Here is a 138,258-nt window from a genome sequence, read left to right as displayed (position 1 = left end):
ACTCTTGAGCCTAGCAGGGTTATGTAGAATTTGTTGATAACCCATTGTGTATAGGTAGAAGACATATATTATCCTTGACTGTCTGAATACTGAATAAGAAAGGTTTAGGTGATGCAGTGTCTCATAGGGCAGACATAGAATTCCAGTCGAGAAGGGGAGGGCATTTCAATTCGATGAAACTGCATACACTATTGATAAGAGATAAGTCATGATGCATTTGAAGAAGTTATAAGTAACTTGATGGAGGCCAGTTCAAGAAATTCATACCCCCCCCTTTTTTTTTTAAGATTTTATTTTTTTATTCATGAGAGACAGAGAGAGAGAGAGAGAGAGAGAGAGAGAGAGTGAGTCAGAGACAAAGGCAGAGGGAGAAGCAGGCTCCATGCAGGGAGCCTGATGTGGGACTTGATCCCAGGTCTCCAGGATCGGGCCCTGGGCTGAAGGCGGCGCTAAACCACTGAGCCACCCGCGCTGCCCAAGAAGTTCATACTCCTTGAACACCATGCTAATAAGGCTTTGTCTTGGGGCAGAGAGGGGGGTTTTGAAATTATTTTAAGCAGGGTGTTGTTCTGATGAGACTTGAACAGGTCTATATGTTGATAAGCAAAAGAGCAGCTAGTAGCCAGGGTAGGTTATGTGTACCCATGGGAATGGGGGAAGATCATTGATAGAGAAAGGCCTAGAGGAGGGTTGATGGAGTCTGGGGCTCTGGCATTCCAGCTTATTTGCTCAGTGACCACAGTACCTGAAAAAGAAATCTTTATGAAAAATACTTCCTGGGATGCATGGGTGGCTCAGGCGGTTGGGCGTCTGCCTTTGGCTCAGGGCGTGATCCCAGAGTTCCAGGATCAGGTCCCACATCGGGCTCCCTGCGGGGAGCCTGCTTCTCCCTCTGCCTGTGTCTCTGCCTCTCATGAATAAATAAAATAAATCTTTTTAAAAAAATAAAAATATTTCCTTACTGTGTGCAATAAACTCTGGTGTTTTTATTCTAGCCTTTTTTTTGCATTTTTTTTCTTAAGGATGAGCAATTTTTTTAAAAGATTTATTTATTTATTTTGAGAGAGGGTACATGCATGCACAGGAACCAGGGGGAGGGGCAGAGGAAGAGAGAGAATCTCAAGCAGACTCCCTACTGAACGTGGAGCCTGATATAAGGCTCAGTCCCACGACCCTGAGATCATGACTTGAGCCAAACAAGAGCCACTCACCCGACTGAGCCAGGCGCCCCTGTTTGTATTCTTAAGAAGTGCTAAGGGGGATCCCTGGATGGCTCGGTGGTTTGGTGCCTGCCTTTGGCCGGGGGCATGGTCCTGGGGTCCCAGGATCGAGTCCCGTGTCGGGCTCCCTGCATGGAACCTGCTTCTCTGCCTGCCCCCCCCCCCCCCCGCCCCTCTCTCTCTTTCTCTGTGTGTGTGTGTGTGTCTCTCATGAATAAATAAATCTTTTAAAAAAAGAAAAAGAAAAAAGAAAAATGCTAAGGAAGGACCACTTAATCAATTAACATCCCATTAGGTCATTCTTGCAATTTGAAATATACTGGGCTAAACCAAAAAGTGAGTCAATTAAGAGGAAGAAGGACAGGGGCACCTGGGTGGTCAGTGGTCTGCGTTTGGTTCAAGTCATGATCCCGGGGCCCTGGGATCAAGTCCTGCATCAGTCTCCTTGCAGGGAACCTGCTTCTCCCTCTGCCTATGTTTCTGCCTCTCTCTGTGTGTCTCTCATGAATAAATAAAATCTTTTTTTTTAAGATTTTTTTTTAATTTATTTATTCATAGAGACACACAGAGAGAGAGAGAGAGAGAGAGAGAGAGGCAGAGACACAGGCAGAGGGAGAAGCAGGCTCCATGCAGGGAGCCCGACGTGGGACTTGATCCTGGGTCTCCAGGATCCCCAGGCTGCAGGTGGCGCTAAACTGCTGCGCCACCGGGGCTGCCCTAAATAAAATCTTTTAAAGGGGCGGGGCAGGGATCCCTGGGTGGCTCATCGGTTTAGCACCTGCCAGGGTGTGATTCTGGAGTCCTGGAATCGAGTCCCTTGTCAGGCTCCCTGCATGGAGCCTGCTTCTCCCTCTGCCTGTGTCTCTACCTCTCTCTCTCTCTGTGTGTGTCTCTCATGAATAAATTAATAAACTCTTTATAAAAGGGTGGGGAGAAGGTCACCTTAGCCCTGAGTGAGTTGGCTGGATGCAGAAAAACACCCTTCTATATTCTTGGCTCCCATCACATCACACTGGTTCTCTTACTTCTTAGTCTTCTCCCCTGCTTCTCTTGGTTTTCTGGGCAATTCCAGATACTCTCCAGGACTCTGCCCTTAGTGCTCCTTAATTCTTCCTGTTCCACCCTCTGTCCTAGACTGTCTAAGGTACCCAAGACCTCAACCATCACTAACAAGCTAACAGGTCCCCACAACTCCATCCCAAGGAAGTTAGGTTTTCTCAGTGCAGAATCACTATTTCCATTTATCTCTCCTGGGCATGTCCTTTTGGAGACCTGTTAAGCTCCTCATCCAAAACAATTAACTCAGGGATCCCTGGGTGGCGCAGCGGTTTGGCGCCTGCCTTTGGCCCAGGGCGCGATCCTGGAGACCCGGGATCGAATCCCACATCGGGCTCCCGGTGCATGGAGCCTGCTTCTCCCTCCGCCTGTGTCTCTGCCTCTCTCTCTCTCTGTGACTATCATAAATAAATAAAAATTAAAAAAAAAACTATCTTATTAAAAAAAAAAAAACAATTAACTCGGTATTATATCCCATACTACATTCGAGTCCAGTCCTGCTAAACCTGCTATGTGTTCATTTTTCAGAGTAGTGACATCGCTACATCATGGTCCACCTGGTCTGACTCGATCTTCTTCCTTTATCCCCTGTATCATTACTCGCCACATCCCTAATTAAGCTTTGTCCCTCTTTCTAGCTCACCTCCAAACAGGAATCCTTACTCCCAATCTCTGTTCTTCAGCCTCTAGTGTACTCTCTACCCTGGTACCAAAACCGTCTTTGTCAACAGAAATCTCCTAAAACTCACTGTTTTGTGAAGGCATATCTGGCTTAGAGGAGGCTTGAAGTCGGGGGTGAGTGGTGTGGGGGGGACATTTGACTGAAGGTTGAAGTCCAGAGTCATGATTTAGCATGATGTTCAAGGCTCTTCCGTCTGGCCCAAGAAGCCTTTGTCAGTTCCTACTATTCCTTTCCTGGACAAATTGTATTCTTTCACTTCTTTGTGGCCCCTTTCCTCTTCTGCTTTTTCAGTTCAGATGTGCCATCTTGTTGGATTTTGTCGTTTTTGGTGATGCCCCTGCAGGGTTTGTGTTTTCTCTGATGTAATTCCATAGGAGATGTCTTGTGGTGCCACATCCATAGCTGAGCTCTTTACTGTCTTATAAGCATCCGTTGACATACTATCCTTCTCATGTCCTTCCCCATTAACAGGGTTGGATCTGGGGCATCTCTGTATCCCCATGACAAAAGCCTGTTGCATTGTTAGCAGGCATTCAGAAATATTGTTTAATATACTTAGGAGGAAGCAAATGTAAATCAAGAGGACAGAGGTTCCTATTAGGTTCACAAATGGGTCACTTTGAAAGTAATGGTATAGAAGTACGTCTGCTCCTTTTGCAGTGATCGCAAACCTGTTGGTAAAGAAGGAATCGACAGTAGCAACAAAGGAGGCTGTGTCCAACAGACTGCTGGCTGGAGGAAGGGGGCAGGCCTCGGGTATGGCCATCCCGGATTGGCTTCAGCAGAGGAGGTGAAATGGTTTCCATCTTTTGGGGGTGGCATGAACTTGGAATATACTGAACTTTCTCTCACTCTGTGGCTCAGAGCTGTTTCTTTGCCTTTTAGCTGGGCTTCCTCCACTGCTGATGAGGGACACAGGAGCTGAAGGAGCCCATCAGTCTTGATTACTAGATGATAGCTAGGCATTCTGGGCTCTTTGTAATTATGGTTGGCAGTGGGAATGGGGCTCATCTTACTCTTACATGGAGTGAGATGTGGGGCAGTATGGGAATCAGGCAGTTTGAGCTGATGAATTGTTTGGTAACAAGAACCAGGGAGCCCACAATAAAAGATACAAAAGCATCTCTGAGAGGCATTATCATCACGGGAGCTAAAATGGCTAAAATTTGAGGAGCATGAAGTTAGTCCTGGTTCTCATGAAGGTCTTTGCCTCTACTATTCGGGTAGAGAATAGAGCAAAGGTTGTAAGAGGGAACACTGCCCATTTTGTGTTGGCTTGGTCCACCTTTGAAAAAGGAGACTGACTTTTCATAGTCTGCTATGGAATCCTCTATCATGAAGTTGTGGCATCACCACCCTCCTTAATCATCTTGGGTTTGTTTATTAATTAAACATTCTAAAAAATTCCCCCAAATCCTGATCCTTACTGGTCAAAAAATGCTTAATCAAAGGCCAGCCCCGAGGCTAATGGGCTAATGAATTCATAGAGCCCACTTCATTGTTTGTCTTTGTGTTACAGACTGAAGGCCGGATGAGGGGGCCCAGTGTGGGGGCTCCAGGAAGAACCAGCAAGAGACAGTCCAACGAGACTTACCGAGATGCTGTGCGAAGAGTCATGTTTGCTCGGTATAAAGAACTAGATTAAAGAATGGAGACAAGTCCCATAGGACACAACCTCCTTCTTGTTTTGTTTGTCCGTCTCTCCTTTTGTTTTGTTACTGTTCTTGCTGCTAGAACTTTTTTAAATAAACTTTTTTTCAATGTGATTTTTTTTTTTTTTTTTTTTGGTGGTTATATTTTTCTCCCATAGATGGGTTGGGGTGGGGCTTATGGTAGGAGGGACAGAGCACCTTGGTGCAGCCCATTTGAGATGGCGGTGAAATAGCAGAAGTGCTTCCTTGAGCCCTGAAACATCACCTGCCTTCAGTGTGAGTGGATGTGTTACAGTGATCTTTGCACTCTAGCTTTGTGTGAGTACTGTCAGATTTTTAAAATTATTTTCCTAATCTAATTAATGAAAACTGCATCTCATTGTTTGCTACTTCTTTGATAACTGCTGAGGCTGAACATATTTCTATATGTTGGTTTACTACTATTAGACCTTTGAAAGTCCTCTTCTGATTTCCCCATTGCTGGAAGGGGTAGTGTGACAGCTCTTTTTCTGGGTGCTTGCTGGGCACTCAATGCATCATGTTATGATCACCACAATGAATGCATAGTAAGAATTGTCACTCCCCTCCAGCCAGCCACTACCCCAGGTTTTCCTTCCCTCCTTGGCTAAAATTCTCTAAAGAGGTGTCTTTAGACACCTTTCAAATCTTTCTTAATTTTCTACCATATCAATCATACCATTTCACAGGGTTTGCTTCAAAAGTGAGAGTTGTTTTTAATTCTTTGCAGTTAAAAGGACTATATCTTATGAACCTATTAAAACTTTTAAAAATGGGGTGCCTGGGTGGCTCAGTCAGTTAAGTAGCCAACTCTTGGCTTCAGCTCAGGTCATGATCTCAGGGTCCTGGGATCGAGCCCTGCGTCTGGCTCTGCATTCAGTGAAGAGTGTGCTTGTGGATTCTCTTTCTCCTCTCCCCCAGCCCGCACTTGCTCACTCATTCTTTCTCTCAAAGAAATAAACCTTTAAAACTTCAAAAAATAATTTCTCCAGGTAACATATTATAGTACTAGGAATTGCACTTTTCAGATGTCTCTGGAGGAATGTTTGTTAGGAAGAAAGAGAACTGTAGGTTTAAAAGAGCATGTTGATGGTATAAAGTAGGAGTTTGTAAACTGACCCATCAAGGGCCAGAGTCAATATTTTAGACTTTACATGTCAGATGATCTCTGTTGAAACTATTCAGCCCTGTGACTGTAGTGAAGAGCAGCCATAGGCAATATATAGACAAGTGATGGTGGCTGAGTTCCAATAAAAGTTTCTTTACAAAAACAAGTTGCAGGAACACCTGGGTGCTCAGCAATTGAGTGTCTGCCTTTGGCTCAGGGCGTGATCCCAGGGTCCCCAGATCCCTGGATCAAATCCCGCATCGGGCTCCCTGTGTGGAGCCTACTTCTCTCTCTGCCTCTCTCTGTGTATCTCTCATGAATAAATGAATAAAAATCTTAAAAAAAGAAAAAAAAAAAAACAGGTTGCAGGCCAGAATTGGCCCACTAGTCTAGCAGAACCAAGAACAGCTCTGTACAATAGCATAGAGGTATTAGCATTTTGGAGGGAATGGGCAGTGAGGGGTGGGAGATATAAAGGGAGAAAACATTTCTAGCAACAGGAATGATAAATGTGAAGTTAAATGGTTTGCCATGCTGTGTCCAGATATAATCCCTTCTTCTTAATCTTTAATAACTCTTTTTACCCCTCCCAAAGAGAAAACAAAATCAGTAGCAGTCCAGCATTACAGAGGATGGGCCATTGGACTCTCTGGTGCATCTTTTTTTTTTTTTTTTTTTTTTTGAGTGCATCAGAATAATTTTTTTTGGACAGCTGGTCCAGGTTTGTCCTAAACTGCCCAGACCAGGTTTTCCTTCTAAATTTGCATTATCCATTTGGACCTAGAGTAACTGTGGAACACATCAAATACTATTAAAGACTCCATTATGGGCTACTTAGTTAACACCAGTTATTGGCTGCCCAGCAGAAGCATCATTGAGTTATTAAGTAGTCATTCTATGAATGTTTTGAGAACTTACTCTACTTTCACCAGGGCTATAGCAAGATCAGTGTTGACCACTGTGCCCATGGGACTTAGTCGACTGAGGAAGATGGGTGTTGGGACACCTGTTGGTTTAGCGGTTGAGTGCCTGCCTTCAGCCCAGGGCATGATCCTGGGATCCCGGGATCGAGTCCCACGTCAGGCTTCCTGCATGGAGCCTGCTTCTCCTCTGCCTCTCTCTCTCTCTCTCTCTCTCTCTCAATAAATAAATAAACAAACAAACAAATAAATAAATAAATCTTTAAAAAAAAAGATGAGTGTTGAGCAATTACTGATGTGATGAGAAACAGTACAGCAAGTATTGTCAGCACCTTTCCTAAGAAAGTGTTTAAACTCAAACCTCAGGCTAGTTTACCTAGTTTTGTTTCCTAGCTTTATTTTGCCACTTATATGGAAATTTTGCTGTTGGAAATAAGGTCTAATTTATTCCATACATTTTTAAGACAGTATTTTGGGTATTGATGAAAGTAGGAGGGGCACCTGGGTAGTTCAGTCAGTTAAGCATCTGCCTTTGTTTTCTGTGTTTTTTTTTTTTTAATATTATTTATTCATGAGAGAGAGAGAGGCAGAGACACAGGCAGAGGGAGAAGCAGGCTCCACATAGGGAGCCTGACGTGGGACTCGATCCCAGGACTCCAGGATCACACCCTGGGCTGAAGGCAGGTGCCAAACCACTGAGCCACCCAGGGATCCCCCAGCATCTGCCTTTGGCTCAGGTCATGATCCCAGGGTCCTGGGATTGAGCCTCACATCAGGCTCTCTGCTCAGCAAAGAGCCTACTTCTCTCTCTCCTGCCTGCTGCTATACTGGCTTGTGCTTTCTCTCTCTCTGTCTCAAATAAATGTTTTTAAAAAGGGAAGGGGGATGGATATGAAAAGTGTGCTACCCTGCAATGTCCCTGGGCAGTTCCCTGAGGCTTTGATCAGAATGCCAGCTACATAAGGGCAGAGATCTTGGATAATTTTCCTTACTATATCCCTAGGGCCTAACACAGTAGGCACCCAATAAATGAGTGAATAATACCTTGTTCATAGGTCTATAGAAAGTACTTGCTGAATTAAATTTTGATTGCATATATGTCAGTTCATCAAAGTCTATCTTGACAAAAATTAGTTTCTTTGTATAGGTAAGAGTTCTCACATAGGGATCCCTGGGTGGCGCAGCGGTTTAGCGCCTGCCTTTGGCCCAGGGCGCGATCCTGGAGACCGAGGATCGAATCCCACGTCGGGCTCCTGGAGCATGGAGACTGCTTCTCCCTCTGCCTGTGTCTCTGCCTCTCTCTCTGTGTGTGACTATCATAAATAAAAAAAAATAAAAATAAAAAAAAAATAGTTCTCACATAAGTCTTTACTTATTCTGGAGCAATAGTTCCCAGCCTGAGATCAAAACAAGTGAACTAGTTTTTTTATTTTGCCAAGTGGTGGAAAATTAAGGAAAAAAAGGTAAAATCATCATTTCTTTAACAACTTTTTTTTTTAACCTCAGAAGATTAGGAAAAGCAGTCTTTTTTTTTTAATTTATTAAAGAGAGACACAAAAGCAGAGACAGGCAGAGGGAGAAGCAGGCTCCCTGTGGAGAGCCCGATGCAGGACTCAATCCCAGGACCCCAGGATCATGACCTGAGCCAAAGGCAGATAGATGCCCAACCACTGAGCCACCCAGGCGCCCCCAGGAAAAGCAATCTTAAAAAACTTTTCTCTGGGGATCCCTGGGTGGCTCAGCGGTTTGGCGCCTGCCTTTGGCCCAGGGCGCGATCCTGGAGACCCGGGATCGAATCCCATATCGGGCTCCCAGTGCATGGAGCCTGCTTCTCCCTCTGCCTGTGTCTCTGCCTCTCTCTCTCTCTCTCTCTCTCTCTCTCTGTGACTATCATAAATAAAAAAAATTAAAAAAAAAAACTTTTCTCTGTAGTGAACATACATGGCTTTATTTAAAATAAAAAACAGGGGATCCCTGGGTGGCGCAGCGCTTTGGTGCCTGCCTTAGGCTCAGGGCGCGATCCTAGAGACCCGGGATCGAATCCCACGTCGGGCTCCCGGTGCATGGAGCCTGCTTCTCCCTCTGCCTGTGTCTCTGCCTCTCTCTCTGTGACTATCGTAAATAAATAGAAATTAAAAAAAAATTCTTTAAAATAAATAAATAAATAAATAAATAAATAAAATAAAATAAAAAACAGGTGCGCCTGACTGGCTCAGTTGGTGGAGCATGCGACTTTTGAATCTGTGTTGTAAGGTTTGAGCCCCATGTTGGGTGTGGAGATTACTTAAGAATAAAACTTTAAAGAAACAAAAAACAAACAAAAACAAAAAACAACTGTTTGTTGTCTTTGTTTTCTTTATTAGCTATGGAACTTGTTAAACTTTTCCAGACCCACATCAGCTGCCTGACAAAGCAATCAACTTCTAGTGGCCATTAAATCTAGCAGGTTCAGGAAAAAAAAAAAAAAAAGTCTAGCAGATTCTGGATTCTAGGCATCTACGACATCCATCACAGGGTTTACAATGACCCTATCTATGTTTAACTTTTAAATTTCATTAAACATATTTGGGTACCTTCTGTGGGTTGCATACTTTTACTTTTTCTAATGATGGAGGTTTTACATATATCTCCTCCCCGTAAATTGGACACTATATATAAATACATATATGCACACATGAAAAAGTAGAACTATGTGTATGTATAGATAGTGCAATGATCTGAATGTGTCCCCTCCCCACCACATTCATACATTGTAATCCTTTCTTATTTTTAAGATTTTAATTATTTATTCATGAGAGGCAGAGGGATAAGCAGGTTCCCTGTAGGGAGCCTGATGCAGTACTTGATTCCAGGACCCCAGAATCACGACCTGAGCCAAAGGCAGAGACACTCAACCACAGCCACCCAGGTGCCCCTGTAAATCCTAATCCTTTTTTTTTTTTTTTTTGGTAATCCTAATTCTTAAAGGTAATGAATGGTATTAGTAGATGAGGCTTTGGGAAATAATTAAGCTCATGAATATGGAGTCATCATAAATGGGATAGTGCTCTTGTAAAAGAGATCCTACAGAGCTTCCTAGATTCTTCTACCTCATGAGGATACAATAAGAAGTCTGCAACCTGGAAGAGGGCCTTCACCTGACCATGCCAGTACCTTGATCTTGGACTTCTCAGCCTCAAGAACTGTGAGAAAATTTTTTTTGTTTATAAGCTACCCAGCCTGTGGTATTTCTTTATAGCAGCCTGAACGGACATAAATACATGCATACAGAGGAGGAGAGAGGAAGAGAGAAAGGAAGTTATCCATTGTTCCAAAATCAGAAATTTCTACCTTTCCATTGTGAAGGATTGTTTTTTGATTACCCAAAGAGTTTCCAGTGTCCACCACTTAATGCCCTTAGTGTAGAATGCCCGTAGTTAGAATATGCTTAAAGAACATTTTTCCTGGTTGCTTTTCCAAGAAAAAAATTTTCCAATATATTTGAAGCTTCTGGTTTAGAATCTACTCACTGACATCCTTCCACTTTTTTTTTAATTATATTTATTTATTCATGAGAGATACAGAAGGAGAGAGGCAGAGACACAGGCAGAGGAAGAAGCAGGCTCCATGCAGGGAGCCTGATGTGGGACTCGATCCTGGGTCTCCAGGATAAACCGCTTAGCCACCGGGACTGCCCCAGCACTTTTTTTTTTTTTTAAGATTTTATTTATTTATTCATGAGAGACACACAGAGAGAGGCAGAGACATAGGCAGAAGTAGAAGCAGGCTCCCTGAGGGGAGCCCAACGAAGGACTCGATCCCAGTATTACGACCCGAGCCTAAGGCAGATGCTTAACCACTAAGGCACCCAGGCATCCCCTTTCCACTTATTCTTGAAAGATCTCTCTTTGAGAAAGAATATGGTGCAGTTTTCTATAACTGGTATCTTCCTCTACCTTGTCATGGTCTCATTCTTCTTGTCTGTATATGTGACCTGAAAGACCAGTTCACTAAAAATATCTCTGTAAATAATGCCAAAGGGCAAATTATGCTAACTAGAGGCACTGGAATACTACCATGTCACTGACCAGTCCCAGTCTGAAATACCTCTTAATTACCCAAGAATCCTTGCCATTTTCCACCCCAAATGTTACACGTTTAGCTTTCTTTGTTGGTGGATTAATTTGTTTACTCAGCAGATATCTATTGAGTACATACCATGTGCCACGCACCAGTAGAGCCACTGGGGATACATAGTGAACTAAAGAGATACTTCCCTCCCCTTCTGGAGTTTACATTCTAGTAATTGAGAGCGTGGACTCTGAAATCACGTTTATTAGCTCAAATCCCAGTTCCATTACTGTTAACTCTGCCTGAACTACTGTCTCTCGAACAAGGACAGCGATGATGGATTTGATTAGGTGAGCAGCAACTGAGGCAGCTATAAGTGGTCAGATCCTAGATATATTTTGAAGATAGAGTCAACAAATTTACTGACAGATTGGATGCAAGGAAAAAATCATGGATGACTACAGGGTTTTTGTCCTCAGTAACTGGAAGTAGGAAGTTGCCATTTATGAGCTGAGGAAGGCTGTGGAGGAGATATGGTTGAGTTTTGGCTGCAACTTTGAGATGCTATTAGACATCCAAATACTGTTAACCCTGAAAAAAAACAACTTTCCTGAGCCTTTGCCTTAGGCTAGAGAATATCAATTGAGTGACACTCTTAAGACTTGCCTTCAAGAATTCTCTTAATTTGGAGGCGCCTGGCTGGCTCAGTAGAGCATACCACTCTTGATCTCGGGGTTGTGAGTTCTAGCCCCATGTTGGGTACAGAGGTGTTTGTTTTTGTTTTAAGAATTCTCATTTCCATAAACCTCATTTTCCTCGCCTGCAAAATGGGTTTAATAACCATCTCATAGGTTATGAAAATAAAAAATAGATATTTATAAGGCATCTAGCCCAACAATCTAGAGTTCAATAATACAATACTCGGTCAACTAAAGTGACTTCTCTTAAAACCAGATTAAACGAGATATTCTACAGTGTGTCTGGGAAAAAAACTGTACTCTTGTAGCAAAGGCAAAGAATTACCGATAAAGGTAAGAGCTCTAATCAGAGTCTGCAAATGGCAGACTGGCAACTTCACTCTTGGTTTTGAAAAAAAAAAAAAAAGAAAGAAAGAAAGAAATACGCAGGAAATTAACACAGGGCGTAGTGAGTGACAGGACGCCTTAGCGACCACACTTCCCAGCAGTCCTCGCGTAGCCAGACACCGTCGCGGATTGGATGCCTCCTCGGGAGGCGGGTGGTGTGGGGGAGGTGGCAGGCGCGAGGTACTGTGGGTAGGAGACGGCCGTCGACCGAGGCGCCATTTTGTGAGGCGGCCGTACCCAGTTGGAGGTTCTGGGGCACAAAACCGCTACTTCTGCCACTTTCGTCTTTCCTGGGGGTAAGTGCAGCATCCGCCCGTATCGCCCCGCGGTTCTTGCTTTTGAGGCAGGACTTGTGCAGCCTTCCTGACAGCCTCGGGCAGCAGCCGATCAGCCCCAGTCGCATCTCTCAAGTAGCTAGCTACCCGAGGCATTGGAGGGCCGCGCCCCTCCTCGCAGCCTGCGCTGTCAGCTTTCGGAGGGCGTCCTCGTGCCCCACCCGAGACCCGCTTCTTTCGTGCTCTTGACTGTGCGTCTGCCGGGACGCGTCTCCGACTCCCTAGCCCAACTGAATGTGGAGCCGTCGACTGTCCCTCGGGTACTCCTCAGGGGCGCCCGGCAGTTTCTAGCCGCCATCGCCCCTCAGCTGTACTTGAATCCGCCCTTTCCGGGAGATTGTTGGGCGAAGGCCGATCTGCAGGCTGGGAGCCTCTTGGGGGTCAGGAGGGGCGTGTGCAGGCGTAAAGGGAAAGCCGGACGCCTGAGTCCGTCGCGCAGGCTGTGGCGCCGCCATCTCGGCCTCAACACCCCGCGAAGGTGGGTCCCGGCACTGCCGGGGCGACAAGGGGCGGCGTTAGAGATTCTGCCGAGGGCCTTATTTCTCCCAGGTGGTTCTCTTCCATTTATAATTCAGCAAATGTTCGTTGAGCGCCTACTCTGTAACAGGCGCCAGGGTCGGCTGAAAGTAGTTTCTCAGAGCTTGCACGCATTGAACGCGGTCTAGCTGTGTGTTGTTTTATCACCGCCAGGGCGCTGCGGGGCCCAGCTGGCAGCCTCAAGGGTTAGTGGTGGTTATTGTTAGTGAGGAATTAAGTCGTGTCGAGGTTTGCTCTTGTCTCATTGAAATAGCTTTGGACCAGCCGTTGCGTTATAAGTGGAGTAGATTTCAATCAGCGCAGCATCCTGGCTTCTGAAAGATTTAAACTTTTCATCAGAAAATTGTGAATTTTATATTGCTCCTTGTATTAATAAAGACGCTTTGATTAAAGTTTTAACCACCAACTACCCCATTGGAGTTGATTTGATTAGAACACAATCTGCTGATTGCATCGCTGCCTTTTTTTTTTTTTTTTTTTTTTGCTTTGTAATCCTAAAGTAGAAGGGAAGGATTCTTATTGAATAGGGACTCTAATATTTAAAGTGTGGTTCATCTTCCTGCTGTGTTCGTTTCAACAAAATCTTACTATGATTTTTCATGACAGTTAATCCTTCTGCTCCCACCTTGGATAATCACTGTTATTAGTTTGATGAAATTCCAACCTCGGTAGTGTCCTAGCTTATAGAAAGATTGACTTAAATAATCTCAAATTTTCAGCAACCAATCTCTTTTGTTTCCTAGAAAAAAACAAAATTTGGACCTTTTGGAATAGTGTGGTACATCTTCAGTAGGATAATGGGTTCAGACAAACGGTAAGTTACTACTGTATGTGTTTTTAATCTCAACATTTCATCAGGGACTAAACTATTTTTTTTAATTGTTTATCAAATATTTGAGTATCTATTTTGTGCCAAGTATTGTTATTGCCTTCATGAGCCTTGCTTTTAAAAGCGTGCAGTTTATTTTTATTTTTATTTTTTTTTAAGCATGCAGTTTAATGAGAGAAGTGAAGTACTGTGTGAACTGTGCTATATAAAAGAAGTCAAGGGTGCTGTTAGAACACATAGGAAGCATGTACTTTCCTGGAAATATCTAGGAAAGCTTCCTGGAGAAAGTATCCTCTAAGGTGAATCCTGGGGGTAGGTAAGAATTAGGCAAAGGAGAAAGGAGGGCAGCGTGGAGTGGGTCACTGAGGGTTCCCAGTGTGGAAAGCAGCCTATGTAGAAGCCAGGAGATCATACAAGTCTGTCACTTTACATAATAGCAAGCAATCAGTGAACACAAGTTCTTGTTATTGTCCCCTCTGTAGCAAGATGATCCTGATTTGTAGAAGCTTTGAACCATGGATTACATGAAAAATAAATGAATTGAAAAATTACTAGAGAATTAAGATGAGAACATTTGGCTGCTATGTCATCTGTGGATTCTCCCACTCAAACTGTTTGATTTACATACAAGACCTTATTCGGCCACCTTCTTAGTATTGAGTCTGGTGCTAGTGATAAATCAAATTGATGGCCCAAAGAGTTTCTGGAGGTGTTCTTGCCATGTAATGTCATTGTTTTAATGCTGTGTTAGCAGTCTGTGGTTCCAAATGACTTACTAAATTAACATTTACCCTTTTAGGGTTTCTCATCCTCATACTTCCCATTATGAAATAGTCCTAACTACTAATTTCATTCGTTTCTTTTTATTAAATTTGTATACTCTGAATTGTTTATTTATTTGGTGAGGATGTAACATTAACATTACAAGTTAAAATTGTTAACTAGGCCCTTCTAAGCCTTTCCTTTGTCTTGTCCTTACACAGTTGTTTTATGAACCTGGTAAACAATTTTTGAAAGAACTATATCTGTAGTCAAATGGGTTTAAGCCTCTTGTTATTAGATTTGTTGTCCAGTAACCAAAAGTAAACCAGATGTTATAGGAAATAATGTTTTCTGTTGATACTGGCTATGTCTGACAAATGAACTTGGTTAACTGCCCGATGAGGGAAAAAAACTAATTTAATTCATCCAGGTTGTTAGTCCATTTCCCAGTAGTGTGATACCCTTGAGAGTAGATGAGTGAGAACACATTCTCTCTGAGATGGGGTGAAATGCTAAAAATTACTTTCTTCCTATTTTTGATCAGCAAGATCTGAATCAGGGATAAGAGGGATGATATGTGTAGACTACAGGTTTGGTAATACACAGGATGAACTTGGCCAACCTCACTTTAAAAAAAAAAAATGTGTGGTGGCCATGTTTTCATATTTAGCATGATTTCCTGAAAGTTATCTTTGCCTTTAGGGGTGTAGATGTTTTCCTAGTGGTTGTCTTTGTAAACTAGAATCTGGTGATAAATTTTAGGGATATATAAAACTACTTGGATATCTTATACACTGAGCTCTGGGGCGGGGGGTGATATTTTCAACCATGTTTTCTAAAGGTATAAATGGTGATTTACTTTAGATTAAATGAAAATTATTTTCCCTGGCAGAGTGAGTAGAACAGAGCGTAGTGGAAGGTACGGTTCCATCATAGACAGGGATGACCGAGATGAGCGTGAATCCAGAAGCAGGCGGAGGGACTCAGACTACAAAAGATCTAGTGATGATCGGAGAGGTGACAGATATGACGACTACCGAGACTATGACAGCCCAGAGGTGAGTGGTCTAGTACCCAGTATGGAGTAGTTAGAATTATATATTGCATGCAGAAAGCTTCTAAGATCCTAGAAATGAAGTAAGGATGTCAAGTTTGGAACTCTTGAGTATTACAATTCAGACCCTCTATTATTCTGAAATCTGCTGAGGTGACTCTAATCCTCAAAGATAAACTGAACCCGTGGTAATAGAAACTCTAGCCAGGATTTACATAGGGCTCCCCAGGCATTCTTTTGTGCACTTGACTTAAATGAACTCATGTAGCTCTCACTACAATCCCTTACCGGTGGGTGTCTTTCCATTTTAAAGATGAGGCAATCAGAGCATAATAATATACCAAACCTGTGCCTCAGGCTGCTTCTGAAAGTTGTAGTTTGGTCAGCATAGTTTCTTGCCCCGTTCCTATCTATATGTAAACAACAACTTTGTTTAGAAATAATTGTGCTTAAAAAAAAAAAAAAAAGAAATAACTGTGTTGCCCGTGTAATTATGCAGGGTTTTTTTCTTTTTCCATGCATATAACCTTCATATTGTAACAGTTAGTGGTATTTCAGTGTGATAGTGTACTGTACAGTCAGTTGTTAAACCATTCTTTCTGAAATAAATGGTTATGGCCCTTCTAACCCCACCCCCCTCCACCCCCAATTTAGAAACATTACAGTGAACATTATCATGGAGTTCCCATACCCTTTCTGTTGTTCCTAAAGATAAATTGCTAGGAGTGGAGGGACTGGATCAAAGGGTATAAACTCAGCATGATTTTAATTGTAATTTTATTATAAATCAGAGAGAACGTGAAAGAAGGAACAGTGACCGATCCGAAGATGGCTACCATTCAGATGGTGACTATGGCGAGCATGACTACAGACATGACATCAGTGATGAGAGGGAGAGTAAGACCATCATGCTGCGCGGCCTTCCCATCACCATCACAGAGAGCGATGTAAGAGAAAACAGCAGTTGTAACAAGCAGTCTAGTAGGCACAACAGATTTAGGGCTTTGATCATTTTCTCACACTATTGTTTTACCTCAAATTAACATCTCAGCCAGTGAAGTATATTTCCATCTTTCGGGTGGGGTTTTTTCATCTTGGTTCAGAGGTAAATTACCATTTATAATTAGGCTTTGAAGCTCAGTGTAGAATTGAGTTTTCTGGGACGCCTGGGTGGCTCAGCGGTTGAGCGTCTGCCTCTCAGTTCAGGGCATGATCCCGTGGTCCCAGAATCAAGTCCCACATTGGGCTCCCTGCATGGAGCCTGCTTCTCCCTCTGCCTCTCTCTTTGTGTCTCTTATGAATAAATAGAATTGAGTTTTCAGAACTCCTTAACTACAGGGAGCAGGTCTTATTCTTTCAGTAGCCATTAGATGGTAATCAGTTCCTTTTTATTGAATTGTTTATTTATTTGGTGAGGATGTATCAGTAAAAACACTTCCTTCGTGATCTGGCTACCCTTTGATTTGATGAAATTTGAAACCTGAGAAACCTGTCAAGAAAACTATTCCTGACTCCCCACTCCTCAGACTGGCCAGCTAGGAGCCTGGTATACTGGGCACTACCTGCTTTCCAGTGGCAATCTCTTCTCTAGCCCTTATTTATTCCAGCCACATCCACCACCTGCTTTCCCCGTAGGCCACTTTGGACATGTTCATCATTCTACCAATGTGCCTTTTTATGTTTGGAGGCTCCATTTAAAAAAAAAAAAAGAGATTTTATTTATTTATTCATGAGAGACACAGAGAGAGGCAGAGACACAGGCAGAGGGAGAAGCAGGTTCCATGCAGGGAGCCTGACGTGGGACTCGATCCCAGGACCCCGAGATCACACCCTAGGCTGAAGCGACGCTAAACTGCTGAGCCACCCGGGCTGCCCTTGAAGACTCCATTATTAGAGGTCTTGTTGAAAGAGGTTCTGCAGAATGTCCCTGGGAAAAGGTAGGGGAGGGCCTTACTGGTTCAGTTGGTAGAGCACGTGAGTCTTAATCTTAGAGTTGTAAGTTCAAACCCCACATTGGGAACAGAGATTACTTTAAAAAAAAAAATGTATGTGGAAGGAAGCTTCTTTAAGAGAGGTTTTTAGGTGGAGGATAAAGAAGGGTTCCAGGGAGATCTTAGTTGAGCTGATTCTTGAGGGATAGAATGTTTGGGTCCAGGGTGCCTGGGTGGCTCAGTTGGACATCTGCCTTCAGTTCGGGTCGTGGTCCCAGGGTCCTGGAATCCAGCTGGCATTGGGCTCCTTGCAGGGAGCCTGCTTCTCCCTCTCCCTCTGCCCGCCCCCTGCTTGTGCTCTGTCAATCTCTTCCAAATAAATAAAATCTTTTTTAAAAAAAGAAGAAATGTTTGGGTCTGGTAGAAAACTGGGGGAAAGGTGTGGTAGACTAGCCCTCCAGGCTGTGCGATCACACAAGCAAACATGGAAATAGATTCTGAATGCTGAATGTAGACAAGGCCTTGTCACCAGGTTCATTTGGTTGAATTGAAAGGCTTTTGGCAGGAGAGAGGTGGGTGAGAAAGTGCTCTTGAGGCCAGGTGCCAGAATCTTTGAAAACTCAGATAAGTATAAAATAAGTTACTTAGGGCTTTGCCTGGTAGCAAGAACTGCACAGGTTAGAATGTTGGAGGGAAAGAATGGTAATGGGAGGACAGGGAAGACCGAGCTGAGCTCAGGTAGGGGCAGCAGTGGGCAGGTGGAGTAGAAGATATAGGAAATACTACAGGAGTTGTCAGTTTAGGAAAGTTTGCCTGTTTAGCAGGTTATTCCTTTGAGTACTCTGCTGGCCTGTGGCCCTGGGCGCCTGCAGAGGAAGTGAGCAGCATGGGGAAGCAGTGCTCTAGCTGACTTTTAGGGGCCTCCACGCTGGCAATGAAACAAGAATGAACGACCGTGAAACTGCTTTTGTATTTCAGGCTTTTTTTTTTTTTTTTTTTTTTTTTTAAGATTTTATTTATTTATTCATGAGAGACACAGGTGGGGGGAGAAGCAGACTCCGTGCAGGGCGCCCAATGTGGGACTTGATCCCAGGACTCCAGGATCATGCCCTGGGCTGAAGGCAGGCACTAAACCGCTGAACCACCCAGGTGTCCCTGTATTTCTGGCTTCTCTAGGAAAATAGAAGTGCCTACCATAAGAAGGCTGGTTTTCAAAGTAGAATGTCTGAGGTTCCCAAATTGTGCAGTATTCTTAGCAGATCCCCTTGTTGAGGTCTTTAAAATATTTTAAAATTAACGTTTTTTAATCAGAACTTGAGTTTATCATCCTGTTTGAATTTTTTTAGTTTAGCCCTCCCACTGATATGTGAACTCTTAGAGTAACTGTCTTTAGTTACTATGGTACTATATCTGTTACTGTTAACAGTACTTTTATAGTAACTGTCTTTAGTTACTCTGATGACTAACTTTTCAGTTACTATGTTACTAAGCATGGACCTGAGTCACATGATGGGGTCTGGCTCAGTGTAGAACTTCTCCTACTCTGTAGAAAAAATAGTCCATCCTTTTTATTGGTGGTTGTTATGGTCTATAAAGTCACTGCAGATAGAATACTGCATACTAAACCATCATTCCTAGAAAAATAAAAGTTAGGTTCCTGTGAGCCTCTGGTTACAAAGGGTCAGTACGTAATCTGTCTTAGGTGGTATTTTGGTTTAGAGATGGCTTATTTAATATATATTGTTGATTCATTAACCTGTGAACTCACATCCAACAATACTGTAAGTCGTGTCTGAATGAAGTTTCTCTAACATACGTATTTTCTCTGTGAGGAATATCAGTCTCCTTGTGTTTATTTTTTTTTTTAATTTATTTTTTTTAATTTATGATAGAGAGAGAGAGAGAGAGAGAGGCAGAGACACAGAGACACAGGCAGAGGGAGAAGCAGGCTCCATGCACCGGAAGCCTGATGTGGGATTCGATCCTGGGTCTCCAGGATCGCGCCCTGGGCCAAAGGCAGGCGCCAAACCACTGCACCACCCAGGGATCCCTCCTTGTGTTTAGAAATACTAGATAGAACTTTAGCACCACACTTGGAGAGCCATTTTAAATACATAAATCACTGGGGTGCCTGGCTGGCTTCATCAGTAGAGCATGCACATACTCTTGATTTCAGGCCCATGAATTGAAGCCCCATATTGGGCATAGAGCTTAATTTTTATTAAAAAAAAAAAAAATAGGGATCCCTGGGTGGCGCAGCGGTTTGGCGCCTGCCTTTGACCCAGGGCATGATCCTGGAGACCCGGGATCGAATCCCACGTCAGGCTCCCGGTGCATGGAGCCTGCTTCTCCCCCTGCCTATGTCTCTGTCTCTCTCTCTCTCTCTCTCTCTCTGTATGACTATCATAATAAAATAAAATAAAATAAAATAAAAAGATACATAAAGTCCTTTAAAAAATAATAAATAAAAAAAATAAAATAAAATAAAAAAATAGGGGATCCCTGGGTGGCTCAGAGGTTTAGAGCCTGCCTTTGGCCCAGGGCGTGATCCTGGAGTCCCAGGATCGAGTCCCACGTTGGGCTCCCTGCATGGAGCCTGCTTCTCCCTCTGCCTGTGTCTCTGCATCTCTCTCTCTGTGTCTCTTGTGAATAAATAAATAAAATAAAAAAAAATAAAAATATATAATAGTGAAATCACTAACCAAAAAATAGAAAACGGTGGAAAACTTGACACTAAAGAGACTGCGAAAAGGGACCCTTGTTTACATTATGGAAGCTGAAACAAAGCAGAGTATCAGCCTGGGACATGGGCATCAAGCAACTCAAATCTGTACATGTCCATGGATGACTTGGAAGTGCCACAAGTATTGATTGGGAGTTAGAATAGTGGGTGGCCAAATTTGCAAATACGGAATCCATTATAATGAGGATCAACAATATATAATTCTGTAGCCTTTGTGCAATAACGAAAAGTTAGGGACCAGTAAGAAATTATTTCACAAATTTGCCGTTTTTTTCTTCTTTCCTTGGAATATTTCTGCCTGGCATGAGTAAGAAATAGTGTATTTCTTTGCCTTTTGCAGAAACAGCTTGGTCTAACATCAATAACAAACCTACCAGGCCAAATTCATTCTTCTAGGTTCAATTGATGTTTATTTTGACTTACTAGGAGCCTAGGAATGTTATGAGCTTTGTTAATTTTCAGCACGAGGGATCCCTGGGTGGTGCAGTGGTTTGGCGCCTGCCTTTGGCCCAGGGCGCGATCCTGGAGATCCGGGATCGAATCCCACATCAGGCTCCCGGTGCATGGAGCCTGCTTCTCCCTCTGCCTGTGTCTCTGCTTCTCTCTCTCTATGTCTATCATGAATAAATAAATAAAATCTTAAAAAAAAAAAAAAAAAGATTTAATTTTCAGCACGAAAATCTTTTTTTTTTTTTTTTTTTTAAGATTTTTATTTATTTGGGATCCCTGGGTGGCGCAGCGGTTTGGCGCCTGCCTTTGGCCCAGGGCGCGATCCTGGAGACCCGGGATCGAATCCTACATCAGGCTCCCGGTGCATGGAGCCTGCTTCTCCCTCTGCCTGTGTCTCTGCCTCTCTCTCTCTCTATGACTATCATAAATAAATAAAAATTAAAAAAAAAAAAAGATTTTTATTTATTTATTCATGATAGACAGAGACAGAGAGAGGCAGGGACACAGGCAGAGGGAGAAGCAGGCTCCATGCCGGGAGCCTGACACGGGACTTGATCCCGGGACTCCAGGATCACACCCTGGGCCAAAGGCAGGTGCCAAACCTCTGAGCTACCCAGGGATCTCCCAGCACGAAAATCATTTAAGATAATTGTGCAAAAAAATGTTTGAGAGTTCCTTATTTTTTAGCTATTGATTGTTTTTTTAAGATTTATTTGAGGGGGATCCCTGGGTGGCACAGCGGTTTAGCGCCTGCCTTTGGCCCGGGGCGCGATCCTGGAGACCCAGGATCGAATCCCACATCGGGCTCCCGGTGCATGGAGCCTGCTTCTCCCTTTGCCTATGTCTCTGCCTCTCTCTCTCTCTCACTGTGTGCCTATCATAAATAAATAAAATTTAAAAATTTAAAAAAAAGATTTATTTGAGAGAGGGAATCTCTGGGTGGCTCAGTGGTTTAGCGCCTGCCTCTGGCTCAGTGCGCAATCCTGGAGTCCCGGGATCGAGTCCCACATCGGGCTCCTGGCATGGAGCCTGCTTCTCCCTTTACCTGTGTCTCTACCTCTCTCTCTATGTCTATCATGAATAAATAAATAAAATCTTAAAAAAAAAAAAAAGTTTTATTTGAGAGAGAATGAGCAGTGGGGAGGGGCAGAGAGAGAAGTAGACTCCCTGCTGAGCAGTAGCCTGGTTTGGGGCTCAATCCCAGGACCCAGAGATCATGATCTGAGTTGAAGGCAGACGCTTAACTGACTGAGCCACCCTGGCCCCCTTGCTATGGATTCTGGATCACATACTTCAGAGGACAATGGCACATCCTCTGCTTCTTCTAAATCTCATTTTCTTTCTGGTACTTTAGAACTAAGGACAGCAAGGTAAGACTAAGAGAGGCTTTCAGGACAGTGTGCCATGGGCAAGATTTTTTTTTTTTTTAAAGATTTACTTATTTAAAAGATTTTATTTGAGAGAGTGCCCCCGTGCACATACACACAGACATGAGCTGGGGTGAGTGCAGAGGGAAAGGGAGAAGCAGACTCCCCACTGAGGAGAGAGCCTGATGCAGGACTCAATCCCAGGACCCCGAGATCATGACCTGAGCCAAATGCAGACAGACTGAGACAGATTGATTGATTTTAAAGATTTTATTTATTCATGAGAGACATATGCAGAGAGAGGCAGAGATCCAGGCAGAGGAGGAGCAGGCTCCATGCAGGGAGCCGCGGGACTTGATCCCAGGACTCCGGGATCACGCTCTGGGCCAAAGGCAGGCACCAAACTTCTGAGCCACCCAGGGATCCCCTGAGATTTATTTATTTTAGAGAGAGAGTACACGCAGCAGGAAAGGACCGGGGGGTGGGGGTGGGGGAGGCAGGAACCAAGCAGACTCCCTGCCAAGAGCAGAGCCTGACACAGTTCAATCTTGACCCTGAGATCATGACCTGAGCCAAAATCAAGAGTCAGATGTTCAACCAACTGAGCCATCCAAGCACCCAAGCAAGACTGTTTATCATAACATAAATACTTGTATCTAAGGGAAGTTCCCAGGCAGCATATAAAGAATGCTTTTAAGGCTGTTAAAGTACATTCATTTCTATGAGAAATGTTCTTTTTTTCTTTTATTCCACTTTTTAGAATGATTATATTTTGGTGATAGAAGTTTAAAATTTGGCTGATTAAGCAGTTGATGCAGTTCCTGGTCCTTGAACTTTCTTTGGTGTGGAATAGTTTATGGTGAAGCTTTAACTATAAATGTGTAAAACTCTACAGATTCGAGAAATGATGGAGTCCTTTGAAGGCCCTCAGCCAGCAGACGTGAGGTTGATGAAGAGGAAAACAGGTGAGAGCTTGCTTAGTTCCGGCTGTTCTGGCTCTCTTCCCCATTCCCACCTCAGCCCGTAAAGACCATCCTGATTCCCCCAATCTTCAAGCACATGAATTCAGAATGAAAGGTTTGCCATGGCTAAGGAATGTGACTCTTTGAAAACGATATTAGAGAGCATCTGAGGACCTTTTTAAAAACTTTGGTTTTAGGGGCTTTTTTCCTTCGGTAAGTAGCGATTTATAAACTCCTTGTTTGACTGTTTGTAGTCGGTTGCATGGTTACTTTTTAAGCGTGGAATCAAATCGAGTGGCACTTAGTTCAGGCGGCTTGGTTCCTTGCCATGGCAAAGTATCAAGAAGATCCCCAAGTCAAGTCACATTTGTAAAGCTGCTTCCCAATTGGCTTTGTCACGCAGTGTTGAAGCAGTGGGAGAGAGATTCACCTGTTATAAAGGAACTGACTAACACGAGTATCCCGTCTATATCTGAATGCTGTCTCTAGGTGTAAGCCGTGGTTTCGCCTTCGTGGAGTTTTATCACTTGCAAGATGCTACCAGCTGGATGGAAGCCAATCAGGTTGCTTCACTCACCAAGTCTAGATATTCATGAAAATGGAACAAGTCTGTACAATTTAAAAACAAAAAAACAAAAAAGGTTGAAGGAGTGGTTTGTTCCAAAGGAGTGATTTTTTTAAAAGAAAAGCTTTGTATATATTAAAATTCATATTATTAGAATAATACAGCAGCAAGGACTGCATTGTAGAATTTGCTCTGCTTTTAAACGTGGCTGCCTGGCAGAGTTTGTTAATAATCACTGAATACCTGTCTGGTGATAACCAAAACACCTTCTCTTTTCCCCTACTGATGATCCTTTTCATTGTGTCCGTTGAGAGTAATCTTAAAATATCCAACTCTCGATTTAATAGCAAAAAGAATGCAGTAGAAGTCTGCTACAGGCATTTTGAAGTAATTCCATTTTTCTGCTTGGAGACCACAAGCCTCTAAGAGGCATAACTGCTCATATGGGTCTTCAAGGACTATAAGGACCTCATGGAATTTATGAACAATAAGTCTGATGAGATTAGCCTGGAAGCTGGTGTCCTGCTGCTGTCTAATCTAGTTAAAGTGGCATTAACATTCTAATCTCCCTGAGAATGCCTTTTGTATTCCATTCAAAGCAAATCATTGATGGTTCTTTGATGTAGCATTAACTGAAGTGTTCCACAGTTTGTCGAGATAACATTCTGTACTTGGCACTTAAATAACTTTTTTTTGACAGAACTCCACAAAGTGCAGTATTAAATGCCTTAACCCAGTGCATTCTGGGAAGTTTGTTTAACTCATTATGTTGCTTTTCTGCAACATTTTATGATTTGTCACCCATGAATAAGTTACACTCCAGTATGTATTGCTGTATATAACAAAGACTCACTAATGAGCATATCATTTTGATTGAATGATTTGTTAGATTTTTAAACCTCTCATTTTCTTAACTCAGAGGTGATAGCCTGATCTTACAGAAATAGAGCTTCATTCATTTCCTACCACGGACACCATGTTAGTAAATTGGGAACCTATACACAAGCTTCATGTGAGTCTGCCCTCTTGACACAGCAGCATCTTTTGATGCATTGGAGGTATCAGAATGGCTTGCCTGGGAGTTTAAAACTCCAAAGAAATTAAAACTCACAAGACATTTAAAAATCTCCACAATTTTAATGTATACAAAGCTAAGTTCACATGTAATATTTCATTACAGCTCAAATTCACTCCAGAAATAAGACCAATAGGATTAGGGACTCAGTGATAGTTTGGAGTCTCCCCCAGCACACACCCCTCCTACTGGGATGATCTGTTGACATATCTCCCAGCTTCATTTTTGTTTCTGTACAATAAAGTGAGTGGATGGCCCTTCAGCTTTTTCCCTCTTGGCCAGACATGCAGTCTTGCCTTTAGATATTGCAGAGACAACATTCACAGCATGTCTTAACTCTTCCAGGATTTGCAAGAACCAAATTACTCAACAGTATGTATATTTAGAGGGGTTAGACTCCTTTTAAAAATCTGGATATCTAACCTCTTACTTAAATCTGTTCTGATAGTATCAGAACACCCTGCTCCCTCCCCCATTGATCTCCCCCCCCCCCCCCCCCATGAAAAGCGAAAGAAAAGGTGCTCCTGTTAAATGAAGGCTCTTTGGGGGCAGGTGCTGGGTATACTCTTGGCTAGACTGATTGAGCTTGGAGTTTTGATCTTTTAAAGTTGTATCTCTTTTAGTCACGTGGTTGACTTGAAGGGTAAGGTGGTGTATGCATTTACGAACTCTTCTGACCCCCCAGAAGAAACTTCATTGGCCGCCTGGTTACTCATCTTGAAGAGAGTACCATGTATTTCAGGGAAAAACACATCTGTCACCTAGGACATAACATGGTTTCAGTTGGCAGGAAGAAATCTCATTTAGCTGCTTTAGAGTCGATGGCATTCAGAATAGGCCCTCCAAAGAAAAGAGTTGTAACCAGATTCCCTTTAAACCTGAGCTCCCCCCAAAAAAACCTGAGCTCCCCTCCCTTTGTCCCCCAGAGGACACATCCTGAAGCAAGAGTTTGGGGAAGGGGAACTAGAAAGGCTTTTACTTTGCATAAGGACGGGGACTGGGGGAAAAGTGAAGCGAAGCCCAAGGACACCATGCTGAGGCTAAAGTAGGAGGCAATCTCAGAACTGGGAGAATTGTGTCTTCTGCTTTTTGAAATAGACTGTCACTCTCAGGCAGCCTGGCAATGCTGAATGTTAGGACTTCTGTCTCTGCTGGAGACACGGCCTGGTGCATGTCAGCGGTTAGAGTTTGGCAGCTTTCTCAGCACTCCCTGACTCCGTTTACCTTTACTCCGCATCCCATTCTCTTACTGCCTATCTGAAGGATTGGATGGGCAGAGTATAGGTGGCGGTGGTTGGTCCTCCCCGTATGTTGTCCATTTAATTCCAGAGCACTGATTTTTCCGAAGTGTGCTCTGCCCTGGGAAAATGGACACATGTTCCTCACAATGGGAATAACTAATTACTTCTTTTTTTTACAGAAAAAGTTGGTGATTCAAGGAAAGCACATTGCGATGCATTATAGCAATCCCAGACCTAAGTTTGAAGATTGGCTTTGTAACAAGGTAAGCATATGTTCTTTGCAAACAGACAAAAACCCTTTGGGTTTTATTGGGGTTTTTTTTGAACAAGGAAACTAGAAAATACACAGTCACCAGCTTTTATCATAGAGTGATTTTTGTGACTTTCTTTGGGTCCTCCTATATAGGTACTAGAATCCCTAGAAGACTAGCAATTTTATTTATTTATATATTAAGGTCTATGGGACACCTGGGTGGCTCAGTGGTTGAGCATATCTGCCTTCGGCCCAGGGTATGATCCCAGAGACCTGGGATCGAGTCCCACGTCGGGCTCCCTACATGGAGTCTGCTTCTCCCTCTGCCTGTGTCTCTGCCTCTTTCTGTCTCTGTGTCATGAATGAATGAATGAACGAACAAATAAAATTAAAACATTATAGTGCTGTCACCAGTGCACTATTTTTGTGGTTTTTGTTTTTAAAGATTTTATTTATTTATTCATGAGAGACAAAAAGGCAGAGGGAGAAGCAGGCTTCATGCATGGAGCCTGATATGGGACTCGATCCCGGAACCGCGGGATCATGCTCTGAGCCAAATGCAGACACCCAACTGCTGAGCCATCCAGGCGTCCCTTGTTTGTTTGTTTTTTTTGTTTTGTTTTGTTTTGTTTTAAGGATCAATTGAGGGCAGCCTGGGTGGCTCAGCAGTTTAGTGCTGCCTTCGGCCCAGGGCATGATCTTGGGGACCCGGGATCGAGTCCTGCGTTGGGTTCCTTGTGTGGAGCCTGCTTCTCCCTCTGCCTGTGTCTCTGCTTCTCTCTCTCTCTCTCTCTCTCTCTCATGAATAAGATATTAAAAAATAAAGGACTGATTGATTTAAAAGAGTGAACACATGCAAGTGGTCAGTGGGAAGAATCTTGAGCAGACTCCACCACCAAGTATGGAATCTGACACAGGGCTTAATCCCCCAACCCTGAGATCATGACCTGAGCTGAAACCATGAGTCAGATGCTTAACCAACTGAGCCACCCAGGTGCCCCACCAATGCATCATTTTGAGCATTGGGTGTTGCCATTGACATTCTGAGAGTACTTGGATTCTTTGTTCTGCATGTCAACCATGTCCAGTAGGGGCTAGACAGTATTCTGTTACATTGTGTATCTAGAGTGGTCCATATAGTAAGTGTTCTTCCTCTTTTTTTTTTTAAATGTGGTTTTTTTGTTTTGTTTTGTTTTGTTTTTTTTAAGATTCTATTTATTTATTCATGAGAGAGAGAGGTAGAGACATTATCTCCCTCAGGCAGAGGGAGAAGCAGGCTCCATGCAGGGAGCCCAATGTGGGACTCAATCCTGGGACTCCAGGATCACACCCTGGGCCAAAGGCAGTCACTAAACTGCTGAGCCACACAGGGATCCCAGTAAGTGTTCTTCTGATGCAAGAAACAAATTCACCACTGGAGGGTTTGCTATAAAGTTTTGGGGTGAAATGAAGCTTTCCTCGAACTTGATAAAAATGGAATTCTACTTCAAAATTTATCAAGATTTGTTTTTCCTGGGGGACACCCGGGTGGCTTTAGCAGTTGAACTTCTGCCTTTGGTTCAGTGTGATCCCAGGTCTGGGGATTGAGTTCCATATCAGGCTCCCTGCAAGGAACCTGCTCCCTCAGCCATGTCTCTGCCTCTCTCTTGTTCTCTCGGTCTCTCATGAATAAACAAATTTTAAAAGAAAAAAAAGTATTTGTTTTTCTTGGAAGAATTCACATAGTAAGACATATAAAATTTTAAATTTTTAGGTGACTTCCCATTTGTCTTGGTTGCGTGATATCACTCTTTTTTTATTTGCTACCTCAGACTTGTCCATGGCCATATTGCTCTAACCCACTTCATTACTAGTAAGCCTGGCCTACTGTGAGAAATAATTACAGAGAAAACTTTTTTTCTTCCAGTGCTGCCTTAACAATTTCAGGAAAAGACTAAAATGCTTCCGATGTGGAGCGGACAAGTTTGGTAAGCCCAAACTCAGCTATTTGGAATATGCATTAAAAACCTGACTAATTGGATTGTCTGCAAGCCTGAGGAAAAGTATAGATTGTAGGACATTTCAACAAATAATTCTTAAACTTTCTTACCTTATGTTAGGTAGATGCTTCTGATGATTGTGGGTGCAGAGAGTTCTTTTATTTTCCAAAATTAAGCCTGTTCACAGTTTGTATTCTACTCCTGCTTTTCTTTAGTACTGAAGTAATGTCAGTCCTCCACTGGCCCAATTTTTGCATTCCACATTTATCACGTCGAAATTAATCATGTATTATTATAGCCACAGATGGTTTTAAAAGAAAAATAAATGCTTACATTTACTTAAAATTAAAGCTTTGAGGTTTGAATGTATTCCTTTACTAAAAATACACTGGTTTATTGTTTGTTTTTCTTCAAGTTACTGAGTCTCCTTGTCTCTTTCCCTTGTAGACTCTGAACAGGAAGTGCCCCCTGGAACTACAGAGTCTGTTCAGTCTGTGGATTACTACTGTGATAGTAAGTTCCACTATGCTCTTTTGGCCTTTGTGGTAGAAGTTAAACTCAGAAGTTTTTGTTTTTTTATCCTTTTTTAATGAACAGGGTTTTTAGAATGGCTGTGGCTTCAGTTTTGGTTTTTAGCATCTTTTCCATGTCAAAGTGCAAGGTATACTAGGACTCTCCCAAAATGGATTTAAGTATTTGTCCTTGAGCCTGCCTTAAAAAGTATTGGTGGTGGGAATGCACATATATGTCATTTGTCTCTTTCACCTCCAGCAATCATACTTCGAAACATAGCCCCGCACACTGTGGTGGATTCCATCATGACAGCACTGTCTCCCTACGCATCCTTAGCTGTCAATAATATTCGCCTCATAAAAGACAAACAGACCCAGCAGAACAGGGGCTTCGCATTTGTGCAGCTGTCTTCTGCAATGGTGAGGTGCTCACTCAATCTTTCCTTTTACAAGAAACTAGGCTTTAAGAGGCAAATGCGGTTCATCTAATTGTAATGCTGTGTGCAAGGCTCCTGGAGCCCAGAGGTCAAGGCTACATGTGATAAGTGGTAAAAAATAATGTGTATACCTGTAGATAATTAGCATAACTAAAGTTTGAGCCACAGTTTAATTTTTTCCTTCTTGCTTTGTTTAGATTGATTTAGCATTTACTTCTTTAATAATATGAAATACCGGGCAGCGCCGGTGGCGCAGCAGTTTAGCGCCGCCTGCAGCTCAGGGCGTGATCCTGGAGACCCGGGATCAAGTCCCACATTGGGCTCCCTGCATGGAGCCTGCTCCTCCCTCTGCCTGTGTCTCTGCCTCTCTCTCTAGCTGTGTCTCTATGAATAAATAAATAAAATCTTAAAAAAAAATAATAATAATAATAATATGAAATAGCTTCATGTACTGGAAGAAAGAGGGCTGGTTTTTTTCCTCAAGGATTCATATGCACAAACAATAATGGATTACTGTTGTTTTTTGTTTTGTTTTGTTTTACTGTTTGTTTTTTTAATAGAAAGCTAAACTACAAATGGAGTTGGTGGTAGGGAGAGATTTTTAATTACATGACAAAGTTGTCTTTCTTGACATTCTCCTTCAGGATGCCTCTCAGCTCCTTCAGATATTGCAGAGTCTCCACCCTCCTTTGAAAATTGACGGCAAAACTATAGGGGTTGATTTTGCAAAAAGTGCCAGAAAGTGAGTAGCTTTATTTATTTATTTATTTATTTATTTATTTATTTATTTATTTATTTATTTATTTTGAGTAGCTTTATTTTTATTTCAAACCGCTGTACTTATACACTTGCCCAGGGGTGCTTTGCTAACTGTACCCTAAGCCCATGTTCTCAACACTGAGATACAATCCTCCCTGGTTTCCAAGGTTGGGAGGGAGACAGTTGTCTTCTTTTACAGTATATTTCTCCTGTCCTGAAAAAACAGTTGCCAGAAAACTTCAGAGCAGGACAGAGGCACACATGACAGATGGGTGGAGAATATGTGCTATGCAAACAGCTTCAGGATAGTGCAAACCCATCTGGAAATAATTCTTTCCAGAATAGCATGCTGATAGCTTCATTTAGAGTGAGCCTCAGTCCAGAGATGTAAATTTCCCATTTGTAGTATCATTGCTCACCCAGGAAACACCTTACTAGAAGGTAGGATACAGAGTAAAACAGTGATACTGCAGAGACATTTGCCCACTAAGGAACTCACCCATGGAGAAATGAGGCCTTGCTAGCATTTGAGAGCTCTCAACAAAAGCTAGAGTGAATTGCTATTTCCTTGGCAGATTGGGAGCTTGCTGAGATAGAGCCACATGATGGAATTTTTGTGTTTTCAGAGACTTGGTCCTCCCAGATGGTAACCGGGTCAGCGCCTTCTCTGTGGCCAGTACAGCCATTGCTGCTGCTCAGTGGTCATCTACCCAGGTAAGAAGGAATTGTTAAATTTTTTTTCAAAATAGCGTGGTGATGGTGGTGGTGCCCAAATTCACAGAAGTGATCTCTGGTGCCTTAGGAGCTCTCCAAGGTCATTTTTAGGAAGTACTTCCTGGCTTCTTTCTTGATGTCCACTAACCTCACCTGTGTGTATCCTTTTCTTTTGACACTTTATAGTCTCAGAGTGGTGAAGGAGGCAGTGTTGACTACAGTTACCTGCAGCCAGGCCAAGATGGCTATGCCCAATATGCTCAGGTAGGTAGATTTGACCAGCATCCAACTTCTGCTCTCCAGAGCAGGTCTGAGAATAGCAGCTTTAACAGTGGACTTTTCTTCAGTACTCACAGGATTACCAACAGTTTTATCAGCAACAAGCTGGAGGATTGGAATCTGATGCATCATCTGCATCAGGTAGTAAACTTCATCTCTGTTTTACCTTTTGTTTAAGCAGCTATCATTAAGGAGATAGGACTAGATGTTCTAACTAGACCCAAAGCCACATATCTGTTTCCCTGCAAGGTGAGGGTAAGGGATACATGTTCAGGGTTGTCACCATGTATGTGCCTAAGGTTCTAGGGAAGATCAGGAGAGGATAACAGCCTTTTAGAGACCGTATTGTGATGAATGTTCATTCTTAGAATTCAACTTTGTATCTCCCTTGGCTTTGTTTGGAATCATGGGTTCTTACATAGGTTCATGTGAGCAGAGAGAGTGTGGCCATAAAGTCTCATGCTCAGACATCAATGAGAAGGGTCATTGTAAGAAACTTCTGCTTTAGTTTTTGTTTTAGAATTATAAAAGCTTTATAGTTAAATATTTTCTCAACCCCAGACCAGTTAGAGATTCTTCTCTTCCTTTTTCTTGACGATCATGCAGAATATTTAACTTTGTATGTGACATTATAAAAGGATCATAAAAATGAAAATGTTAGAGGTTCCAGGATGTTTAGTGGGAATTAAGTTATTCAGAACTGACATCTACACGGGCACCTGGTGGCACAATTGATTAAGTGACTGACTCTTGGTTTCAGCTGAGGGTTATAATCTCAGTCTCATGAGACCAAGCCCTGCTTCAGTCTCAGCGCAGAGTCTGCTTGAGTCTCCCTCTCCCTCTACCCATTCCCTCTGCTCTCTCCCTCTAAAAATAAATAAACCTAAAAAAAAAAAAAAAAAAAAAACTGACGTATACAAAGACAGAAGGTTAGTTTGGGCATTACAGATAAAGATGTTTGGCTTGGAATTAGTGCCTCGGCCCTTCCTAACCTCTGTGTTTATCATTAGGCACAGCAGTGACCACCACCTCAGCAGCTGTAGTGTCCCAGAGTCCCCAGCTGTATAATCAGACCTCCAATCCACCCAGCTCTCCGGTAATCCTGTTGTCCTAAATACAGAACTGGTGATGGGGGGAGGTGGGGGGGCTGGCTTGCTTTTGCTATAAAATATTATTCTTCCCTGCTGCATGAGCCAGGATTGAATAATATACAGATATTCCGACCTTACTTCTCTGGTAGTATTAGATGATTAAAATAATTTGGGGTATGTATTTAGAACTTAAGATTCCAAACAGGGTGTATTGATACTTCCTGCATGCTTCAACTTGATTTTTAGGAAGAAAGTTGTCAGCATGTGTTTTTTGTTCAAGGATTGCCCTAGATCATTACTACAGTACGTCTGTCAGGGGAGCCCTTCCTCCTGGATGATTGCAGTGATTTAGTTCTCTTAAGAGGCTTTACAGTTGAAATTATATTGAAGCTGCTGTTCTTTCCAGACTGAGGAAGCACAGCCTAGCACTAGCACAAGTACACAGGCCCCAGCCGCTTCCCCCACTGGTGTAGTTCCTGGTACCAAATATGGTAAGCCAAACCTCATGGGGCTGTTGACAGTTGGAAGGTCCTAGTTGTTGTCTGTGTCTAGTAAGCGTTTTCTCCCTTTGTGGGTGTCAGAGGGACACTTGGGATATGAGAGAAGACCATTAAGGCCTGCCACATCTCGGTGGCTTAGAGTTTCAAGTAAAGCTTGTTTCTTACCTGGAATGACTGTGTGCTGGTTTTTGTTTTTGCAGCAGTGCCTGACACATCCACTTACCAGTATGACGAATCTTCAGGATATTATTATGATCCAACAACAGGGCTGTACTATGACCCCAACTCACAGGTAAGTGCACTGTTTTCCTCCCCAATTTCACTAAAAATATCTTCATTTCACTTAGTCCATTTATGAAGCATGACATGAAATAACTCCTGCAAAGGAGTAAGTGGCCCAGATTGGTTTTAAATTCTTCAGAACCACCAAGATATAATTTCTATTTTAGGAATTTTATAATTTAAATGTTAAAAATGTTTTGAGGTATAGTGTACATATAGGAAAAGGGTACAAAGCTGAAGTGTACATTTCTTTGAATGTTTACATGTGTACGTACTCCTATATCAGTGCTGAGATGAGAGAATATTCCTAGTGTGCTGAAAGCTCCTTCATGCCCCCTGCTGGCCAGTACCTCCCCCCCCTTCAGTAACCACAAGTCTGACTTCTAGGACCATGGATTATTTTGTCAATAAAAAATTTGTTTTTAAAGATTTTATTTATTCATAAGAGAGAGAGAGAGAGAGAGGCAGAGACACCTGCAGAGGGAGAAGCAGACTCCATGCAGGGAGCCCGACATGGGACTCGATCCCAGGTCTCCAGGATCATGCCCTGGACTGAAACTGGCGCCAAACTGCTGAGCCACCAGGGCTGCCCTGTCAATAAAATTTATAGATGGCTGTTAGTGTTTACATAAAGACCTAGATAGAAGTTTGAAAATGTGGTTTCTCTTCCTGTGTACTTTTTTAATTGAGCTAAACTTCACTGTTTGTTCGCTTGTTTGTTTTTAGGTATGTGAGGTTTTGTTTTTTTAAGTAGGCTCCACACCTAGTGTGGAGCCTGACACAGGGCTTGAATTCACAACTCTGAAATCAAGACCTGAGCTGAAATCAAGAGTCAGGCAGCTAACTGAACCACCCAGGCAGCACCTTAAAAAATTTTTTTTAAGATTTGCTTATTTCATAGAGTGAGCATGAACACACACATGTACATGAGCATATGCAGGGGGAGGGGCAAAGGGAGAGGGAGAGAGAAACCCAGGCAGATTCCCCACTGAGTGCAGGGCTCAATCCCACAACCGCAAAATCAGACCTGAGCCAAAACCAAGAGTTGGATGTTTAAGTGACTTTGCCACCCAGGCACCCCAGATTTTTTTTTATTTTTTATTCTTTTTCCCAGATTCTATTTTTAAGTAATTTCTACACCCAACCTGGGGCTTGAACTTACAACCCTGAGATCAAGATCTGCTCTACCAACTGAGCCAGCCAGACACCCCTTGCTCTCTATTTATTTGTAATCCAAAATGTTTTTATTAACCCCAAAAGAAACCTGTCCCCTTAGCAGTCCCTCCTGAGTCCCTCCATCAACCACTATTTGTTTTCTGGTCTCTGCAGATTTGCGTCTTAGCATTTCATGTAAGTGGAGGCGGACAGCATGTGACTTATTGTGTCCAGCCTCTTTTACTTAGTGTCCTGATCTGTGGGTAGAAATTAGCAGATCTCTGGGGTGATGTTTTATTTTTGGTAGTGGTATGTTATTTTAAAGAGGAAAGGCAGCTTTAACACTCTATAAATAAACAATTACTTATGACCGGGAGCTATATATATAGGATAGTAAAATAAGTGCTTTTAACAGGAACTTGGCATTGAGAGCTTGTGGTTTCTGAGAGTGAGGTGTGGAATGGTGAGCAAGCCAAGTCTTGTATGGTTCTAGTTCTCTTGCCTGTGAAGTCTGACCATTACCCAGGCAGTTTTTAGTGGCCATAGCAGCTGTGACTCTTATGTCTGACCCATGCCATCTTCCCCAGAAAAGATATAGTATATCATGTCCCCTGGGTCCCTGCTAAGCAGGTAGACTAAATGAATAGGCAATAAAAAAGAGGAGAAGGGGCATTCCGGGTGGCTCAGCAGTTTAGCACCATCTTCAGCCCAAGGTGTGATCCTGGAGACCTGGGATCGAGTCCCACGTCAGGCTCCCTACATGGAGCCTGCTTCTTTCTCCCTCTGCCTGTGTCTCTGCCTCTCTCTCTCTGTGTGTGTCTCTCATGAATAAATAAATAAAATCATTAAAAAAAAAGAAAAGAGGAGGAGAGATAGGTGCTACTTATCTGCCATTGCAGTTCTTCCTACATATGTCAGATCCAGTTGCTTCACTTACCACCTTTCAACTCCCAAGCTGGCATTTTACAACCCTGTGTTTGGTTACCTGGGTGTCCAAAGGGTTCCAGATGTTTGAACCTGATGATGAACTGGCTGTTAACTGGTTCTCATGGAAGATGTGTCATTAAAAGCTCCTCCTCTAAGGCGTGCCTAGCTGGCCCAGTTGGTGGAACATGGACTCTTGATTTCAGGGTTTTGAGTTCGAGCCCCATACTGGATGTAGAGATTACTAAAAATAATAAATAATAAATCTTTTATTTTTTATTTTTTTTATTTTATTTTAATAATGAATTTATTTTTTATTGGTGTTCAGTTTGCCAACATACAGAATAACACCCAGTGCTCATCCCGTCAAGTGCCCCACTCAGTGCCCGTCACCCATTCACCCCCAACCCCCGCCCTCCTCCCAATAAATCTTTAAAAAAAGAAAACAACTCTCTGTACCACCTACCTGTTCTGGCCACCTGGTTTGTATAAATGGTCTATGAAAAGGAGTCAGATACATGGCTCTTTGGGTGTACTCCAAGCCCAGGGATTAGATTAATGGAACTACACTCTTTAGAAACCATATTTTACTTTTGTCCCAGAAGTTTCATACTTCTTCACTGGCTAGTTCTGTATCCTTACCACACCAGCATGTACAAGCAGCTTTCTGGGCAGGAAATGACTACTTTTCCACAGCGTGTTTTATGTTTGTGTTTCCTTTTTTTGACAAAAGAATTTTGATACGTCTTTTTAACAAAATATTCCTTTAAGGGTTTGACAAAGTAGAAAGCCTGCATTAATTGTGTTTTGTTTCTAGTACTACTACAATTCCCTGACCCAGCAATACCTTTACTGGGATGGGGAGAAGGAGACCTACGTGCCAGCTGCAGAGTCCAGCTCCCACCAGCAGACGGGCCTACCTCCTGCAAAGGAGGGGAAGGAAAAGAAGGAGAAACCCAAGAGCAAAACAGCCCAGCAGGTGAGACCATGACCCAGGAAGGGAACTCAGTTCTCTAGAGGATTGGGCTTTCTTTTTTTCTTTCTCTTTTTTCAGATGTGGCATCTGTATCAGCTTTATTTGGATCTTTTTAAAAACTGGGTCACGTCCCAGTGGTTTAGCGCCTGCCTTCGGCCCAGGGCGTGATCCTAAAGTCCCAGGATCAAGTCCCACATCGGGCTCCCTGCATGGAGCCTGCTTCTCCCTCTGCCTATGTTGCTGCATCTCCCTCCCTCTCTCTCTCTCTCTCTCTCTCTCTCTCTCTCTCTCTCTCTCTCATAAATAAAATCTTTAAAACCAAAACAAGGGGATCCCTGGGTGGCTCAGCGGTTTAGTGCCTGCCTTTGGCCCAGGGCACGATCCTGGAGTCCTGGGATCATCCCACATCAGGCTCCCTGCATGGAGCCTGCTTCTCCCTCTGCCTCTCTCTCTCTCTCTCTCTCTCTCTGTGTCTATCATGAATGAATGAATGATAAAAACCAAAACAAAAGAAAACTGGGTCACGTATCTTATTTACATCAAGTTAACAGAGGATTTTGTAAATTATTTTTATGTTACCATACATTGTCAGTTGCCTGTATACATACTTAGAAGGAAAAATATCCTCGAAGCTTCACAGGCTTTTTCAATCAGTATTTGTTAATGACTTTGGGTGTATGCATTGCATTTCGTGAAGATATTTGTAGGTAGAAGTAAGGGCAAAAGGGGTTTTGTTCCAGAGCACGTGATTGAGGTGAGACCTTTAATGGCTGCTTATTTGTGGCACAGGAGACTGTTTTCTAAAGTCCTGTATTTCTAAATGGTTTTTCGTGGTTGTTGTCTGGCACTAGATCGCCAAAGATATGGAACGCTGGGCTAAGAGTTTAAACAAGCAGAAAGAAAATTTTAAAAATAGCTTTCAACCTGTTAACTCCTTGAGAGAAGAAGAAAGGAGAGAGTCCGCTGCGGCAGATGCTGGCTTTGCTCTCTTTGAGAAAAAGGTAACAGCAGGAATGGCCACACTTCATAATGGGAACTTAAGTAAAATGTGAGGCTTATGACTTGTTCTGTGTTTCCCAGGGAGCCTTAGCCGAAAGGCAGCAGCTCATCCCAGAACTGGTGCGAAATGGAGATGAGGAGAATCCTCTCAAGGTAAGTAGAAGACCACCAGTGTTTTGTTTTGTTTTTAAGATTTTATTTATTTATTCATGAGAGACATAGAGAGGCAGAGACACAGGCGAGGGAGAAGCAGGCTCCATGCAGGGAGCCCGACATGGTACTCGATCCCAGGACTCCAGGATCATGCCCTGGGCTGAAGGCAGCGCTAAAACCGCTGAGCCACCTGGGCTGCCCACCACCAGTGTTTTTAAGGCCATGTTTGTGCTTGCTATCTCACTGGGAATCTCCCCTTCGTCTTGGCTGTGATTCCTACTTAAAACTGGATGTGCTCACTATCGGTGGGTATTTAGAGCAGGTCCTGCACATAGAATCCATGTCCAAGGCTTTGTTTTCTGGGTGAGAGCTAGTGAGCTGGAACAGTGAATGAAACCTGAATTCCTAAGCTCAGTTGAGTTTTATTGCATTTGTAAGTAGAATTTTAATGGTCTGGGAAGAGAAAATCAAGATAATAAAACATGTTTTACTTGGTAAATACTGGTCTAGGTGGGCCACTACTCTGTTATATTTGGGTATTCATACGTGGTGAGTAGTTTGAAAACAGCCATCCAGGAACTTTTCCTGGACCTCAGGAGGGTTGATACCAGGAGGCTGGCAGGCCCAGCATTTGAGGACCTGACTGTTCCACACTGTTGAAATATGGCTTCTGGCAGTGGGAGTTCTCACACATCTTGAATTACATGTTTTATCATACATAGTCATGGCTCCTTCCTATTGTATGTTTCCAATGACACACTCTCTTGTTCCCAGAGGGGTCTGGTTGCTGCTTACAGTGGTGACAGCGACAATGAAGAGGAGCTAGTGGAGAGACTGGAGAGTGAGGAGGAGAAGCTGGCCGACTGGAAAAAGATGGCCTGCCTGCTCTGCCGGCGCCAGTTCCCCAACAGAGATGCCCTGGTCAGGCACCAGCAGCTCTCAGACCTTCACAAGGTGACCATGCTTCTCTGAGCTGATCCAAGACAGGGAGGGGAGGCAGCAAGGTGTCACAAGTGGCCTGACTGTGGTGAAGGTTCGGCAGATCCCTGCATGGAGTGTTCGATCACCTTTCAAAAGGCTATTCTTATTGTGGTCTGTTCCAGATTGTAGAGTGGCAAAGAGCATGGGGGCTCCATATACATCAGGCTCTGGTTTTCATGCTATGGTATATTGAACTGGGCTTTGACTCTTAAAATAGATAGATATTGTTAGAAATAGACATTTCAAATTAGTTTGGTCTAAATTCTTACCATGTCTGTCAAATTTCTTACAGCAAAACATGGATATCTACCGACGATCCAGGCTGAGTGAGCAGGAGCTGGAAGCCTTGGAGCTGAGGGAGAGAGAGGTGAATAAGGATCACTTTGCCACTAGGAGAAGTATCTTGTATCTACCTTTAGCTTTTATTTGTAGCACTTAGTTCCAGGTCCCAGGGGCAAGGCAGGATTTGTCACATATCTGTCACCTGGCCATTGTGGTTCATGTAGCCTGGACCTGGGATCTGTGTGCATTGTGAGGTCTGCACTATGTCTACGAGGATGCACGGAAGCACATCCTGAAGACAGCTCACAAGTCCTAAATACCAGGTTATTTTGCTGGTGAGGTACACTGGATTTTAGTAAAGAGAATGTGATCTTGTTTGGCTTACAATGAGGGAGGCTTCACATTAGGCCCAAGGGAAATCAAGGCATAAGACAATTACATACATAAGACAATTACAAATGATAAGGAAGAAAGCGGTAGGCAGGGCAGGGTTTGGAGTGAAGGCAGCAAAAGCAAGTGAGGCCAATAATGGATAGGCATTTAATAGTTCATGAGGCAGATTGAGAGCCATCCAGTTTTAAAATCCAAATAGAGGTCCGTGGGTTAGAGATGAAGTGGACAAGTTACTTGAAATTTCTCACTCCACGTTAATTTTATAGTTCAGGCTATCTGTAGCTAGGGTTTCTGCTCTCCTGTTCTTTTCCACTGTTTACAGTACCAGCTCCCTGATGAATGGGTCTCTGGAAGCCTCCTTGGTGCCATCTGTCCCTGGAGGTGGACCTGTCCCAGGTGGTAAGAGGAATGGCAGCTCTGCCCTCCTCTTCCTCTAGATACTGGTAGGCTGCACCAGTGGCTCAGCAGGCCTGTCAAAGAGCTTAACAAGCAATGGCTAATGAAATAAAATTCCTTGTTGCAGGTGTAGCTCTGCCCCAGATTCCACACAGTCCCTACACACCCACCATTTTTGATTCGACTAACTGCAGTGAGGGAAACAAGGGGCATTTGGTTTTTCAGACCACTCTTAAGAGGCCACGCTCCAGATTAGGATAGTCCTTGAGGGTGGTAATCGTGAAGTCTCAGTGTGTCAGGCAGGCTGTTGGAAGATTTAGGTCTGAATGTCTAGCATCCTTTGTTCTCCCACATAGATGAAATACCGAGATCGAGCTGCAGAGAGGCGAGAGAAGTACGGCATTCCAGAACCTCCAGAGCCCAAGCGCAAGAAGCAGTTTGATGCTGGCACTGTGTATGTGTTGTTGTGTACCTTTTCCATTTCATTAGCAGGGGCTCTGGCTGTTTTAAGTAACTGTGTGTTTGCCACTGGCAGGAATTACGAGCAGCCCACCAAAGATGGCATTGACCACAGTAACATTGGCAACAAGATGCTGCAGGCCATGGGTTGGCGGGAAGGCTCAGGTTTAGGAAGAAAATGTCAAGGCATCACAGCCCCCATCGAGGTAAGCAGTAAGATTGGGCTTCAGTGGTTTGTAGGCTTGTTCTACTGAGGAGATGAAATGGAAGCACCCAGACAGCCTGGGGTCCAGGGGCAGCTTTACCTTACCACAAAGGGCAGTCTCTTCTGGGCAGTGCCACCACTTTGTTTCACCCGCCTTTTAAAATGGCAGTTGGGAGGAATGGGTGTGGTGCCTTACTTGACTTTTCTAGTCTTTTGGTACCTTTGGATAAAAGCCATCTTGTGAGAACTGTATATGTCTATGTCCTTTGTTAAGAACAGTCTCTTACTTCACACCTACTCAGATCCATGTACTTAGATTGGGTTTTTTTAAGGTATACTATGCTTTAATTTCTTTCTAGGTAATCTTGGTTATGTATAAAACAAATTCTGATTAAGTAGGAGTTTTATCCATGATAAGAAATCCTTTAGTTGGGATGCCTGGGTGGCTCAGCGGTTGGGCACCTGCCTTTGGCTCAGGTCGTGATCCCAGGATCTGGGATCGAGTCCTGCATCCAGCTCCCGCAAGGAACCTGCTTCTCCCTCTGCCTGTCTCTCTGCCTCTCTCTCTCAGTCTGTGTCTCTCATGAATAAATAAATCTTAAAAAAAAAGAAGAAGAAGAAAAATCTTTTAGTTGGTCAGAGCTCAGATTGAGGTATAATCTCAGGATCAGCAGTCCCTGCCCTCCAGCCTTCTAGACAAGAGCACCACCAGGGATTGCTGTCTCTGACCAGGCTAGACAAGAGCACCACCAGGGATTGCTGTCTCTGACCAGGCAACACGGCTTAGGTCAGACTGTTACAGACCATGTTTGTCTTGTGCAAGCAAGTTCTGCTGACATCAGGCTGTCCTGCTATGATCTGTGCCCATAATTACCAGGCCTTCCTAGGCTTCAGTGGAGTGCTTTGGGGCCATTACTAGACACAGAAGCTTGCTGAGCAGGGTTGTGGAATGTGTCTCCCTCTGCCTGTCTTCCTTAGACCATTTTATTCCTTCAGTCCTTAAACCTACGTCAGATCTCAAAAACTTTGTCTTTTCTGTCCCCGGTGGTGGGTGGTTCTATTTGGTTGGGAATTGCCTGGACGCGGAGTTGGAGCGGTCCACACCCTACTTGCCATTTGCTGACAGAAATTTTGTTCCCTTAGGCTCAAGTCCGGCTAAAAGGAGCTGGCCTAGGAGCCAAAGGCAGTGCATACGGACTGTCGGGTGCGGATTCCTACAAAGATGCTGTCCGGAAGGCCATGTTTGCTCGGTTCACTGAGATGGAGTGAGATGCAGAGAAGGAGGGAGGGAAAGATGACAAGGAGCTCCTCAGAGCACAAGGAATGGACCATCTCCTGAATTCACTCTTAGCACCTACCTGTCTCTTTAAGGGCATGCCTTGTGCTGTTAATAGTTTTTAGGGTGAACCACTCCATTCTACAAGGTTCTCCCACTTAAAGGAGTTCCCCTTATATGGGCTATCTGGTGAATGGCCTTCCTTCCTGCCAGAGGGCTTGTGAGCTGGCCAAGGGGACAGTGGGTCTTTTATACTTCAGTGTATATAGTGTAATGTAGTGTGTTTTACATGTGTAGCCATGTCGTGGTCTGTCAGCCCCTCGCATTCCTATGGGGTGTTGAGATACCCTAGGTGGTATGTGACACCAAAGCCGCCTCTGTCATTTGTTGTGCTGTCTTTTCTTGGCAAAAGCCTTGTGTATATTTGTATATTACACATTTGTACAGAATTTTGGAAGATTTTCAGTCTAGTTGCCAAATCTGGCTCCTTTACAAAAGAAATACCTTGAAAAATGAGTGTCTGTGTCTCTTTATTCTTGGGTGACCAGGTGTGCAGAGCATGTCAGAGCTAGTCAAGCCTGGTGGTGAGATAAGTGTGTTAAAAGTTATTTATAAGTAGTATTTTGTTATTTTCCTTATTCTAATCATGTTTAGATTCTTAAGTTAAAGAGTTTGTTAATATGTCTTAAAATTCTTCATGAAAATTCAGTCATAAATGAGTCAGCTTTTCCACTTCAATTTTCTAAAGACCAAAGTGAGTGTGAGAGCCTCTGTTTCTCCCATTTCTGCAGACTATTCCAGCATGCTGTGTTGGGCTGTTCCTGCTCTGCTGAGGTGCTGGGGAATGGGGACTGAGGCCCCATTCCTCCCCCATCCTCCTCCATGCACCCCCCTCATTGTTCACCTCAGCTGCTGAGGAGCAGCTTGGGGTTTGTAGGGTTTACCATTCTAAAGGAGGTCATCACATCCTTGTCATCATCTTGACCAGTAACCCCATACTTGACGAGGGCAGGAAGTATGTCTGAGGCTACCTGGCACTCGATGTGATGGGGGATCCATCCTGCATAATCTGCCTGAATTCCGTGTATGGGCTCCATGTTTGGCATATAGTTAGGGAGGGGGGGCTTATTCTCCAAGCTGGAATGCCACAGCTTTAGTGGCTGGTCACGTTTTCTTATTTTCAGGCAGGTCTGGCCCTTATAAAGGGATAAAAAGCGCTCAGGAAATACTTTGAAGGTGAGTGCTTATGGGCCCTCACCCCAGCCTCCCAGGGGTTCCTTGGAAGACGAAGCAAATGCAGAAGCCCCACACCTGGGCTTCCATGGGGTAAGTCAGAAACCTCACAAATAAGGGTCCAACAGATGCCTGCCTTCCAGAATCAGCCTTGGGGAGGAGCTCAGCCCCACCTCCAGAGCCTTGTGCATCATGGACATGCTGCTGGTCTTTGTGCCTGGGTAACAGTCATAAGCAACCTAGTTTAATGGATCTGACAGCCAGTATGGGAGATTCTTACAGATGAAGACCTACATCCTGAGATCTGGGAAGCTCCTAATTACATGCATCCAGCTCATTAAAGGCTTAGTGGAAGCCTCTTGAGGAGGTGGAGGGGGCCAAAGCTGAGCACTGGTTGGGGAGCCAGGCCCCCTTCAGCCATCTTGAGCCCATATGGACTGCCCCACACCAGGAAGGCACTTGAATCTGTCCCATACCATTTGGTGCAGACACCATTTTCTGCTGCTCAGAGGTCCCACAAAGCTTGCTCTGGACCATAACATCTTTCAGCCTGGCATAGGCTTCCCTACAAACATGTCTGTGTCTATCCCTAGTGGTTTGAGCCAGCCCCTCAAGCTGGAAGCTCCCATTTCCATTTACAACCTGCTGCCCAGCCACACCCATCACTGGCATGCCAAACCAGTTAACTACAGCCTTCACCTTGCATCTGAGCCCATTTCTTGAAGTTTGACAGGCTGTACCTCTGGTTCTGGCCTCATGCCAGGCCACATTTGGGGGTTTCTGGGTATTGAATGGCTCTCATCCCTGAGGACCAGAGCTGAAGCCCCAAGAACCCAGGCATGCCCACTCCCCACCAGTCCTACATGGTCTTCTCCAACTCCAAGGCCAGGGAGGAGTGTGCTATGTCCTGCCCAACCCCCAGAGCTGTTAATCCTCCCCCTCCATGCCTGATGGGGTGCTGTGAGGGCAGTGCAAACGTCCTAATCAGGGAAACCCAAATGCCAAATTTGGAAGGGTCTCTTACTGAACTGGAAGGATTCTCTAGAGATCCCAAGTCCAGCCTGCCCTTGGCTGAGACAACTGCTGCAATATTCAGGCTTTGAGGGCTATCCAGGAGCAGCTGTCATGGCCATGCATCAAACAAGTTTCAAAGCCCAGATGAGCAGCCAGGCCTGAGCTAAGCTCCCCAGGCATGCAATCTGGCTGGGTGTGGGGTGGTCTCAAGGGCACCCAGATTCCAGCCACTAGTCAACCTGATTCCCAAGGGATGAATGTCCTCAGGGACAGGTGGGGCAGGAAGGGGAGATGGCCCTGGAGGAGGACACTGTGCTGCTGGTGGCCACCAGGTGGCAGCACTCCATCGTCTATGGGGCCTGGCTGGTTTAGGTTATGGGGGGGTGGGGGTAGGGGTTCTCAACAAGTTCTGAGGTACAGGAGGGTCCCAGGGCCTCTTACAGGTCTCTGAGAGTCAGGAGGACCTGACCTAGCCTCACTATGTGTGGAGCCAGACAAGCAACAAGTTGTCAGACTCTGCAGGTCCCCTGCCCCCACCCCCACCCTGGAATTCCCTCAGGCTGGAAGGGGCATTGTTGCCCAGCTGTGGGGCAGGGGCCAGACAGGCCCCCTGCACAGTGAGTGCTTCAGTCTCTTAGCATTTCTTTCCAATGCAGGTAAATAATTTCTGTGGTCAATAAAATGCATTTCTGCCTCTCACACTCCCTTCACCCACCAGCCTGATTATTGACTCGTAGAAATACTTTTGGCAGAGCCCACTACGAACCCACAGCCTGTTTGTACAGTTGAGGAGTTGGGGCAAGCTTGCCCAGGGCTTTCAGCAGAAGGCAGGGGATACCCACCTACTCTCACCCAGCTTCCCAAAAATGGAAGGGGAGGGGGGGGGTTCGCTTTCCAGCTGGAGGCACAAACCAGAGGGAGGGCCCTCCTGTCCCACTTAGTCCCTGCACTGCTTTCATCTGGTTTAAAGAGGAAACTGAGGCTCAAAGCAGAACAGTTGCTGGAGGTTACCAAGCTAGCAAGTGCTGAGTGTGCGTTCCAACCTAGGGGCTCCTGCCTAGCTGGCCCCCCAGGCAGAAGGAACTCCATGGAGAAGGGAGACCTTAACTGCAGGCACAGGGTCAGGCTCAAGTTTGGGCCGGACTAGCTCTAGCTCCAACTGAGGAGCTGAGGGTGGAGCGAGCAGCGCCTTGGGACGCCTCCCCCCACCCCAATGCCCTGGGGAGAGAGAGAAGCTGGGAGAGGCAAAGAAAAAAAGACAACTGCAGACAAAGCAAGGCCTAGAGGATGCTGGGAAGAGGAGCAGGAAAGGTCTGTGGTGCTGCAAGCTGCAGGAGGCTGTGGGGGCAAGATAACGTGGAGTAGGGGTGGCTGGGTCTGGGGGAGTCAGCTCCGCTCCAACTCCAACCCCACCTCCGCCCCCAACCCCCCCCCCACCCCCGCCTTAGCGCCCCAGATAAGACAGCTGAGCAGCAGTGGTGAATTCTGCATGCTGATGGGGGAGGTGAGGCCACAGCAGGCAGGGACAGAGGAGGGACCAGGAGGCCTGGCCCAGACCCCCAGTCGCCTGCCAGACAGAAAGGCCCACAAGAGCCCAGCACACCCAGGCCGGCTCCGGCTCCCAGCCCCAAGTAGGCACCACCACCCCTGAGGCCGGCTGGACAGGAGCTATTTGAGAATGATTCATGGATGTAATTAAGTGTCCCCCCACTATCCTCTTGCTCAGCCCTGATGGGGGTGGTGCAGATGTGGGAGCCCAGCCGGCTCTGTAAGGGTTAGGCTCAGTGCAGAGTGCCCCAGGATGCATCTGCAGGGCCTGGAGCAAGGCAGGGCTGGACCCAAATCCCAGGGCTGCCTGGCTGGGGGGCTTCCTCCCCTTTTGCTTTTTGCCCAACTCCTTGGGCTGAGGGTCAGTCGTTTTTACTCACAATTATTCAGCAAGAGTACGAATGCACATGCACACACAGGCCCAGATAGTCACCCGGCAGCAGCAGCAGGTATACTTCTCTATCACCCACCCTCTCGATGATGTGTGTGGGGTAGGACACGCAGATGCCTGCAGACCCCAACACCCCCACACACGTGTGTGAAGCATACAAGCTCACACATACCTCTCCCTGACCACCTGGACGTGGGCAGGCCAGGTCCAATCAAGAAAGCTCGCCTCTGTGCACACTTGCAGCCTGCTCTGGCCCAAGGGCACGAAAATCATACTCTTGCTCCCCCCAAAAGAAGGAAGCCTGATCTGGCCCCCAGGTGGGAGCTGGGAGGCCATACCGCAGCCATGGTGCTGCAAGGCTAAGGCTGGAAGAGCCCAGGCACACCCTTGTGCACTCCCTTACTCACCCTGTGGCTCCCTCTTCCCCAGGTAGGAGGATTTGGGGGGGTAGGTTCCACCCTGACTAGGCTCTTTTTATAAAAGATTTTATTTATTCATGAGACACAGGCAGAGGGAGAAGCAGGCTTCCCCAGGGGGGAGCTTGATGCAGGACTAGATCCCAGGACCCTGGGATCATGCCCTGAGCCAAAGGCAGACGCTCAACCACTGAGGCGCCCAGGTGCCCCCCAACCGGGCTCTAGAGCTCACTTCACAGAGTCCACTGCTCAGCTCTAGGCTTGAGACAGAGCTGAGGTAGAAGGGGAAGCTAGGAGGGTGGCTCAGTGCTCCTGAAATAGATTGGCTCAAAGCTCAGAACCTTCCCTTCTAAGACTTGCAGTCACATATAGTGGGGAGAGGAGGAGGCAGCCTTCTCCAACAAACTGGTAAACTGAGGCTCAGAGATGGATAGCAGCAAACCCTGGCTAACAGAGTTTGTTAACAGCTCATGGAAACCCAGGGCTGCTGCCCTTGCCCCTAGTCATTCCCGTGGGTTGGTGTTCTATCTCCCACCCAACACTGGGCTCTGCCTGGATGGCAGACTGGGAGACCCTAGGACCAGGTTGGCTCTGCTACTCACTCCCCGCCAAGCCTTGGGGTCCTCAGAATCTGCAGGGCTCTGCAGACTCCCCTTGGACTAGGTACCCCAGCACTAGCTTGGCAGGGCCTCTCTAAAACTAGGAGCCCCAGCCTGAGCCCCTCAGGCTCTACCAGATTCAGATGCAAAAACGTGAGCAGCTACCACACGCCCCGCTGTTGCCCCCCCACCCCCCCCAGATTTTTCTGGTTCTTATTAATGTAAATGAAATCTGCTCCGAGCAAGCGTCCTTAATGGAAAGCGTTCCTGGAATTTGTGCACACGTGGTGGTGGTGGGGGGGCACCCTGAGATTAACTCTTGTGCAGCCGGACCCAGACTCCTCAGGCTGCAGTGACCCTGCGGCCTCAGGCTGGGGTGGGGCTTGGGGGGAAGGGATAGTCCCTCAGCTCCTCCCAGAACTGTGTCCCCACAACAGCAGGGGTGGCCTGAGGACCTTACAGATTCTGCCCTCCTCCCTGGGACTGGCGGGGCGAGTCCGGAGGTTTCTCAGAGCCTGAGCAGGGTAGTCCTGACAGGAAATGGGGAGCCCTAGACCTCCTTTGATCAGGGAGGCGCCCAGCCAGAGAGACTGGAGGCGCCGGGAGGTGGCGAGGTGGGCAGCTGACCTTTCCACTGTCCATCCTGCCCTCCCAACTCAGGAGAGAGTTGGGAGGGTGGACCTAGGCACCAGACACCTACTCTTTGAGCCTCCCCAGCCCGCAGGGAGAGGACTCCATCTCTGTGATGTCCCCCATCCCTTCTTCGCCTCTTACTCCTGAGACCGATGGGCCCAAACAATCGTCTTCCCAACTGGGGGTGGGGGGCACAAAGGAACTGGGGACCTGAGAGTGGGCACCAGGGGACGGTTGTCTGCGAGGTTGGGGGCGCAGAGGAGCCCTGGCCTGGAGCCCACACGGCGCCCCGCCTGACTCGCCCCCCGAATCTGGACGTTTGTTCTGGCGCAGCCCTCAGCGGCCCCGGGGGGCTGTGTTTTACTGCCTTTCACGGCCAGGACAGGGATGTCTGCCTCGCTGGCGGGGGCAGGGGAAGAGGCTAAGATTTCAATTTCTCCCAGGTGTGGCTCGGTCTGGAGTATGCTGGGGGGAGGCCGGCTGCGGGGCCAGCACCTGGGGGAAGGGGCGGGGTGCCGGGAGGGGAGGGGCCCACCAAGGGGGTCTCAGAGAGGGAAGGGGGAGTCCCGGGGGAGCGGTTGGGCAGGGCGGGGCTCCGGGGAGGGGTGGCTTCAGAGTGGGGCCGATTCTAATGGGGGACAATAGGCTGGCAGTCCTCCCTCCCACCCACACCTGTCAGGCAGGCTGGGGGAGGGAGACTGACCCACTTAGCTGCCTCCCCTTCCGGGCTTCCACTAATGAGCGCTCTGGGCTTTGGGAGCCAGCCTTCTCCCCCCACCCCAGGCTGTGCCTGAGGCTGTCCCTTCCCCCATAGCCCCTCATTATCTACTGGGGGTCTCACTGGTTCAGGCTGCCCCCCTTATCTGCAGCTGTGCCTGCCCCTGGCAGTAAGGAGAAGGCTCTGGGCCCCCAAACGTGCCCTCTCTGCCCTGGGCTCCCTACACCCCCAGGGCTGGGGAGACAAAGGCTCCCGGCTCCCTGCTGTGCAGCTCAGCTCCAGCTCCAGCTCCAGCTCCAGCTCCAGCTCCAGCTAGGAGCTGGGGCTTTGATTCCACCTGTGGGTCCCACTAGCATGCCAATGAGGGGGGCGGGGGGCGGCGGCTCCACACACAGGCTAGCCTAGCCGGGACTGCGTGCCAGCCTGACCCTTGGGATGGGGAGTCTGGCCCCGCTGCCCAGAGCCTCTGTGGTCGGAGTCCCACTGGGTGGGAAGAGGGGCTCCTGAATTTGTGAGAGCATAGCTCTGGAGGATGGAGAGTGGGGAACAACCCCTTTTGGGGTTTGGGGAAGACTCAGTGCCAGGAGGCAGGTATGGAGTCAGGAGAGATGGTGGGGCGAGGTTTATGTGGGGCTCAGCTCCTTGTAGATGGACAGTACTCAGGGAGCACAGCTCTGCAGGTACAAGAATATGTAGGAACACAAATCTGGGAGGATGCTGTTGGTGGGCGCAGAGCTTCAAAGGATGTGATGAGGAAAGCACAGCTCTGGGAGGGTGGAGGGGACAATTATGAGAGCAAGAGCACAGTCTGGGGGCTGTGTGGGGAGCACACTTCCCAAGAACACGACAGTTCAGGGAGGAGCCTGCCATGTCTCCCCTAGCCTTGGCCTCTTCTGAATCCTCCTCCCCCACATTCCTGGGGTGCAAAGGGAGGTCTGGTTGCTGGAGCATGCCCAAGTTCCCCCAGGCTCCCCCTGACAGTCCCGCTGTCCATCTGTCCTCCCCCTCCCCAAGGATTCCAAGGCCCAGGTGGCACACTCCCCTCATGGCACCCTCATTAGGAAAGAGCTTTGAGATCCTGAATCATCTGCCCCCCTCGCCCCCCCCCCCATCCCAAGCCAGCTGCAGGCTCTGGCCCCTAGAGCCTGATAAATATTTATGACAAGATAAGCAGGATCTGCCAGGTCCCAGCCCACACCATTGTCCTGGGAACCAGAGTGGGAGGCAGGGTCAAAACTTGAGTTTTTTTTTTTTTTTTTTTTTTGTTTTTTTTTTTTTTAAACTTGAGTTTCTAAGGGCAGAGCTGGATCTCCAGGTTCTGGGTAGAGGCCAGCCTGAAGGGTAGGCCTCCTAGGCCAGTGAGGGGGCTGGGAGGGGACCTCGCTCAGGATTCAGAAGTGAGCGAGGTATATAGGTACATACTGTGCTGGAGACACATTGAATCCCTGCTCTAGTGTGGACAGGATGATACCCTGTCTACCACTATATCCACGGTTGGGTTGAAGCCACATTTAGGGGTCAATCCTTAGTTTAGGTGTTCAAAGTCACCCTGAAATTAAAAATGACATCAATAATGGTGAGTCCATTGAGACCCTGAGCATTCCTGGCCCAAAGGGTGGGGTCCAAGTGATCCATGGGGTTACCATGGATTCCAAACCTGCCCACAGAGTGCAATCCCACAAGGCAACCCACTCAGTTCTGCCAAGCAGGGTAACCCCTGGTGATGAAGGGGGGACAGCCTAAGGAGGCTTGGGGGAGGAGTCCCCACCTCTCTGTTTCTGGGTCCTGCCTAATGGGCCTCAGATCTTTGTCCCTCTGGCTTACTGGTGTTGGGAGCCTGGGTTTCACCTGCCAAGCCCTCTGGGAGAAAGGCCCGGTTTCTTCTGCTGTGAGGCAGTGGCTGAGGTGGACCAGCCCAGGCCAGGGTGCTCAGCTCCTGCCTGGCCTCTTACAGGTAGCCCCAGGTGCTCCAAGCATCACATACCAGCCCAGGGCAGTGGCAACTATGTATGACCTTCTTGACATGGCCCAGGGTGCGGGGGGGGGGGGGGGGGGGGGGGGGGGGGGGGGGACAGAGACTGATGTTGGCTCAGCCTGGGGACAGCTTGACGGTCCCTGCTCTGAAGAGGGCCCAGCCACTTTGGGGTCAGTGTCAAGAGGCTGGAGTTCCTGAGTCCTCGCAGGCCAGCTCTGCTGTGCCATGGGCCCCTGTGTGTTCCCAGGTGTGTGAGTGAGAGACATGACCCACTCTGCCAGGGTCAGTGCCCCCATCCTGCCAGCCACAACTTCAGCCAAGCTTCAGAGCTACCTTTCAGACCTACCAGAGCTGGCCAAGTAGGGGTGCATCAGGCCTTCACCAGCATGTTTTTCCTGTTTAGCAGAATTGCTATTGCCAAACAATTGTCATTTGTTAACCTAGAGCCACTTGGGCTGGTGGGGAGGCAGGACCCTGAGGGAGCCACCTTGGGCTGGATCTCCTCTCCCAGAGCTTCGTGGAAGACCTTGGGCAGACCAAGGCCCGTCTGGATTCAGCTTTTGTGCCTGTGAGGGGCCAGCTGGGCTGGGACTCCCTGTGTGAGGCACTGACTTGCCCTGGTGCTGTCAGAGCTGGGGACAAATGCAGCCCTTTTACCAATGCTAACCAACCTTCAGGAAGAGCAGGCCAAGGCAGCCTCGAGGGAGCCAGGAGGCTCTTTCCTGCTTCTCCAGAGTCAGGGGGCATCTCTTACCTGCCTGAGGGCTGCTTTCTCCTCTACTCTCCACCCACCCCAGGTACACCTGGGGGTTGCACAGCGTCCCTGATGCTCCAGCGTCTTCTCAGAACTCTTGTTCCTATGCCACACTCTCCACAGAAGGGTCTGGAAATCTACATTGTAACAAGCCTGTTTGAGGCTAACAGACCAGGAAGGTAGGACCCCCTCCCCCGTCGCCAACCTCCTGCACTGACCATCCAGCATGCACACAGCTAGTCTGGTGAACAGAGCCACGTCTCCAAGGCCACAGGCAGCCCACATCATCTTTGAAACTTGCCTACACTAATGCACTAATGGAAAAGGCCGAGACTCTGGGAGCTGAGACGCTCCCAGGTGTGTCTACCAGGCATCTTATGGAAGCACTGGGATCCCCAGAGACTGACTCTGACGGTAGGCTGTCAGGCCACCGTCAGAGCCTGAATGTCCAGCCCCTTGCACGGAGCCTGCAGGTGGGAGAGGGTCAGCCCGGGGACCCAGTGGCTGCCCAAGTCAGTCCTAGATCTTCACCAGGACCTGTTGAATGTGACCTGTGCTCCTGCCTGGCTGGCTGTCCTGGGCTTCCAGAAAGTGTCCTCAGTAGTGACAGAACAGGAACCTTCCTGTCCCTCCCTGGACCTTCATACTCAACCAGGGTCCCAGCGATAGGGCCAGAGTTGCAAAGGCTGTGGCTCTTGGAGGACAGGACTGCCACTTTGAGGAGCCGTCCTCCAGGTGTGAGTATGTGGCAACAACCATCCATGTATGCATAACTATCCTCAGGTGCATTATAGTAATCCTCGCTGAGCGGATTCCGGGCCATGTGCTTCTCTTTTTCGGGACCAGTGACTATAACACTATAACGGTGACGGTGACTCCCAGACTGCCACTCCCTGTGGTCAGGAGCGACTTGGATGGTCTCTAAACTTCAGGATCTGCCCAGTTTGGAGCACAGTTAAGTAGGCTCTGGGTTCCACTCGGGGCTCCTACGGTGGGTGGAGACATGTAAGATAGAGGTGGGTGGCGAGGGCCAGGGGATTTCTCCCAACAATCCGTTCTCATCTGACCCTATGCCTGGACATTTGGCTCCTGGAATGGTGGGGCTGGGTGATCCCAGGTTGTGTAGCGCCCCCATCTGCTCTCACTCAGGCCCAGCTTCCTCCGCCCACCCCCTCCGGCCACATCCCAAATCCCCAATCCCAGCAGCAGATCTCGGTGTTTGCCTGTTACCATGGCAATGGGATGCACCTTTCTGTTACCATGGCAACCAGCCAGGGGTTTTTAAAATTCAGTTGAGGTAATTTCCACCCCTCAATCCTCATCCTCAGACACCTCATTCTTCTTTTTTTCTTCTCTGAATCTTAGAAGGTCGGGTTGAGGCGGGGGTGGGGGGTGCTACAGCCACCAGCCAGAGGTGGAGGGTCAGAGGGGCTGGTGGGAAGACTCAGGCCTCTTTCCTCCCCAACTACTCCACCCAGACTAGACCCTAGAGAATAGGACAGCCTCTTCCCCCATTCCCTCTCCAGGCCCAGATCTGCAGTGAGAAGAAGGCTTTGCCTGGCTGGGCAGGCAAAGGGCAGCAGACCTGGGAGGCCTGGGTGAGGGTGCAGCCTGTGTGGCCACTTGTCTATGTAGGAGCAGTTAAGGGTCAGCAGAGACCCTCCCGGACCTATGTCACTAAGGATCTCAAGGCTCCAGGGCCCAGACCCCAGGACAATAGGGGACAGATGTTGTTTATGCCCTATGCTGGTGCTAAGGAGCTTAGCAGAGGGCATCAAAGAAAGATAGAGAGAAGGGGATGCAGATACTGTCCACTACCTGTCCCTCCCCCTCCCTACTAAGGAACTCTCTCCCTAAACACCTGCTTCATTAGTCTGGTCATTGTAAATTCATGAGGCCCAACATCCCCTCCATGCCCCCCTCCTGCCTCCTGGCTAGGAGAGGAGAAGCTGACAATCCAGGATGAACAGGTGAATGCCCCCTGAGCTGAGTAGACTGGATCTAGGAGATAAGGGGGTTCCCAGCCCCATGCACTGCCTGACTTCACCTCATCTGCTGGTAACTCTTTCATACCTTGACCTGTGTCTCTAGCAGACTTGTGCTCCCACGGTGAGAGGGTACCCCAGAAGAAGAGTTGTATATTTTTCTTTTTTTTTAAGATTTATTTATTTATTCATGAGAGACACAGAGAGAGAGAGAGAGGCAGAGACACAGGCAGAGGGAGAATGGGCTCCCTGCAGGGAGCCTGATGTAGGACTGGATCCCAGGACCCCGAGATTACGCCCTGAGCCAAAGGCAGATGCTCAACCACTGAGCCACCCAGGGGCCCCTAAAAGAAGAGTTTTCAAGGAGAAAGCAGTTGGAGAGAGCCCTGTAGCAGGTGTACCCCCATCTCCCCTCTTCTGTCCCTAGGCCTGTTCTTACACCCTCAGTCATTTTGGGGGGCCCCTCCCCCAGGATGGATGCGAAGTGTCATGATAACTCCAGCAGCTGCAGGCCTGGTTCTAAAAGCCTGCGGGACCATGGGGGAGCGGAGGTGCCAAGGTAGAAGGGAAATCACTTCCAGCTTCCCTGTCCCTTGGGCTCAAGGGCCAAGACCCCATAGCAGCAACACTTCTGGAGGCACAAATGGGCAATCTGACCTTGGGGGGCTACAGAGAACCCCAAGATTGAGGTCCAGGCTGTCTGAGGCCCTGCCCACTCCCGCTCTTCTCTCACCCAAGACAGGAAACTCCCAGGGACAAGAAGGTTCCTTTGGGTAAGCATTGCCCTCCTCAATCTCCTTTATGATTATTTTAAAAATATTTATTTATTATTTATTTTAGAGAGAAAGAGAGAGTACCAGAGGGCAGGGCAAAGAGAGAAGGAGAGTCTGAAGCAGACTCTGCACTGAGCACAGAGTTCAGAGCCTGGAGCCCGATGCAGGACATGATCTCACAACCCTGAGATTATGACCTGAGCTGACACCAACAGTCAGAGTCTTAATGGGCTGTACCACCCAGACACTCCCCACTCCCCAATCTCCTTTATTAAACAGCAGTCCCAGAGGCACCTGGCAAGCTCAGTCTCTCAGTCTGTGTAGAGCGTGTGACTCTTGATTTTGGGGCTGAGTTTGAGCCCCATGTTGGGTATAGAGACCACTTAATAAAATTTTAGGGATACCTGGGTGGCTCAATGGTTGAGCGTCTGCCTTCAGCTCAGGGCGTGATTCTGGAATCCCAGGATTGAGTCTGGCTTCGGGCTCCTTGCAGGAAGCCTGCTTCTACCTCTGCCTATATCTCTGCTTCTCTCTCTCTCTCTCTCTCTCTCTCTCTCTCTCTCTCTGTCTCTCATAAATAATTTTTTTAAAAATGAATAAAATTTTAAAGTCTAAAAAAAAAGTCCCCCCCCAAAAAAATAAAAGATATAAAAATATAAAAAAAAGTCCCAGCCCAAGGCCACTCCACCTGAGGGAGGGGCTCCTGCTGCCCTTCCCACCAAGGACTCACAAGACCCTCACAAAGTCCACGAGTGCCTGAACACCTGGGGATGTGGCCCCCCACGTGCAGGATAATAAAATCTGTATTTGCTGCTTTTCAGGAGTTCTTATTCCCACCAACCCCATAGTTTCCATTGGCCCAGACAAAGCCACAGGGTTCTCCACGGCAGGCATGGTTACCTCTTTTCTGTTCTCCTGCCAGCTGGTGGGAGGGCTGGGGGAGGAGAAGTTACACCTGAGACCTCTGGGAAAGAGGTGATGGGGCCCAGGGTTGGGGAGGACAGGACAGAGGAGTGTGGTGGCCACCAGCCCACCCCACCCCTGCACCTGCCCAAAGAGTAGGGGCTCTTTAACCCCTGCCCCTCCAAGGCTAGGTGAGAGTGGGGATGTCCTAGGCAGGAACACCCTGTCCCTGAGCCTTTCTCCATGCTGGTAGGCACCTGTAACCTATTCTCTGCAGCCCCCACCCTTCCCAGGGTTATGGAACACAGGGAAGAACAGGCCCCTTCTCTCCCCCCAGCAATTTGTGGCTCTGAACCATACTACAGTCTCCACACTTGAGACCTCGAGGCTGAAGTACTAGGGAGCAGGGCTCCAGCAGGTAGCTGGCTGGTGGGCCTCACTGATGGGGGCTTGGCATCAGTTAGAGCGCTGCCAGCTGGGCAGACCTTGCAGGGAGGTCTGCTGGCCCTGGCAGGACCCTGCAACCCTGGACTCCCACCTGGAGTCAGAGAAGGGTACGGGAGAGAAGAAGAGGATCAGCAGGCTAAGACAGGGCCGAGGCAAGCCTTCTGCTGGAGCAGGACAAATGTCAGCAGGATGGGAATAGAGACCACCTCATCCTGGGACACCTAAGGCCTAGATTCTGGGCACCGTGGAGACTCTTGGCACCTTCTCTCCTCTGGGGTCAGAGCCAGCACCCTGCCTCCCACACCCTGTGTGCACACATCATGTAAGGAGCAGCCTCCTATGGCACTGCCGGTATCCCGGGACTAATCTGATCCCTGAACATCAGGAAACCCCAAATTGCTCTGCCTCAGTCAAGAGGGGTCCCTAGGGCTCCAGGACCAGGAATCAGGGCTCAGAAACCGGCCTCCCCAGAGGGCATTTAAAAGAGAAGCTGGGGAAATGCCAGCAACTGTTTATAGCCCATGGGAGATGCCAGCCTAAACCCAGAAAGCATGTCCTCGTTCTCCTGCCAGCCACGGGGTAGGCATCCTGCTCTAGAGCTGGGAGACCCCAAAGGCCCAGAGAGGGCAGGAGACTCATCTAAAATCCCACAGCTCCTGAGCCGCACAGCCCTGAGAGCCAAATAACGGGGGAAGAGACGATGCCTCCTAACACAGGGCACAACGTGGGGGGGCGGGGGCCCTGGAATGGAGACACTCATTCAGATGACCAGAACAGGCCCTCAGCCCAGGACAGGAGGGGTGGGCCTGGTTAATGGGACAGTGGGGCTGAATAGGCCTCCTGGTGGGGCAGTGAAGCATCCAGTTGGTCTACGTGGAGCTGAGGCTGTCTGACAGTCTGTAGGTCTGTAGGGTGGTTGCTAAGGAATGGAGGAAGTGAATTGTCTTGTCAGCTGTTTAGGTGACCCAGCCATGGGGCAGGAAGCAGATCAAAGCTGAGAGTAGAGGGGGCGCTAGGTATCATCGAGGCTCATCCTCACAGCTGGCTAAGCAGACTGGAGGTTGGAAGCTGAAGAAGCCCTTCCAACTCCCCTCCCCCAATGACAGTGCTATGAAGTCTCTAGAGGAAGCACCCTTGACTCCTGACCCCAACAACCCAGCCTCTCCTGATTTTCTGACAGCCCTTCCTTGGCTTCTCTGGGGTCCAAGGGCATGGTATTTACTTCCTTTATCCCAGTCCTGTCCTCCTGGAAGATTCTGAGCTCTGGGCAGATAGAAAACATGTCTGGCTAATGTCCATACCCCTCCCCACCTGCCAGCCAACCCCAGGGGCTGAGAAAGACAGGGGCACACAGGCTGTTCCATATTCGAGGCAATGAATGATTTTGCCATAAAGTCTTAGAAATGTACTGGGCCTTGTAGTCAGTCAGTTGACTGAGGGGTTACCCAGTGCAGCTGGGAACCGAGGACCACGTGTGTGAGTGAGACAGATGTGGTGTCCATCCTCCCAGAGCTCCGAATCCCATGGGCAAGGGAGACAAAGCAGATAAGAGCGATTCGGCCTGTGATTAAGGCCACAGGGGCCATGGGATGCCAAGGCAGGGGGACTAGGGTATCTTTTTTTTTTTTTTTTTTTTAAGATTTTATTTATTCATGAGAGACACAGAGAGAGAAAGAGGCAGAGACACAGGCAGAGGGAGAAGCAGGCTCCATGCAGGGAGACTGATGCGGATCCCAGGATCACGACCTGAGCTGAAGGCAGGTGCCCAACTGCTGAGCCACCCAGGTGTGCCCTAGGGTATCTTTGAGGAGAAGGCGCTGAGCTGAGCTGGCCTGGATGAGGGTCTCCAGTCTGCAGCCTGGTGGGAGGGGGGTGGGGTCAGAACCCAGGCAGCACCCCTCAGGGTTAGAGCTGCCTTGATAGGCCTACTCTAAGATAGGTCTCGGGGAGGGGAGGTCGGAGAGGAACAGGATGGGCACAGCTTGTCCACAACAGGATAGCCAGGTAGCCTGGGGGCATGGAGCCAGCACAAGGCAGTGGCAGGACCTTGGGTCACTGCCTGTCAACTACCTGAAGGATGGGCCAACTCAGATCTCACTGGCAACTGGCTTCACTGCTCTGACTGGAGACTGAGAACCCAGCCAGGGAACGACCAGGGAACGTTCAGGCCCAGAACACTGGGGAGCGGACTGTGGCGGGCCCTTGCCATCCTGGCGTCATCTGGACTCAGCCATGTTCCTTCCCCGCAGGCGCAGCATAGCTCCTGTTGCAGCCAGCACAGGCCGGCCAGGATGAGCCCTGATGCACTCGCTGGGCATACACCTGCCCCCTCCCAAGGGCACAGGGCTCAATTTTACCACATCTGGACAGGTAAAGCCTATTCTCACTAGCCACCCGAACAGAGCCAGCCTCCTTCCTGGGAAACTCTCTGTCCAGCTCCGGTGGCCTGAAATGAGTACCAACATCTGAACAAACAGCCGTGGAAGCAGGGGTAGGGGTGGTAGGAGGGACGCAGCCCACCCAGCCCCGCTCCGGAGCTCCAATGACTTCCTACAACTGCCCGCGGCCTCGGGCCTGGCTGATGACCACAGGGACCTCCAGCCCTCGGTGCCACGGCTGACCGCTGCCTGCCCACGTTTGGCCCAGCCGGTCAGAGCTCAGAGCTGGGCTGGGCCCCGGGGGCAGGAGCTGCCTATGTGAGGTCCACACTCTGCCCACCTGGGAAAAGGAGGGACTCGCAGGACCCCTCCCCCGTTCGCCTGGCATCCGGCACTGGCCTGTGGGCAGCCCTGTAACCTGGGGAGGAGGAGCAGCCTCTTGGGGCCTCAGAGTTCCGCAGTGATAACCCCCGCATCTCTGGGGTGTGGGGCCTGCTGTGGATATAGGGCGAACAGTGCTGGACACACCTCAGAAGGCTTCAGCTTCTGCTTTGCCTGCTGCCTGGGGCTGGGGGCGGGGGTATATCGACCTTTAATGCATCTTTGCCCAGGAGGGACTGTCCTGCTCTCTGTCTCCTGATGGGGTCTTCCAGATAGTGCAGGGGTGGGGGCTGTGGATCCCGGCGGGCATGGACCCAAGGGCACACAGGGATTCCCGACCACCTGACTGCACCCTTGCTGCCAGACCTTGGGCCAGTGGGGGTTGTGAGGCTGCCAGCCCCTTCCTCTGGGGACTCCAGAAAAGCAGTGAGCGCATCCCCCAAAGTTCATTTTCCATTTCCTGTAGGTCGGCTCTCAACCTGACAGGCGTCCCCTCTCACCTCCCAATCACTGTTCCTCCCGCCCCTCCCCCCCACTTTCTATTCCCCGCCCCTCCCGCCTACCTAATCGGACGCCCCCACCCCCACAGGGCGGCTTCCTCTCCCGGCGTCTCACTCCCACCGTGGGAGAGGGGGAGGCGGGCCCTCCTGCCCCTGCCTCCCCACAGACCCAATCCTCTCCCCTGCACACCTCTGGGACACCCCGCTCCATCCTGAAACACCCCACCCTTCTGGATCCCTCCTCCCCAACCTGGGATTCGGTGTCCCGGCCCCCACCCTCGGCAAACTTGGCTCCTTTCAGCTCCCCTCCCTTGCGGGCAGAGGCAGGGCGTTCAAGTCCATTTAATCTTGGCAGAATGCAATTTCCTGCTTCAGGGAGCTGGCGGGTTTAGGAGGCTTAATGAGGGGGGAGGGGGGAGACGGGGAAGAAGGAGGCTGCACTGGGCTACGAGATGGAGACGGAGTCCCGGAGAGGGGTGGTCCAGGAAGCTCGGGACGTGTGCCTGGGGCTTGCCTGGGGGCGGGGGCGGTGTTTGGGATCACACAGGGGTCAGCCCTTGTCTTTGAGCTCCCACTGGTGGTAGGTCAGGGGCTGGGCTCCCACTGGTAGGTGGGGGGCCTCTCTACAAACCTCCCCACCCCCAGCTAGGTGGGGTGGAAACGGGGGGCGGGGGGGGGGGAGTGGAGGGGCCTCAAAATGGCCCACTGTCAACAAAATGGGGAGGGGAAGGATGTGTGTGTGTGTGTGTGTGTGTGTGTTCGCGTTCGTGAAGCACGTGTCCTCTTGGCCAACAGGGCAGTAGGGGTGCAGGTCCAAGTGTACAGACGGGAGAGGGAAATCCCGGAGAAAATGTGCAGCTGGGGGGACTTTAAATGGATTGTGCGCTCTGGGTGGGTCCTGGGGAAAGTGCAGCTGGCAGGTCCCAGACCCCTAGGTGGGGGACCCGGCAGCCAGGCTGGAATTTCAGTCTCAAATAGGATGCTTATCTGGATACAGCCACCAAGGCAGAGAAGATAAGGGACAAAGGGACCTCTCAGCTGCCGGAAGCCCCACACCTGGTGAGGGCAGGGTGGCCCAGAGCCCTGCCCAACACCCAGAACACAGACAGCCCCTGGGGAGACCGAAGCTGAGCATCTTCTGAGGGCCCCTGCACTGCCACCCCATCTCATCCCCTCTCCTCACCCCTCCCCATCTCTCCCTGATTCTGTTCAGCAGATCTGTTCCCGGGAGAAGCCCTTGGAGCAGCCACAACCCATGAAACTGGGAGTCCCCAGGCGGAGCTGGTGGAGACGGATGGTCAGGGACTGGTGTAGGACCCATCCCCAGCCCACAGGGAGCAAGCCAGGGGTGGGCTTCTTGGAGGGGTGGAAGGTCTTCACAGAGAGAAGCAGGCAGCCTGGCATCCTCCAGGAGCAGCACCCAGAAAGCCTGGGGGCCTTTGGGGAGAAGATGGGGCAAGGAGGATGGAGCAGGTTTAGGGGCTCTGGAAGGCAGGGCTGGGACTGCCAGAGGTACTTTAAAGCCACTGTGCAGTCTGCGCCCACTCTTTGTTCTGGGATTTCTCATTTCCAGAGGCCTGAGAAGAAGGCCCATGGAGACACTGGAAGGTTGAAACTGGGCCAGGCCCTCTTCTGGGCCTCGGTTGTACCATTTGCGAACAGGATGCTAGGAGAGGGACTCTGAGGAATAGCCCATGGTTCCTTGGAAGCTGGCGGGCCAAGGGTCGTTGTGGGTGTGCATGAGTGGCAGCCAGGTGTGTAGAAGAGGACACGAGGAAGCTGGGGAGGCTGAAGGTATGTGAGGGACACATCCTAGGCCTTGTGCCCTCCTAGATGCCTCAAGGCCCTCCCAACCCCCCACCCTCCTGAAAGCAGCATGTTCTCCAGAGGAGGCCACCTATCCCTTTGGGGAAGATAACTCACCATCTGCCAGTAGATCGAGCTCAGAGGCAGCAAAGGCCCTGCAGGCTGGGGGTCTCTAAGAGCCCCCTGCCCCAACCCCTTGCAAGAGGATTGTCTTGGCTCCTTGCCCCTCTGCTTCCCCCTCCGCCTAGTTTACCAGTTCCCTGGTGTCACTGTCTTCTCACTTGGCCTCTTCATCTGGCTGGGGCCTCCCCAAGGACTGCGCCAGGGCCCACATCTCCCTTCCCTCTGCATCTTTGCTGAACTCAGCCCCAGCCCCTCTGGCTCTTGTAAGCATTGGTAGAAATGGAGCTCGTGGGCCACTACCGCTCCCCATGCCCCCCACCCCTGCCCCATGCCCACCTCTAGTCAATTCTGACCTGCGAGTCCCCTTCCAGACAGCTCCACATCTGACCTCTAGGACAGACCTTGGAAGGTCAAGCTCCAGGCTCCTGCCCAGGTTTTCCCTTCAGCCTTCAAGCTGTAAGATTTCTAATTGGTTCTCTGAAGGTCAGTGGCAGGGACTCCTGGGTGGCCCAGCAGTTGAGTGTCTGCCTTAGGCTCAGGTCCTGATCCTGGGGTCCTGGGATCGAGTCCCACATTGGGTTCCCTGTGAGGAGTCTGCTTCTCCCTCTGCCTATGTCTCTGCCTCTCTCTCTCCCAGTCTGCCTCTTGTGAATAAATAATAAATAAATAATCTTAAAAAGAAAAAAGATTGAAGGTCAGTGGCAGTGTCATCTCCTCTAGGTGGCCTTCCCTGAGTCACCCTCCCAGCCCTCTGGTTACCTACCTTCCCCACACCCACCAGGAGACCCGCTGCTGACCCAGAGCCTCAACACCTTGCTGACTCCCACAGCATCTAGTTCATAAATGTTTGGAGGAATTGTGGGCTGGACCCTGGGGTCATGGCAAAGCTGGAACAGGCAGGCCTGTCTGAGGAGGTGTGATCCAGCAGTTCCAGGTGGCTGCTCTCCTAGCACTGCATTCCCATGACAACCTGCATGCAGGTCCTCTCCCAGGGAGGATATTGAGGTCACCTTTGTGGTGAAGGCTCCAGTGAGGGTTAAGTGTGGGTGCCACTATGCAGGTACTGGATTCCTGCCAAGCAGGGCCAGTGGCAGGATATGGGGTCAAGGTGGCTCATCCTGAGCAGACCCTTATCCTGGATGAAAAGGCAAACACTGGGATCCCTGGGTGGCTTGGTGGTTGAGCATCTGCCTTTGGTTCAGGTCGTGATCCCAGGTCCAGGGATCTAGTTCCACCCTGGGCTCCCTGCAAGGAGCCTGCTTCTCTCTCTGTATCTCTGCTTCTCTCTGTGTGTCTCTCGTGAATAAATAAATAAAATCTTAAAAAAAAAAAAAAAAAAGAAAAGAAAAGTCCAACACCGACCTACTCTCCCATGCAGAGCAATCCAGGTAAGCCTTCATGCCCCTGGAGATGGCACCCAGCTCTCCCCGTCATCCACTGGGGAGACACAGTGAGTCAACAAAGAGGATACAAGCAGAGTGTGTCCTACATATTAGATGCTGCTCCCAGCAATCTGCTCTTGGTAGCTGGTTTCACCCTCCCAGCACCTGGGTGGGGTTGAGGGGGGAGAGGGAGCAACTCGATCTTGTGTCCCAGACAGGAAACATAGTCCCAGAGGGTGGGTGAGTAAATGCATGGGGGCAAGTGAGAGCTGCTTGCATGCAGCCAGGCTTGGAGTTGAGGGGTCCTTGGGGGAGCCAGTGGCCTTCTTCCCATGCATGCATGTGTGTGCACACATCTGGCACTCCAGACTTGCTGGCCCTGACACTTGAGTAAGTAGAAGGAGGCACAGTGAAATCAGAGCCCAGTGGCCCTGACTTCATCTGCCCATGGTCCCACATCCACGGAAGCTCTGGGGGTTGTGCAGACCACAATGCCAGAGCCGCCCAGCTTCTGCCTTAGCCCAGGCAGCTCACTGACCTCCACGCTTCTGCAGGACCCATGCTTCTCTAGATGCCAGGCCCTTTCCCACCTGGAATCCATCTCCCAGCCCTCATGGAGCTTTTCCAAGATGTAGGGATCTGGGTGGGGCCTGCCTCTCAGGAGCTTGAATCTCCAACACTGACTGTGCCATCAGGTCCCTGAGGCAGCCCCTACCCCTCAGCCCCAAGCCTAGAAGCCTAGCCTCCCAATCCTTGGAGTCAATTTTGTTGAAATTTCAGGCCAAACTGGAGTAGAGAATCAGCAGTAGGGGAGGGGATGAGAAGTTGGTGCCTTCCTCACTGGTGCTTTTCCTCACCCAGTAAGCAGGAGTTCAATGGTAGTCTGGCCCATTTTCCCCAGAACCAGCTCTGCACCCTTAGCCCAGGGAAGACTCCATAGACCCTCTGGAGAGTTCATGGCCCAAAACGCAGATGAGATGTGCAGGATGTCAGCACCTGTGGCCTAGTACTTGGCACGAAGCTTGGGCACACATAATGTCTGCAGAATGAATGAATGAATGAATGACATTTGACCAAGACACAGGCAGAGGGAGAGGCTCTCCCCTGGAAGCTCAGAAAACAGACTAGCTGGACAAACAGGGGAGGCTTTTTGGGGGAGACAGCGCTTGAACCAGGCCAAAAGGATCACGACAACCTCTCCAGGGAGATCAAAAAGACATTCCTGGGCAGCCCGGGTGGCTCAACGGTTTAGCGCCGCCTTCAGCCCGGGAGTGTGATCCTGGAGACTGGGGATCCAGTCCCACACGAGCCTGCCTCTCCCTCTGCCTGTGTCTCTGCCTCTCTCTGTCTCTGTCTCTGTGTCTCTCGTGAATAAAAAAAAAAAAAAAAAAAAAAAAGACATTCCTGGTGGAACAGTAGCCTGGGCAAGGGCTTGAGAGCAACATGGTCCTGGGTGTGATAAGGAGATGGCCCTCCAGGAATCCCGTAGGGACCCAAGGAGCTGCCTGGTCCTGCCATGGGACGTGGCTTCCAGGCGCTAAGAGGATGGCCCTCTGGCTGACTGCCTGGGCCCCATGGCAGGCAAAGCAGGCTCTGTTGCTTCTGCCTCAGACTTTCCCTGGGACACCTTCAGGGTCCTTGTTCTCTGCATTTGCCAAGTGCTGCCTTTGCCTCAGGTCTGACCTGATAGAGGGGTGAGGGGTCCCTGGCATGGGAAGATACGAAAACAGCATCCTGGAGTCCTGTGGGGAGAACACGGGGTACAGGTGAGTCTTCTAGAGTCCAGGACCTAGAACCTAGGGTTCGTGGTCCCATCTGCCAGAGTGGGGAGTAGTGCCCTTGATCAACAAATGACAGAGGGAGTGGGCTCCCAGCTCTCCTGGGAGCCCCTATTTATCCCCCACAATGAGCCCCATTGTGAGAAGACACTGGGTCCAGGGGAGCAAATGAGGAGCAGTGGTGCTCAGGAGAATTCAGCATCAGAATTTCTTATTTATTTTAAAATAAACTGTACCTCCAACATGGGGCTTGAACTCACTACTCCAAGTGGTGAGCTATACTGACTGGGCCAGGTGGGCACCACAGCAATCAGAACTTCTTCTAACTCTGGCTGGAGGGGCTCTCATGCCTTGTGCCCCCACCAGTCCGGGCCTTATCTCCTCCTCCAGAGTCCCTTCCCCATCAGAAAGCACCAGGATAATGGGGGCCCAGCCTGGTCCCCTTGTGTCCATAAGGCTGCAGAGCCTAAGACCTGAGCAAGCCAACAGTCCAGGACTGGGTCCCCTCTCTGGGTGACTAAAATTACAGCAAGAAATGCCAGTGTTGGGATCTCTGGGTGGCTCAGCGGTTTAGCTCCTGCCTTCAGCCCAGGGCGTGATCCTGGGTTCCCAGGATCAAGTCCCACATGGGGCTCCCTGCATGGAGCCTGCTTCTCCTTCTGCCTGTGTCTCTGCCTCTCTGTGTGTGTGTGTCTCTCATGAATAAATAAATAAAATCTTAAAAAAAAAAAAAGAAAAAGAAAAAGAAAAAAAATGCCAGTGTTATCCAGAGAATGGGCCCCAGCCAGCCCTGCTTGACCCCACCCAGCCCAGGGAATAGGAGCCCTCCATAGCCTAGCCTGAGCCCAACCGGACCCCTGGTTGGGAAATGAGGGCTTTCTGAGGCTCTGCATTGACCCAGGGCTTTGGGTTGTTGCCTGAGATCCCTTCTTTGGGCCACCCCAAGCAGCAGGACTCCTCTCAGGCTGGGGTACAGCTGTCCTTGGCTGGGAGGCACTGATTTTGGGGGCACTCAGAGGCAGCTGCAGAGAGGGCAGGGGGATACTTGAGATAGCCCAGGCTCAGGGAGGGAAGTGGAGATGGGTGGTCTGTGGGCCCTGGCCCTCAGGGGAATAGGTCAGGGAGCCATAGCCCAGCCCTCCCCACAAGCCTGGCTCTGCCCCCAGAATGGGTGCCTGAGGCAGGGGGAGTGAGGAAAGAAGACTTGGGGTTTCCTCCTGGTTCCAACCACCCACGTCTCCAGGTACCTCCTCTCCCCTAGGCAGGAGTTGGGTGCACAGAGGGAAGACTGGAGAAAAGGCAGCCTATGGTAAGGGTGGTGTGGGAAGACCACAGTGAGGCATGGGGGGAAGAAACTGGGATATGCAGCACTAGAAGACAAGAATGGAGGTTCTTTGGGAGAGGACAACACATGGGCATGCCTCAGTTTCCCCTCAGGGATTGTGCAGAGCCCAGTGGTGCGTGGGTAGGGGGAGGGCACTTGCCTGCTTCTGAGGAGGCAGCACCACTCTGTGCCCCTGACCAGCATCCTCAGGAATCAGAACCTGTTGGGGCCTAGGCCAGGTTAAGTGCCTGGGACTCTCCTGTGGCCATGACTGAGGTAAAGGTGGCACATAGGAGGTGTCGGGTGTGCTGTGGGCACAGGAATGCATCCTTCCGGGTGGCAAGGACGAGGTCCCTGGAATTAATCTGGAGACACCAGAGACCGGCGGGGTGTGGGGGTGGGGTGGGCGGGGTGTGGGGGTGGGTGGGCGGGGTGTGGGTTTCGGCTCTCTGCCTCCACAGGCCCTGCCCCCTCCCTTCCATGTCCCACCCTCTTTATCCCTCCATCTCGGCTGGTGCCTGCTCCTTCCGGCAGCAAACATGAGCTTTGCAGAAACTTGTCTTTGGATTAAAGCTTCAACCACTGTCTCAGGAGGAGGGGCAGGGAGGCCAGACAGACAGACCCCATGTGGAGAGTATATGGGACAGGGAAGGAGGCCTCTCTTCCCACCTCAAAACCCCAGGTCATACCTGTGGATGAGCCCCAAGGGAAAGATGAGGGGCTGGGACGCCTGGGTGGCTCAGTGGTTGAGCACCTGCCTTCTGCCCAGGGTACAGTCCTGGAGTCCCGAGCTAGAGTCCTGTGTCGGGCTCCCTGCATGGAGCCTGCTTCTCCCTCTGCCTGTGTCTCTGCCTCGCTCTCTCTCTCTGTGTGTCTCTCATGAATGAATAAATAAAATCTTAAAAAAAAAAAAAAAAGATGAGGGGAGTTTGGCTGAGTCTGAGGGCAGCCAGCAGCACCCCTATGATCCAGCTGGGTCCCTTCCTCCCTCTCCTGGATGCTCACAGCTTGCTTTCTGGCCCTCCAGGAGCCAAAGGAATCCTTTTAAAATTTAAATCAGACTATGCCATGCCTCATCACCCTCAGGCCAGTCCCCCTCTCCTCTCAATCTAAGGCTGCACCTCAACATTCAAGGGGGCTCTAGTCTGGAATCCCAGACAAGGCTGTCCAGGTCCCTGCCCCTCCAGGTCTCGGTATTCCCTTCTATTAAGCGGGTATGCAAAGGTGTTCTGGCCACTGTAGGGCAGGGGCCCGAACCTTTGTAGGACTCCATAGGTAGTGCAGATAGAGTCCCAAGTTTCTTTTCCTTTTCCTTTTCCTTTTCCTTTTCCTTTTCCTTTTCCTTTTCCTTTCTTTCTTTCTTTCTTTCTTTCTTTCTTTCTTTCTTTCTTCTTTCTTTCTTTCTTTTTTTTAAATTTATTTTGACAGCTCAGTGGCTTTACTAAGAAGAGCCAGGATTACACTGGACTTAAGAGTTGGCATTGGGAAAAAAAAAAAAAGAGTTGGCATTGGGGCCCTAGTTCTTGGTTCTTGCCAAAGGTGGGTGCAACACTGACAAAGTGTGGGTTGTCCAGCATCCCCCCTTGGCTTGGCCTGTCTTCTCTTTCTCCTGTTTGACCACCTGGGGAGTCTGCCCTCATACTTTCCTTTCCCACCCCTGGCCAGGGAACCACAGGCTTCACCTCTCAAAGCATGCAGCTGGCTACTTCCAGGGCGGGCAGAGCCTCCACGCCACACTGACCCAGGGTATCCTCAGCCCCTAGGGGCAAGCCTGCCAGAAGCACGGCTGGATCTCCGGGGACCATGGCCTCTCGATCTGGACGCAGCTCCTGCTGGTCACCTGGAGGGCACTGACAAGGAGCTATGTGACTAAACCACAGACCACTGAGAGGATGCAGTAGCAAACAAGTGGAGCCCCCAGTTCCCAAGAGCAGGTCCAGAGGCCAGGGATGGCCACAGTCTCCACGCTGTCCTGTTACGTTTGGAAATCAGCCCCGGGACACCTGGGTGGCTCAGCAATTGAGCGTCTGCCTTGGGCTTAGGGTGTGATCCTGGAGTTCTGGGCTCTAGTCCGCATCAGGCTCCCTGCATGGAGCCTGGGCTCCACTTTGCCCCCCTGCCAAGCACACACAGAAGCCAGGAAGCTCATCACTGTGGATGGAGTGCTAGCAAGTGCCCGGTTGGCCAGGGAAGACCTAGCTCGCCCCCACCTACATTAGCTCTGCTGCCCAACTCTCGGAGACTGTGTGCTATGAAGGGAGATGGTCCACAAGGACTGTTTCTTCTTGGCCGGTCCTAATGCTACTATGCCACAGAGGCCCTGCGGTGCAGCACAGGCAGCAGTGCTGGGCAAGGTCCTCCATTTCCTGGCTCACAAGGGAGGGAGACCAAGATGGGGTATTCTTGCCTTAGACCTCTGGTCTGAAGGTACGGACAGTGACCTCATATTGCAACACTTCCTCAGGGAAAACCTGGAGCCCGGCTGAGGGAAGAGGGCCAGGATGGCAGGGTGCCCAGGGTCTGCCCACCAACCCCTCCTCTGTTCAGGGGGCTGCTTTCATCTGGGCCCCACTTCCCTGCAGGGAGTGAGGGACCAGGGAAGGCCACACTGCAACTGTCACGGAAGGGACATTCCCCAGTCATTTGGAACTAAGTAAGTCCAGATCCCAGCTTACAGGCCTGGCTGCAGGACTCTCCTTGGGCCCCCCTCCCCCAGGACTGGGCCACACAGACACATGAACTGGGTGTGTGCAGCAGATGTGAGCCTGAGAGGCAGCCAGAAACCCCACGAATCAGAGCCCATCACCATCAGCTTTGTTGGGGGCTGCCCAGGTCTCCCGCCAGCTCTGAGGCTCTGCCTAAGGGACTAGACCCCTCCCTGGGGGCGGGGTGGGGGTGGGGGCCACTCACAGCTGGAGCTTCACTGACTTTTAAGTCAAGGCACAGTCTACCCTGAGACCCTGCTGCTGCAGCTTGAGACACTCTCTTCTCAGCTTAGCTTTTAGGTAGAGGAGGAAACAGCAAATGGGCACCCATCTCTGCCTCATCCTCAGCTCCAGGTGAATGTGAGGAAAGGATCCAAGATGAGGGTAGAAAGCTGCTCCCCATCTCTGATCAGAAGGCCCTGGGCCCGGGACACCTGGGTGGCTTAGCAGTTGAGCATCTGCCTTTGGCCCAGGGTGTGATCCTGGAGTCCCATGATCGGGTCCCACATCGGGCTCCCTGCAGGGAGCCTGCTTCTCCCTCTGCCTGTGTCTCTGCCTCTCTCTGTGTGTCTCTCATGAATAAATAAATAAAAGCTTTAAAAAATAAAGGGGGGGGAATAAAAAAAAGGGGGCCCTGGGCTCAGCCCCTCCCATTCAGGGGTGGTGATGATCAGATATTATCTGAGCAGAGGCCTGAAGGAGGTAAGCCATGGAAGTGTCTATTGGAAAAGCACCTAGACAAAGGGAATAGACATTGCTGGAGCCCTGAAGCAGGAGAGGTGTGGGAGGAGGAGTGAAGAGGCTGTGACCAAGAACAGGGAAACATGAGTCAGAGGCGGGGAAGGGGGCTGGCAGGTCAGCCACTTTAAGGACATGGCTTTTAGCCTCAACAAAGTTGGAGACTTTTGAGACCTTTGGGCAAGAGAGAGACCCGACCTGGCTTCCATATTAACGGGGTCTCTGTGCATCCTGGTTGACTAGATTGTAGGAGACAAGAGCAGAAGCTGGGAGCCCAGTAAGGAGACTGGTGTGCTTGTCAGGAAAGAGACAAGGTTGGCCATCTGAGTGGTGGCTGCATAGGCAATGGCTGCAGAGCCGAGGACCAGAGAGAAGGTGGGAAATGGTTACCTAATATTTTGCACACTTTAAGTTGCAAGTATTTGCTGATGGTTTGAATGTGGATGTGAGAGAGAGAGTCCAGTCTGGTTCTATGGCTTTTTGGCCTGAGCAGTTGGAAAGATAGAGCTGCTCCAACTGAGTTGGGCAAAGGCAAGAAGTAGCTGGTGGGTGCTTCCAGGTGGGCTCCAGATCCAAGGTCTTTTCCACACAGCCCCTCTCTTAAGGCAGGCTCTGCTCTCCCCCTGCCCCCCTGCAGTGGCTGGTGCTGCCCAATCATTACTGCTCCAGCACCTGGAGCAAAGGCCTCTGCAGTGACAGCAGAGGAAACAGAATTCCCATCCCAATTCTTAGTGAGGAGGCCTCTCTAGAGCCAGATAAAGATTGAGCTCTAGACCCAAGACTTCGGCTCTCCAGCAGGGGCTGGGCAGGCCCAAGTGGGTGAGGGATGGCTGTCTGGCTTCTGTCTAAACAGGATATGCTCAGGCTGGCCAACGGTCATGGGTCACTTGGCAGCCAGCCAAGCCTGGGCCCACCCAACCCCCACCTCCCTCACACATTACACATACACACACACACCCCTCAGATGAGGGGCGTGGGGTAACATGTGAGGATCTCAGAGCCCTGTGTTCTCCCTTTCTTGTTCACTATGAACTCAGAAGGACCTGGGTCCCAGGCAACATCTCTTAGGATCTAGCTGGGGGTGCAGGACCAGCAGCAGCCCAGGGAAACTCCACTGGGATTGACTTCCTGGGAGGTAATATCTTCCCAGAGGCTTAAAGGATCTAGAAGTAAATAGGAAAGGAATTCGAGGTACAGGGGAGCAGTACGTGCAAAGACCAGAAGATGAGACAGTGGAGAGCTCCTGCCTGCAGGAAAGGAATGAGGCAGCCTCCAGAAGGGAGGTTTTCCCCTTGCGCGGATGGGACAGTGTTTGAGGGTAAAGGAGGGGGCCGAGGGCTCCGGTCTAGAGGAAACTCGGTTGACACTGGTGCTGAAGTCTGGGAAGAACATTCCTGGTAGAGGCGACAGCAGCAGAAAAGGCCTAGAGGAGGATTTGGGAAGCAGCCAGGAGGTGGCTTGTTCCAGCTTTTGATGGGCTCTGAGCCAGCCCCTGGGGCTGGCTGGGCAGGAGGAGGCTGAGGTGAACCCCATCCTGAGCCTGAGCTGCAGGCACTCCTCACTGCCCCACTCCTGGTGCTGCCCGAGCAATGCTTTGCACCCCCTCTCAGGGCCCCCTTTGCAACACTCCCCTTCTCTGGGATCTAGTTCCGGGAGGCGGGTGAGGGCTGTGCCTGGGGCAGAGGAGATGAGAAAACCAGAAAGTGGGGAAACCTGAGCCAGCAACACTGAGGCGGGCGGGCCAGGGCTTGCTCAGCCTGCTAGGCCTGGGGAAACAGGTTCCCCGGAGACTGGGCCAGAGGAGGGGGGGCTGGCTTTGTTGCCACCTTCATCCAGGGGGCATGGCAGGTCTCTGAGACCCAGGCCTCCAAGTCTGGCCTTCTAGAGGCTGAGGCTGGAAGGGCAGAGCATCTCTCAAGGTTGCCCAGCATAGCAGGCTTCTCTCACCCACTTCGAGGTAGGCCCGAGAGAGGCAGACAGGAGAGACAGACAGGATGGACAGGGTCGCACTTCTATCCCCCACAGCACAGTCTGGAAAAGCCAGAAGGAACAGAAACAGGCACGTGTATGGGCAGAAGCAAGGGCTGGGCCAGGTTGAAAGGCTGGGAGTGTTTTGGGGAGGAACCCCAAAGTGCTCCTGCCCACCTCCAGCACCAGCCCATCACCTGGAGGTGGTGACTAGGACAAAGGGGCCCAATTCCTTTCCAGTTATAACCCTTGTGGTTGGGTTTTGTAGCATCTCAGAAGCTCTGGGAGGCTGAGCCATGAGTGTATGACCCAAGACTATATGGCCAGGATGTCATCCTAAGGGTCTATCTTATAGGTACTCAGAGACCATCTTGAAAGGGAGAGGGGGCTACACCAGGAGGCTACGTCAGAGGAGAAACCGGACCTGGCCTAACCATCTCTGTGTCCACCCTCACCTTGTATATCCAGACCAGAACCAGGAAGGTCCATGAGAGCTGGAGGAGAAGCATGCCTGAGATCTGAGTGTCCTGCAGAGGAGGCAGAGAGGCATGGCATGGCAGGGTGGGGGATCAGCCTGGCCTGGCTGTTTCACTTCAGGTGACCCCACAGGGCATCTGAGGTGGCTCTCAGGTGGAGCTAGCAGCCAAGCAAGGAGCTTGCTTTTGGAGAGCAAGACAGGAGGACTCTGGGTGTCAGCTGAGTGTTTGGTGGGGGCAGCCAGTCCAGAGGAGCTAGGTGGTAAGACCAGGAGTTGGCTCTTGGCCTCTTGGTTCTTGGCTCATGCTCCCTCTTGGATCTGGTGCTGCAGGGATTTGCTCTCTTATTCATTCAATAAAGATTTATTGAACCCTGGAAGTGCTGCGCCGGGCTCCAGCACTCATTGCCAGCCCTGAGCGCCTGCCTTGGTTATAGACCTTGGCTCCATGTGGGCCCCACCGCCTGGCCCTTCCCTCCTGGAGCCTTCCCATAACTCCTGAAAAGACCAATTTTTTCTAACCTCACAGCCCAGTGGCTACAGGCCTCATGCCACTTCTCTCAGTATTCTCTTCTTTATCCGAATAGTGGGGACTCAGGAGGAACTGCGAAGTACCTGGAGGTAAATAACCATAAATTCTGCTGGCACACAGGGCCCCACAACCTGGCACCCAGGGTCGGTGTCAAGGCGTCTTTGGATGCTTACACTAAAGGATAATTGCAGGAGGGCCCACTATATTCCTCCCAATAATGCATATTTTATATGTATAATAATGTAAGTAGGGATAGAAAATGGCCAACCCAGCATGGACACCAGATGGGGGTGCAGTGTGGCTTCACTGCTGCAATGAGAATTGCTTTTCTTTCTTTCTTTCTTTCTTTCTTTCTTTCTTTCTTTCTTTCTTTCTAGATTTTTTTTAAAGATTTTTATTTTATTTATTCATGAGAGACACAGGGAGAGAGAGAGAGAGAGGGTCAGAGATATAGGCAAAGGGAGAAGCAGGCTCCGTGCAGGGATCCCGACGTTGGACTCGATCTAGGGACTCCAGGATCACACCCTGGGCCAAAGGCAGGCGCTAAACCGCTGAGCCACTCAGGGATCCTTTTTTTTTTTTTTTTTTTTTTTTTTAAGGTTTTATTTATTTACGAGAGAGAGAGAGAGAGCAGAGACATAGGCAGAGGGAAGAGAAGCAGGCTCCATGCAAGGAGCCTGATATGGGATTAGATCCTGGGACTCCAGGATCACACCTTGAGCCAAAGGCAGATGCTCAACCAGAGCCACCCAGGTGTCCCAAGAATTTCTTTTATTTCTATCTATTACTCAGCCTTTGCAAGTTGTTTAGAAGAGAACTAGCATTCCTTTTTTTTTTTTTTAAGATTTTATTTATTTATTCATGAAAGACAGAGAGAGAGAAGCAGGCTCCATGCAGAGAGCCCGACGTGGGACTCGATCCCAGGTCTCCAGGATCACACCCCAGGTGAAAGCAGCGCTAAACCGCTGAGCCACCGGGGCTGCCCAGAACTAGCATTCCATTGTGAGGTGGAGATAAGTCTCTTCCCTCTCCCTGTCTCCGCACCCCCTTTCAGAAGGCCTTCATGCACTAGGTCCATTCTATGTGTTTGAGTAGAGATCCATGGACAATTCAATTGAGTCTCTTTTCTTCCCAACCTAGCACCCTGGAGCCTTCAGTAAGTCTTAACAGTTCTGCTTCAGTGACATGATGATGATCATGCTGGGGATGGTGACAGGGGTGGCTAGGGAGACGGGGGGTGAAGGGGAATAGGAGAATGTGGAAGAATTGGTGTTGGAAACCATGATGATGGTGATGTAAGCTGCACTGATAATGGGGGTGCAGTGGTGGTGACTTCAGGGGTGGCCCTGGTCCAGAGGAGTAGGGATGAGGACAGACGATTATCAGTGTTTTAAATGAGACATAATGGGATGTCTGGGTGGCTCAGCAGTTGAGCGTCTGTCTTCAGCTCAGGGTGGCTCCTGGAGTCCAGGATCAAGTTCTGCGTCGGGCTTCCTACATGGAGCCTACTTCTCCCTCTGCCTGTGTCTCTGCTTCTCTCTCTCTCTGTGTGTGTCTCTCATGAATAAATAAATAAAATATTTTTAAAAAATAAATGAGGGCAGCCCCCCTTGGCTCAGCGGTTTGGCGCCGCCTGCAGCCCAAGGCGTGATCCTGGAGACCCTGGATCGAGTCCCACGTCGGGCTCTCTGCATGGAGCCTGCTTCTCCCTCTGCCTGTGTCTCTGCTTCTGTGTGTGTGTGTGTGTCTCTATGAATAAATAAATAAAATCTTTAAAAAAATAAATAAAAATAAATGAGACATAACAGAGAAGAAGGGTGTAGGTACTGTCACTGTAGCCAGCATAATCCAGGCTGATGTGTCCTTGCTTCAAATGGTCTCTGCTTGGAGCATGTGGGCCAGCATTCCAAATCCAGGCCAGGAGACCCTCACCTGGGTTCTTAACATCCCACCTGATCCTACATTCACAGTCAACCAGTCAGTAGGTCAGAAGGAGAGATGTCTTCTTCCTGCCTTAGCCAGGAAGAGAAGGGGGAGGAGGAAGAGAGTGAAGAGGAGGGGAAGGAAGAGAAAGAGGAGAGAAAAGAAAGGAGAGAGGAGAAAGGAGAGGACAGGAGAGGGGAGAAAGAGGGAGAAAAGACAGAAGAGAGGAGGAAGAGGAGGGAATAGAAGAGGGATGGAGAGAAGGAAGGAGAGGACAAAGAGGGCCTGTGCCCCTTGGGACCTCAGCTAAGTGCATGGGGCAGGGCTGACACTGTGGTCCTGGCTGGTGAAGCTATGGTCTTGGGAGATGGGTTGGGTGTCAGGTCCCTTCCTGGGATCAGGGTAGGCGTTTGGCTCAGTTGCTGGGCCCTGGGGTCATCATGAGGCCATTTGAAAGCAAAAATGCCCCTTTTGGGAGAGGAGGCCCAGCCTATCTGGCTTCTCTGAACGTATGGAACTGTAAGGAGTGGGTCTGTGAGGCTGCTGGTTTGAAATAGGGCTGGAGGCTGGGGAATCACAAGTAGCCCTTGGGTGGTTGGAGAGCAGTGAGGCTGGGCTGCTGCGACCTGGCGGGGCTGGAGGCAGCGAGCGGGTCCGGCGGTGGTGCCAGCCGTCCCAGGGGCTGCACCGCCACCTGCTGAGCGGCTGGGGCAGTCCTGGGTCCTATACTGCGGGACTCACGCGCGGGGCCCGGCGCGGCCCGCAGCAAGTGGGAAGGAGTGACACGGCAGTGTGTGCGCAGGTGAGCGCAGGCTCGGTGCTCCCCGGCGCGCCCGCCCTTCCCGCCAGGGAGTTGAGTGCCCGGGTAAACACCAGGCGCGGTGTGCGCGGTGTATCCACGGAGAGACAAAGCCAGGGCGGGGCGGGGGCGCCGCCCGCGAAGCCGGGGCGGGGGCGCGGGGTGCAGATTAGTCTCCCCTGGCTCGGGTTGCCCCACCGCCCGGGAGCCCCGAGCCCAGCTCGCGGACAGGTGGAGCGGGGGGCGGGGCGGCGGCCGGGCGGGTCCCGCCCCGGGGGTGGGGCCGGGCGGGGCGGGCGGGGCGGGGCCGCGCTATGCAAATGTCGCCCACGGGCGGCCAATTGCCGGCGCTCCCCGCGCGGCTCCGAGCGCCCCGTCCCGCCGGCGGCCGCGAGACCAGAGCGAGCTAGCGAGCGAACGGCCGCGGTCAGGCCAGCCCCGAGCGCAGCGCAGGGCCAGGGCGCGCCGCGAGCAGCGGCGCAGCCCAGCGCGGCCGCCGGGCCCCAGTCCAGCGCGGCCGCCCGGCCCCAGGCCAGCCAGCAGGCGAGCACCGCCGGGCCGAGCCAAGCGCAGCGCCCCGGAGCCGAGCGCGCGCCGTCGCCCGCGCCCCGCGCCGGGGAATGCGCCCTCGGCGCGCCGGCCAGGGGGCGCCCGCAGCCCACCCGGGGGGAGGCGGCCCCGAGCGCCCCTGAGCCTTCCCATGGCCCGGGCTGGGGCCCGGGGCCTCGGCTGCTGACGCGCCCGAAGCCCGGGGAACCCGTTAAAGCCGGGCCGCGGCGTCGACCCCGGCTCAGGCACAGAGGCGAGAGGGCGCGGGCAGGGCCATGGCCCCGGGGGGCCGCTAGCGCTGGCCGGCCCGACCCGGAGCCGCTCAGCCGCCGCCGCCGCCGCCGCCGCCCCCGCCGCCCGGGAGCCCAGGCCCCGCCGCCGCGGAGGAGGTGAGTGCGGCGGGGAAGCGGGAGGGAGCGGGCAGGCGGCCGGGCCACCCCGCGATCCCTGCGGGACCTGCGGCACTGCAACTCTGCGGAAGTGTCCGGGGCGCGGGACTCGGGGAGGCAGGGGGCTTCCCGGGGACGCGGGGCGGTGGGACTTGAGTGGGCGCTGTACCTGTTCGGGCTGCCCCGACCCTTATCGGTGCGACGTGGGCATGTGGCGATGGTGTGCCCTGCGGGGTCACCAGTGTGCAAAACAACTTTTTCTCATAAGATTCTGGGTGTGTGGGGGGTGTCCCATGCGCCCCCACCCCCACGTTCCTGGAGCAGGAGTACGACTGCCCCTTCTCCTGGCTCAGCTCTTTCCCACCAGTGCCTCAGGCAGAGAGCTCTTCCACGTAGCCTGTGCCTGGCCTGCCTCAGTGTCCCCATCCAGATCGTCTGCTCTAAGGGAAGAGCTACACCGGCAGCCCCCACGTGGAGGGGGGACTGATCAGCAAGGCAGGAGGACCTCCAGTCCTGAAGGTTTTCTCCCAACTCTGTGCTAGCCCCTTGACCCCCCAGATGCCAGCTTGGGTTTGCTTTTCCAGCAGGGACTCTTGCTTGGCTTAGGGGCCTGTGTGAGGAGGTGTAGAAGATCTGGGAAAGCCTGCAGTTAAGCCCCCCACTTGGGCAGGCTGGGGCCCCAGGGGTGAAATGGAGCAGGGGACTCCAGAAGCTTGGTGGGCTCACCTAGAACAGGTGAGACCAGAGAGTGTCAAGGTGGCCCAGGAATGAGGCAGGCCTGGCGGGATGGGTCAGCTGGAGCTAAGGCTGAGGTCCTGGCTGCTTAAATAACTTACAATTCTTGAGATAGCTGTTGAGAACACCATCCCATGAGCACCTGGGGGGGGGGGGGGTGACCTGAAGGCACTGGTGTGTCCACTCTGGAGCTGGGCCAGGTTGGGGGTTCCTGTCTTCCTGAATTCACCCAGATTGTCTCCCAGAAGCCTCTGTCCTAGTTGCAGAGATAGGAAAACTGTATCCAGGGGTTGGGAGGCTCATCCCAGGCCCCAGGGTTGGATGGAGCCGGGGCCTTTTCCGAGGCTGCCCGGGAAGTGTGCCTAGATCCCTGGGATAAGGTGTGCTGGAAGGCCAGGGCCCTGGGCAAGCCTATCCCTGCTGCGGACCCTCAGTTCTGAAGGAGCCAGGCCCGGAAGTGTGGGAGGTGTGGGGAGAGAAGACCAGCAGCCTAGCCTCAGTGCCCCCCATGTTCTGGTAGGCATATCTTGGTGGGGAGGATGAGGCTGAGCCCAGGTGACCTTGACTGGGAAACCCCTGACCATGAGAGCGGGTTTTCAATCCCAGCTATGGTGGGGTGGCTCTGCTTCCTGGTCCTTGGGGTATTGGGGGAGGGGGAAAGCCAAGAAGCCAGAAAGGAGCTCTGGCCTGCGAGGGTGGGGGGTGGGTACCATAAGGCTAGGGTGCTGGTAATAATTTCATCTCCATGTTCCCCCGCAGCCCCTGCTCCTGCCTCCCTTCCATCCAGGCAGTTCTTAGCTCAGAGGAGCTAATCTCTCTCCTCTGAGGCCGGCTGTTCACCCCCCACCCCCCCTACAAGCCTGGGAGGTCTGGATCAGGCTGGACGATTCGACCACCTAGCCCCCTGCCCTACCCCCAGGTGCCTCCAGACCCCCTTGTCTGGCCGCCCCTTCTCTGCACCCCTTGCCAGCCCCAGCTCCTCGGTTCTTTGTTCGAACGTCTTTCCTCCGTCCCTCCCTCTCTCCTCCCTCTCTCCTCCTCCCTCCCGCCTGCCTCCCTCCCTTGCTCCCTCCCGCCAGGCTTCTTTCCTTCTTTCTCTGCTCTCCTCCTGGTGGGCTCCCAGGTGGCGGTGGCTGTTCCTTCTCTGTCCACCCACCTGGCTCGCCTGACTGGGGGCTCCTTTGGGGCTGGGGCTAAGTGGAGTGCATCTAGGGGCTGGCAGAGGGGAAGTGACTGTGGAAACCTCTCTCTGTCCCTCTCTTCCTCTCATCCCCTCTCTCTTCTCTCCTCTCTTCCTTCCCCTATGCTGCCAAAGAGGGGTCCTGGACTGGGATCTGAGGCCCCAGCAGACTTCAACATCCCCCACTCACTCCTTTAAAGGGCCAGAGCATTGTGGGAGGTCCCTGTAGGGGCCCCGGTGGGCGCAAAGCCCTCCACCCTCCTCCCTACCTTGGGGGACTCAAGCTGTCCCTGGTGACCCTGACCTTGTTACCATGAAAATGGATGCAGGAGAAATGAGGTCATGAGGGGGTTGTGAGTCATCCTGAGCCCCCTGATACATAGGATCAAAGATCTCTGAGGGACCTGGACTGCATCCTGCACCCCTAAGCCAGGACCGTGTTCCCCAGCTTCTTTCAGCCCCACCCCACTAGCAGGTCAAGTTCTTAAGCAAACACATGCTTGTGAGGACGTGTGTGGGCATGCAAGTGTGGACGTGTGTACATCCACAACTGTTAGTGGGGGCCCCCTGGGTGCACCCGAGGGTGATGGTGGCTGCTTAGCCCTTTCTCCTGCCTGCCCCCCCCTCACCAGAGCCTTCAGATTCACTCAGCACCAGCTTTGTATGCCCGAAGACTGGGGGAGGGGCTGGTTCCAGTCTCCCCTCTCTCAGCCAGCCTCCCCAGGAGGGAGCATCTGTGATGGGGGATCTTGAAGGAATTTGAGAGGTGTGTCAGGCCCTCTGGAGAGGGTGTTCCCGCAGAGGGCACCACCTGGGGAACAGGCCAGGAGCCCTGAAGCTGTACTTCCTGTCTGAAGAACCACCAGTGGTTTGTCCTGGCAGGAGAGGCAAGGGCTCCGGGGGAGGCGAGGCGAGTGTGGGGAGGGCCTCGGGGTCTGTTGAGTGGGGCCTGACAGATGTGGAGGCTGGGCCTTGCCTCAGCATATGTCAACCAGTGCAGGGGATTAACAGGCCGTGCTACCTCTCACCCTCACTCCAGGGTCCTAGAAATGGGCCTAGGGTCCTGCCTCCCGTGGGAAAGGGGAATTGACAGGGCAGATCCGGAGGATGGGGCTCACATTCTCATTCTCTGTGCCCCCACCCCCAGTGTATCTGGTGGTGGGGGGGAATTGGCGCTGGTTTTTGCCGGGAGGGAGCAATATGTTCCGACAACTGGTGCTGGGCTGCGTTTACCCAACAGCCAGTCTGCCTGGGGAGACAATATTGGAAAAACATAATATCGAAACTTGGACCTGCTGGGGGTATGGGAGTTCTGCTGGGGACACTGAGGTTGGCTCAGACCCTGCCCCAGGCCTGCTGACTATCCTAGCTCCCCTCTCTTTGCCCTCTAGAGGCAGAGCTGGAACTTTACCTGGCAGGAAGTCCTTCTGTACATCTGACCTGGATCCCTCCTGCTGTGATTTCAGTAAAAGTAGACCCTGCTATTCTTTGCCTCTCCTTTTCTGGCTGCTGTCTCTTCCACTTTAAGCTGTCTATGTGGGTCTTACTTATCCTCCACTCTTCTCCCATGCCCTCCACCCCAGGAATCAGGTCCGGATTTTCTTGTATGGGGAGAAGAGGTTTGGCTGGAGCAGGCAGGGCTGGATCCAGCTCTTCCCCCATTTCTTGAGGAGCAGCCCATTTGGTTGGAGGTGGGCACTGAGGAGAGAGGCTACTGGGAACTGGAGGAAGCTGTAAGATGGCCTGTTTGAGCCAGACCCTTTGGATAGAATTTAGGATCCTGGAGGGTGGGGCATTGTTTGAATTTCCAGTGGCCCCTATTAGCTCTGGTGACCCCAGGCTGCACCTGGCTGCTTGGTCTCCAGGCCTGTTGACTACACCTTTGCAGACAAAGGCAGGGACAGGAAAGCATGTAGGGTTTGCACACTGGGGCATTCATAGCTACAGGCTGAGGGTGTGGACAAGGAGAGTTGGTAGGGCAGGACACCCCATCTGCCTTACACATTTCTGATATGGATTCCCCCTTCCCAGGTGTCCAGAAAGCCCAGCCAGTGTCCTGGGCCCTAGGCCCCTCCCACGATGCCTGTCGCTGGTCTCCTCCTCTGGGCTTCCCTACTGACTGGGGCCTGGCCAGCCACCCCAAACCAGGACCACCTCCCGGCCATGCCCCGTGTCCGGCTCTCATTCAAAGGTAAGAGACTGCCTTGCCGTTGCCCAGCATCATCCTCTGTCCACAGCACTTGGCCCGCTGCAGAGGCAACAGGAAGAGGCAGGCAGAAAAAGATACTTTGTGCAGCCTACGCGGGTCACCCTGGGTATGTGGGTGGGGAGGAGAGGACCGGACCATGGTAACTTGCCAGGAAAGGCTAGAAAGTGGGCCATGTAGACATTTCAGGGATGTCTTCTGAGTCTGGGCCCCTTCTCGAGGCAGAATGTGGGGTCTCTGGCTGGGCAACATAGGGTCTGCAAAGCACCTCCCTTGGTGTGCTAGACAACTGAGGAAGAGAGATGCCCCTTCTTCACACTTGTGTTTGTGGAAGCCCTTCCTTGCCAGAGTTCTGCATCTGGTCCTGCCCTGGGTGGCCCCTGAGGTGGAGGCTCAGGCAGTCAGGCAGCACTTGAGGCCGCAGAAAGCTGGAGGAGCAGGTGTGGGTCTCCATGTGGGAGGGGTTCCCGGAGAGCAGGGAGGGTGCTGCTGGGTGGGAGGGGAGGGGAGGCCACCCGCCAAGTTCAGGGACAGCGCATGCTATGTGACAGGTCTGAGTTCCTGAGCTCCCCAATGAGCGCTTTGCTTTGGGAGGCACTGGAAGGCTTTAATGATGGGTTGGGGTCTGGAAAGTGAGAGACAGGCCCCCCAGCTCCATCACCTTTGTACCTTACCCACCAGCAGGTGAACACACATGGCACACACTCGGGTCCAAGTGTCACTAGCCACTTTCTCAAAGGTGTGTGTGTGATCAGAAGACTCCCCCCGCACCCCTGCCTACGGAAAGGGGATGCTGGGACCTGGGGGACCTATGGTCACTGCTGACTTCTCCTCTGGCCCAAGGTCACTTTGTCCAGCCGCCTGCCTGGGGTGGGGCTGACTTCACCCTGGCTTGCCAGATTTCCGGGCACATATATTGGGGTGAAAGGCTGGGCTGACTTTTCCTTCCTCAGGTTTGGCTGAGGTCCAGCCTCTGCCTCACCACGTTCCCATGTCCCCTTGTCCCCATGTCCCCAGCAGAGCTCCTCCCTTGTCCTCATCCCACCCTGTGAGTTGATAGGGGGATTGGGGAATGAATTTCTGAGGATGTGCCTGGAAGGAGTCCAGCGTGGGGCCTGAGGAATGGGCGGAAGTGTGATGGGTTTAGTTGTAAGAGCACCCCTGGCCCCCAGGCCTGGGAAGGGGAGAGGTTTATTCTGCTGATAACTCCACCCTTCCCCAGCGCATTTCCTCAGAGCAGATTAATAAATCTTGAAGGGGCTTGGCCCTCCTCTCCCTGCCTTCCCAGCCCAGGATGCTGGCAGGGGGAGCAGAGTGTCCCCTCCTCACACAGGGGAAGGAAACAGGGGCTTGTCTCCATACCCCTGGGACCCTAGAACCCCGACATCCACTCTGGGTGTTATATTTGCCATCACCCAGAGACCCATGAGGGGAAGCAGGAGGGATAAGACATAGGGAGGTCCTCTGGACGCATCTTTTAAACCTTAGACCTCCAGAGACAGAGGGCCAAAGACTTTTGTTCCTGTTTTCCAGAGAGAGAAACCGAGGCTCAGGCAAGGGTAGGGCCAAGGTCAGGCAGGAGGCAGAGCCGAGGCCAGAAATAGAACCCTGGTGTCCTGGCCTTGCCGACGCCCACATCAGTCAGGTCGATTCCTTCTCAATTAGCTCTGAAGCCGACACCCGCGGTGACTAAAAGCCCGGCTTGCTGGCAGCCATCCTGTGGTGCTGACTGCTGTGGCAGCCTGTGGTGGGGCCATAGGAGGCTTGGGGCCACCCCATCCCAGGCCACTGTGCCCTCATACACACAGGCTTCCCTGCCCTGAATGACCTTCCCCATTCCCCACTCACCACATGGCCTAGTTGTGGCTTAGATGTCACTTAGTTTAGCAGATGCTTGAGTCCCCACTCTGCGCCAGGCCGGGTGCTGAGTACCAGGGAGTCTGCAGTGAACAAGATGGTGACCTCACTGTCACACTGGCTGAAAAGATAATGGACACCCAGTTGGTCAGTACCAGCCAGGAGCCCCGCACTTCCTGCGCCCCGGGCGCTGTGCATCCCCTCATGCTGGATGGCCTCAGCCTGGTCAGGTACACAGAGTGATGCTCAGTAAGGAGTAGGTCCTCACCAAGCATTTATAGAGTGGTTACCAACACCCATAGAAACTGGGATTTTGGGCAGCCTGGGTGGCTCAGTGGTTTAGCACTGCCTTCAGCCCAGAGCATGATCCTGGAGACCCAGGATCAAGTCCCATGTCGGGTTCCCTGCATGGAGCCTGCTTCTCCCTCTGCCTGTGTCTCTGCCTCTCTCTATCTCTCTCTGTGTGTATCTCATGAATAAATAAATAAAATCTTTAAAAAAAAAAAAAAAGAAAGAAAGAAAAGAAAAGAAACTGGGATTTCACAACCAGGCCAGGAACTGGGAAGGAGGTGGAGGCCCCTTCTCCTGGGTACACATGAGGGGGACAGAGAAGATTGTTCTCAGAAGCACCGGTGGTCACTCTTGCTCTTTGCCTCAGTTTCTCCATCTGTGCCTTGCCTGGTTATAGCAGTGCATACCAGGCCCCAGGGACTCGGCCTAGGCTCCTCCCCTCCCCTCCCCTGAGTCCTGCTGCCTTCGGGAGGTGCTAGTTCCTGCCTGGTTGGGCCAGACCCTGCAAGCTGGAGGTGCTGGCATGAGGGGCCACGCTGTCCGGAGCAGCTAAAGGAACAAAAGCAGGAACTGGTCCAGGCTTGGTCTTGCTGCCTATGCATCCGCCTGGGGACCCCAGCCAGGCCTAAGGCTGAAAGGGTGGAAGGGAGATGGGGCCCAGAGTTCAGTTAGAGTCGAGGTCGGAGTGAGGGAAGGCAAGGTGGAGGGTGCTCCTATGGCTCATCTCCTAAGCTTCCATTAGCAGCACAACCAAAGTTAGGCAGAAGTGAGAAGATTTCCAGGAGAGGTGAGGTGTTCCCTGATAGCTTCTGCTGTCAGACGGCCTGGCCAGTAGCACCCTCTCCTCCACCCATCGTGCCCTGGAATCCCCTTAACCCCAGGGTCCCTGGCCAAACCTGGGTGGGGAAAGCTCTCCCTTCCTGTGTCCTGAGATGACCCAAGCCAGGGGGCACCCCCTCCCTCTGTAGCAGGGGGGTGTGAATGCCCTGCCAGCTCCTTTGTTCAGCTCGGGGAATGTTTACTTTATCCCGGGAAGCCACCTCCACAGTAAGCCACTGCCTGCTGCCTGGGCTGGCTTTAGTCAGGACATGGGGCCAAAGAGGCCTTTAGTGGGAGAAAGAGGTCCTATGATGACACGAGGTGGCTGGGCTACTGGGGAAACTGAGTCAGGAGTAGGGAGGTGGAGCAGAAAAAATCAGGAAGGATGAAAGTAATAGAAAAAACAGTAGGTATTCATGATGATAACCACGTGGTGTTCTCTCCAAGGCCTGAGGGGTTCTCCTGGGTTTCTTGTGAGGCTTCCCATCACTCAGGAGCAGGATGAAGCTGGAGCCTGGCTCTGCCTGATGTCTGAGCCTGTCCTAGGACTGAGAGAGCAAAAGGTCGGTTGAGGGAAGCAGGTACTGCTCTCCCCCATGAGCTCAGGACAGGATTCCAGGATCCTACAGCATTGGCCTTAGCCTTCCCAGCCTCATTTCCCAAGGAGATGGCTGAGGTCCCACTGGGGAGGCTTCTCATGCCCTCTGCTTATGGAAGCAACAACACTTGAGTTTGCCTGCTTCCTGTAGATCTGGCCCTCCATCACCCAGTCCTCCAATGATCATAGTCCCCTAGGAAGCTCTCTCCTTTTGGAAAGAGGAGAAGGAAAACCAGGGTCTAGGAGAGGCAAGGACTCTTGTGTCCAGAGTAGCGTTGGGATTTGGATCTTCTCTAACTCCAGGTGTAACTGACTTACTCTGTGGGGAAGGACACTCTGCAGATGGAGGGCAATGGGTGGGTGCTGGTCACTGCCTGCCCACCCACCTCAGCCCAGCCTCCAAGCCTCTGGGGCTAATGGCCCAGGATAGTGCTACTACTTACATCATCTGTATGTGGCATCAGACAGCCAGAGTGGCCAGGCCTCCTTGTTAGGAAGTGATGACACTGGAGGTTAGGAGAGGTCGTGGTCCGTTTACTTCACCCAAGGGGGAATGGAAAGTGAATATGGGTTGAGGTAGAGGTGACTTTAGCTCTGATGGAGCATTGCCCCACCCCCAAGCCTGACTGTAGGGTGAAGAGGGGGCTTGGAGCTAGGAGATTTAGCATCAGGAGAAGGAAGTTGGGGGGCAGGGGGAGGCCCAGAAGCTTAGAGCCCAGAGGTGGTACCAAGGAGCTGAGTTGAAATCAGGTGTTCCTGACAGCTACAGTGGGATTTGGAGCTAGCAAACTGGGGAGGGGCCAATATTCCAGATAAGCCAGGAAGAGGAAGGTAGAAAGACCCAAAGCATGAACTTGAGCCCAGATTCCTGCATTTGAGATCTCAGTTTTCCAGGAAATAGGAACTGTCTTACTCCTGAGAAGGGACTTGGAAGTGGCCACTTCGGGAGTTGGGAGGTCCTGGAGGCTGGCTGGCTGTCCCTTAGCTGACCAGCACTTGACAGTCAGAGATAGTGGAGCAAGTCCTGGTGCTTGCTGAGAACCTGTCTGAGTCCCACCCTGAGTCATCCGGGCCAGAGCCAGGGCTGGGGGACTTCTACCGTGGTCTTTCCAGGTCCAGCCAAGCCTCAAATGGGACTGCCACTAGCTGGGCCTCAGCAGCCTAGGCCTTGTCTCTGGTTCCCTGGCATGTCGCCCGCCCCTCCTTCCCTGGCTCCAGCTTTCCTTGGCACTGAGCAAGGAGCTGGTGCATGCTCAAGGAGTAAATCATGTTCCTTGGCAGCCCCCGCTGCTTCGTAATCGTAAAGAATTTAAAGAGAAACCGCCAAGATAAAAATCTCATCTCAGCCCATAAAGGTATCTTTCACCCTGTGGCTTTGGAGGCGGCAGCCTCGGAGTGGGCTCCTGGCTGTCTGCACCTGTGTGCGTGCACCTCCAACCCTGTGACCTCTCCAGAGGTGGTGGGGGCCCAGAGGGTGTCTTCAGAGTTATGGGTACTTGGCCCTGATCCCTGGGAGACCTGCTCCTTCCCAGGCATTAAATGTGGTAGAAGGCGAAGGTGGTGGTAGTGGTGTTTGAAAGGGCTGTCCCTGAAGGCAGACAGACCTCCATTCTGCCCTTGTCAGCTGTGTGACCTCAGGCAGGTGGCTTAGCCTCTTTAGAATCTGGTTCCTTCTGTGTAAGGTGGGGATAGCTGTGGCCCAGTGGAAGCGACATCCTAAGGGCTCAGGCTGCCTTGCTGGCGTCCTGGCCATGGGTAGTTCTTGAGTAGTGAACCTCTCTGTGTCCCTGCTGCATTGTCTGTAAAATGGGGATGAGAGTGGGACTGACCTCATTGTGCTGTGGGAGGATTAACTCTGTGAGCCCAGTTACAGCCCTGGAGAAGGGCGTCTCAGTAACTAGGAGCCGCACCTAGGGTGGCAGAGGGGCTAGGGCTGGTCCTGGGAGAGGCCCAAGGAGTCCCGCACTGCCTCACCCCTCCCTCTAGATTTCTAACCTTTGCTGAAGGTGACAGTGTTTGGAGAGAACTGCAGGAGGTACCCTGAGCCCTGTGCCAGGAGTGGAGTCAGGTGGAGATAGGATGCCTCTACTGTGGGCATCCGATCAGGCTTCCTGGAGGAGGATGCATCTCAAACGGAGGAAGGGAAACCGTGGGCAGGAAGAGCAGGAACAGAGGTGAGGTGTGTGTGGCCTAACACGGGGCGGGGGCCGGGGGGAGGCAAGATACCATGGAGTCTTGCTCTTGGTGCTAGGATGGAGTGTTTGCGCTTGCTCTTTGTGGGTTTTAAGTTCTTTGTTCTTCTTGGCAGAGGCACCAAGTGCATACGGTGAGGAAAATCCAATGAGAGTGGTGCACTGGGGAGGGGATGCCTTGTAGGGAGCTCCCCCCACTGAGATGAGCTGCCCACTCTGATACCCCCCCAGCAGCTGTAGTGACCCCTCCCTGAGTGCTGTTCTGTCGTCGTCTGCAGCTTGTGCTAGGGGAGACCAGACGTGGATCACTCACTTGGGCATCTGCATCACTGGGCTGAGAACATGGCTTCCTGGCCTAGCCTGGTGCTGACCTGGGAATCTGAGCCCTGTCTCAAGGGAGCCCTTGGAGTTTTGGAGAAGCAGAGAAGATTCCTGCTGCATTTTTCTTAGAAATAGCAAGAGGGCCTTTGCCAGAGGCCTGGATGCCAGAAGGCTCCGGTCTGAATCCAAAGCTCAGCTCACGTGGGTGCCTGAGCTTGGCAGGCCTGCAACCACCACTGCCTGCCCCTCCACATACCATACCCCAGGCTGCTGAGCGGTCTCAGGGAGAGGGTGGAGGCCTCCTGGGTTCCAAACCCTGACCACTGGTCCTGACCCAGTGAAGAATGGGCCTGGGTGGTGGCTGCTGTACTAGGATGCAGGAGGCCTGTCTGTTGGGGAGGGAGGCCTCAGCTGGGCCGACCTGTGGCATTCTCACAGGGGCTGCTGGCAGGTACGGCTGTCTGCTGTATCTCTGCCAGACGGGGACAGCCCCAAAGCAGCAGGCCCCTCCAGGGGTCAGGAAGTCTTTGGGGCATGAGGCCTCAACTCCAGAACCCCCTGCCCCCAGTCTTCTTCCTTCCTTCCTCCCCCTTATCCCCCACCCCCAGCCTCCCTCCCTCCCATCCCCACCCTGACCCCTCCTTGGCTTCCTAGCCGGACATGCTCTTTCCTCTGAGGTCTGTGCACCCAGCCAAGAGCCATGTTTCTTTCCATTCAGGGCTCTGTGCTGATGCTCTCATTTCCCTCCACGGGCAGAGTCCACGGCTGTGTACTTGCTAGTCAGCCAGCAGGGTGGGCCCCTGTGGATTAGACGCTACAGTTGGCAGAGGAACAGCTAGAACTTGGAGGGCCTTGTGGGCTCCTGCGGCACCCCGGGGGTGCAGGGCTGCTGCCTGCACTGGGACCCCATCCTGTCCCAGCACCAGGCCTATGTGGGGAACTAGCTGCCTTCCCAGATGGATGACTGGCTGAGTCCTGCTTGGGGTCCTGACTCTGTCTTACTGCGTCAACCAGGGCTGACCCTGAATGACTCACCTGTCGGTTGCCTCACTTTCCCCATCTGAATGTTGGAGAAGGGACTGAGGCTGTCTGGGATGTCCTGGGAATCTCTGGGTGGGTGGTATGTAGGGCTGCAGGGGCCCCAAGAGTCCAAGGAGGGCAGCAGAGATGGGGGCCGGGTGCAGGGCAGGGGGAGGGTCTTGACACCCACCAGCCTGTCAGTCCCATCCTGGCCTGTCCGTCTGGTTGATTTATCGGAGTAAATGAGCCATGGAGAGTTTGTTGTCTTTTGCAGTCACAGGGAGGAGGAGGTGGTGGTGGGGGAAGGAGTGAGGGGTTTCCGGGCTAGGTCTGGAATGCAGGAGGCGGGGTGGGCCCCCGAGGCCTGAGGCCTGTGGAACTGGTAGCCTGATCTACTCTCCCCACCTGAGAAATGGATCAGTACAACCCTCCCCTCAGGGCTGTCTTCCCACCCCCTTCACGCTTCTTGGGGTGCATTCCTATGTGAACTGTTTGCCCAGGCCACCGCCTCCTGCCCCATGCCCAGGGGCTACCTGTCCCTCTAGGCCAGCTCCTGCAACTGTGACCTTTCTGAACTGGGCTAGAGCCCTGAGCTTTCGCCTGGCTGGTGAATGCGCAAAGATGTCCTCATAGGCAGCTGTGCATGCCGTTAAGGATCCACGGAGGGCCTCCTGGCCTCCTGAGTCACCAGCCCAGACCTAGAATGACCAGGAGCCATGGAGCTGTGGGGGCGGGGAGGGATCACTGGAGGCACTGAGGCTGGAGAGCCCTCTAGCTGCTGGGGCAAAGTGGTCCAAAGTCATCAGACATCGTTGTGGGAGAGAAGTGTAGAACCTTGGGTTTCCAGCAGGCACCATGTGCCAGGGTGTGACTCTGCTGCCCCTTCCCCCTGGCTTTTCCTGGGTCAGGATGAGCTGTGCCCCCAGCCTGTTCTCTCCTGGGCGGAGCAGACGGGCACTGGGGCGGAACGGGCGTGGGAACAGCATGGCTGAGCCTGCTGGCCCCAGCCCCCAGCCCCCAGCCCTCAGCCCCCAGCCCACAAAATGGGAGGGAAGCCTACAGTGGAGCCTTAGCCCAGCTGGGTGGCTCCAGCTCGGCTCTGGCTTGGTGTTTACTGAACAGCTGGGATGTTTACAGTAGCCCTTAAGGAGGGGCCCCTAGTTCCAGAGGATTTCCCAACTTGAGGGTCCCACTGGAACTGTTCAGACTTCACTACCTTCCCACACCACTGGGATAGCACGTTAGGGAGACAGGGATTGCACCCATCCCTCCCCTCACCCGGGCTGGGCCAGTGTCACAGCACCTGCCCCTCCACCCTCCATCCTGGCCTTGTGTCCCTCTCTCCTAGAGGAACCCACATTTCCAGGAAGTGGCTGCTCTAGATGGTGGAATACGGTAACTGGGTCCCCAGTTCAGACTTTTAAATTAAATTCAATCAGAGCGGTTATTGAATATAAACACGCCAAGTCATTTACATGTTAATTATGTTGAATGGACTACGAGGCCATAATTAGTTGCTAATTGGGTGAGAGCGGCTGTAATTGGTTTTGTTGGCACCGACCTGGCTCACCTGCCTGGGGGAAGGGGGCTGAGTATGGATGGCTCCTGGGGATCTTGTGGATCTCCAGTGCTAGAGAGCCTGGCCCAGGGCTGGGATTGAAGGGGTCAGATATTGAGGGGCTTGGGGCCATAGGAACTGGAGCCTACCCCCAGGGAGGAGGCAGTTTAAGCCTCAGGCAAAACTCTGGGTCTGGTCTCTAGGGATTCCTATCCAGAACATTTCAGGGATAGAAAAAGGGCTAGGAGAGCAAGCCCCTGGATCAGTAGTGACAGCCTCCCCTGCCCAGCTATATGTGGGACCTGGCCCTGAAGAAATGGGAAATGCCCAGGAGAGCCCATGGGAGCACAAAACAGATGTCACCCTGGAATATCCAGGGAGATGCTGGGGCTGTTGGTTGGCCGGGCCAGTGTTGGGGTGTCGGCATTGGGTATGAATGAGGGTGTGCTGAGTAGAATGGGGGGGAAGGGTGCATGCAAAGGCTTCAGGGGCTGCCCTGCCCTGCCCCCAGCTCGGCCTGGCTGGGGCTCCCAGGGTTGTAAGGCTGTGGCCAGGGGCTGAGGCCTTCCGGCTGGCCGCTCATTAAAAGAGGATTAGGCCAGGAGCCAGGGGGCCAGCCCAGCCCCCAGGCCTTCCTCTGGGGCCCCTTACAGCTTTGGGGGAGTGTTAAGGGGCTGGGGGCCACCTCTCCCTAGAGTGCATGGGGACATCCAGTAGGGACTGTCTAGGTCCTGCCACTCCTGCTTGCTGCCACTGCTGCTGCCACCTTGTTCACCTCAGTTTCCTTCCTCGGAAGAGCAGGAGGATAAAGCACTGACAGACGCCCTGGCCAGCACCCCCACCGCTCACCCCCACCTCATCGCTCTGCAGCTTAGGGATTAGGGCTGCACTAGCCTACATGAGGTCAGAGGTCAGGGCTGGGCTGCAGGGACCCGTCTATCACCCCCCCCCCCCAGTACCCCAGCACAGGCCCCGGGAGGTGACACTGTCAGTCAGGGCCTGCCACTTTGTGGGGCTGTAACCAAGGGGGCGGGGTGCCCACCTCTGCTCCAAAGACCCCCTTTTGACAGCAGCCTTTGCCTCACTGGCCACAGAGCCCGTGTCCTAGAGACGGGCAGCAGGGGTCAGGGCCTCCCACTTCGGGTCTGCGGGGGGTGAGGGCTGTGGACACACCTCCTCAGGGCTGCCCACGCTCACTACCTCCTTTAAAGTAAGGCACCCGCTGCTTCCCGGAGGGGAGGAAATGGAGACCCCTCAAGACTAAACCCCTATATGCTGAGAATGCTCCTGTCTCTGGACCTTTGCCAGGCCATTCTGGGCCAGGACCCTGAGTGTCTAATGGCCACAGGGAAGTTCTAGAGGCTGGGAACGGCTGCGGAAATGAGGTGTCTGATGCCAGAAAAGGCTCTTCCTTCCCAATGACGGGAAAAGCCTTCCCGGATGTCGCCCCACCCAACCTGTGCCCAGCCTGGGTGAGTGTATGGGGGTGGGGAGCCCTTCCCAGGAGGCATTATCCAGGCTCACCATCCTCTGTCCCCAAGGTCAAAGCTTATCCAGATTTGAGTCGTATGTCCTCAGAAACTTTGTGCCCCAGTCACTCCCCATCCCCCCTCCCGCCCCAGTATTGCCATGGAGAGGGGGAAGGGGTGACACTCCTGCTATCAGAGCTGGGCCTGGGACCAAGTGCATTGGAGGAAAGGACTGGCCTGAGCACATAGCAGGTCCGCATCAACCACCCTCCTCAAGCACGAATGCCCCCTTGGGACCCCAGGACCCCCTTGGCCCAAGTCTCTGCTTCTTAGTGGGCTGGGGGCCAGGAGGATCTAGCTCTGCTGACACTACAGGTATCAGAGCAGGAAACCTAGGACTACTCGTCCACTTCCTGCCCCCACCCAGGCTTCTTGGAGGAATGAAGGTCTCTAGCTCCTTTGCCCTATGACAGGGTGGGGAGGAGGAGACAAGACACCAGTTTTACTCCTCTCCCTGTGACTTGAGGGGAACATCACTCTTCCTTGGGCTTCAGTCTTCCTGTCTGGAGCTGGGGTACAGGACTGTCGTGTGGCCCCTTGTTTTAATTCTTTCCTACAATCTGGCATGAGTGAGATGAGCCCTCCAGCCATGGGTTGCTAAGTCCAGAGCCTGACACCCAGTTCACTCTGGGATCCTGGAAAAGCCATCCTTCACTTCAGTTTGTCTTTCTGTAAGCTGGGTTTAGATGGATGATTCAGGATTTTTTTGTTTGTTTTAAAGATTTTATTCATTTTTTAAAAGATTTTATTTATTTATTCATTAATGAGAGACACAGAGAGAGAGAAGCAGAGACACAGGCAGAGGGAGAAGCAGGCCCCATGCCTGACGTGGGACTCAATCCCAGGGCCCCCAGATCATGCCCTGGGCTGAAGGCGGCGCTAAACCACTGAGCCACCTGGGCTGCCCAGATTTTATTCATTTATTCATGAGAGACAGAGAGAGAGAGAGAGAGAGAGAGATAGGCAGAGACACAGGCAGAGGGAGAAGCAGGCTCCTTGCAGGGAGCTCAATCTGGGACTCGATCCTGGGACTCCAGGATCACGCCCTGGACCAAAGGCAGGCGCTAAACTGCTGGGCCACCCAGGGATCCCCTGATTCAGGATTTAGCTCTTCTCCTGTGAACTGGGGGTGGGGTGGAGTGGAGACAGGCTGGAATTAGGGGAGGGTAGCGCTGAGTCAACAGGAAGCCCCTTCCTGCCCCATTATCCTCTCTGCTCTGTACCCCAACACTAGGAAATAGTATAGCAGGAATGGGACTGAGGGTGGATGTCCTCCAAGAGATGGTGATATCTGGGAGCCAGCTTGCATGGGGAAAGAACTTAGACCCTCATCTCATTCTCCTCTCCTGGCCAAGGCAGAGACAGCCTGTGAAGAATAGTGGGGGAGGGCCCAAAGAGTGCTCCGCTGTCAGTATTTCCCTGAGTTCAGAGCAGGACCCTCACCTTCAAGGATCACCTTGAATGTTGGTACTAGGAGGGCTCAAGAGACCGTCTAGAGAGGAAAATGAGGACAGAATGCCCTGACTGGGGTCATGAAGCCTGCACCGGAGCCAAAGACTTCTGACCCTTGGTCCCACCCCTTTCCTACCCCTCATGGCCTCGTGGGGACTCCCCCTCAGAGTTTCCACAGTGACCAAAACATCACGTCCTGTGACAACAGAACCATTGACGCCATATCCCATGGCCACTGGGAGGCGTCCCCAGGGTCCTGAGTCATGTGCCGTGTTGATGGAAGGGGAGTCACCTTCAGGCCCTCACCCTCCCAAGGGCAGTTCCCCCCCTGGACAGCCCCCCCCCCCCCCAGGACTGGCTCTGCCTGGGCTTGCCTTTCCTTCAGTCCCACAGGCCTGGGTGGGAATCCTACCCCCATGCTGTTGGGCCTGGTCCTTCCCTGTGCTTCCATGTCCTCATCTGTAACCTGTTGTGATGTTGTGAGCTCAGGGTTTTGCACAAAATAGGTGCTTGATGAGTAAGTGGGAGGCTCCCTCCATCCCCACTTCTGGGGCAGGGAGGGCGGGGAGCGCAGGGAGGGATGAGGGAGTGCAGGTTTAGGAGGTAGGAGTCTCCCAGTCCCCATATAGGTCCCCATGTAGGCCTCTCCCCTACCATTCTCCCAAAGGGGGATGGAGCCTGGAGAGCTCAGGCTCTGAGTGTTTTAAGCTCAAAGGGGGACTTGGACTTGGGGCTTGGGCACTGGTTCCTGCAGAGGGCAAGGGTCCAGAGTGCAGAGGCTGGAGGCTGGGCAGAGATGGAGGGTAGGGATTATAACTGCTTGTGTCTCTGGGGCTAGATGTTTGGAGCTTCTCCTACCCCAGGTGCCTATGTCTAAAGGTACCCACTTGAGCCTCTGCCTCCCTCCCCTCCATTGCCCCCCCAAATGTCCCCTAACCCAGAAGGAGGGGTAAGGGTACAACTCAAGGCCATGCCCCCAGCCAGGGTATAAATAACCCCTGGCGGGCTGTCCCAGCCTGGGGGGGCTCCGCTGGCAGCCCCACTTCCTCTCTGGCTGCTTCCTGGCCCTGGGGGTGGGGGAGTGTTTACTTTCCTGTTGTCACTATGGCTGGGTGGCCAGGCGGGGGACTCCAAGTGGCCCAACAACAGGTGCAGGACAGGTGTCCAGGCTGCCCTGCCTAGGACTTCAGAGGCACCGCCGGACAGGCGGGCAAAGCCGTAGCCAGGCAGGGATCGGCCCTTTGATCCCTTGGCGTCCCTACGTCCCAGCGGTTGGCCAAGGTCATCACCTGTATTCTCTTGTGGCCACATAGGGCTGGGCAGGGCAAGGCCTTTGCTTGGCCCGCAGCCCCTCAGATGTAGGCTCTGGGTCTGCTGTGGGAATCTCCTGGCTCCCTGCCCACCTCCTACACCCATCTGAGCACATCCTGGAGCTCCCATCGAAGCTGCTCTCAGGCCCAGCCCCTCCAGCTCTGCTCCAGGGTCCACAGCACACACCAGGGGTCAGGGTCAGCCAGGCCCGTCAGAGACAGCTGCCTGAATCAGTGGGATGGGATGGGGCCACCTGCTGGTCCCATTTTCAGACAGCATCTAGGGCATCTGATCCCAGCTGTTCTCCCTCTCCAGGCCTCCCTCTTGATTGCCTCACCTGGGAAATGGGTTACCAGCCATAGGGCAGGAAGGTGGGATATGTATGATTGCCTTCATGAGTGCCTCATGTGATGCAGGATGTGTGCGCACATGCATGTACCTGGGCCGTGTGCATACATGTGCGTGCTCTTCTGTGGGCTGCCATCTCGAGCCTCCTGTGCTGGTGAATATTCATCACCTTCATTACAGTCTTCCCTCTCCTGCTAAGCTAAAAATAGCTGGAGATGGATGGAGGAGGGGCTTGCCAAAGACCCCTTGACTCTCCCCCTCAGAGGAAGGTTCCCAAGTTTTCTGGAGTCCTGTGTTTGTCATTGGCCAGTCACTGGCCAAGTTCCTTCCTGTCCTTCATCCCCAGGAAGGAGGACTTTCCCCCAGCCATCGGGGGGTGGGAGGGCCAGGGCTTTAAGACTCATGCAGAAGAGAAACTAAGGACTCAACCGGACCCTGCCCCAGCTTGGGGACATGGTTGCACTAGGAGGAAGACTTCTTTCCTAGCAAAGACTATTCTTGACTGGCTCAGAGTGGCCTGAAAATTCCAGCTTTAGCAACCCAGTGGGATCTGGGGGATCCAGGGGGATCTGGGGGGAGCCCAAAGTCAGTTGGACAGGATAGCTCCAGCGGGCCTTTCTGGTGTCCTGGTCAACCAGCTTTAGACAAGGTGGGGACCCTGTTGTGTGGCAGCTTTGCCCTCTGTCTGGTGGGCAGCTGAGGTGAAGACCAGGCATCCCGGCTCTGTGCCAGCATCTGTGGGCTGTCCTGAATGCACCTGCCCCCCACCCTCTTGCTCATTAACCCTTGTAAGCCCCTGTGGGAAGCAGGCCCCACCCTGGGCGTGGGATCATTAACCCCCACCCGAGTAAAGACTCTTTGATGCCATCACGCGCCCTGGCCCGCACCCACTGCCCTTTCATTGGAACCCAGAGACTGGCTGGGGCTGCTGATGAATCAGGGCTTTAGCTTTGGGTGTGGTCTCTTCGCTGGCCTGCCCACCTGTCCCACTTTCTCCTCATGGCATGTTAGGGACTAGCAAAGGAGCTAAGTAGGCCCTGAGCAGGGAGGAAGCTGGGGTTTAAGATGATCGTGTGGTGGAGGTCCCCCCTCTGTCAAAGGGTCCTATTGAGATGGTCTCCGATGATCCTAACTACTGCCCTGCTCTCTACCCACAGAGCTTAAGGCCACAGGCACTGCCCACTTCTTCAACTTCCTGCTCAACACAACCGACTACAGAATCTTGCTCAAAGACGAGGACCACGACCGCATGTACGTGGGCAGCAAGGACTATGTGCTGTCCTTGGACCTGCATGACATCAACCGTGAGCCCCTCATTGTAAGGGCCAGCCTAGGTGTGGGGTCAGAGGGATGAGGGATATGGGGCCCTGGGACTGGAAGCCCCATTTAGCGGGCCGTACCCTCTGACCCCCATCTCCGGCAGATCCACTGGGCAGCCTCTCCACAGCGCATTGAGGAGTGTGTGCTCTCAGGCAAGGATGGCAATGTGAGTGAAGTGGGATCTATAGGTGGGATGAGGGGTGAATGGGGGTAGGTGACCTCAGGGAGGTTGCGGGGCCAGGCTGGCATCTAGGCACCTCCTTGGCTTTCCCTCTGGCCCCAGGGTGAGTGCGGGAACTTCGTCAGGCTCATCCAGCCATGGAACCGAACACACCTGTATGTGTGTGGGACCGGCGCCTACAATCCCATGTGCACATATATAAACCGCGGCCGCCGTGCTCAGGTAAGCCGTGCCCACGTTGGCCTCGTGCTCCCCTGTTAGTAACCACACGCCAGGGTTCTGATGGGAGGATGAGCTTGAGCCCCAGCCCTGCCACTTCCAAGCCCTGTGACCTTGGGTGAGTGACTCCTTTTACTGCTTCACCTGGAGATGGGGCTAATAGCTGCATTTCTCACAGGTTGGTGTGAGGAGGAGGCAGTGAGCTAATGCTCCCAAAACTGTTAGCCTTGTGCCTGGCACGTAGTAAGTGCTCGTTCCATTAGTGCAAAAGTTCTCCTGGCTGTGCCTGTGGACCATGCCCCTGCAGCCAAGCCAGAGGGCCTGGTGGAGGCCTCAGCATCAGGAGGCTGGACACCTGGGTCAGCTTTTTCCACATGGCCTGGGGAAGAGCTGCCCCTTCCCCAGCTCTGTCTTGCCCCGCCCGCTTCTGCCCTTTTTCATTTCCATGTGTGCATGTTGTACGTGAGCTGGTGTGATCTGGTAGGACATATGTGAGAGTGATTGGACTTAGGGACATGTGTGTGCAGGCACGTGCCAAGCTGTGTGCGTGTGTGTGCACAAGCACATATGTGTGCTCTGGGGGCCTGGTTGCTCACGTGTGTTCCTGGGATGTGTGGTGTGAGAGGCTGGCAGCCCGAGCCTGCTCCCCCAGCCCCTGCCACCCCCGACTCTAACCCCCTGTTCCTCATCTTCTCAGGCCACGCCCTGGACCCAGATGCAGGTGGTCAGAGGCCGAGGCAGCAGAGCCACGGATGGTGCCCTCCGCCCGACGCCCACAGCCCCACGCCAGGTGGGACTCATCCCTCCAGGCCCTTGCCAGGCAGCACTGCCTCCAAACTGAACTCACCCTGGGCCTGGCCTTCCTGCTGGGAACCCACACCCCACGAGAGCTTCCTGAGAGAAGACCCCTGTCCCAGTCCTTCCCCCACAGTACCCTCAGGCATTCCCAGCAGGATTCATGTCAGCCTTGGTGATTCCCCACAGGCAAGAGATCATGAAGCCACAGGCAGAAGACAGCCTTGGAATAGCAGTGCCTCCACCCTCAGAACACATGTGTGTAGACATTGCATGAGCATATACCAACATATACTTGGGCATGTGTTGTGTACTCAAACCCACATCTCAGAGTCAGAACACGGCACATGTATGCAATCTGACATATTACTCAAGTGTCCATGCCCCATGCCTCTGGGTCATGGGTAGACACAGATGTCCTGCTTGAGACTCTGCTCCCCTGGGTTGGAAGGGGCAGAGCTGTCTGTCCTCTAGTCATGACCCGGGACTGGGCTGGGGGGGCTGGGGCTGCCGGTGAATGATAGAGCAAGTGGTCACTTGAGCGTGTGTGTTTGTGACAGGGAGTGCTGAAAAGTGGGACCGCTCAGACTGCACGTGTGCCCAGGGTGTGAACGGTGGGTTCCATGTGCTGACAGTGATATGTGCCAAGCTGTGTGTGCAGCCCCATGTGTGCAGAAAGTCACGTGTGCAGAGTGTAACTGGAAGCAGGCCTGTGTACACCTTCCCATCACCATCCCTGCCACCTGCCGCCACCTCCTTCCTGCCTCTGTGCCTCTGTGCCTCTGTTCTCCCTCCCCATGAGCTCATCTTGGTCCCAGTGCCTCCATCAACTTTTCTGCTAGCATCTTCAGAGCTGGGCTGGGAGGTATGGGGGGCTTTGCGAATCCCTTGTGATCTGGGCTGGACCTCTCAACTCCTGACTCACTGGGAAGACATGGGGACCTGGGGCCTCTGCTGAGGGGCAGGGGGAAAGCCATGACCTATTAGTCTGTCCTGAGGACCACAGGTAGGACATAAAGCTTGAGGACACAATATCCTCAGGGCCCTCTGGCCTGGTGGGACCTGGCAACAAAGGTCAGGGCCACAGGGTCTTGGCCCATACCTCCTGCCCTGGTCAGGTTGGCAGCCCCATGTTGGCCCAGGATGGCAGCCACAGCTCAGAGTTGTACCTCTGTGGCCCGAGGGGCCCTGACCAGCGTTTCCCTGAACCAGTTGGCATAGAGGGGCTTCAACCCCTGATTCTCAGGTCTTGTCTGATACCTGGGACCAGGAATTACTTCCCTTGGAACGTGCATCATGGCCCTGCCCTGGGAGACCTGACTGGACAGAGTTAAAACCCAAGGATATCCAGGGAGTGAAGGGATGAGGCTTCAGGGTGTCTCTGGGGACTTGCTCTCACCCTGGGAGCCTGATGACCCTTACCCTTCCTGACTATGGGACCAGCTTGGACAATGCTGAGCTCCCCTCTGCCCTGCAGGATTACATCTTCTACCTGGAGCCGGAGAGACTCGAGTCAGGGAAGGGCAAGTGTCCGTACGACCCCAAGCTGGACACAGCCTCAGCCCTCATCAGTGAGTGCTCCTACCCCACCCTGGTTCTACAGCCTAAGTGTATGCCCTCTGCCTCTGGAATAGGGAACATGGCACCAACATTTACGCCAGGGCAGAGACCATGACCATGCCATCCCTGAACCCTCCCATAGGGCCCCATCCCATCAGGGGGAGAGGTATGGACCAGACCCCCTTGTGAGCTGAGGGGCAGACTAGTGGTTGTGAGGGTCTCATCTTGGATGGGAGTGTTTAGCGGGTCAGATCCTACCCTGAAATAGGGTCTATGCAAAGCTAGCCACAGTCTGCCTGTGAGAGAAGATGAGCTTGGTCTGTACTGGGAGTGGTAGAAGGGGAGTGGTTCCATACATGTTCTTGGTTTGTCTGGGAGGCTGGGAAAGGCCCACAAGGAAGCACAGATGGAGAGTCCTGGCCCTCTCACCAACGAGGGAGGACAGGGTTTGTTTCTGGTCTGGTCAGGTATCTAGGGGAGTTAGGGGAATGTTGTCTGAGGAGGAGTGCTGCCTCAGGAGCAGCTGCTGCCCCTACCTCCAGGTTGGGCAAGCCCACCAGGACCCTGGTCCCTGTACTTTACCTATTTTCTGGCTGCCTATCCCAGTCTGCCTCTCAGAGCAACTGCTAGGCACTGTGCAACCTCCAGCCCTGGGAAAGGCCTTGGGGCGGGGGGTGGACTTCATCCTCCCCCTCTTGATGAGTGAAAAGGTCCTAGCCTGATGGTGGCCCCCCAACCAAGGAGTCTGATGGGGGAAGGCAGGGCCTGCCCTGGGCACATCTAGAGGGAAGAGGTGGAGTGGTATGCTAGAGCCAGTGTGGTCACTAAATTTTCTGCAAATTTTCAGGTTTTTGTGAGCCAACTATTACTAAACACCAAGTTATATAATTTACAAATAAATTACTTTCAAAACAAAGGTAAAAATACTCAAAACTCATTAGTTCCTAATCATCTTAACTATATTTTATTATTTTTGTTCGTGAGGTTATTTACATGTGTTATATTTGTGGGGTAGAAATATGATACGATGGTGCCAGCAGCTCCCCAACTCCACCGTCCGTGATCCCAGGTTAGTGGCTCGCAGTCAGCTGTGGTGGGAGTATTTATACCACCAAAACTGGCTCTTGCTACTAATCAATGCTAATTGCTCCTTTTTCCTTTTTTTTTTTTTTTTTAAAGATTTTATTTATTTATTCATGAGAAAGATTGAGAGGCAGAGACATAGGCAGAGGGAGAAGCAGGCGGGGAGCCCAATGTGGGACTTGATCCTGGGACTCTGGGATCATGACCAGAGCCAAAGGCAGGTGCTCAACCACTGAGCCACCCAGGTGCCCCCCACTTTTTTTTTTTTAAAGAGCTAATTGCTCCTAATCCCAATCCTCCCAGAGGCAGTTCTTCAGCATTAACCAGCATCCCACTGGTGAGACAGTCATGCCCTGGGGGAGTCTAAGGGGGAGACATTGGGCTGTGCCCCGTCCTAGCCAAGCGCGGTCCCCTGACTGAGCGCCCCTGCCCCCCCACAGACGAGGAGCTCTATGCTGGTGTGTATATTGACTTCATGGGCACCGACGCAGCCATCTTCCGCACGCTGGGGAAGCAGACAGCCATGCGCACGGACCAGTACAACTCTCGGTGGCTGAACGGTGAGGGCCACCTGTGAGATCCTGGGCCGGAGCATCTGGGATGCCCCAAGATCCCCAAGAGGCGCTCATTGGGGGCCTGAGCCCATGACAGGCTAGGACGGGGGAGGGGTCTTGTCTGGGGAAGAGTGGCCCCGGGGTCCTGTTGAGAAAAGAGCCCTTGGGGGAGAAGAGCTTGCCCAGCTGACCGCTTCCCACCCGCAGACCCTTCCTTCATCCACGCCGAGCTCATCCCTGACAGTGCGGAGCGCAACGACGACAAGCTCTACTTCTTCTTCCGCGAGCGGTCGGCCGAGGCACCACAGAGCCCCGCCGTGTACGCCCGCATCGGGCGCATTTGCCTGGTATGCGCCCGCGGGGCCCCATGCCCTCCCAGACCCAGTGCTGGCTCTAGCATCCCTGCTCTGGCAGGGTCTTGGGAGTGAGAGCTGACCCGACCCTGCCCCCTGTCCCCAGAACGACGACGGCGGCCACTGCTGCCTGGTCAACAAGTGGAGCACGTTCCTGAAGGCACGGCTGGTGTGCTCCGTGCCCGGTGAGGATGGCATCGAGACTCACTTCGATGAGCTCCGTGAGTACCCAGCATGCAGGCTGGATCCTATGGCTGTTCTGGGAGGGGTAGGGGCTGGATGGGTAGTCAGGGCATATTTGGTGGGCCCCTCGGGCGGAGTGGGCAGGGCCCTGGGGCTCTTGGCTAATGTACCCCCCCAATGTCTTCTCCCTTTGCCCCCAGAGGACGTGTTTGTTCAACAGACACAGGATGTGAGGAACCCAGTCATTTATGCTGTCTTTACCTCTTCGGGGTGAGGCTGGGGCTGGGGCTGGGGCTGGCGGTGGCAGGGCTTGGCTAGACTGAGGGGCTATGACGTGTGGAGGACCCCAGCCTGGTGGCAGGCTATGGGACGGGGGTGGGCTGGGGAGGGGCCCTGGGCCGAGGGTCAGCAGCAGCCTGCCTTGCCTGCAGCTCCGTGTTCCGAGGCTCTGCTGTGTGTGTCTACTCCATGGCTGACATCCGCATGGTCTTCAATGGGCCCTTTGCCCACAAAGAGGGCCCCAACTACCAGTGGATGCCCTTCTCAGGGAAGATGCCCTACCCACGGCCCGGCACGGTGAGAACCCCAATCATTCAACCTTTTCCTTTCCTTTCTGTTTGTGAAGCTTGCTCTGTGTTAGCTACTTAGCAGATGTGGGGCCCCACCATCCCGGAGTTCACAGCCAGGTAGGAGAGGTGGACCTTACACACAAATAAACCTACCATTTATCCATTTAAATAAAGCTGCATTAAAAACAAAACAAAACAGGGGTGCCAGTTGGCTCAGTTGGTAGAGTACGCAACTCTTGATCTCAGGGTCATGGGTCTGAGCCCCACATTTGGCATAGAACTTACTTTAAAAAATAAATAAATAAAGCAAAATGAAACAAAACACCGTTTACAGCATCAGGCTGTGAAGAACCCAGCCGGGAACCTGGAACAAAGATAGCACCCAGGTGTGGCAGGCTGCTTGGGGGTGGGGTGAGGGTGCTGCTTGGGAGTCAAGACAAAGCTGGAGGGCAGGTTGGAGGCACTGTAGCTAGCTAACTGTAGCCAGGGAGGTGATGGCAGGCAAGGTCTGGCCTGCAGGACCTCCATGGTGGTAGGAGGCGACTCACTTGCTCTTGGTGTAATGCGGGCCCCTACAGCAGTCGAAGCAGAACAATGTGATCCGTTTGGGCTCCTTGTTGTCAGGGCTGGGATGGGGGAGCTGGTCTCAGCCTTGGCCAGGGAAGTCTTCCCCCGAAGGTGAACTTGGAAGCTGGAAGGATGGCCTGGAGTTGGGCTGGCAGAGGTGCAGGGCAGGCAGAGGGAAAGGCACCAGGAAAGGGCACGGCACCTGAGGGTATGAAGAGAACTTGGGGCCGTAGTCCCTTGAGCAGGGGGGTAGTGGGTGTAGGGGGCAGATTAGAGGAAGGAGACAACAGGGTGGGAGAAGAGGACATGAAAAGGGAGTAGTCAGCTCTGCCTAATGCCACCCAAGGCCCTGGCAGTGAGGCCAGGGAGTGGCTGTGGGATCTGGCTATGTAGGACCTTGGGACCTCGGCTGGAACAGCATCTGCAAAGAGGTTGGGTGAGGGGGAGAAGCCCAGATGGGGGTTCTGAGGAGCAGAGCCAATGGATGTGATGGGGACAGACAAAGGAGAGGCCGCTTCTGAAGCTAAGGGGTTCAGCAAGCGCCAGGTGGGCCTGACGCTCATCACGTGCCTGCAGTGCCCTGGAGGAACCTTCACACCATCCATGAAGTCCACCAAGGACTACCCTGATGAAGTGATTAACTTCATGCGCAGCCACCCGCTCATGTACCAGGCCGTGTACCCTCTGCAGAGGCGGCCCCTGGTCGTCCGCACAGGCGCTCCCTATAGGCTTACCACCGTCGCTGTGGACCAGGTGGATGCAGCCGACGGGCGCTATGAGGTGCTTTTCCTGGGCACAGGTACCCACTGCTGCTCCCAGACCCTCCCACGCTGGGCCCATTGGGTGGAGGGTGCTGATCCAGGGGGTGGGGACCTACCCTGCTTCAACTCTGCTACCTTCATCCTTTGGAGCCAGGATAACTGAGACAAGGGGTGGGGAAATCCCATCACCATCCCCAGCTCTTGGGGGCTGGGAGAGCGGGGCCACTGGGCACCTGGGAACCCGTGTGTGGTCAAGAAAGAGGGAACAGGTGGTAGATACCTCCAGGATCCGTGGGTCCAAATACTGACATACGTGTTCTCGTGACACGTGCACAGGTGTGCCCACCAGATCCAGTCCCTCAACACAGGAATACCTCCAGCATCCTATTCTCAGCAGTCCCAAAATGAGGGTCTGGGTGGGAGGGGCAGACCCCAGCCATGACACCCTCCCCACCCACCCCCGATCCTGGGCCCCTTCATCTGGGGGACATTCTTCAACCTTGGTACAGGTTGGACCTGTCCTGCTCCACTGCCCTTGGGGGGTTGGGGCCTGGTGGGGGAAGGGGCTGAGGCTGGTACCCCTTCCCCAGCGTCCTCAGCCCCACTGAGGCCCTGCCCGGCCCGTTCCAGACCGCGGGACAGTACAGAAAGTCATCGTGCTGCCCAAGGATGACCAGGAAATGGAGGAGCTCATGCTGGAGGAGGTAGAGGTCTTCAAGGTGGGTATGATGCCCAGTCCTATTCACCCTGGCCCTCCTTAGTACCAGCCCCTTACCTTGGACCTCATACCTCTAGATCAGGGCAGGGAAGGAGTCCCCAGTCCCCAAGCTATCCCTGTCTTCTTCTAGGACCCAGCACCTGTCAAGACCATGACCATCTCTTCCAAGAGGGTGAGTTTTGGTGAGGTGGGCTGTTCTCCCTTGGGGTCATGCCCTTGGTATAGGGATGGGGGAACTGAGGCATGGAACAGGAAGGGAAGGAGCCCAACAGGCTGCCGATGGGGGCTGGCCATGGGGAAGGAACTGACCAGCCCCTCCCCCTGCCCTCAGCAACAACTGTACGTGGCCTCAGCCGTGGGTGTCACACACCTGAGCCTGCACCGCTGCCAGGCATATGGTGCTGCCTGTGCCGACTGCTGCCTCGCCCGGGACCCCTACTGTGCCTGGGATGGCCAGGCCTGTTCCCGCTACACAGCATCTTCCAAGAGGTGTGGACCCCGCCCCCCCGCCAGATCCTTGGAATCTTAACCACCAGACCGAGGGTTCTGTCCTGGGGGTTTGGTGGTGGATGTGATATTACCCTGGGGGTGATGGACAAGACTCCTTTGGAGTGTTGGAGGTACAGGGACCTAGAGGCGGGCAAGCTTCCTCCAAAATACTTGTTCAGGAGCTCTCCTCATCTAGGCGGAGCCGCCGGCAGGATGTCCGGCATGGGAACCCCATCAGGCAGTGCCGCGGGTTCAACTCCAATGGTGAGTATGTGGTGCGTCACCACTGGGCGCCCCTCATAGTGCGTAGAGCTGTGCAGCTCTGGAGCTGCTCCCAGGGCCCCCCACTGGAAGGACTCTCACAGAATGAGGGAGCTTGTAATTTGGGAGATGGGATGTCCCTAGCCACCCACTCAAGGAAGGAGTGGATGCCCGATAGTATAGCCCTGCCTTTTTCCAGGGTGGGTTCCCTATATGGGCCCCTTGGCACTTGCCCTTTGCCAGCTTGCAGTCTGCCCAGAGGCAATGCTGCTTTCATGCCGCGCCCTCTTGTTCTACAGCCAACAAGAATACTGTGGAGTCTGTGCAGTACGGTGTGGCAGGTAGTGCGGCCTTCCTTGAATGCCAGCCTCGCTCACCCCAGGCCACTGTTAAGTGGCTGTTTCAGCGAGATCCCAGTGACCGGCGCCGTGAGGTGATTTCCTGTACCCTATAGTCCTCACCGTGGATGTGGGAGTCCCCCGTGCAGTAGAAATTCCATGTGGGTGAAATGTGGTAAAGGAGCCAATCTGGGGCAGCCCCATTCTAAGAAAGCCCTTCTAAGTTCCCTTCCTTTTAAAAAAAAAAAAAAAAATTATTTATTTATTCATGGTCTCTCAAGACACAGAGAGAGGGGCAGAGATATAGGCAGAGGGGGAAGCAGGCTCCTCACAGGAAGCCCCACGTGGGACTTGATCCCAGATCCCGTGATCACGACCTGAGCCGAAGGCAGGCGCCCAACCGCTGAGCCACCCAGGCATCCCCTAAGTTCCCTTCCTGAAGTGGGTCCAGTTTTGTGGAAAGTCTAGGATTTCCATATTACATGGAAACCCCTTATAAGCATGCCTTTTTCCATGAAAAGCTCATACGTGTGCTCCATTGGAGGTATACCTCATTGTATGGAAATACCATGCGGTTGGGTTCCAGGATGTGGAAATTCTGTGGAGTAGCTCTCATTTTATGGAAATGTGTTCCAGACACCCGTCCTTAAGATAGAATCTTCCTGGAGATTTTTTTTTTTTTAATAACTTTTTTTTTTATTTTTTTATTTTTTATTTTTAATTTATTTATTTATGATAGTCACAGAGAGAGAGAGAGAGAGAGGCAGAGACACAGGCAGAGGAAGAAGCAGGCTCCATGCACTGGGAGCCTGACGTGGGATTCGATCCCGGGTCTCCAGGATCGCGCCCTGGGCCAAAGGCAGGCGCTAAACCGCTGCGCCACCCAGGGATCCCTTCCTGGAGATTCTATAAGGATACCTCAGTTGGGTATTCCCCATTAAAAAGAAATTCTGTGCGATTGCTCCAAAATTCTCTAATTGTACAGAATCCCCTCACAATCACTCCTCCTGAAATGGAAATGTGTATGGATGCCTTATTCAGATGCTATGTGGAAACTTACTGTGGGTTTTTCTTTGTGGAAATTCCACATGAGCCCCTTACATGGCCACTGAGGTGGTCTGCTCTGGGAGCTGGCTGGGCAGCAGGTGGGCACACAAGCCCTGCCTGAGCCCTGGCTCCCTGCCCCTGCAGATTCGTGCAGAGGACCGCTTCCTGCGCACAGAGCAGGGCTTGCTGCTCCGCGCCCTGCAGCCTGGTGACCGTGGCCTCTACTCCTGCACCGCCACCGAAAACAACTTCAAGCACGTTGTCACGCGGGTACAGCTGCACGTCCTCGGTCGGGACGCCGTCCACGCTGCCCTCTTCCCCCCACCAGCTGTGAGCGCCCCGCCACCACTCCCTGGTGCGGGCCCCCCCACACCCCCTTACCAGGAGCTGGCCCAGCTGCTGGCCCAGCCAGAAGTGGGCCTCATCCACCAGTACTGCCAGGGCTATTGGCGCCACGTGCCCCCAAGCCCCAGGGAGGCCCCAGGGGCGCCCAGGCCTCCTGAACCCCAGGACCAGAAAAAGCCCCGGAACCGCCGCCACCACCCGCCGGACACATGAGGCCAGCCGTCTGAGCCCTGCAATGGGCCAGCCTAGGCCTGTCCCTTTTAATATAAAAGATATATATATATATATATGTATATATATATAAAATATCTATATTCTATACACACCCTGCCCCTGCAAAGACAGTATTTATTGGTGGGTTGTATATAGCCTGCCTCAGCGGCAGCAAGGTCCAAAACTTAGACCCACACTGGTCAGAGACCGCAGAAGACAGAGCCCGCCGAACCAGGCCCAGCCAGTTGGCAGGGCCAGGCCAGGACCACACAGTCCCCAGACTCAGCTGGGAGTCCACCTGCTTGACAGCCACCACCGGAATCTACAGGACACAGGGAGGGAGCAGGCTCTACCTGGACAGGGCACGGACTGCATACCTTTGCCAACGTGTGCTATCAGGCTGTGCTGCTGGCACAGACACGGACGCGAGGACTGCTTTGGAGACGGGGAGTGGGGTGGGGGGCTCAGATGCACTCAGAGAAGGGAAGAAGGGGCCGTCACAGGAGGCCGGCCCTGCCTGGGAGGGGGCACTCAGTCAAGGCCAGCCCCCTCCCGGGTATTTATTCTCTATTTATTGGGGACAGGAGCAAAGGAGCCCTGCCTGGCTGGGGCACACTTCCAGCCCCTCCTTCCCTCCCTGCCTGGCCACTCTACCTCCTCTTCGCTTTTTCTGGGCCACTGTGACTTGGGGGCTGGGAGAATAGTAGAGGGGCAGGTGCAGGCAGGGCTGAGGGAAGAGGGGGCCATGGTGGAGGCCTGGGGCCTTTAGCCCCCCCCCCCAGGGCTCCCTTCTGCCCACCACTTCAGGTGATGGGTGTAAATAGCTCTGGGGGGCTTTGGGGGTAGGTGGGAGGGGCTCCCGGCGGCCCTGGGCTGCCCAGGCCACAGCCTCCCTTGGGTTCCATCTTGCTAATAAACACTGGCTCTGGGACTGGACTTTGGCTTTTCTCCTTGGCAGGGGAGGGAGGATGGGGATTCAGCCTCTGCGCAGATTGTGGCCTAACTGCTACTCCCTTGATGTGGCCTGGCCACCCCCACAGCTCCCACAAGCTCAGCTTCCACTCGCTCATTCACAGGTTTGATCACTGGTTTCTCACCTGGCCTTGTGGTGGGCTTTGCACCGGGTGCTAAGGGCTCAGTATTGGCCAGACAAAGCTATAGCCCTCACAGTCAGGCTGCCCCTACCCTGAAAATTGACAACATTCTCATCTTTCCTGCTTCCTTCCAGTGGGCTCTCAGCAGAGGGACTGGTGTGAGCAGATGTCCAGAGGCGGTGAAGGCCAGGACAGGTGGGGTGCTGCTAGAAGAGAGAGGAGAGAGGGGCTGGGGGCCCTGGTTCAATTTAATGAGTCAAGCCCTGGCAGAGGAAGCTAAGAGCTGGGGATGCCTGTGGATCCAGGAGGACTTATGGCCATACCTGGTTGGCAGGGAGAGCCAGGTGGGCACTGGGGGACCGTGTATGGCCCATTTTAAATAAATACAACAGAAACCAGATTTGCCTTCATGTAACAAACCTGGGCTTCTGCATGGCCCCATATCCCTAGGGGCTGCAGAACCACCCCCACCCTCGGGGCCCACTTCCAGTGTGGGAGGTGGGGGATGGGTGGAACCTGGAAGCTAAAAGTGGTGCAGATCTTCTGTTGCTCCTGGTGGTTCCTTACCAGACCCCACCCAACAGGGTAGACCTGAAGACACCAGCCTCTGCCCAGGGGCCAGTATCCATTTCCCACTGGTTAGGGACAGTCTCCAATACTGAAGATCTGAGGCCCTGGCACCCCCTTGTGGTCTCTTGGGTCCGCAACAGAGTTGAGTACTAAAAGGCTTTGGGTTTCCAGGAGGAGTCCAACCAGAAGACTCGGGCTCTGAAGAGAAACTTGAGAGCCCAGGATTTGGGGCTTCCTACAGGAAGTGGGAAATCTCCAGAGCCTGGGAACTCAACACTTCAGGCTTAACTGAACAACTTCCACTCAGCAGTAACTCCTTGTCCCATCCGAACCTATACACAGACTCTACACCCCCTAAGCTGAGGTAGGCATGCCCTACAGATGCCCTTAGGCAGGTCTCAGAGCACCCACAGGGAACAGATCAGGAGTAGAACAGGAAATGAGTCCCACTCCCCCGTGCCCCTGGAAACCTGCTCTAGGACTCATTTTCCCCATCTGACCACAGGACTGCAAAATATTCTCTGGAAGAGCCAGGCCATCTCAGCACATTAGAGACTTTGTTGCACTCAGGTATACATGTATACATAGGCAGAGGCACAGCAAGTATGCACATATACAAGCATACATGTGCATAAATGCATACCCTCACAGGCACATGCTCACATGCACAGACACATGCACACTAACGCATGCACGGCTCATGTACATGCATTTATACACCCAGACACAAATACCTCGGTGCACGTTACCACATAAGCAAAGTACACATACAAGCACATGGAGAAAAATTAACAAAAGTGTCTACATATGTGCACACATGCACTCACAAAACACAGACACGCAGGCACATCTGTACATGTGAGTATACACATGGACAAGCATATCATATCACTGTGATTGATGCCAGCAAAGGAGACACACACACACACACACACACACACACACACACACAGGCACATGTGTGTAGCAGACATGCAGGTCCCCTCCCCAAGCCTGCTGAATCGAGGTGTGTAGAGGCCCTGCTCAGGTCTGATCCAGCCCTCAGTACAAGTCAAACACAATGTCCTCCCTTCCTTCTTGACTCAGAGTATGGAACCCTGATCCAGAGTCACCCAGCCCTTCTCAAACACTTCCTTCTGTGTGAGCCTCTACTTCCTCATCAGTAAAATGGGGCTGATGATGTGGGCACCCATCCACCAGGGCTTGTATGAGCCTACAAAATAAGGAGTCCAGGGCTGGGCAGGGGTAGGTGCTCCATGCTTGCTTCTCCCTCTACTCTCTGCTACCCAGCCCCACCCCTACTGCCCTGACTCTAGGGGCTCAGGGTCCTATTTGCCCCTTTCTAAGCCTGGACCCTAGTGAGCTGTGGCGCAGGGGCTAGACTGTTTCCAGAGTATCTCCCAGAGGGTTGGGGCTCATAGAGAGGGGTGCAGAGTCAGCAGTTGAGGGATTGGGGCCATGCCAGCCTGATTAGAAGGGCTGGGGGCTGAGCTGGATTCACCTGTCCTTGTCTCTCATTGGCTCTTGGGAACTCCTGGCCCCCAAATCCTACTAAGCAGCCCTACCAGGGGGTGCACAGGTCTGTGGAAAGCCAGTTGATTGCCAGTCCTGGGGTCAGAAGGGTGTTGGGAGACCTGAGGCCAGCCTGAGCCCGGCTCTGGGGATCCTCTCCATCTAGAAGAACCAAATAACCACCCTGTTCACCTGTTGCTGGGACCATGGGGGCTGGGGCCAGCGCTGAGGAGAAGCACTCAAGGGAGCTGGAAAAGAAGCTAAAAGAAGATGCTGAGAAGGATGCTCGAACCGTGAAACTGCTGCTTTTGGGTACGGGTGTGGGTCCAGGTGGGGCCACTGCCACTAGGTGAGGGGCTGAGGGGTGGAGAAGGGGACAGGCAGGTAGCCCTCCTGTGAAACATGGGTGACTTGGGAAGCAGAATGACCCTAAGACAGATCAGGGAACCCAGTGGGAGCCCTGGTCCTGATATGCAATACCCTGACTCCCCAGGGCTGGGTACCCCATAGAACCCCTCTCCAGAGAGCCCTGCCTCAGGCATTCTCCCCTCTGGAGAAGTCCTGCTGGGCAGGGATCAGAAACCAGAGGCTTCCTTGGGAGTCTTACAATTGGGCTGCTTCCTTAGAAGAAGAAGAAAATAACAGTCCTCCTGGGAGTGGGCATCCTCTAGGACAGACAACGGCCCTTAGATTCCAGAGCTTTGTTGTTGGCCGACCTAAGAGGATGTCCCTTTTTAGAGGTAACAAGGCCCAGTGGAGAATAGAAAAAACACTGTCCATAGTCCCATGGGGGGTGAGGAGAGGTGCAATGTCTCCAGGCTACTAGCTCCCTACAAGTGGAAGAAGGAGCTGCTTTGAGGGGGCGGTGCCGGTTTTCCAGGATCCAGTCAGGCATCAAGATATTGGGCAGAGGGACCAAGCCAGAGCACCCCAGGGAAGACAGAGGCTAAGCCAGAAATCTCATTAACTGTGCCCAAAGCCCTCACGAGGGCAAGCTCAGAGGAGCTGTGGCTCTGTCTTCTCCGCCACTCAAAGGCGTAATTCCCTCTGAGCCTCTTGGAGGCACTCCTCCTCCCTGCACCAGGTGAAAAGCAGAGGTTGACCCGGCTCTAATAATCCCCTGAGTGCAGTACCAGAACCCTCCACAACGTGGCGCTCCAGGTTTTCTTTATTCTGGTTTCAGACTAATCAAGAATGCAAATATCAGGGGGCTTGGAGGCTCCCCAGCACAGACGAGGTCGAGGTCGTTGATTGTCCTCGCCAGCCCCCTCTGTCACTCCTGGCATTTACGAAGAACATTTTTCCTCCAGGGTGCCAGGACCTTGCTTGGGGGGAGTCGGGAACAGGTGGAACTGGGGGTTGGACTGGTACCTGCCTTGAGTCTGGTGGCCTGTCGCCATCTTCCGGGCCTGGTTGCAGGGTGAGGGGTAGGGGGAGGTTGTGGGAAGGTGCAGCCAGCTCAGCTCTGAGGCAGGCCTTCCCTTCCAGGTGCGGGGGAGTCCGGAAAGAGCACCATCGTCAAGCAGATGAAGTGAGTGCCTTTGCCCTTTCTGAGGTCCCTGAGGGTGGGGACGCGCTCCGCGCTCCGGGCCTGTCCTTCCCCACCAGTCCCCTTGGCCCTGACCCGGCTCACCCTGGCCGCAGGATTATCCACCAGGATGGGTACTCGCTGGAAGAGTGCCTCGAGTTCATTGCCATCATCTACGGCAACACGCTGCAGTCCATCCTCGCCATCGTGCGCGCCATGACCACACTCAACATCCAGTACGGAGACTCTGCCCGCCAGGTGTGCAGGGAGGCTGCCTGAGCAGGGCGGCTGGGGGCTCGAGGCGCGAGACCCGGCTCAGGGCTCAGGGCCGCGGTCACCACCAATTCCCACCCTGCCCTCAGGACGATGCCCGGAAGCTGATGCACATGGCAGACACCATCGAAGAGGGCACGATGCCCAAGGAGATGTCGGACATCATCCAGCGGCTGTGGAAGGACTCGGGTATCCAGGCCTGTTTCGAACGCGCCTCTGAGTACCAGCTCAACGACTCCGCGGGCTAGTGAGAGCGCAGGCGGGGCGCGGGGGCGCGGGCGGGGTCCCAGGCGCGCTCCACCCCACCCACCCACACCCCGCGGTCCCCCGCAGCTACCTCTCGGACCTGGAGCGCCTGGTCACCCCGGGCTACGTGCCCACTGAGCAGGACGTGCTGCGCTCGCGTGTCAAGACCACGGGCATCATTGAGACCCAGTTCTCCTTCAAGGACCTCAACTTCCGGTACGACCCGCGCCCGCGCCCGCCCGCGCCCGCGCCCTCGCCCTCGCCCTTCCTCGGCGCCCCGAGGCCCCAGCAGACCCGGAGGCCCCTCCCTAGGGGACCCCGCCGGGAGAAAGCCCGGGCCCTTCTCAGGGCAGGCCCCTCTGAGGGTTCCCCCATCCCAGCCAGCATTAGGAGGCAAGGGGATGCTTGTGGGGCGTCCAGGGGGCTCCCTGCGCGGGTTCAGGCCCCAACTGCCCCCCCCAGGATGTTCGATGTGGGCGGGCAGCGCTCAGAGCGCAAGAAGTGGATCCATTGCTTCGAGGGTGTGACCTGCATCATCTTCATCGCGGCGCTGAGCGCCTACGACATGGTGCTGGTGGAGGACGACGAAGTGGTGGGTGCCAAGGAGGGCCTGAGTGCTTAAGGGGAAAGCCGGAGACAGTCCTGCGGGAGCGGGGGGGGGGGGGGGGGGGGGGGGGGGGGGGGTCCGAGAGCGGACATTCGTCCCAGAACAGCCCGAATGAGGACACAGGACGGCCAGCAGCCACGCTGAGGGGGGCCGTGGGGGAAGCAGACTTGGGGCTGTCTGAGCCGGATGGCCCCGGGCGCCCCGAGCCTGTGGGCCTCCGCGCAGGGACGGCTGCCCGTGCCCTGCACCCGACGGCTTCTGCCCTCCTCAGAACCGCATGCACGAGAGCCTGCACCTGTTCAACAGCATCTGCAACCACCGCTACTTCGCCACCACGTCCATTGTGCTCTTCCTCAATAAGAAGGACGTTTTCTCCGAGAAGATAAAAAAGGCGCATCTCAGCATCTGCTTCCCCGATTACGACGGTGAGAACCTCCCCCCCCCCCCAGCCGCGGCCTGGCCGCCAGGCGGCGCCCCAAACCCGTTATCTGGGCCTGCGCTTCTCTCGCCACGGGAAGGGCCTGGGACCCCGAATGAGAGCACCCCTCTTTCCCCGCCAGGGCCCAACACGTATGAGGATGCGGGCAACTACATCAAGGTGCAGTTCCTCGAGCTCAACATGCGACGCGACGTGAAGGAGATCTATTCCCATATGACTTGTGCTACAGACACACAGAACGTCAAATTTGTCTTCGATGCCGTCACCGATATCATCATCAAGGAGAACCTCAAAGATTGCGGCCTCTTCTGAGGTGGGCTCCTCACGGGCTGGGATGCTCTCCTGGCTTGCCCTTTGGTCTCAATACCTCTCGCCCCGTCCCCAGCTCCCCACCCCACCCCACTAGGGAAGACCCCACTGCAGGTCCTGCCCCAGCTCTCTGGACGCATTCCACTGCCTGATGCTGGCCCCCAACTTCCAGGGCCCAACCCTGGACCTTCAGGCTTCACTACACTGCCTTCAGGCCCTACCCCCTCCAGGTGCACAAGTCCCACCCACCCAATCCCTTTTGACCTTGACTGATCCCTCTGGTTGTCACCACTTACAAGCCCACCTCCACAGTGTCTCTCAGGCCACTGCCAATTATTTTGGAGGCCAATTATTTCAGAGCTCAGAGATGTTGACTCGCTTCCTTTTTCTGTTCACAGGTGCCTGAACTCAGGCTTGTTCCTGACACCCTATAGTCCTAGCCACCTAGTATCCCTAGCCCACAGGAGCCTATCAGCACCCCCAACACACCCCCAGAATCCTGGGCCCCCACCTGTGGTCCAACCTGCCACAGACTCAAAACCCTGAGCCCCACTAGCCTTGAGGCCCCAACCCTCCCCCGTGTCTCCCAGAGCCCAGTGCCCCCAACCCCACTGCTGCCCTTCACGGCCTGGCTGCGCTGGCCTCCGGGACCCACCCCAGCCAGCCCCAGCTAGGAGCAGGCAGGACTTGGGACAGCTAGAGCTCACAGTGACTCAGCAGTGCCCAACTGACCAATCTCCTGCAGGTCTCTCTCCCCAGGGGGCCCATGACTCACCTGGTGGGTCTGGGCTCAGCAAACAGCCCTCCCTCCCAGTTTCAAGAGGGGGGCAGGGCAGGCAGGGATTCCTCCTCCAAGCAGACCTGCTGCTTACCATCAGTCCAGTCCAGCCTTACCACCTCCATGTGACAAGTCTGACACCTGCCTACCCAGGGGCCAGTGACTGTCCCTCTCAGTAGCTTCAGGGGTCCAAAGTCCAAGCACTCTGGCCTGTGTAGCTCCTGCATAGATGAATTAGTTAGTAGGGGGCAGGCCTAGGAGCCCCTGGGTGTCAGGAATAGACTCAAGCTGGATCCTACCCCACATAGCAGGCTCAGTGTAACTACCTGTCCCCTTCCCCCACAGGCTCTGCCTCCTCTGTCCTTGGACACCAGATCCATGTCCTACTTCACCCCCTACACACACACCCACAGTACTCTAGGCCAGCCGGCCAAAGGGATGGTCTGTTGAGGGAGGGTACTGTTGACACCAGCTCTGACCAATGGTCAAACTGTCCTGAGGGGTGGCTGGGGGCAGAGTCCAGCTCCATCGATCAGCCCCAGGCAGAGGATTTGGGACATGACTGAGGCCCACGTTGGGCCCAGAGGGGTCTACCTCAGATGGGGTCACAAGCAAACCCAGGTAACCCTCTTGTCCCTGCCAGCAACTTCTCATACTCTTTCCAATCAGGGCCCATTCCCTGGCATGAAAAACTGAGGGCCATGCCCGAATTTTGTCAGGGACAGAGGCCCATGTCCCTACATCCCTGCTCCCTACTTCCTCATCATGCCCTGAGTCCTTGCTGTTGCCTGTAGGCCGAGACCTATGCTGCAGTCGAGGACAGGGGCTTCCGTCTCTCCAGACCAGAGCACAATCCACACTCCCCTCAGGTAGATGCACGGACTCAGCAATAAACCTTTGCATCAGGCCCCGGCTGTCCTTTCTTGTGGAAAGAGAAAAACGTTAATTATCATGAGTCATGGGCATTTACGAAGTGTCCAGCGCTAGGCTGGACATAAATGGGAAGATCAGCCCTTCCAGGGAGAAGCCCCTGGCCCGGCGTAACAGGAGAACTCGTGTGGGTATGGGACCAACCTGTGCCTCTGGAGAGAGGTTGAAGGGGAAAGGAGCATGGGAAAGATTTACAGGGATTATTTTGGATCAAGAGGGAGTTCTGTCAGGGAAAGTAGGGTGTCTAAGGCCCAGAAACACAGGCTTGTGGGCCATAGTTCAACAGGCAGGAGCAGGCAAAGGGGACATGGGGTGGGTAGACAAAGGACAGGAGCCAAGTGCCAGCTTGAGGGCCTGAGCTTTCTCCAGAAGATGATGGGTCTCGGAAGCCCTTGAAGTTAGAACCTAATAGCAGGGCTGAAGCAAAAGAGGCACTCACCTGGGGTGCAGAATTTAAGGTGGTGCCAAAAAGTTCAGTAATTGAGATAAATAATATATGAATGCAATACTTTTTAAATTCAAAATTACTGCAGGGGCGTCTGGCTGGCTCAGTGGGTAGAACATGTGACTCTTGATCTTGGGGTTGTAAGTTCAAGCCTCATATTAGGTGTGGAGCCTACTCAAAAAAAAAAAAAGAGAAAGAGAGAGAAAGAAAGAAGGAAGGAAGGAAAGAAAGAAAGAAAGAAAGAAAGAAAGAAAGAAAGAAAGAAAGAAAGAAAGACTGCAACAACAACAAAAAACACCCCATGATGAGCAAAATATCAAAATTGCAAATAAAAACAAGATCCAAGAGAACTCTGCTGAGCTATATATTGGAGCCTGAAGCAAAAGGAAACTGTTGACTCCTTTATATGTTTTTATATATTTTTAATGGTAAATTTTGAGAATATTAAAATAGTTGAAAAAAATTCAAAATAGGTATATGAAAACTCAACATTATTTTAAGCTTAGCTATTTTATCTGTATCTTAATTTATAATCTTCTTTTCCTGGCTTTAATGGAAATAAAATCATCAATAATATTTTACCACTCTTTCTGGAAAAAAATAATCATTAAAATGTTTCATGAAAACAGGTATGTAGGGACGCCTGGGTGGCTCAACGATTAAGCGTCTGCCTTCAGCTCAGGGGGTGATCCTGGGGTCCCAGGATGGAGTCCCACATAGGGCTCCCAGCATGGAGCCTGCTTCTCCCTCTGCGTGTATCTCTGCCTCTCTCTGTGTGTCTCTCATGAATAAATAAATAAAATCTTAAAAAAAAAAAAGAAAAAAAGGTATGTAGGGGCACACATTTTTCCTGAGGGCCAGTGTGAGAGGGTATGGGGGAGGAGAACAGTGGGCTGTGGGATCCATAGGAAGAGAATTATGTCCCCATTACCCCATGGGACCAAGATCTGCGGTGGGGTTCAGCCACAAAGGTTCTGGGTCTGTGCTATTGACCAAGTGCATGTGATGCCCCCATCAAGCTGGGACTGCAGAAGCGTTGAGTGGACTGGGTTTTCCAGACCTTTGGCGACCTGAGTGAGATGTCCAGGAGGCAGACAGATACCCAGGGCTGTGCAGAAGGCAGCATTTTCAATGTCCAGGTGGAGCGCTAAGCTCTGAGCCTGAAGTGAGCTGCAGAAGGGGTGTGTGAGGGTGCCCAGGCCTGAGCACAGGGTGGTGGTAGAGCACTGGATGGGTTAGAGAGCTCAGCCACACTGGTGCTGCTCAGATGACTGAGGCGGGGATGGGGCTTGGGCCAATGGTTCAAGACCCTCACTGGGCGGTCTTGGTCCTGGCTGAGCCTGGCTGCTCATCTCCACTACGGACCCTCTCATTGAACAGTTTACTGGAGTGAGGTGGAGCAGGGGAATAACCTCAGGATTTAGTGGGAGGCCAGGCAGCAGATAAGAGGCTTTGAGGAGCTAGAAGTGGTAGGCTCGGGAGGGAGGAAGGTGTAAGGTGAGGTGGGCTAACGGGGTCTTCCCTGTAGTTACCTTGTCTTGGAAGAAAAGTAATGAGCTTCTCAGCCTTCTTGAGTAAGAGGCAAAGAGAATTCCAAACACCAGGCAAGGGCTGCACTTCACCTTGCAGGAAGTCCCCTCCACACACAGTTCTGATTGCAGGGTTCGGACTGGTATTCCTGGATCTTATGGGCTGGGAGACAGAGCCTGGCCCCAAGTTGCCCTGCCTATGGCCACAGGTATGCTGGGGTCAGGGTGGGGGTGAGGGGTGGTGCTGAGTCTCCTAGCTCAAAGCCTCCTTGGCCCCATTCACCACACTGGTATAATTACACCCTAAGGAGCAGGATCAATGGGTGCTCGATGCCTGATTCACAGTGGAGGGCAGAGGATCAGAGCTGGCCACAGTCAGCACAGTGGCCACACCCTAGTCCCATAGGTACGGGTCATATACTGTGGGCACCTCTAATCACCACCCTCCCTGCCTGACCTGCAACTCTAGGGTACCCCCAAGGGCCCTCACAGCCTTCAGCTCTGGCTCTGGCGGGAATAACCTGGCCCAGCCACTGACCAGAGATTAGACAAGCCTGGTGGACGGTAATGCCGCTGACGTCAGGGCCTGGTCGGGTGGCCACTGGGGGCTTGGGCCCTCCCCACAGGCAGTAGCACAGCCCATGTGACCTGGGCTCATTAAGCCGCTTCAGTGGCCAGGGAGGCTGGGGGCCAGATCTCAGGGGAGAGAGAGAGGGCATGCCAGAGGTGTGGGAGCAGGCCTCAGCCAAGAGGTCATCAGCTCTGGGGACCCAGGCTGGGGGAGGACTGTCTGCCTGTGGGTCCCTCACAGCGTTCCACACCCTGTATCACACCAACGAAACCCCTGCTTGTCCCTGAAGTAGAGCCTCCCAGATGCCAAAGTGGGCACAATATTGTCAGGAGCTACGGGTGTGGGTACCCAACCCTGGGGCATGGAGGTGTGGACCATCCTCTCCTATGAGGCCTTGAAAACCTGCACACGACTCTAGGCCAGTGTCCTGGCCCTGTACACAGCCCTCTACCTGCTGGTGCTAGTCCCACACTCGTACTTATGTTTTCGTGTAGCCAGGCTGTTTCCTCTATCCTAATGGCCTTTCCCCAGACCCTGGCATGTGTCTTTCTTCCCCTTGGCAGAACCGAGCCCGCAGGCTTTTCCCAATTCATGCCCTCCAACCTGGCAGGAGTTTTCCTGTCTAGACAACTCAGAGGGAGCACCTGGAGACATTGAGGCTGTGTGGTGGGATGGCAGGCACGGCCACATGAAGGACAAGAAGAGCTGGCCAGGATATTCAGGGGGCATCTTCTATTTGAGTGTCGAAAGACATGTACGAGCCTGCTGAGAGTGAGGGAACCAGGGGGGCCGAGAGCCAGGGAGGGGAAGGCTGGTGTGTTCTGAGAAAGGCAGGAACATGTGTGGCCAGCCAGGTGGGGTGGACAGAGGCCAACTGGGACAAGAACTCGGTTGGGAGGATGTCAGGAGGCCAGCTGAGTGTGAGGCAGGCCCCTGCAGTCAGTGGTCCCGATGCTGGGCTCTGAGGAGGACTGGGTTGGAGGTGAGGATGGGCCTCACTGTCAGAGAAGAGTCTTGGGGCACTGTGTGGATGATGTGCTGGGGGAGGTGGTGACGTGGTGAGAGGCGGCTGCCTATGTGGAAGCTGAGAGGACATGACTGAAGAAGCAGGAGGAGAGCAAAGGGCTGCCAAGACCCCGGAAGAAGAGTCTGAGTGATCCTGGGACCCTAAGTTCTGTTTCATGTGTCCGGCAGTCTCTTGCAGCCTGTGTCTCAGGTTCTGGAGATGGTGGAGTGGTAGTGGGGGCTGGGCGGAGGGCTGAGAGAAAGCTCCCCCAACTCTCTATTCCAGGTGGTTGCCCCCATCACTGTATTACAGGGATGGACCTTCCCTCTGGTCCCTGGGAGAAGGCGCCCGGCAGCTCTCAGAGTCCCATCCCGGCTGCCAGCTGTCCTGCCACCACAGGCTGGGCTGGGAGATTCGGCAGGTGGCGGGGAAAGGCCTCGGGGCTGTGTTTGCCCTGGCTGGGGCCCAGACCTAGCATCAACAAACAGGCAGCCCCTCCCCTCCTGGCCACAACTGGTCTGGCCCAGGGACCCCACATCATGCTGCCTCAGGCCACCCACAGCAGCCCAGCCCAGCCCAGCCAGCCCCTGCTCCCTCCAGTCAGGATTGAGGACCCCAACACCCACATGCTGGGTGACCTTGATGCCAGGCCCGGCCCCTCAGGAGCACTCAGCCCTTTGGAAAAGGCTACAGTGAGCATCCAGGATATATGTAGCTGGGAGGCGGGGGGCAGACCCTGGTCAGTACCTCCCCTCCTGACTATCCAATGGGCAGTCCGCAAGCCCCTTTGGAGGGCTAGAGACTTAGGGTCCCTCATGACCAAGGTAAGCTCTGATCTGGGGATTATGCTAGCCCCAGATCAGGAGCGAAAGCCAGTCCCTGCCTATTTTTCAGCCATCAGCCAGATGGGAGCTTGGGTGGTTTAAGGGATTGCCACCATCCTAGTGCTTTTCTTTTTAGTCCTCCCAGCTCCCTGGCACTCCCAGCCAAAGCTGAATCCCCTGCCGCCCCCCCCCCCCCTCGCCCAGTTACATCTTCCCCTTCATCCACTCCCCTCAGGCCAGGGGAGAGGACAGAGCCATTTCCCTATGACACAAGGGGAAACTGAGATAGGCTAGGGTTTGGCTCTGGTGGTGCTGTGAGTCAGTAAGAAGAGAATCCAGGAGTCCTGACTCCTAGCCCAGGGCAAGAGAGAGGTTAGGCCCGTCCTCTGAGGGCATTCCCCCAGTACCAGGACGGGGGCAGACATGACACAGAGACATCCAACTTGGCTAGGAACAGCAGAGGCCATGGGATTAATCGGATCAGAGCCAGTGGCTGAGAAGCAAGGGACACAGCTGTTCTGGGAACCCCCCCCCCCCCCAGCTCACCCCCAAGGTCAAGGCCTCTCCCAGCTCCCTGCTGGCTAGGCCTGAGGGGCCTTAACATCTACCACCCACCTCTGAACACCAAGGCCTCGGGCAGGAGGCAGGCAGGGGTGGGATAGGAGTCCCCAGCCAAGAACAAGACAACCTAAAACCCCTCCCCCATGGCACTAAGTTCAGGGCCCCACTTCCCATGAGCAGATACAGTTGTCGCTTACTCCTTAGAAATAAGGAAATGAGGGGCTCGGCCAGGGAGAGCCCAGCGAGGGCTCAGCACAGGCCTAGCCATGCTCACCTCCTGTCCTCACTGGCCCTACCCTGTCTCTCCTGGATATCCGGGGTGAAGACAGAAGACTTGATGCAGGTAGCCCCCGTCCTCACCCCCATCTCATCTCTGCTTGGGCAAGGGTGAGGCAGGCAGAAAAGACATTTTGTGACTGATTGCTATCTGAAAGTTCCCCCACTGAAAGCACCCTTCACCGACATGAAGCATTGCTCTGTTCTCTTCTGGCTCCCGCGAGGTGAGGGCAGAGCATTTCAGGGGTTAAGGGGGCACTCAGAGACGGTTTACTCTGGACTGAAGCGTTCCTCCTGCGGGACTCGGTGGAGTCCTCCCGGGGCAACCGCTCTCCTGCCTAGGGGCTCTCGAGCGCTCGGGCTGCCCCGTTGCTCCGGCGGGCGGAGGCCCCCCGCCTCTGCCCAGACCAGCCCCTCCTCCCGCCCGCCGCCTGGGATTGGCGGGCCGGGGGCGGGCCGGGGCGGGGCCGGGCGCCCTTCATCCCCCGCCGCCGCTCAGCTGGGAGTAGAGCGGACAGCGCCAGCCAGAGCGGAGCACCGTGCGTCCCCACCCGCCGGGCCAGGTACCGCTGGGGGCGCCGACCTCGGCCCGGGGCAGCGCGGGCGCAGAGCCCCGCCGCGCACCCTCCCGTCCGTAGCGGGGCTCTGGCAGCCCCCCTCTCCCGCCCAGCCCCGGGAGGGCGCCCCGGCCTCCCGCCAGCCAGAAACCCGCGCGCTCTGGGCTCCGGTCCGGGGACCCGCCGGTCAGGACTGAGCTCCGGGCTGGAGCTGGTGTCCCGGTGTCCCGGGAGGGGCACGTCGTCGCCTCGGGGCCTGTCGGCGGGGCCGGGCGGGGCAGCAGGAGGTCGGCAGCCCTCAGGGCTGGGGCCGCCGGACGCCGTGTCGGGGCTCGGGCGGTGCGCGATGGCCTTCCCCAGGCCGGACCCCGCGGGCACGAGCCGGAGAGGGTCCGGGGGGGCCTGAGAGGGGCCGGGAGCCGGCCCTGGAGCGCTGCCCCGACGGGCGCCTGACAGGCAAGTCTGCAGGGCTGGCACGCCGGCAGTCCGAGTATATTTATCCCGGCTGCGCTGGGCAGGGGCTTGAGGGCAGATCGGGCCAGGCTGCCGGAGGGGCCCGGGGCACATGCTGGTCCCAGAGCCCGTGCCATCTGCAGCCGGGCCAGCGGGCGCGGCGGACACAGGGCGCGTGTGGCTCCCGGGCCCGAAGGCGGGGCTCCGTGCGCGCTCCTAGCCGCCGGGTTCCGCGGCGGGGGTGTGCGAGCCGGCGCCGCGCACTCGGGCGGAGAGACGCGGCCGACGCCGGGTTTGCAGGAGCCCGCCCCCGCGCGATTAGCCCCTCGGATTGGCCGCGGAGAATGCGTGCGTTTGTTTACACCCGGGGAGGGGAGGCCGGGGGCGGGGCCTGTGGGAGTCCGCCCTCTCCCCCACGGGGACCTGAGCCTTGAGCTCAGGTGTAGGCTCTGAGACAAGTCTGAGGGGGACTGAGTCAAAGGACCTTGCACCTTGCACCCTGGGGGACACCTCGACCCAGGCTCATCCCTCCTTCAGCCTGCCAGTCCTTCCTTCCGTGGCGGCCTTGGGCCACTGTTCTGACTCTGGAAGAAGCCTTTGGACCTTCCACCCCTTCCTCTTCAGTACACAGTCTGCCATGGAGCTCAGTTCCTCCTAGAAAGGAAGAAAATCCGTCAGAGCTTCTCAGTCTGGAGCATAGAAAGCTGGAGAGATCTGGGGATAGTTCCGTTTTGAGAGGGGGAGGCTCTGCACAGCCTTGGAAGTCTTCGTGCAGGAAGCACCAGAGGTGAGAGGAATCAAGGGTGGGTGAGGCCAGGCCTGGCACATCTCCAAGAGGGCTGGAATGACTGGAATCAAAAATGAGAATCTCTGACCCCTTGGGGTTGGGGACAGGGGGCCAGTTCTCTGCGAAGGGTATGGGTGTGTATCTCAAAACTTCACTCTGCCTGGGCTCATAGAGCCCATGTCTTCACTGGCTTCTCAAACCATTCTTTCTCCAGTACTGGTTCTTTTGGCCCACATCACTCTGCCCCCACCCCCACCCCATCCCTACCCCAGTCCAGGGCTCTAGGTGGCCAAACCATGATGACTAGGTTGTTCCTGTCCTGGTGCCTGCTGCCCTAGCAAGTGGCCTTGGAGCCTTGGGCAAATAGAGAAACTGAGACACAAGACAGCCTGGGTGGTTCACGGCCTCTGAGTAGGGTCAGGGAAGGTTTTTGAGCCGAACTGACTACATCCTGAAAGTCTAGGCTGTGTGTGGAAACAAGGCACTCATTCTGAGGGGAAAGCGTGTTTTAGGGGCGTGGTTGACTGCAAGGGAGGTACAGTTTTGGTATCTGTGTGCACAGAAAGCTGCAGTGGGATGTGCAGCCTATGCCATGATAAGATAGGAACCCTGTAGGCACATGGTCTAGCACAGACATGGCCAAGGGCCAGGGGCCACTCAGAGCTTGGCTCAGAGGGGCTGGGGACTTGCTAAGGACCTGGAACCTCTTCTATTCATTTAACAACAGGTACTGAGCGCCTACCGTGCGCCCTGTGCACCTTTGGTCTGGGGGATGGAGGGCTGGCCTTTGACTCTGGATAAGAAGACAGATGCGGCGGGGGGGTGGGGGGCACTCTAGAAGATCAGGCACTGCTGCTGGGGGCCAAAGGGAAGGACCAGCTGCTGGGGCAGCAGGGGCTTTCCGGTCAGCGGCCTGGGGTGGCTTGGTTTTGAATTTCCGCTCTGCGGGCCACGTCCTGTACACAGCCTCTCGGCCGTCACGTCTGCACACGTGCGTGGCTGCTGAGAATGGGGGTCACTTCCATTGACTGTCACCTCTGTGTATCTTTTCTATTGTGCGGGTAGATAAGTGCCGGACTGGGGAGCGGTGAGCTTTCTGGCTGGGACTGGCCATGCAGCCCTCGTGGGCTCAGTCCCACCGCATGGATGTCCCTGCACCTAGCTAACAGAGGCATAACCTGCCCTCGTAGGAACCTGCAAATGCTGTGGCTGCCTTTTGCAGGGTCCTCCAGGGTTTTGCCTGGCCATCCCTGCGGTCCCCGCTGGGCCTGCTGCCCACTCTCACCTGGGCCTCTGGCTCCCTCTTCCCTTCTCACTCCTTCTGGGGTTTTCTCTGTTGTTCATTGGCTGTCTCCCTGTTTCTCTGTCTGGCTGGTTGGCCATCTCTGCCTCTCACCTCCCTGGTTTCCTCTCTCTCTGTCTCCCCATCTGAATGTCTATCCACCTCTCTGTGTGTCAGTTTTCCTGTTTGGGTACCTCTATATCCATCTGCATTTCTCTGTCTCCCTGTGCTTGCCTGTCTGTCTTTCTGTCTGGATCAGTATGCACACACATGTACCGTATGGATGTGCTTCCTGTCCTTCCTCTTTCCCTGTCTCTCTCCTCCCTCCCTCTGCCTCTCTGCTTCTGCCTGACAGTGGATGGTGCCTCTCCTGCAGGCCGACCTTGCCTTCAGCTGCCCCCACCAGGGTCTCCAGTGAGTCCTCAGCTGCCTCGGGCCCCTGCTCCTGCTTTCCTTGGGGCCAGAAGTCCGGCTGTCCAAATATTTGGCTGCCTCCAGGGGATTCCGGGTCAGGAGGGAGGACGATGGGCTGGCTGGCCCGGGGTCTCCCCTGCCCCTGGGGGGCCACAGGCACGTGATGTCCTGTCCTTTGCCTCAGCTGGGGCTCAGGCTGCACGTCCGTCTCAGCAGGCTGGCAATGGGGGGAGGGGTCTGTCTGCTGCTGGCTCTGGCCCAGTCTCGAGCAGAGAGGCTCCAGCTGCAGCTCCCACTGGGGGAGCAAGGAAGGTCCTGGGCTGGGTGGGAGGGAAGGCCTAGGTGTCTGGGCCTAGGCCCAACTCTAAGCATCTGTTGGGTGTCTAGAAAATGTACCCTGTCACAGGAAAGTCCAACTTCCGGCCTCAGCTGGGCGCCTCAGATCCTCCTAGACACTTCCGGATGCCCAGAACACAGAAGCACAGACCCCAGACACCAGGGCCAGGGAGCTAGACTAGGAGGGATTGGTGCTGCTGATACCTTGATGTTCTGAGCCATCTTCCTTTCTCTGGATGTGCTACTTCCTGCATACCACCCACTTCAGTGCCCACCAGGTGTTGGCCACTTACCCAGTATTGTTGGAAGGAGTAGTGGATGGGGTACTGGATCTGCAGAGGTCAAAATCTGGAGAAGGGGCTAGGGGTGTATGGGGCTGTAGTACTCTCCCATGTTCAGAACACCCTTCCACATGCCCTTTCTCTAGTCGCCTGACCCCAGCAATCATCTCCCCACCAATCCCTGGGGCTGTGCCCTTGAGAACATATAATTCAAACATGTCCATTGAGTCTACTTTCCTTGTTGACTGATAGCTTGTCCTGGGATGGTGTTTTCCCTCTGAAGCCTGGAGAACCAGGTGGACAAAGGGGTGCCATAATAGGAGGGTTACCTTGTCTCAGCCAAGGAGGGGAATAAGGATGGGTGAGCTGGAAGCGCAGGCAGCCCTCATCCCTGAGCCTCAGTGGACCACAGTGGACCCTCAGGCCAGACCAGCTGCCTCTACCCTGAGACATGGGCTGAGGTTAGGCCTTCCCATGCATCAGATACCTGGGGGCCATATATATATATGGCAGCAAGTTCTATGGGGTCTGTGGCTCCACTAAGCATATGTGGCCACAGGGCTGAGGGAAGGACAGTGTGGATGCCTCCCTGTAGCTAGCCTGCTACTGCAGACCCACTTATGTCCCTGAGCATTGAGGAGGAAAGCGGGACTCAAGTCCTTGGTGGCTCCAAGGACCTTGATCATGGGACAGAGAGGTATGTGTCCCACAGCAGCTGATGCAAGCAGTGGCCTTGCAGTGGCCTGGATTCCTGGGCCTCAAAATCTTTAATTACCAAACTCAACACCTTTCGAAGTGTGTCTGACAAATTCTCACCCTGTGATGCCTGCGTGGGCGAGCATTACCTGCTGGACTATCCCTGTGGTTCCTGGCCTCTCCTGGCCCTTATCTCCTAGCAGAGCAAACAGGCCCTGGGGCAGTGGCCTAGGCCATCGATTTCCTGCCCAAGTCCATGCTGCACCCATGACAGATGCCATTCTGACGATCTGCCCAAGGTTGCAGTGATCTCTCTACCCTGGAGCCTGACCCCTTCCTGGGAGCCCATGGCATGGTCTGGAACAGAGGCCCTGGGGAGGCTCCTCACTCTGTCCCCAGGTTTGCCAGACCTCACGGGACCTCTGGAGGACAAGAGGACACCGAGGTCCTGAGTGAGGAATACTCTGCCCATGGTCATCAGTGAGGCAGGACCAGGCTGGGACTCAGACTCAGAGTGTCTGCTCTGGGCTTTCCCAACAGTAAGTCAGGATTGGCTGGAAGCTTTCTTTAGGCAGAGGCTATCCTTGGATCTACCCTGACTCCTTGCTACAAAGAAGCCTGCTAGGTGGTAGGCCTCAAGGATGGGAGATGTCAGGAATGGGCTGCCAGCCTCAGAGAATGCCTGGGAGCCCACATGCCAGGCTAGCACTCGTCTCCACCTTGGCTTCTCAGCCCCTAGTCCTGCCCTACACTGAAGTACAGACTCCGTGACTTGGCCTTCAAGGCTTTGTTGGGTTTGTCTATGGCCGTGGAAACCTTCATTCTGCCTCATACCACACCTTAGAGCCTTTGCCCATGCTATGCCTTCTGCTTCAGGTACTCTTTCCTATTCCACACTTTTTGGGACTCCTCCTGAGATGTCAGAACTGGCTCCACCACCTCCTCCTCCAGGAAGGCTTCCTTGATGCCTCTGTCTCCCCTTTTTCAAATCCCAGCACTCTGTGGCTCACATTCAATTGCTGTAGGAGCCATAGAGTGGGGGATATGTTTGGGGATTTTGTCCCTTTCAGGCTAGAAGTCACTTAAGGAAGGATATTCCATGTCCTCTCTGGGATCTCAAGCCAGGCCAAGACCCAGCGGTGACTGGTTGTGAGTAATAGACAGGCAATGAAGGTCTAGGCCTAAGTCCTGCTAGGGGGATGGGGAACCTGGAGACAGGAACTCAGGCACTTTGGCCATGACCATGCAGTGGGCTGTGGTCTCCCTGGAGGTAGTGCCTGGCTGCTAAGGAAGGATATTAAGGCAGAGAAGGGTGCTTTGTCCAAGCTGCCAACTCAGCACACTCTGAGGGCCTGTCCCAGCCTGCCCAGGGTAGGAGGCCCTACCTAGCTGAAAAGGGCAACCCTAGCTGAGAGCCAGGGGGCACTCTGGAGTGACTCTGGCATCTCCACACCCACCTGGGATCCTTGGAGAAGTGCTGATGGTGAGGCTTCAGGCAGGCGCATGAAGACAGGCTGACTTTGGGGGCTCTAGTCCAGGGGAGGAGAGCACAAGAGGAGATGGCCACATTGTCATGGTCCTGAGTGGGCAGGGCTGGAGGTAAGATAGGTTCAGATGCCAGCATAAGAAGAAGGAGAGGCAGGTTGAGGGAGTCTAAGGGTGCCAGGTATGGAGTCCCCGGGACCGAAATGCCCAGGATCTGAACTCTGGCCTGGGGCTGCCTGGGGCAATGGTAAGCTGGTCCTGCAGTCAGTTCTTTGTGGCTGCCTCCAGGATACTGGGGTATCTGAGGTCTGAGGTCTGAACCTAGCTTCCTGTCCCCACATATAGCCCCGAGTGCTAAGAACCCTGGTGCTTTGGGTTCTAAGCAGACCTGAGACCACCAAGATCCAGAGTGGGGATAGGGCATTCAGGGCAAGATTCAGAGTTCCCAAGCAGAGGGGGCACCATGGCATCAAGACTAGGCTCCAGTAGGGGTGACTGGCTGGCTCAGTCGGGAGCATGCAACTCTTGATCTTGGGGTTGTAAGTTTGAGCCCCATGTTGGGTGTCATGACTACTTAAAAATAAAACCTTAAAAAAAAAAAATAGACTGGGCTGTGGCGGACGTGAATGGCAGTGTTGCCCCCTCCTCGGTCTCCACTCGGGTCTTAGCTCTTCTACTGGCCTACCTGGCCTTCAGGATGTCCTTACAGATACTGGGGAACCGTACCCAAGTAACTTCTGGGCATGGGGTAGGTGGCTCCCAGCCCCAGGGATAGGAGAGGGGCTAGTGAGAGGCAGGGGGCAGGCTTGGTGTGAGGCAAGGAGGGAGCTGGCTGCTTTGAGACCTAGCAGAGCCATGGCCTGAAGGCAGGGAAGGGAGGACTGACCCAGTGACCCAGGCCTTTCTGTAGCTGCGTCAGGTCCTGAGTTCCTGGCCTGGGGTTCCAGGAAATGGGAATTTGCTTTAGGGGTCCACTCCTGCAGGGTAGCCCCTTAAGGGGTGACAGTATTCCCTAGCAGGGGAGGAGAGGCTTGAAGGAGAACATGGCCCTAAGGCCAGGGCTGTGGGGAGGGTGATGCCTGTGTGGCCCAGAGAGCTCGGCCCTGGGACACTCATTTCCTGGAAGGCCCCCCAAGGGCCCTTCGTGGCCAGGCGGGCAGGGCCCAGGTGTCCAGCCACCCAGCACCGCCTCAGGCCTCCTGGCTCCGGGGGGGTAGCCTTTGCGCCTGCCGTTCCCAGCGCCAGCTCTCAGACCACAGAAGGCCCTTTGTACTGGCTGCCAGCAGTGCCCGCCGGGCGGCTGGGAACAGGGCCCACAGCCCTCACCCTCTCCCGAGGCCTCCAGCCGTCGGGCAGTGCCATTCTAGGTTGGCTAGGAGGCCCCTGGCACACAGGGCCAGCACAGGAAACCGTCTCCTGGTATTAATGTCAGGGAAGGGGGAGTCGGTCCAGGGCCCACCCCCAGAGTGGGGCCTGGATGCTCGGGACTCAGCATCCTAGGGTCTGGGCACCACTGGGCTTTGAACTCAGGTCATCCAGCTGATCCTCACTTCATAGACAGAGAAACCGAGGCCCCCACGGGCTTGCCTGGGCTGGTATGTTGGGGGGGTGAGGGGCACTATGTATTGGCTGAGGTGTCCCCTCGGGATGTCCTGGAGAACTCAGTTATCTGAGCTCTACTCCCCCAAAAGGAGGTCCCAGGGAGGCAGCAGGCACAGCTGCATACACACGTAAGTCCACGTGAGACCTTCTGGGAGGTGTGCTATGGCTGTAGGGAGGCTGGGCCGCAGCCCGGGAGCAGGGATAACCAGAGGGACCCATTGCTCTGCAGAATTCTGTGTCGGTGTGAGAACTAGCGCTCCTGGTGGTGGCCCCTGACCATGGAGGCACCCCTGCAGACGGAAATGGTGGAGTTGGTGCCCAACGGCAAACACTCGGAGGGGCTGCTCCCAGCCCCCACCCCGATGGCAGGCCACCAGAGGTGAGCAGAGGGGAGACCCAGGCATGGCTCAGGGCAGGGCAGGGTGCAGAGCAAGGGCTGGAGGTGAGCTGGCTGCTCTGGCCTGTGCCTGCAGGGTCGAGGGCCCCAGACGGAGCTGTGTTGAGGGCGAGGGCTTCCTACAGAAAAGCCCCAGCAAGGAGCAGCACTTCACTGACGTGAGCCGGGGCAGAGGGGGGCTCGGGACACCGTGGGGAGCTTGCGTGCAGTACTGAAGTGCTCTGGAGCAGCTATGGGAGGCTAAGGGCCAGTGAGGGGGCGTGCTGGGAGGCCCTCCATGCTTTGCTGAGTCGTCCCCACCTCCCATCTCCCTCTGGTGCCTGCAGTTTGAGGGGAAGACCTCATTTGGGATGTCGGTGTTCAATCTCAGCAACGCCATCATGGGCAGCGGCATCCTGGGGCTCGCCTACGCCATGGCCAACACGGGCATCATCCTTTTCCTGTAAGTCCCCTCAGCGAACCCTCTGGAGACAGGACCCCTAAACAGGCCAACAGCCATGACCTCACAGGCCCCCAGTTTGCCATCCCAAGATGCAGACTGCAATGGATGGGTTTAACCCAAACCACAGCTAAAAAAACCCAGCCATGGCCAGACAAATATCCCTCATTTCCCAGTAAACCCGCTGAGATGACAACACAGGGCAAGCCTAACAGACCTGAGTCTATCCTTCTACCACCTTTATACGTGATGAATGAACCCCCGTGGCCAGGCCTTGTGTGGGCACACGTGTCCTTTACCTGGGAGCTCTGCCCTGCAGCCCTAATGGAAAACATGTTTGTTCCAAGAACTCAAGGAGGTGGTGCTCAGAGGCCCCTCCTGGGTCATGTCTCACCCTGGGTCAAACTGGGTGGCATTCACCACTGCGGGGACCATCAAACTTGCACCCCCACCTGTTGGGGGTCCAGACACAGATTCACACACCCACACCTCTCAGGGCTCATCACTCCACCACCAGCAGCCAGAGAAGCCCCAGGTGGCTTTTTTTTCATCCATCTTCCTCAGGTTCCTCCTGACAGCCGTCGCCCTGCTCTCCAGCTACTCCATCCACCTGCTACTCAAGTCCTCAGGGATCGTGGGTGAGCCTCCAACCCAACGTGGAGCAAGGGAGGCCTGGATTGGGGAGAGCACTCCCGACTATTTTGAGTCCTTGTCCCCACAGGCATCCGTGCTTATGAGCAGCTGGGCTACCGTGCCTTTGGGACCCCAGGAAAGCTGGCCGCGGCCCTGGCCATCACGCTGCAGAATATTGGAGGTGAGGCTGGCAGGCCGACACAGGCAGGTGGTGGGCCAGTGGGCAACATGAAGGCTGGATGTTTTAGCTGACCCCAGCACCTGCCTACCCCTCTCCCCCCAGCCATGTCCAGCTACCTGTACATCATCAAGTCTGAGCTGCCTCTTGTCATACAGACCTTCCTGAACCTGGAGGAGCAAACCTCGTGAGCTCCAGGGTGGAGTGGGGCTGGGTTAGGGTGGAAGGCCTTAGTTTGCCCCTCTGTGTGCACTGTTGGCCCTGGGAACCCGGGCTGGGCTAGTGGGAGAGACGAGACAGTGCTTGCAAGTGGCTGGTGGAGGGGCAGAGAGCTGCCAGCACAGCTGACATTTAGTCTACACCCGGTTAGGGAGCACCTAGAGGAATCCCCCAGGAGGGCCAGATCAAGCAAGGGGTAGGGTGAGGCCGAGGAAGTTGGGTCCCACCTGGGCCCGGACCTGAGCACGGGAACTTGGGTCCCACCTGTGAGCATGGGAGGACCTGAGAGCCTTGGGCTTAGCTCTAAGCGCCTGCTATTCCTGATCATGGCTTGGGTGTTAGCCCCTCCCAACCAAGAAATTAAGCCCATGGTGTCCCAGTTGCCCATCATCAGTTTAGCCAGCACTAATGGCATCAACCATGTTTTGTGGGTGGAGACAGAGAAGACAACCAGGCCCTGCCCTAGGCCACACAGCCTACACAGGCAAACAGAGGGGCTTGAAGTTGAGAGCCACTCTGGAAGAAGAAGACATGTCAGGATTCTTCCCCCCGGGTCCTGGGGGGCCCTTCCCAAGGAGTCGACCTTTAGGCTTTCCTGGGAAAGAGGGTCTGATTCCTTATCCCTTTAGTTCTCTGTGCCCCCAGTCCCTTGGTGGGGGTGGGGTGCGAGATGATGCAGGATGCAGATGCCAGGAGGGACCACCAGGTGTACCGGGCCTTGGCAAGTCCCCAAGACCCTCACAGAGACTGTCCCACCCCCCACCCCCCCAGAGCCAGGTTCTTTCATCTTGCTCACCACCTCCCTGGGCCCCTTGGGGCCACTTCCTGGGGAGACTGGACCCAGACCTGTGTGTCCTGAGAAGAGCAGCAGTGACTACACCTGTAACAGTCACCAAAGCAGGAGCCGAGCGCCTTAGTCCTCACCTGGCCCAGGAGAGTGCTGAGAGAATGTCCATTTCGCAGATGGGGAAAGCGAGACTCAGAGCTATGAACAAGTATTTTTCAGGGGTCACTCAGTAGCACCACTGATGGCACTGATTAGGTATGGAGGCAGTCCCCCCAACCAGGCTGAGGAGACTGATGTTGGCTCCCCACTCCTGTCCCTGCAGGGACTGGTACATGAACGGGAACTACCTGGTCATCCTAGTTTCTATCACTGTCATTCTGCCTCTGGCACTGATGCGGCAGCTTGGTGAGTGTGGCAGGGCCAGGGCCTTGGAGGGGGATGTTGGAGGGAAGCCTGGGAGGGGACCCCAGTCTCACAGCCCCTCCCCACTTTGCAGGCTACCTGGGTTACTCCAGCGGCTTCTCTCTCAGTTGCATGGTGTTCTTCCTAATCGCAGTGAGTCACCCTTCATGCTGGAGTGGAGGGCAGGTCTCCTGGGGGCTCCCCTCTCAGGGGGAGGGCAGGTCTCCTGAAGGGCTCCTCTGTCAGAGGAAGGGGTAAACCTGGGGTGGGAGCCTCCCCCGTCAGGGGAGGGGTCAGGCCTTTCTGGGAAGCCTGGGTCAGAAGACAGCTCCTTTTGTCCTGATCTAGATGTGGCTTCTAGTGACTTCTGAGCAAACCTAGTCTAGCCCTGATTTTCTCATCCTTTCCCCAACCCAGGTCATCTACAAAAAGTTCCACGTGCCCTGCCCACTGCCCCTCAACTTTGCCAACATCACAGGCAACGTCAGCCTCATAGAGGTCACCAAGGAGGAGGCGCAGCTGCAAGTTGAGACAGAGGCCACAGCCCTCTGCACCCCAAGCTACTTCACACTCAACTCACAGGTTCCAACAGGTCAGGGTGGAGGCGGTGGGCCCTGTGAGAGTGAGGTTGCTGCCCTGACACAGTCCCCATGTCTCCCTAGACGGCATATACCATTCCCATCATGGCCTTCGCCTTCGTCTGCCATCCGGAGGTGCTGCCCATCTACACAGAGCTCAAGGAGTAGGTGTTTGGAGAGAATGAATGTGGTCCTGACAGGATGGGGTGGGGGGTGGGGAGCGACAGGAGCCAGGTCACTTTATCAAAGATCTCCATGGCTGCCATGAGGGGTGACGGGGGCAAGAAGGAGACTTCCAGAGCTGCCAAAGGGTGAGGGTATGGTGCCAGAGAGACCCCAGGGCACATGGGGATCTCTGGTGTGGTTCAGCTTGGCAACCAGTCTCCTCTCCTGCTTTGCCATAGTCCCTCCAAGAAGAAGATGCAGCATATCTCCAACTTGTCCATCGCTGTTATGTACGTCATGTACTTCCTGGCTGCCCTCTTCGGCTACCTCACCTTCTACGGTATGGCTGTACCATGGGAGCAGAGCAGAGGCAGGCACCAGGCTGGGGGGCATGGGGCTGGCCAGTGGCCGTGACACCCTGCCTACTATAGGGGCTAACTAGGTGTGTGATGCCTAACTGTGCCCTGCAGCTGTGGAGGTGAGTCTGTTGCCACTTCCCACAGTGTCAGGGTCAGCCCAGACTCAGAGCCACCCTCTCCCTGGGCCACCTGCTGACCACCTTCCCTGCCTGCCATAGATGGGGTGGAGTCGGAGCTACTGCACACCTACAGCAAGGTGGACCCATTTGATGTGCTGATCCTCTGTGTGCGTGTGGCCGTGCTGACAGCAGTCACGCTCACTGTGCCAATCGTTCTGTTTCCGGTGAGCCAGTGGGTAGGTGGACAGACGCAGGGTGGGACTGATGGAGCCAACAGATCAATGACTCTTTCCACCTCCTACTCCCCAGGTGCGCCGAGCCATCCAACAGATGCTGTTTAAGAACCAGGAGTTCAATTGGCTGCGGCACACGCTCATTGCCATTGGCCTGCTCACTTGTATCAACCTGCTGGTTATCTTCGCTCCCAATATCCTGGGCATCTTCGGGGTCATCGGTGAGGGTCTGGCCCAGCTGTATATAGAGGCAGGGCATTGGCCCAGAGAATTTCCTATCTGCAAATCTTGGCAGATTCCTGAGATCATACCCTACATTTAAGTGATGGCTACTGGTCACGTGCACAGCTTGGCTTCTTGTCTGAGATTTTGTCCTTAGGGCTACTCTAATCCTTTCTGAGGGCTCAGAACCAGAGTCAACTCCCCATGCTTTGGGACAGAGTAGAGCCCAAGTGCCAGGGGCCTCCACAAAGGATCTCATTGGGTCTTGTCCCCATTTCACATATAAGAAACTGAAGTCCATAGTGATTACAGGAGTAACAGAGCCATCAGCTGGTAAGTGGGGGGCCTTGATTAAGCTCTAGGATCAGGGGACTATAGGTTTGATGCTCTATCCACTGTCCCATTCCAGTTGGGCTTCTGAGCTGGAAGATCAGACCATTATGAGATATCTTTGGGGTGACCCAATTCAGGAGACTGATTCCCCAACCCAACTCTGCAGGGACCAACACACAGGCCTGGGGGCTGAGTGTCACAGATATCATAGACAGGACTGTAGGTTCTATATATCTGAAATCCACCTCAAAATGATTTAAGCAGAAAGGAATTTATTGGCTCAAATAATGAAAAGGCCATCAGGAATAGCTATACCTAGGAGCTCAATATCTTCAAGGCTTTGTCTGTCTCTTGGCTTGCCTTTTCTCTTTGCTAGCTTCATTCACTGACAGATTCTTCTACTGCCAACGGCACTAGCTTTCCATCCAGGTAGACAGAGAACAAGGAGAGGGACCTGGCGGCCTCCCCAGAATTAGACAGAGTTCTCAAGTGGAGAACTCTCATCTTGAGTCTCCACCAACAAGGAATGATTGATCTCACTGAAGGGTCCACGCTTGGACCTCAGCCAATATGTGGACATGCCTTGTTCTTTGCAGGTGCCACGTCTGCCCCATGCCTCATCTTTATCTTCCCTGCCATCTTCTATTTCCGCATCATGCCCACCGAGAAGGAACCTGCAAAGTCTACCCCCAAAATCTTGGTGAGTGGGTCCTGGAGGTTGGGGGCCTGGTATGGGGCTGAGGGGGCTGCCCTGAACACACTGATTCTGACTCCTGACCCCACAGGCCCTTTGTTTCGCTGTGCTTGGCCTCTTGCTGATGACCATGAGTTTGAGCTTCATTATCATTGACTGGGTGTCAGGGACTGACCGGCATGGAGGAAGCCACTAGGAGGAGACACCCATCCTGTTCTGTCTACTCATCCAAGTACCCCCAGAGTCTTCAGCCCTTGCTCCCGGATCCAGCCAAGGGGGAAGAGAAAGACATGGTTAACACTATGGCATTTGGCCCTGCCTCACATCCTCTCTGTGGAAGGTTTATGCTAGAGCCAGGACCAAGGCCCTTGGACCATTACCTTGCTGGGCTCCTGGGCTACAGGGGCTTCCAGAGCTGAGAGCAGGGTGGGACTGTATGCTTGCTCCCTTCCTCTTGCCTTCAGATCCCACCCAAGTATCTGTCCTCCTTGCACAGATGCATACACTGAGGCCCTGCAGCTGCCTCCTGAGGTCACACAGCCTGTAGGGCACATAGAGCTGGAACCCACACCTGCAGCAATCTTCCCACCTTGCTGCTGGCCCATGGCCTGCACCCTGGGGCCTCATCTCCCTCAGTGCACTTTCCTTCCCCCACTTCTTTCCCCGAGGCCCCTTTCAGTCACTTGGACTCAGGCCTTGGATACTCTTGTCTCCATCTCCCATCCCTGTCACCAGAAGCAATCCACCCCCCATACCTAGAGCCAGCAGGTTCTTTTGAGTGTGAGGCTGGTGTGGGCACCTCCAAGGGACCCCTACCCTGCCGCTTCACCAGTCCTGGGGAGGCTGGGACTCCCCCACCCCCACCCCAAGCCTGGGCCATAGCTCACATTCCACTTCTGGGAGAAGAAAGAGGCTGGGGCCCAGAGTGTCTCTGCCCCTGGGAGCCAAAGACCCCAGGGGCTGGTCTGGGGCAGGAGTGGAGAGGCGGTGGGCCCCCTTTTATAAATATTATACATAAGACCAGCTATGTTGTGTATTCTTGATCCCCGTGGACCCTGTGCTTCTGGAAAGTGGGTGGACGTTGGGACACGGATGGCAATGGGGGCCCCTCCTGCCTCCTTCCCTGAGATGAGGGTGGGACAGGCCCCCTTCCTCCCAAACCAGCCAGTGGCATGCTCAGACTCAGCCCTGGACCTGGGCCAGGCTCAGCACAGACCTGCTTTCTCACGGGGTGAGGTGGGGAGGAATTAATGAGGCTTCAGGAAATGGGACAGAGAGAGGCCTCCGGAAGGAGGCAACGTGAGGTGCATCCCCAGCAGCTCCGGGGAGGGTCTGAGCTGGGGGCAGCCGAGCCCTGCGGAAGCCCTGCCGAAGGGCCCCTTGCCCTCCCTGGCTGCCATGTCAACCCTCTGTCAGTGCCTTGAGTCTGGCGACAAAAGTCCAGAAATCCTGTGACCTGTCAGGCGGATCTATTAATAGTAAAACCCAGTGTGAATAAAGGTGGGTTAGTGAGTTCCTATATTAGGACACTGAGTTTTGAGTAGGGGGTCCAAAGCAGGGCAAGGCTAGTCTAAGGATGCAGGGTAGCCTCAGGTGCCTTGGCCCCAGATGGGATTGGGAAGTTGCCCACTGCCTGGGGCAGGCCTAAACCAGTTGGTACCCAGCAAGATGGAGCTGTCCAGGCCTTGGCACCAAACCCTCATTAGGAGAGACCCTGCACCAGGCTAGGCTGCCGGGGAAAGGGCAGCAGGAAAAATCCGGTTTGAACTGGCAAGGCAGTTGCCAGCTTGGGAAACCCCTGAAGAAAGAATTTCCTCAAGCTGGTGGCTGCTAGGCCCATGGCAGTGCCAGCTGACCAGAGGGGGGCTTCCTGAGTCTAGTTCCCTTTAGCCCCAGGCGCCTGACTCCAGCTTGGGGACTTACCCGGGCGCCCTGAAGCCCCAGAAAAGAGCTGGACGCTGGCCTAGAGGTGGCTGCAGCCCAGAGTGTACTGGTGTAAGGGCTGCCTTCTGGGGGTCTCTGGCTTCCTTCTGATCAGATTAGGTCACAGCCCTGCATGGGATCTGTGGTTCTTGGAGAGTGGGAGGCAGTGGAGGACAGGGTCCATCCTGCTGACAGACCCTGGGGTCTTTTCTCATACTCCCTCTGTCCAAAGAAGGCTGCAGGTCAGAGCAGCAGCAGGACTGCCTGGATTCCCTTAAAACCCCAAGCCTGGCTTTAGGCCTCTCAGACCAAGAGGATATGCTGACTGTAGCTCCACCTGCTCCTCCTCCTTCCCCCCTCCCCCTAGAGCTGGGGTGGAAGAAGGACTCTGGCCCCCCAGAGACCTCTGCCTGCCCAGCAAGGTTTCCTCCAGCCTGGCCAGTGGGCAGCATACCCCAGGGGAAGGAGGCAGGCAATGTGGCCACTGGACTATATCTAAAAGCTGAGTGCCCATGTGACTGAAAACGAGTATCCCCTGTCCCTGGCTGTCAAGGTCCAGCCATTCAGGGGTGCCTGGGTGGCTCAGTAGTTAAGCATCTGACTCTTGATTTCAGCTCAGGTCATGATCTCAGGGTCATGGGATAGAGCTCCAAGTCAGACTCTGCCCTGGGCAAGGAGCCTACTTAGGATTCTCTCTCGCTCCCTCTGCTCCTCCCTCACCGCCTCCCCCATTTGAGTTTCTTTCTCTCTCTCCCTCTCTCTCTCTAAAGAAAAAAAAGGTCCAGCCTCTCAGTTTCCATAAGGATGGATCTGCAGGCCCTTGGTCATAATTAAGCATTTTTGTATGTTTTAAAGACTTTCCTAGGTCTTTTTTCTCTCCTTTTTTGCTTTTTAAAATTTGCTCTGCTTGGAATATTAGCAAGGTAGTGTAGCCAGAAAGTCCAGCACAGAGGTCTTCTCTATTTTCACTGCTTTTCTTATGACTTTTAAAATTTTTATTCAAATTCAATTAACATATTATTGGTTTCAGAGGTAGAGGTCAGTGACTCATCAGTCTTATATAACACCCAGTGTTCATTACATCACATGCCCACATTAATGCCCATCACTGAGTAATCCCCACCATCCCCGTCCCCTTCAGCGACCCTCAGTTCCTATGATTAAGAGTCTCTTACGGTTTGTCTCCTTCTCTGATTTCGTCTTGTTTTATTTTTTCCTGTCTTCCCCTATGATCCTGTTTTGTTTCTTAAATTCCACATATGAGATCATATGATAATTGTTTTTCTGTGATTGACTTATTTCACTTAGCATAATACCCTCTTGTTCCATCCACATCACTGCAAATGGCATGATTTCATATTTTTTGATGGCTGAGTAGTATTCCATTGCATATATACCACGTCTTTTTTTATCCATTCATCTGTCGATGGACATCTGGGCTCTTTCCATAGTTTGGCTATTGTCTAATGACTGTTCATAGTAGTAAAATAAGATGATATAGACCAGGGGACACCTGGGCAGCTCAGCGGTTGAGCTTCTGCCTTTGACTCAGGGTGTCATTCTGGGGTCCCAGGATCAAGTCCCACATTGGGCTCCCTGCATAAAGCCTGTTTCTCCCTCTGCCTATGTCCCTGCCTCTCTCTTTCTGTGTCTCTCATGAATAAATAAGTAATCTTGTTAAAAAAAAAAAAAAAAAAGACGATATAGACCAGGAAAGGGGGCCAGAGCCCCTCCTTGATCTCCTCTGACCAGCAATCTCCCCTGCTCATGCCCTCCTCACCTGTGTGCACTTGCACACCTTCACCTATTGATGGAAAAGAGATTCTTTTTTTTTTTTTTAAGATTTTATTTATTCATGAGAGACACAGAGAGAGAGAGGCAGAGACATAGGCAGAGGGGAGGAGAAGCAGGCTCCATGCAGGGAACCTGATGCAGGACTCAATCTGGGGACTCTAGGATCATGCCCTGAGCCAAAGACACTCCACCATGAGCCACCCAGGTGTCCCGGAAAAGGGATTCATTCATTTAACAAGTATTTATTTTAAAAAATTTAAAAAAATAAGTATTAAGATTTTCCATGTGCTAGGCACTCTTCCAGCACCTGTAAAAACAGCGGTGAACAAAGTGAAGACCCCTACACATCCTGAATTCAGGTGGGGCATTGAATTCACACCAAAAACATGACACATAATCAGTGAGTTACATAATTTGTTATAAGACAGTGCCACAGGAATTAACAATGACAACGTAAGGACAAAAAGGAACAGGGATTCTAGAGGTGGGCCCAAGGTGAGCTTTACTGAGAAAGAGATGTTTGACCAAAGATTTGAAGTGGGAGGAAGTCATGTGGATGCCTGCAGGGAACATTCCAGCCAGAGGGATCAGCCAGTGCAAAGCCCTGAGGCAGAATGTGCCCGAGTGGGGCAGCCAGGAAGTTGTCATGGCTGATGCCAAGCGAGACCATAAAGGGTAGAGGGACAAGAGGGGACTTTTTTTTTTTTAAACTTGACATGTTTATTAATTAAACTATCACTTAAATAAAAAAAAGTGCATAGAAAATAAACATGTTTAAAAACTCCTTTTTTTTTTTTACAACTATGTACACTTTTTACTTTTACATTCAGTCTTTCGTAGAGAGCTTTCAGCATTATTATTTTTTGAACTATTAAAGTATTTTCCTTCATCCCTGTCACAGGGAGTTAACACTGATGGACTTTAGACACATTTTTTTTCCTTTTTTTTTTTCTCTTTTTCTCTAACCAGAAGCTTGGAAGAACACAAGGAAAAAAAAAAAAACAAACCCAAAAGATCTGTTATACATGATAAAGTTGTCAAGAAATGTCTTATTTCTAGAAAAGAAGCTTGTCATCTGTTGAGCTTTTGAAACAATTATTCAACTACCTGTATTTACTAAAGAGACTGTTAAAAGTTCAATGAAAGAAACACCACAAGTCTATTTTCTTGGTTGGAAAGACAGAACTAGAGTACCTTGGAAACAAGATACCAAGAAAGCACAGAACACAATTTCCCCCTAAATGCAGGTGGTAACCCCAACATTCATAACCAAAAATAGAGAAAACAAGGCGTACAGGTACGGACTGGGACATTCATGGGCAGAAAAAATCCGGGTGACACCGTGTCTGCGTTCCTCTCTGATCCTAGGAACGGACTGCTTCACCGCCCAAGAGGGGACTTTTGAGGGGGGAAGATGTGGTAGGGCCTTGTCAGCCACCATAAGGACTTTGGATTTTTTTCTGGAAAAGAAGAGAGCCAAAGCCAATTCCTAAAAAGGAGGGGGCAGGGTCCAATGCAGTAGCAACTCTAAGTTCTGTTTTGTTTTTAAGATTTTTTTTTAAATTTTTATTTATTTATGATAGTCACAGAGAGAGAGAGGCAGAGACACAGGCAGAGGGAGAAGCAAGCTCCATGCAGGGAGCCTGACGTGGGACTCGATCCTGGGTCTCCAGGACCATGCCCTGGGCCAAAGGCAACGCTAAACCGCTGAGCCACCTGGGCTGCCCAGCAACTCTAAGTTTTAAATGGATTATTTTAGTTGCTACATTAAGATTAGATTCTGGGGTGTGAGATGGTGAGCCAAGGGTGACACTGACACAAGGGCTACTCCAGCTGTTCCAGACAGACTGACATGTCAGGTAGCTCAGCCCAGGTAGTAGCACAGTTGGACAGTAGAGTCATCAAAGTTCCCTGATTATTTAGTCATGAAAGAAGGGACAGAGACAAATCTAGGGTGACTCTAAGGCTGTCTAGGGACCAAACTGCCATGGTATTCACAGAGGGAGGAAGTTCTTGGGAGGGAGGAAGATCAGTTTTGCCCATGAAAAGCTTTAAACACCAACTGGACATCAAAATGGAGATGCCAAGTCAACTTCTGGATATGTGACTCAAGTTCATAGAGTGCCCAGCGCTGGAGCTTGGGTCTGGGAGGCAAAGGGGCCTGGATGAGATGAGGGTGGTGGGGGTAGACAAGAGGTCAGCAGTCAGGATGGAGCTCTGGAACACTCCTGTTAGGAAGTAGGAGAGATGAGGTGGAATCAGAAAAGGAGCTGAGCAGGGGTAGCCAGGAAGAGGTAGGAGGAAACCAGGGAGGAAGTGACAGCTGGGAGCCAGGCAGGGGGTCAAATGCTGGAGGAGGTGAGCCTGGAGCTTCAGCTGGGTTCAGGAACTTGTCAGCCACCCCGGGCCATGGCCAGGGCTGTTTTGTGGAGGGAGGGGCAAGCCTGACTGGAGTAGGTAGAGGAGGGAGAGTAGGGCTGGTGAAACCAAGTATAGATGACCTGTGTGAAATGAGAGGAACAGGGCCAACACAAGCTTTTAGGAAGACTAGGAAGAAGCTACTGGGGCAAAGACATGGGACCATGCTTGGAGGCAGGTGAAGGCCAGGGCTCTAGAAACACTGGGCTGGAAGACAGAAGCTGGAGGTTGGACGGCTGGTACCAGGGAGTGTGCAGGGCAGACACCACCGGGCCTGGCCAACTTTGGTAGTCAGGGACATCGAGGAGCACATGGAGGGACCCCGAGGATTCATCCAGATGTCTGCCTTGACCTCTGTTTAAAGTCACCCAGCGGTTGACTTTCAAACAACTTGCAACAGTAATGATTGACTGACTGGAACTTACTTAGAAAGAGTAGTCCTGGAAAAAATCTGAAAGAACATAACTGCTTTCACATAAAACAAATAACATAAATAATAAAACACATAAAGTTGCAAACCTACCCTGCCACACACAGCAGGACCCGGACAAGATTAGACTGCCACCTGATCCCCACCCCCCACCCCCACGCTGAGATCTGTAGGAGGCGGACTCTGCTGTCCCCTGGCGGCCGACGGCTGGAGTCTGGGCGGCGCTGTGACCCACTCCACACGTTGCGGGGCTGGGTGGCTGGGACGGTCAGCTACAGCTCTGCAGCCGGGCCCTAGGACTCCAAGGCAGTCCCCAAAGGCTTCCCAGCTGGTGCATGGAAGGAAGGCGGGCAGGAAGGCTCCGGGAGGGACAGGAGGGGGGAAGGTGGCCAAGGAGTGGCCGGGTCCTTGACGGGGGGGCATCCTGGGCAGGCGAGTGAGGAGCTGCCAGTCCTACCCTTGGCCAGGTCCGCAGGGGGCCAGGCCTGGACCTCCAAAGGGTTGCCAGATCTGGAAGGAAGGAAGGGGCTGGACTCCCAGAGCTACTCTTGATCTAGCCTTCTGAGAGCTCCTCCCCGCATGTCGGAACTCCTCTCCTTATCCTGCCCAAGTCTGCACGGGGGTCAAACTCTCAAACTCGGCGGGCACCCAGAGCCCCCACTGCGCAACCGGCCCCAGGCTGGGCGCGGGCGGTAGACTCGGAGCCTCCGGGAAGTGCCCGCCGGGATTGTCCCCCAGATCTGCGTCAGATCTCAGATTTCCCATCTCCGCTGTGAATTTGGGGAAGGGGAGGCGGAGGCGGAGGGCATCCTGGAATGGTGTGTGTGTGTGTGTGTGTGTGTGTATGTGTGTGTGTAAAGGTACCAGGGCCAGCAGAGGGGGGAGGTTGTCCTGGAATGGTGTGTGTGTGTGAGTGTGTGTGTGTGTGTGTGTGTAAAGGTGCCCTGGAATGGTGTGTGTGTGTGAGGGTGCGAGGTGTGTGTGTGTGTGTGTGTGTGTGTAAAGGTGCCAGGTGCTTGTGTGTGTGAAGGTACCAGATGTGTGTGTGTGTAAAGGTGCCCTGGAATGGGGTGTGTGTGTGTAAATGTACCAGATGTGTGTGTGTGAAGGTGCCAGGGGTGTGTGTATGTGTGTAAAGGTACCAGGTGTGTGTGTGTGTGTGTGTGTGTGTAAAGGTACCAGGGGTGTGGCTGTGTGTGTAAAGGTACCAGGCGTTTGTGTGTGTGTGAAGGTACCAGATGTGTGTGTGTGTAAAGGTGCCCTGGAATGGGGTGTGTGTGTGTAAAGGTGCCAGGGGTGTGTGTGTGTGTAAAGGTGCCAGGGGTGTGTGTGTGTGTGTGTGTGTGTGTGTGTGTGTGAAGGTGCCAGGGGTGTGTGTATGTGTGTAAAGGTACCAGGTGTGTGTGTGTGAAGGTGCCAGGTGTGTGTGTCTGTGTGTAAGGGTGCCCTGGCATGGGGTGTGTGTGTGTAAAGGTGCCAGGGGTGTGTGTGTGTAAAGGTGCCAAGGGTGTGTGTGTGTGTGTGTGTGAAGGTGCCAGGGGTGTGTGTATGTGTGTAAAGGTACCAGGGGTGTGTGTGTGTGTAAAGGTGCCCTGGAATGGTGTGTGTGTGTAAAGGTGCCCTGGAATGGTGTGTGTGAAGGTGCCAGGTGTGTGTGTGTGTAAAGGTGCCCTGGAATGGGGTGTGTGTAAAGGTACCAGATGTGTGTGTGAAGGTGCCGGGTGTGTGTGTGTGTGTGAAGGTGCCAGGTGTGTGTGTCTGTGTGTAAGGGTGCCCTGGCATGGG

General features: G+C 52.9%; 5 protein-coding genes across 23 annotated transcripts in view; all 5 read left to right on the top strand.

Annotated features, from left to right (window-relative positions):
* RBM6 (RNA binding motif protein 6) overlaps window positions 1-4,724 on the top strand; it is a 121,969-nt gene extending 117,245 nt beyond the window's left edge. For all 13 annotated transcript variants that reach the window (XM_025987697.2, XM_072722265.1, XM_072722268.1 and 10 more), the window contains 2 exons: window positions 3,619-3,748; window positions 4,478-4,724. In XM_025987697.2, coding sequence (XP_025843482.1) covers window positions 3,619-3,748; window positions 4,478-4,603 — 256 coding nt within the window. In that variant the 3' untranslated portion in view covers window positions 4,604-4,724. The remainder of the gene's footprint in view (window positions 1-3,618; window positions 3,749-4,477) is intronic.
* Window positions 4,725-11,856: 7,132 nt separating this feature from the next.
* Window positions 11,857-41,160, top strand: RBM5 (RNA binding motif protein 5). Its single transcript, XM_025987684.2, has 25 exons — window positions 11,857-12,087; window positions 13,407-13,477; window positions 15,147-15,312; window positions 16,100-16,255; window positions 22,695-22,764; window positions 23,251-23,324; window positions 25,822-25,905; window positions 27,802-27,862; window positions 28,322-28,387; window positions 28,646-28,806; window positions 29,468-29,565; window positions 30,209-30,296; window positions 30,483-30,560; window positions 30,644-30,716; window positions 31,586-31,671; window positions 32,073-32,157; window positions 32,367-32,458; window positions 35,345-35,506; window positions 36,355-36,504; window positions 36,584-36,655; window positions 37,430-37,609; window positions 37,929-38,003; window positions 39,064-39,161; window positions 39,243-39,372; window positions 40,515-41,160. Exons 2-25 carry the CDS (start codon window positions 13,461-13,463, stop codon window positions 40,638-40,640), a joined length of 2,448 nt encoding a protein of 815 aa, XP_025843469.1. The 5' UTR covers window positions 11,857-12,087; window positions 13,407-13,460; the 3' UTR covers window positions 40,641-41,160.
* A 32,490-nt stretch (window positions 41,161-73,650) lies between these two features.
* Window positions 73,651-102,908, top strand: SEMA3F (semaphorin 3F). 2 transcript variants are annotated; one of them, XM_025987660.2, is made up of 19 exons: window positions 73,651-73,786; window positions 77,733-77,892; window positions 92,361-92,521; window positions 92,627-92,689; window positions 92,807-92,926; window positions 93,621-93,713; window positions 95,196-95,289; window positions 96,802-96,921; window positions 97,123-97,262; window positions 97,375-97,489; window positions 97,652-97,721; window positions 97,883-98,027; window positions 99,164-99,386; window positions 99,979-100,067; window positions 100,197-100,238; window positions 100,398-100,555; window positions 100,752-100,819; window positions 101,116-101,249; window positions 102,346-102,908. In XM_025987660.2, exons 2-19 carry the CDS (start codon window positions 77,781-77,783, stop codon window positions 102,757-102,759), a joined length of 2,361 nt encoding a protein of 786 aa, XP_025843445.1. In that variant the 5' UTR covers window positions 73,651-73,786; window positions 77,733-77,780; the 3' UTR covers window positions 102,760-102,908. The 2 variants fall into 2 exon arrangements, with proteins under 2 accessions (XP_025843445.1, XP_025843453.1); XM_025987668.2 differs by lacking the exon at window positions 93,621-93,713.
* Window positions 102,909-103,169: 261 nt separating this feature from the next.
* Window positions 103,170-112,120, top strand: GNAT1 (G protein subunit alpha transducin 1). The gene is made up of 9 exons (XM_025987647.2): window positions 103,170-106,247; window positions 107,424-107,466; window positions 107,580-107,721; window positions 107,826-107,983; window positions 108,070-108,198; window positions 108,445-108,574; window positions 108,861-109,014; window positions 109,150-109,341; window positions 109,736-112,120. The coding sequence occupies exons 1-8, from the start codon at window positions 106,142-106,144 to the stop codon at window positions 109,338-109,340; spliced, it is 1,053 nt and encodes a 350-aa protein (XP_025843432.1). The 5' UTR covers window positions 103,170-106,141; the 3' UTR covers window position 109,341; window positions 109,736-112,120.
* Window positions 112,121-116,683: 4,563 nt separating this feature from the next.
* Window positions 116,684-130,931, top strand: SLC38A3 (solute carrier family 38 member 3). 6 transcript variants are annotated; one of them, XM_072720959.1, is made up of 17 exons: window positions 116,758-116,820; window positions 117,892-118,054; window positions 124,380-124,529; window positions 124,624-124,705; window positions 124,874-124,989; window positions 125,551-125,624; window positions 125,708-125,800; window positions 125,903-125,984; window positions 127,126-127,208; window positions 127,300-127,358; window positions 127,623-127,787; window positions 127,868-127,947; window positions 128,188-128,288; window positions 128,526-128,650; window positions 128,736-128,880; window positions 129,811-129,914; window positions 130,000-130,931. In XM_072720959.1, the coding sequence occupies exons 3-17, from the start codon at window positions 124,429-124,431 to the stop codon at window positions 130,102-130,104; spliced, it is 1,515 nt and encodes a 504-aa protein (XP_072577060.1). In that variant the 5' UTR covers window positions 116,758-116,820; window positions 117,892-118,054; window positions 124,380-124,428; the 3' UTR covers window positions 130,105-130,931. The 6 variants fall into 6 exon arrangements, with proteins under 6 accessions (XP_025843396.1, XP_072577060.1, XP_025843412.1 ...); XM_025987627.2 differs by having other exon boundaries at window positions 116,759-116,820; window positions 117,805-118,054; XM_025987611.2 differs by lacking the exon at window positions 117,892-118,054 and having other exon boundaries at window positions 116,684-116,820.
* Window positions 130,932-138,258: the final 7,327 nt, after the last annotated feature.

Source organism: Vulpes vulpes, chromosome 9 (assembly GCF_048418805.1).
Source record: "Vulpes vulpes isolate BD-2025 chromosome 9, VulVul3, whole genome shotgun sequence".
NCBI classification, from domain to species: Eukaryota; Metazoa; Chordata; class Mammalia; order Carnivora; family Canidae; genus Vulpes; species Vulpes vulpes.
The sequence above is the reverse complement of the archived record's forward strand: the minus strand, read 5'-3'. Positions and strand labels throughout refer to the sequence as shown.

Excerpts from the sequence above, each read along its gene's own strand:
- RBM5 (XM_025987684.2), top strand. Across the intron at positions 16,256-22,694 it reads TCACCATCACAGAGAGCGAT|ATTCGAGAAATGATGGAGTC; the intron begins GTAAGAGAAAAC and ends AAAACTCTACAG. Across the intron at positions 28,807-29,467 it reads TGCAGCTGTCTTCTGCAATG|GATGCCTCTCAGCTCCTTCA; the intron begins GTGAGGTGCTCA and ends ATTCTCCTTCAG.
- SEMA3F (XM_025987660.2), top strand. The coding sequence starts at position 77,781 with ATGCCTGTCGCTGGTCTCCTCCTCTGGGCTTCCCTACTGACTGGGGCC. Across the intron at positions 98,028-99,163 it reads CCTACCCACGGCCCGGCACG|TGCCCTGGAGGAACCTTCAC; the intron begins GTGAGAACCCCA and ends ACGTGCCTGCAG. Across the intron at positions 101,250-102,345 it reads CCAGTGACCGGCGCCGTGAG|ATTCGTGCAGAGGACCGCTT; the intron begins GTGATTTCCTGT and ends CTGCCCCTGCAG.
- GNAT1 (XM_025987647.2), top strand. The coding sequence starts at position 106,142 with ATGGGGGCTGGGGCCAGCGCTGAGGAGAAGCACTCAAGGGAGCTGGAA. Across the intron at positions 107,722-107,825 it reads ACGGAGACTCTGCCCGCCAG|GACGATGCCCGGAAGCTGAT; the intron begins GTGTGCAGGGAG and ends CCCTGCCCTCAG. Across the intron at positions 109,015-109,149 it reads CTGCTTCCCCGATTACGACG|GGCCCAACACGTATGAGGAT; the intron begins GTGAGAACCTCC and ends TTTCCCCGCCAG.
- SLC38A3 (XM_025987611.2), top strand. The coding sequence starts at position 124,429 with ATGGAGGCACCCCTGCAGACGGAAATGGTGGAGTTGGTGCCCAACGGC. Across the intron at positions 127,359-127,622 it reads TGGTGTTCTTCCTAATCGCA|GTCATCTACAAAAAGTTCCA; the intron begins GTGAGTCACCCT and ends TCCCCAACCCAG. Across the intron at positions 127,788-127,867 it reads ACTTCACACTCAACTCACAG|ACGGCATATACCATTCCCAT; the intron begins GTTCCAACAGGT and ends ATGTCTCCCTAG.